This window comes from Vulpes vulpes, chromosome 5 (assembly GCF_048418805.1).
Source record: "Vulpes vulpes isolate BD-2025 chromosome 5, VulVul3, whole genome shotgun sequence".
NCBI lineage: Eukaryota > Metazoa > Chordata > Mammalia > Carnivora > Canidae > Vulpes > Vulpes vulpes.
Genome location: NC_132784.1, coordinates 18010 through 162188, shown reverse-complemented (window position 1 = coordinate 162188; position 144179 = coordinate 18010). Strand labels below are relative to the sequence as shown.

Genomic DNA, 144179 nt, shown 5'->3' with positions numbered 1-144179 from the left:
ACCCTAAACCGTACCCTAACCCTAACCTGTACCCGTACCATAACCCTAACACTAACCCTAACACAACGCCTAACCCGTACACTAACCGTAACCCTACCTAACAATAACCCTAATCCTAACCCTAACCCTAATCCTAACCAGTACCCTAACCCTAACCCCAATCCATACCCTAACTCGTATCTAACCCTAAACCTAACCCGTAATCTTACCCTAAACCTAACCCTAAACCGTACCCTACCACTGACCCTAATCCGTACCCTAAGCCGTACCATAACCCTTACCCTTCTCCCAAACCGTACCCTAATTCTAACCCTAACCCTAACCCTAACACTAGCCCGTACGCTAACCCTAACCCTAACACTAACCTGTATCCTAACCCTAACACTAACACTAACCAGTACCCTAACCCTAACCCTAACTCTAAACCTAATCCGTACCCTAACCCTAACCCTAATCGGTACCCTAAAACTAACTTTAACCCTACGCCGTACCTTTACCCTAACCCTAAACCATAACCTAACACTTACCGTAAAGCTAACCCTAACCATTACCCGTACCGTAACCCTAACTATAACCCTAACCTAAACCTAACCCTAAACCTAAACCTAACCTTTACCCTAATCCTACCCCTAACCCTAACCCTAACCCTAACCCGTACCCTATCCCTAAACCGTACCCTAACCCTAACCGTAACCCTAACCCTAAACCGTACCCTACCACTATCCCTAACCCTAACCCTAACCTGTACCCTAACCCTAACCCTAACCCTAACACTTTCCCTAACCTTACCCTAAACCCTAACCCCTACCCTAACCAGTACCCGAAGCCGTACACTAACCCGTACCATAACCCTACACCTAATCCTAACCCGTACCCTAATCCTAACCCTAACCATCACCCTAATCCTGAACCGTACCCTAACCCTAACCCTAACCGGTATCCTCACGCTAGCACTAATCCTAACCAGTACCCTGACCCTAACCCTAACTCAAACCCTAAACCGTACCCTAACCCTAACCCTAAATGGTACCCTAAACCTAACCATAAGCCTAACCCGTACCCTAACACTTACCCTAAACCGTAACTTAAACCTAACCCTGAGCCTAACCCATACCCCAACCCTAACCCTGACCCATAACCTAACCCTAACGCTGAACCTAAACAGTAACCTCAACCAAACCCTAACCTTAACCCTAACCAATACCCTATCCCTATCCTTAACCTTAACCTGTACCCTACACCTAACCCGTACCCTAACCCTAAATGTAACCCTAACCCTAACCCTAACACTAACACGTACCCTAACCCTAACCCTAACCCTACCCAGTACCCTAACCATAACCTAACCCTAACCCTAAACCATACCCTAATCCTATCCCTATCCCTAACCCGTACCAGTACCCTAAACCAAACCCTAAGCCGTACCCTAACCCGTACCCTTACCCGTACCCTAACTCGTTTCCTAAACCTAACCCTAACCCTAACCCTATCCCGTACCCGTACCCTACCCAAACCGTAACCCATAACCTAACCCTAACCCTAACCCGAACCCTAACCCGTACCCTAACCCCAACCGTAACCCGTAACCTAACCCTAAACCTAAACCTAAACCGTACCCTAAACCTAACCGTAACCCTAACCCTAAACCTCACCCCTACCCTAACCCTAACCCTAACCCTAACACGTACCCTAACCCTAACCCTAACCCATACCCTTACTCTAAAACTAACCCTAACCCGTACCCTAAATCTAACCCTAAACCGTACCCTAAGCCATACACCAACCCTAACCGTAAGTGGTACCCTAAACCATACCCTATACCTAACCCTAATCCTAACCCTAAACATAATGCGTACCCTAACCCTAATGTTAAACCAAACCAGTACCCTTACCCTAACCCTAAACCGCACCCTAATCCTAACCCTAAACCTAACCTGTACCCCAAACCTAACCCTAAACCAAACCAGTACCCTAACCCTAACCTTAACCCTAAACCGTACCCTAACCCGAACCCTAACACAAACCCTAAACCTAACCCTAAACCTAACCCTAACCCGTAACCTAACACTAATCATAACCCGTACCCTAACACTAACCATAACCCTATCCAGTTCCCTAACCCTAAACCTAACCCTAATCCATACCCTAAACCTAACCCTAACCCTAACCATAACCCGTATCCTAACACTAACCCTCACCCTAAACCTAACCCTAAACTGTAACCTAACCCTCAACCTACCCCTAACCCTAACCAGTACCCTAACCCTAATCCTAAACAAAACCCTAACCAGTAACCTAACCCTAACCCTAAACCTAACGAGTACCCTAACCCTAACTCTAACCCGTAACCTAACCCAAACCCTAAAACATACCATAACCCTAATCCGTACCCTAAACCTAACCCTAAGCCTAACCCCAACCAGTACCCTAACCGTAACCCTAACCCTAATCCTAACCCCTTACCCAACCCTAACCCTAACCAGTACCCCAATCCTGACCCTAACCCTAACCAGTACCCTAACCATAACCCTAACCCGAACAGTAACACGTACCCTAACCCTAACCCGTTCCCTATCCCTAACCCTAACCCGTAACATACACCTAACCCTAACACTAACCTGTACCTTAACACTAACCCTAACCCTCACCCGTACCCTAACCCTAACCTGACCCCTAACCCTAACCCTAACCTAACCCTATCCCCTACACTAACCCTAACCCTAACACTAACACTAACCCATAACCCAACCCTAACCCTAACCCTAACCCGTATACTAACCCTAACCCTAACCCTAACCTAACCCTAACCTGTACCCTAACCCTAACCCAACCCTAACCAGTACCCAAAATCTAACCCTAAACCTAACCCGTACCCTAAACTTAACCCTATCCCTAACCAGTAACTTAACCCTAACCCTAACCAGTACCGTAACCCGTACCCTAACCCTAACCCTAACCCGTAACCTAAACCTAACCCTAAACCTAATCTATACCTTAACCCATACCCTAACCCTAACTCTAACCCGTAACCTAACCCTCGATCTAACCCTAACCCATACGCTAAACCTAACCCTAACCCTAACCCTAACCCTAATCAGTACCCTAACCCTAAACCGTACCCTAACCCTAACCCGTATCCTAAACCTAACCCTTATTCTAACTCTAACCCGTACCCTAACCCTAACCCTAACCCTCAACTTAACCCTAACCCGTACCCTAAACCTAACCCTAACCCTAACCCTATTGCTAAACCGTACCCTAAACCTAACCCTAACCTTAACCCCAACCCGTTCCCTAAACCTAACCCTACCCCTAACCCATAACGTAACCCTTCCCTAACACGAAACCTAACCCGTACCATAACCCTAACCAGTACCCTAACCCTAAACCTAACCGCAACCCGTACCCTAACCCTAAACCTAACCTTAACCCTAACCCTAACCTGTATCCTAACCCTAAACCTAACCCTCAACCTAACCCTAAACTGTATCCGAACCCTAACCCTAACCCTAAACTTAACCAGTACCCTAACCCTAACCCTAACCCATAGCCTAACACGTACACTAACCCGTACACTTACCCTAACCCTCACCCTAACCGGTACCCTAACCTAATCGTAACCCGTAGCCTAAGCCGTACACTAACCCTAACCCTAACCCGTACCCTAACCCGTACCCAAAACCTAACCCTAACATTAAACCTAAACCTAACCCGTACCCTAAACCTAACCCTAAACCAAACCAGTGCCCTAACCCTAACCCTAACCTTAATCCTAAACTGTACCCTAACCCTAACCCTAAACCTAACCCTAACCCATAACCTAACCCTAACCCTAACCTGTACCCTAACCCTGACCCTAAACCTAACCCTAACCCGTACGCTAACCCTAAACCTATCCGTAACCAGTTCCATAACCCTAAACCTAATCCTAACCCATACCCTAACCCTAACCCTAACCCGTACCCTAAACCGTACCCTAACCCGTACCCTAACCCGAATCCTAACCCTAACCCTAACCCGTAACCTACCCTAACCCTATCCCGTATCCTAACCCTAACCCTTACCAGTCCGCTAAACCTTCCCCTTGCCCGTACTATAACCCGTACCCAAACCCAAACTCTAACCCTAACCAGTACCGTAACCATAATCCTAACCCGTACACTTACCCTAACCCTAACCTTAACCCGTACCTATCCCTAACCATAACCCGTACCGTAAGCTGTACACTAACCCTAACCGTTACCGGTACCCTAACCCGTACCCTCAACCTAACCCTAACTCTAACCCTAAACCTAACCCGTACCATAAACCTAAACCTAATCCAAACCATTACCCTAAACCTAACACTACCCTAACCCTATACCGTACCCTAACTCTAACCCGTAACTTAATTCTAACCCTAACCCGTACCCTAACCCTAACCGTAACCGTAACCATAAACCTAACCTTAACCCTAACCCGTACCCTAACCCTAACACTACCCTTTCCGTAACCCGTACCCTAATCCTAACCCTAACCCATAACTTAACCCTAACCCTAACACGTACCCTAAACCTAACCCTAACAGTAACCTTAACCCGTTCCCTAACCCTAACCCAAACCCTAACCAGTTCCCTAACCCTAACCCTAACCCGAACCTTAACACGTAACTTTACCCTAATCCTAACCCGTATGCTAACCCTAACCCTAACACTAACCCTAACCCGTACCCTCACCCTTACCCTAAGCCGTACCCTAACCCTAACCCTAACCCTACACTAAACCTAACCCGTACCCTAACCCTCACTCTAAGCAGTACCCTAACCCTAATCCCACCCCGTACCCTTACGGTAACACTAACCCTAAACCTAACCCGTTACCTAACCCTAACCCTAACCCGTCCCCTAACCCTAAACCGTACCCTAAACCTAACGCTAACACTAACACTAACCCTATCCCATACCCTAACCCTAACCCATACCCTAACCCTAAACTCTAACCTAACCGTAATCAGTACCCTAAACCGAACACGTGTCCTAACTCTAACCCTAAACCAAACCCTAACCAGTACCCTCACCAAAACCCTAACACTAACCCTAACCCATTCCCTAACACTAATCCTAACCCTAAACCCAACCCGTACCCTAACCCTAACACTGAACGGTACGCTAACCCGTACCCTACCCTAAACCGTAACTTAACCCTAACCCTAACCCTAAACCTAACTCTAATCCGTACCGTAACCCCTACCCTAACCCGTAACCTACCCTAACCCTATCCCGTATCCTAACCCTAACCCTTACCAGTCCGCTAAACCTTCCCCTTGCCCGTACTATAACCCGTACCCAAACCCAAACTCTAACCCTAACCAGTACCGTAACCATAATCCTAACCCGTACACTTACCCTAACCCTAACCTTAACCCGTACCTATCCCTAACCATAACCCGTACCGTAAGCTGTACACTAACCCTAACCGTTACCGGTACCCTAACCCGTACCCTCAACCTAACCCTAACTCTAACCCTAAACCTAACCCGTACCATAAACCTAAACCTAATCCAAACCATTACCCTAAACCTAACACTACCCTAACCCTATACCGTACCCTAACTCTAACCCGTAACTTAATTCTAACCCTAACCCGTACCCTAACCCTAACCGTAACCGTAACCATAAACCTAACCTTAACCCTAACCCGTACCCTAACCCTAACACTACCCTTTCCGTAACCCGTACCCTAATCCTAACCCTAACCCATAACTTAACCCTAACCCTAACACGTACCCTAAACCTAACCCTAACAGTAACCTTAACCCGTTCCCTAACCCTAACCCAAACCCTAACCAGTTCCCTAACCCTAACCCTAACCCGAACCTTAACACGTAACTTTACCCTAATCCTAACCCGTATGCTAACCCTAACCCTAACACTAACCCTAACCCGTACCCTCACCCTTACCCTAAGCCGTACCCTAACCCTAACCCTAACCCTACACTAAACCTAACCCGTACCCTAACCCTCACTCTAAGCAGTACCCTAACCCTAATCCCACCCCGTACCCTTACGGTAACACTAACCCTAAACCTAACCCGTTACCTAACCCTAACCCTAACCCGTCCCCTAACCCTAAACCGTACCCTAAACCTAACGCTAACACTAACACTAACCCTATCCCATACCCTAACCCTAACCCATACCCTAACCCTAAACTCTAACCTAACCGTAATCAGTACCCTAAACCGAACACGTGTCCTAACTCTAACCCTAAACCAAACCCTAACCAGTACCCTCACCAAAACCCTAACACTAACCCTAACCCATTCCCTAACACTAATCCTAACCCTAAACCCAACCCGTACCCTAACCCTAACACTGAACGGTACGCTAACCCGTACCCTACCCTAAACCGTAACTTAACCCTAACCCTAACCCTAAACCTAACTCTAATCCGTACCGTAACCCCTACCCTAACCCGTACCCTAACCCTTAACCTATCCCGTACCCTAACCCGTACCCTAACCCTAACCCTTAACCTAACCCTAACTCTAAACCTAACCGTAACCCGTACCCTAAACCGAACCGTAATCCGTACACTAACCCGTTTCCCAACCCGTACTGTAACCCATATCCTAACCCTAACCCTAACCCGTACACTAACCCGTACCCTAAACGGTACCCTAACTCGTACCCTAACCATAACCCTAACCCTAAGCCGTACCCTAAACCTAAACCTAACCCGTACGCTACCCTTACCCTAAAGGTAACCCTAACCCTTACCATACCCTAACCCTAACCCTAACCCGAACACTAACCTATCCCGTACCATTACGCTAAACCTAACACTAACCGAAACCCTAACCCGTAAACCAACCCTACACCGTAGCCTAACCCTAACCCCAACCCTCACACTAACCCTAAGCTGTACCCTAACCCTAACCCTAACCCTACCCCGTACCCTAACCCTAACCCGTACCCTAACCCTAACCCTAACCAGTACCATAACACTGACCCTAACACTAACCCGTACCCTAACCCTAACCCTAATGCATATCCTAACCCTACACCTAACCCTAAACCTAACCCTAACCAGTACCCTACCCTAACCCTAACCCTTACCCAAAACCTAACCCATACCCTTACCCTAACCCTAACTGTAACCCATACCCTAACCCTAAAACTAACGTGTACACTAAACCTAACCCTTAATCCTAAACCTAAGGCTAACCAGTACCCTAACCCTCACCCTAACACTAACACTAACCAGTACCCTAACCCGTACTTAACCATAACCCTTACCCGTAAAGTAATGCTAACCCTAGCCCTAACCCTAAAGCTAACCCTAACCTTAACCCTAAACCGTACCCTAAACATAACGCTAACCCTAACCCTAAACCCTACCCTAACTCTAACACTAACCCTAACCCTATCCAGTAACCTAACCCTAACCCTAACCCGTACCCTAGCCCTAACACTAACGCGGACCCTTACCCTAAACCTAAACCAAACCAGTACCATAACCCTAACCCTAACCCTAACCCTAAACCCTACCCTAACCCTAACCATAACGCTAACACTAACCCGTAACCTAACCCGTACCCTCACCCGTACCCTAACACTAACCCGTACACTAACACTAACCCGAAACCTAACCAGTACCCTAAAACTAACCCTAACACTAACCAGTACCCTAAATCTAACCCTAACCCGTACCATAACACGTATTCTAACCGTTACACTAACCCTAAACCTAACCCTAACCTGTACCCTAAAGCAAAACCTAACCATAACACTAACCAGTACCCTTAACCAAACCTAACCCTAATCGTAACCCATACCTTAACCCTAATCCTAACCCTAATCCGTACCCTGAACCTAACCATAACCCTAACCACTACCCTTACCCTAAATCTCACCCTAACCCGTACCCAAACCTGTACCCTAACCCTAACCCTAAACCGTACCCTAACCCTAACCCTAACCTTACTGCTAACCCGTACCCTCAACCTTACCCTAAGCCGTACTCTAACCCTAACCGGTACCCTAACCCTAACCCTTACACTAACCCTAACCCGTATCCTAACCCGTACCCTAACCCGTACACTAACCCTAACCCTAACCCTAAACCGTATCCTAACCCTAACCTTTACCCTAAACCTAACCCTAACCTGTAACCTAACCCTAACCCTAACCATTACCCTAACCCTTACCCTAACCCTAATCCTAACCTGTACACTATCCCTAACCCTAACCCTAATCCGTACCCTAACCCTAAGATAACCCTAACCAGTAACCTAAACCTAACCCTAACCCGTACCGTAACCTGTCCCCTAACCCTAACCCTAACCCGTAACCTTACCCTAACCCTAACCACTACCGTAACCCGTACCCGAACCCTAATCCTAAACCATAACCTAACCCTAACCCTAACCCTAACCCTAACCAGTACCCTAACACTAACCCTAACCCTAACCCGTACAATAACCCGTAACTTAACCCGTACCCTAACCCTAACTCTAACCCTACAGCTAACCCGTACCCTCACCCTTACCCGAAGCCGTACCCTAACCCTAACCCTTACCCTAAACCTAACCCTAACCCTACTGCTAACCCGTACCCTCATCCTTACCCGAAGACGTACCCTAACCCTAATCCATACCCGAACCCTAACCATTACACTAACCCTAACCCGTACCCTAACCCTAACCCGTACCATAACCGTAACCCTAAACCTAACAAGTACCCTAACCCTAAACCTAAAACTAACACGTAACCTAACACTAACCCTAACCCTTACACGTATCCTAACCCTAACCATCACCCTAAACCTAACCCTAACCCGTACCCTAAACCTAACACTAAACCTGACTGTACCCTTACCCGTACACTAACCGTAACCCTAACCTGTACCCTAACGCTGAACCTAACCCTAAACCTAACGCTAACCTTAACCCTAATCAGTACCCTAAACCTAACCCTAACCGTAACCCTAACCCCTACCCTAACCCTCACCCTAACCCTAACTAGTACCCTAACCCTCCCCCTTACCCTAACCCTAATCAGTACACTAACCCTAACCCTAACGCGTACCCTTACCCTAAACCTAACCGTAATCCGTACCCGAACCCTAATCCGTACCCTAAGCCGTACACTAACGCTAAACCTAAACCGTACCCTAAGCCGTACCCTAAACCTAACAATAAGCCTAACCATAAACGTAACGGGTACCCTAAACCTAACCCTAAACGATACCAGTACCCTAACCCTAACCATAACCATAACCCTAAACCGTACCCTAACCCTAACAGAAACCCTAAACCTAACCCTAACCCATAATCTAACACTAACCCTAACCCGTACTCTAACCCGAAACATAACCCTAACCCTCACCCGTACACTAAACCAAACCATAACCATAACCAGTACTCTACCCTAACCCTAACCGTAACCCGTACCCTAAGCCTAACCCTAAACCTAAAAATAACCATAACCTAATGCTAACCCTAACCCTAACGCGTACCCTTACCCTAACCCGTACCCTAACCCGTTCCAAGCCCAAACCCTAACCCATAACCTAACCCTTACCCTAACCCTACTGCTAAACCGTACACTCACCCTAACCCTCACACGTACCCTAACCCTAACCCGTGCCATAAACCTAACCCTTACTCTAACCCGAACCTGAACCCTAAACCTAACCCTAACAAGTACCCTAAACATCACCATAAACTTAACACTAACCCGTACTCTAACCCGAAGCCTAACCCTAACCCTAAACCTAACCCTTACCCGTACACTAAACCTAACCCTAACCCTAAACCTATTGCTATCCCGGACCCTAACGCTAACCCTAAACCTAACCCTAACCCTAACCCTCACCTTAACCCTAACCCGTACCCTAAACCTAACCCTAACCCTAACCCTAACCCTAACCCCTACCCTAACCCTAACCCTAACCCTAACCAGTACCCTACCCCTAACCCTAACGCATACCCTTACCCTAATGCTAAACCAAACCAGTACCCTAACCCTAACCCCAACCCTAAACCGTACCCTAACCCTAAACCTAACCCTAACCCTAATCCTAACCTGTACACTACCCCTAACCATAACCCTAATCCGTAACCTAACCCTAACCCTAACCCTAACCAGTACCGTAAACCTAACTCTAACCCGTACTGTAAACCGTACCCTAAACCTAAACCTAACCCATACACTAACCCTAACCCTAACCCTAACCCTAACCAGTACCGTAACCCGTACCCTAACCATAACCCTAAACTGTAACCTATCCCTAACCATAACCCTAACCCGTAACCTAACCCTAACCCTAAGCCTAAACTTCACCCATACCTTAACCCTAACCCTAACCCTAAGCAGTACCCTAACCCTAAACCTAACCCTAAACCGTACCTGAACCCGTACCCTAACCCTAACCCTAACACATAACCTATCCCTATCCCTAACCCTTCAGTACCCGTACCCTCACCCTTACCCGAAGCCGCACTCTAACCCTAACCCGTAGGCTAACCCTAACCCTTACTCTAACGCTAACCCGTACCCTAACCCTAACCCTAACGAGTACCCTAACCCTAACCATAAACTTAAACCTAACCCGTACACTAACTCAAAGCCTAACCCTAACCCTAACCCTAACCGGAACCCTTACCCTAAACCTAACGCTCCCCCATACCCTAACCCTAACCGTTACCCATACACTAAACCTAACCCTAACCCTAACCCTATTGCTAACCCGTACCCTAACGCTAACCCTAACCCTAACCCTAACCTTAACCCTAACTCTTACCCTAAACCTAACCCTAACCCGAACCCTAACCCTAACCCTAACCCCTACCCTAACTCTAACCCTAACCCAAACCCTAACCAGTACCCTAACCTTCACCCTAACCCTAACCCATACCCTCACCCTAACCCTAACCCATACCCTCATCCTAACCCTAACCTGTACCCTAACCCTTACCCAAATCCTAACCCTGACCTAACCTAACCCTTATCCTAACCCGTATCCTAACCCTAACCGTAAACTTAAACCTAAAATTACTCTAACCCTAACCTGTACCCTTACCCTAACCCTAACCCTAACACATTCCCTAACCATAACCCTAACCCTAAACTTAACCCTAACCCATACGCGTACCCTAACCCTAAACCTAAGCCGTACCCGTACCCTAACCCTAACCCGTACCCATACCCTAACCCAAACCCTAACCTTACGCCTAACCTTGTCCCTAACCCATACCCTAACTCTAACCCTAACCCTAAACGTTATCCGTACCTTAACCCTAACCCTAACCTTAAACCGTAACCTAACCCTAACCATAACCTGTACCCTAAACATAAACCTAACTCTAACTAGTACCCTAACCCTAACTAGTACCCTAACCCGTAACCTAACCCTAACCCGTACCCTAACCCGTACCCTAACCCGTATCCCAATCCGTACCCTTAACCTAACACTAACTCTAAACCTAACCGTAACCCATACCCTAACCCTAACCCTAATCCGTACGTTAACCCATACCCTAACCCGTACCATAACCAGGACCCTAACCCTAACCCTAAACGATACACTAACCCGTACCGTAAACCCTACCCTAACGCGTACCCTAACCATAACCATAAGGCGTACCCTAACCCTAAACCTAACAGTAACCCTAACCCGTTCCCTAAGCCTAAACCTAACACTAATGCAAACCCTAACCCGTTACCCATCCCTAACCCGTACCCTAACCCATACCCTAACACTAACCCCAACCCTAAACCTTTCCCTAACACAAACCCTAAACACTTACCCGTACCCTATCCCGTACCCTAAACCATACCCTAACCCGTACCAACAACCTAACCCTAAACCTAAACCGTACCCTAATCCTAAACCTTACCCTAAACCTAACCCTAACCGGTTACCTAACCCTAAAACTAACCCGTACCCTACACCGGACCCTAATCCTAAACCTACGGCTAACCCTTACCCTAACCCTAACCCTTACCCTAACCCGTCACCTAACCGTAATCAGTACCCTATTCCTAACCCATACCCTAACCCTAACCCTAAACCTAAACCATACCCTAACCCTAACCCTAACTGTAAACCCAACCCATAACCTAAACCTAACCCTAAACCGTACCCTAACAGTACCCTAACCCTAATCGGTAACATAACCCTAACACTAACCCTAAGCCTAATCAGTACCCTAACCCGTATCCTAACCCATACACTAAACTTAACCCTCACCCGTACCATAACACTAACCCTAACGCTAACCCGTACCGTAACCCTAACACTAACTCTAACGCTAACCCTAATCATAATCCTAACCCCTACCTTAAGCCTAACTCTAACCCTAACCCGTACCCTAACCCTCACCCCAACCCTAACCCGTACCCTAACCCAAACCCTAACCCTAAACCTAACGCATACCCTAACCCTAACCCTAACCCTAAACAGTACCCTTACCCTAACCCTAACCCTAACCCGTAACCAAACCCTAACACTAACCCTAACCCTAACTCGTACCCTAACCCGAACCCTAACACTAACACTAACGCCTACCCTAAACTACCACTAACCCTAACCAGTACCCTAACCCTAACCCAAACCCATACCCTAACCCTAACCTTAACCCGTACACTTACCCTAACCCTAACCGTAACCCGTACCCTAACTCTAAACCTAACCCGTACCCTAAGCCATACCCTAACCCTAACCCTAACCCTAACCCGTACCCTAGTCTGTACCCTAAAACTAATCCTAACCCTATCCCTAAACCGAACCCGTACCCTAGCCCTAACCCTAAAACAAACCAGTACCCTACCCCTAAACCTAACGCTAATGCTAACCCTAACGCGTACCCTAACCCTAACCCATACCCTAACCCGTACCCTAACCCTAACACTAACCAGTACCATAACACAAACCCTAACCCTAAATGTAACCAGGACCCTCACACTTACCTTAAGCCATACCCTAACCCGAACACGGACCCAAACCGTAACCCTTACACTTACTCTAACCCGTACCCTAACCCTAACCCTAACCGGTACCCTAACCCTAAGCCTAAATCTAACCCATTCCCTAATCCTAATGCTAACCCTAACCCTAAGCCCTAACCTAAACCTAACCCTGCCCCTAAACCGTACCCTAACCCTAACCCGTACCCTAACCCGTACCCTAACATGAACCCAGCCCTAACCCTAACCCGTAACCTAACCCTAACCCTAACCCTACTGCTAATCCGTACACTCACCCTAACCCTAACCCGTACCCTAACCCTAACCCTAACCCCAACCTGTACCCTTACCCTAACTGTAAGTCGTACAGTAACCCTAACCCTATCCCATACAGTATACCTAACGCTAAAACTTACCCAATTACTAACTTGTACCCTAACCCGAACCCTAACCCTAACCCTAACGCGTACCCGTAGACTAACCCTAAACCAAACCAGTACCCTATCCCTAACCCTAACCCGTACCCTCACCCTAACCCTAACTCTAACCCGTAACCTAAACCTAGACCTAACCCGTACCTTAACCCTAAACCTAACCCGTACCCTAACCCTAACCCTAAACCGTACCCTAACACTAAACCTAAACCTAACCCGTACCCTAACCCTAAACCTAAACCTAACCCGTACCCTAACCCTAACCCTAACCCGTACCCTCACCCTAACCCTAACCCTAACCAGTACCCTAACCCTAACGCTAACCCTAATCCAAACACGTACCCTAACCCTAAACCTAATCCGTACCCTAACCCTAACCTAACCAGTACCCTAAACCTAACCCTAACCCGTAACTTAACTCGGACCCTAACCCTAACCCTAAACCGTAACCTAACCCTAAGCCTAAACCTAACCCTAACCCTCAACTGAACCCTAACCCTAACCCTAACCCTAAACAGTACCCTAAACCTAACCCTCACCCGTACCCTAAAACTAACCCTAACCCTAACCCTAACCAGTTCCCTAACCCTAACCCTAACCCGTATCCAAAACCTAACCCTAACCCTAAACCTAACCCTAACCGGTACCCTAAACCTAACCCTAAGCTTAACCCGTACACTTCCCTAACCCAAAACCGTAACCTAAACCTAACCCTAACACTAACCCGTACCCCAACAGTGACCCTAACCCTAACCGTGACCCATACCCTAACCCTAACGCTGACCCTAACCAGTCTCCTAAACCTAACCCTTACCCTAACTCTAACCAATCACCCTAACCCTAACCCTAAACAGTACCCTAACCCTAACCCTAACCCTATTCATAACCCGTACCGTAACCCTAACCCTCACCCTAAGTGTAACCCGTACCCTAACCCTAACACTACCCGTACCGTAACCCGTAACCTAACCCTAACCCTAACCCTAACATGTCCTAACTCTAACCCTAACCTAACCCACACCCGTACCCGAATCCTATCCTAACCCTAACCAGTACCCTAACCCTAACCCAACCCATACCCTCACCCTAACCTTAACACTAAACCTAACCCGTACCCTCACCCTAACCCTAAGCCGTACCCTAACCCTATCCCGAACCCTAACCCTAACCCTAAACCTAACCCTAACCTGTACCCTAATCCGTACCCTAACCCTAAATCTAACCCATACCCTAAACCTAAACCTAAACCTAACCCTAATGCTAAGCCTAACGCTAACCCTAACCAGTACCCTAACCTGAATCCTAACCCTATCCCTAACCCGTAACCTAACCCTAACCTTAACCCTAACCTTAACCCTCACCCTATCCCAAACCCTAACCCAAAACCTAACCCTAACCTGTACCCTAAACCTAACCATAACCCTAAACCTAACCAGTACCCTAAACCTAACCCTCACCCTAAACAGTACCCTAATCCTAACGCTAACCCTAATGCGTACCCTAACCCTAACCCTAACCCTAAAGCGTAACCTAACCCTAACCTGTATCCTAATCCTAACCCTAACCTAACCCTAACCCTAACCCGTACCCTAACCCTGATACGTACCCTAACCCTAACCCTCACCCTAAACAGTACCCTAACCCTAAACCTAACCCTAACCTGTACCCTCACCCTATCCCTAACCTGTACCCTAACTCCTAACCTAACCCTAACCCTAAACCGTACCCTAAACCTAACCCTAATACGTAACCTAAACCTAACCCTTACGCTAACCCGCACCCTAACCCTAACCCTATCCCGAACCATCACCCTAACCCGTACCCTAACCCTAAACCTAACACTAAGCAGTACCCTAACCCTAACAATAACCCTAATCCTAATTCGTACTCTAACACTAAACCTAACACTAACCCTACACCTAAACCTAACCATAACCCGAACACTAAGCCGTACCCTAGCCCTAACCCTAAACCTAACCCTTTCCCGTACCCTAACGCTAACTCGTACCCAGCCCTAAACCTAACCCTTACCCTTACCCTTACCCGTATCCTAAACCTAACCAGTACCCTAACACTAACCCTAAACCTAACCCTTACCCTAACCCTAACCCGTACCCTAAATCGTACCCCAACCTGTACCCAGCCCTAACCCTAAACCGTAACCTAACCCTAACCCTAACCCTACCCTTAACTCATACACTCAACCTAACCCTAGCCCGTACCCTAACCCAAACCCGTACCCTAACCCGAACCCTTACTCTAACCTTAACCCGTACCCTAACCCTAACCCTAACCAGTACCCTAAACCTAACCCTAAACTTCACCTTAACCGTACCCTAACCCTAAACCTAACCCTAACCCTATCCCGTAATTTTACCCTAACCCTAACGCTAATCTGTACCCTGACCCTAACCCTAACACGTACACTAAACCTAACCCTAACCCTAACGCTATTGCTAACCCGTTCCCTAACTCTAGCCCTAACACTAATCCTAACAAGTTCCCTAACCCTATCCCTAACCCTAATCATAACCCGTGCACTCACCCTAACCCTAACCCGTACTCTAACCCTAACCCGTACCCTAACCCTAACCCTGAATCTAACCCTAACCAGTACCCTAACCCTAACCCTAACCAGTACCCTAAACCTAACCTTAATCTTAACCCTAACCCGAACCCTAACCCTAACCCTAACCCTTACCCTTACCCTACCCTAAACCTAACCCTAACCCTTACCCTTACCCCAACCCTAAACCGTCCCCTTAACCTAACCCTAACACTAACCCTATTGCTAACCGTACCCTTACCCTAACACTAACACTAACCCTAACCCGTACCCTAACCAGTACCCTAACTCTAACCCTAACCCTAACACTAACCCGTAACACTAACCCGTACCCTAACCCTAACCCTAACCCTCACCTGTACCCTAAACCTAACCTGTACCCTAACCCTAACCTAACACGTACCTAACCCTTACCCTAACCCTCACCCGTACCCTAACCTTAACCCTACCCTTATCTCTAACCTAACCCTAACCCTAACCCTAACCTGTACCCTAACCGAAACCCTAACCCTACCCCTAACCAGTACCCTAACCCTAACCCTAATCCGTATCCTAACCCTAACCCTAACCCTAATCCGTACCCTAACCCGAAAACTATTCCTAAGCAGTACCCTAAAAATAACCCTAAGCCGTACCATAACCCGAACCCTAACCCTTAACCTAAACCGTAACCTAATCCTAACCCTGACCCGTACCCGAACCTTAACCCGAACCCTAACCCTAACCCTCACCTTTACCCTAACCCTACCCCTTACCCTCACCAATACCCTAACCCTAACCCGAACCCGAAACCGTACCCTAACCTGTATCCTAACCCTATCCCTAACCAGTACCCTAACCCTATCCCGAACGCTAAACCTAACTCTTAACCTCACCCTGACCCGAAGCGTAACCTAACGCTAACCCGTGACCTAACCCTGACCCTTAAACTAACCCTAACCCGTACCCTAACCCTAACCCTTAACAGTACCCTAACCCTAACCCTAACCCTAACCCATACCCTAACCCTAACCCTAATCCTCACCTTTACCCTAACCCTAAACCTAACCCTTACCCTAACCAATACCCTAACACTAACCCTAACCCGAAACCGTACCCTAACCCGTACCCTATCCCTACACCTAACCAGTACCCTAACCCTATCCCTAACGCTAAATCTAACTCGTAACCTCACCCTTAACCAAAGCCATACCCTAACCCAAACCCGTAACCTACCCCTAACCCTTACACTAACCCTAACCCGTACCCTAACCCTAACCCTGACCACTACCCTAACCCTAACCCTAACCCTAACCCTAAGCCGTACCCTAACCCTAACGTGTACCCTTCTACTAACGCCAAACAGTACCCTATCCCTAACCCTAACACTACCCCTAACCCATACCCTAACCTTAAACCAACACCTAATCCGTACCCTAAAACTAACCCTATCCCGTAACCTAATCCTAACCCTAACCCTAAACCGTACCCTACTCTAACATTAACCCTAACCCATACCCTAACCCTAACCCTAACCGTAACCCTAACCAGTACACTAATCCTAACCCTAAACGTAACCCTAAAGCTAAACCTAACCCGTACCATACCCTAAACCTAACCCGTACTCTAACCCAAACCCTAACCCAACCAGTACCCTAACCCTCACCAGACCCCTAACCCATACCCTGACCCTAACCCTATCCCTAAACCCAACTCATACCCTAACCATAAAGCTAACCCTAATCCGAAACTTAACCTTAATCCGTAACTTAACCTAACGCCTACCCTAACCCTAATCAGTACCCTAACCCGTGCCCTAGCCCCTACCCTAAACCTAACACTAATCCGTACCATACCCTAACCCTAACCTGTACCCTGACCCTAACTCTAACCCGTACACTAAACCTAGCCCTAACCCTAACCCTATTGCTAAATCGTACCCTAACCCTAACACTAACACTAATCCTAATAAGTACCCAAACCCTATCCCTAACCCTAATCCTAACCCGTACACTCACCCTAACTCCAACCCGTACTCTAACCCTAACCCGTACCCTAACCCTAACCCTTAGCTTTACCCTTACCCTTACCCTAACCCTAACCCATACCCTAACCCTCACCCTAAACAGTACTCTTAACCTAACCCTAACACTAACCCTACTGCTAAACCGTACCCTTATCCTAACCCTAACACTAACCCTAACCCGTACCCTAACCACTACCCTAACTGTAACCCTAATCCTAACCCTAACCATAACCATAACCCTAAACCTAACCCTAACACTAACCCTAACCCGTACCCTAACCGTACCCTAACCTTAACCCTAACCCTAAACCGCACCTTAACCCTAACCCTCACCCGTACCGTAACCCTAACTCTAACCCTAACCTGTACCCTAACCCTAACACGTACCTAACCCTTACCCTAACCCTAACCCATACCCTAACCCTAACCCTATACTTATCTCTACCCTAACCCTAACCCTAAACCTAACCCTAACCTGTACCCTAATGCAAACCCTAACACTTACCCTAACCAGTACCCTAACCCTAACCCTAAACCTAACCCGTACCCTAATCCTAACTCTAACCCTAACCCTAATCCGTACCCTAACCCTAAACCTATTCCTAACCTGTACCCTAAAACTAACCTAACCCGTAACGTAACCCGTACCCTAACACTTACCCTGAACCGTAACCTAATCCTAACCGTAACCCGTACCCGTACTTTAACCCAAAACCTAACCCTAACCCTCACCTTTACCCTAACCCTAACCCTAACACTTACCCTAACCAATACCCTAATCCTAACCCTAACCCGATACCGTACCCTAAACTGTACCCTAACCATACCGCTAACCAGTACTCTAAGCCTATCCCTAATGCTAAACCTATCTCATAACCTCACCCTTACCCGACGCCGTACCCTAACCCTAACCCGTAACCTAACCCTGACCCTTAAACTAACTCTAACCTGTACCCTAACCCTAACCCTTACCAGTACCCTAACTCTAACCCTAACCCTAACCCGTACCCTAACCCTAACCCTAACCCTAATCCTAACCCGTACCCTAACCCTAACCCTTACCCTAATACGTACCCTAACCCTAAACCTATTCCTAACCAGTACCCTAAAACTAACCCTAACCCGTACCGTAACCCGTACCCTAACCCTTACCCTAAACCGTAACCTAATCCTAGCCCTAACCCATACCCGTACCTTAACCCTAACACTAACCCTAACCCTCACCTTTACCCTAACCCTAAACATAACCCTTACCTTATCCAATACCCTAACCCTAACCCTAACCTGAAACCGTACCCTAACCCATACCCTAACCCTACCCCTAACCAGTACCCTAACCCTATCCCTAATGCTAAACCTAACTCGTAAACTCACCCTTACCCGAAGCCACTCCCTAACCCTAACCCGTAACCTAACCCTAACCCTTAAACTAACCCTAACCCAGACCCTACCCTAACCCTTACCAGTACCCTAACACTAAACCTAACCTGTACCCTAACCCTAACCCTAACCCTAAACCGTACCCTAACCGTAACTCTAAACCTAACCGGTTCTCTAACCCTAACCCTAACCCTAACCTGTATGCTAACCCTAACCCTAAACTTAAGCCGTACCCTAACCGTAACCCTAACCCTAAACCTTAACCTAACCCTTACCGTAACACTAACCATAACACTCACCCGTACCCTAACCCTAACTCTAACCCTACCCGTACCCTAATCCTTACTCTAACCCTAACCCTAACCCGAACCCTATCCCTAAACCGTACCCTAACCCTAACTCGAACCCTAAGCCGTACCCTAACCCTAACCCTAGTGCTAAACCTAACCCGGACCCTTACCCTAACCATAACCCTAACACTTTCCCTAACCCTAACCCTAAACACTTACCCCTACCCTAACGAGTACCCTAACCCATACCCTAACCCGTACCATAACCCTAAACCTAATCCTAACCCGTACCCTAATCCTAACCTTAACCGTCACCCTAACCCTAATCCGTACCCTCACCCAAACCCTTACCTGTATCCTAACACTAACACTAATCCTAACCATTATCCTAAGAGTACCCCTAACTCTAACCCTAACCCGTTCCCTAACCCTAACCCTAACCGGTACCCTAAACCTAAACCTAAGCCTAACTCGTACCCTAACCCTAACCCTATCCCGTATTCGAAACCTAACCCTGACTGTAACCCGTACCCCAACCCGAACCCTAACCCTAAATCTGACCCATACCCTAACACTAACCCTGACCCTAACCAGGACCCTAAACCTAACCCTAACCCTATCCCTAACAATACACTATCCCTATCCCTAACCCTAAACTGTACCCTAAACCTAACCCATACCCTAACCCTTAACGTAACCCTAACCCTAATCCGTTCCAGTACCTTAACCCTAACACTAAACCTTAACCTAACCCTAACCCTAACCCGTAACCTAAACCTAACCCTAACCCTAGGACTATGCCTAACCTGTACACTAAACCGTACCCTAACCCGTACCCTCACCCAAATCCTAACCCTAAACCTAACCCTAACCCTAACCCGTACCCTACCCTAACCCTAACCCGAAACCTAACCCTAACCCTAACCCTAACCCTAACCCTAAACCGTATCCAAACCCTAACCCTAACCCGTAACCTAACCCTAACCCTAACCACAACCCGTACCCTAAACCTAACCCTAAACCTAAACCTAACCCCTACCCTAAACATAACCCTAACCCTAACCTGTACCCTAAACTTAACCCTGACACTAACCCTAACCTGTACACTAACCATAACCCTAACCCATACCCTTACCCTAAAACTAACCCTAACCCGTACCCTAAACCTAATCCAAACCCGTACCCTAAGCTGTACCCTAACCCTAAACCTAACCCATACCCTAACCTTAACCCTAAACCAAACCAGTACCTTAACCCTACCCTAAACCATACCCTAACCCTAATAGTAACCCTAAACCTATCCCTAACCCATACCCTAACCCTAACCCGTACCAAACCTAAGCCTACCCCTAACCCTAACCCTAAACCGTAGCCAAACCCTAACTAATCCTAACCCTAACCCGTACCCTAACACTAACCCGTACCCTAAACTGTACCCTATCCCTAACTCTAAGCCTCACCCTAAACTGTACCCTAACCCTGACCCTAACCCTAACGCATACCCTAGCCCAAACCCTAACCCTAACCAGTACCCTAACTCTAACCCTAACCCGTAACCTACCCTAAACATAACCGTAACACTAACCCTAAAGCTAACGCATACACTAACCCTAACCATAACACAACCTAACCCTAACCCTAACCCGTACCCTTACCCTAAACCTAACCCTAAACTGTACCCTAACACTAACCCTAACCCTAACCTAACCCTAACCCATAACCCTAACCCAAACCAGTACCCAAACCTAACCCTAAGCCTAACCCTAAACCTAAACAGTACCCTAAACCTAACCGTAAACCATACCGTAACCCGTAACCTAACCCAAATCCTAACCCTAACCGGTACCCTAACCCTAACCCTAACCCTAACCAGTTCCCTAACCCTAAACCTAACCCTAACCCTAACCCATACTCTAACCCTAACACTAACGCATACCCTTACCCTAACCCTAAACCAAACCAGTACCCTAACCCTAACCCTAACACTAACACTAAACAATACCCTAACCCTAACCCTAACCCGTAACCTAACCCTCACGGGTCCCTAACCCTAACCCTAACACTAACCCGTACCCTAACACTAACCCTAACCCTAACCAGTACCCTAACGCTAAACATAACCCATATCAGTACCCTAACCCTAACCCTAAACAATACCCTAACCCTAACCCTAACCCGTACCCTAACCATAACCCTAAACCTAACCAGTATCCTAACCCTAACCCTAAACCTAAACCTAACGCTAAACTCTACCCTAACCCTAACCCTAACCTTACCAGTACCCTATCCCTAACCCTGACCCTCACCCTACCCTAACCCTAACGCTAACATGTACCCTAACCCTAACCCAGACCCGTACCCTAACCGTACCCTTACACTAATCCGAACCTTAACCCTAACCCTAATCCGTCAACTAACCCTAAACCTAACCCGTACCCTAACCCTAACCCTAACCAGTAACCTAACCCTAACCCAAACGCTAACCCGTACCATAACCCTATCCAAACCTAACACTAACCCGTACCCTTACCCTAAACCTAACCCTAACCAGTACCGTAACCCTATCACTAACCCTATCCCTAACTCGTACTCCGACCCTAAACCTAACCCTAACCCTAAACCTAAACCTAACCATAACCTGAACACTAACGCGTACCCTAACCCTAACCCTAAACCTAACCCGAATCCGTACCCTAACCCTAACCCGTACCCAGCCCTAACCCTAACCCTAACCCGTACCCTAACTCGTACCCTAACCCTAACACTAACACTAACCCTAAACCCTACACTATCACTAATCCTAACCCTAATCAGTACCCTAACCCTACCGCTAAACCAATGCAGTACCCTAACCCTAACCCTAACGTTAAACTGTACCATAACCCTAACACTAACCCTAACCCTAAGCCATAACAAATGCTAACCCTAACCCGTACCCTAAAACTAATCCTAACCCTAACCCTAAACCGTACCCTAACCCTAACCCTAACCCTAACCAGTACCCTAACCCAACCCTAACCCTAACTCGTACCCTAAACCTAACCCTAAACCTAACCCGTATCCGAACCCTAATCCTAACGCTACACCTAACCCTAACCTCTACGCTAACCCTAACCCTAACCCTAAACCTAAAGAGTACCCTAACCCTAACCGTAACCCTAATCCTAACCCTAACACGTACCGTAACCCTAACCCTAACCCTAACACGTACCGTAACCCGTACCCTAATCCTAACCGTAACCCATAACCTAACCCTAACCATAACCTTAACCAGTACCGTAACCCATACCCTAAACCTAACCCTAACCCGTAACCTCACCCTAACCCTAACCCTAACCGTACCCCCTAATCCTAACCCTAACCCTAACCCTCAGCCTCACCCGTACTCTAACCTTAACCCTAAACCTAACAAGTACCCAAACCTAAACCTAACCCGTACCCTAACCCGTATCCTAACCCTAAACCTAACCCGTACCTTAACCCTAACCCTAAACCTAAACCTAACCCATACCCTCACCCTTAACCTAAGCTGTACCCTACCCCTAACCCGTCCCCAAACCCTAACCCTTGCACTAACTCTGAACCATACCCTAACCCTAAACCTAACCAGTACCCTAACCCTAACCATAACCCTAACCCTAACCCTAACCTGTAACCTAACTCTAACCCTAACCCGTACCCTAACCCTAATCCGTACCCTAACCCATATCCTAACCCGTACCCAGGCCTAACGCTAACCCGTAACCAAACCCTAAGGCTAACCCTACCGCTAACATGTACACTCACCCTAACCAGAACCCGTACCCTAACCCTAACCGGTTCCCTAACCCTAACCCTTACTCTAACGCTAACCCTAACCCTAACCCTATTGCTAAACTGTACACTTACTCTAACCCTTACACTAACCCTAAACCTAACCCTAACCCGTACCCTAACCTTAACCCTAACCCGTACCCTAACCCTAACCCTAACCCTAACCAGAACCCGATCCCTAACCCTAACCCTAACGCGTACCCTAAACCTAACCCTAAACCAAACCAGTACCCTAACCCTAACCCTAACCCTAACCCTAACCAGTACCCGAACCGTATCCCTAACCTTAACACTATCCCGTACCCAAACCCTAATCCTAACGCTAACCCTAACACTAACCCTAACCCGTACAATAAACTTAACCCTAGCTCTAACCCTATTGCTAACCCGTACCGTAACCCTAACCCTAACACTAACCCTAACCCTAACCCTAACCCTAACGCCAAACCTAACCCTAACCCTAAGCCTAACCCTAACCTGAACCCCTATCCTAACCCTAACCCTAACTGTAACCAGTACCCTAACCCTAACCCTAACCCGAACCCGTACACTAACCCTAACCGTAACGCGTACCCTAAACCTACCCCTAAACCAAACCAGTACCCTAACCCTCACCCTAACCCTAACCAGTACCCTAACCCTAACCTTAATCCTAATCCTAACCCGTACCCTAACCCTAACCCTAATCCGTACCCCAAAACTAACCCTAACCCTAACCACTCCCCTATACCTAAACCTAACCCGTACCGTAACCCGTATGCTAACCCTAACCCTAACCCTTAACCTAACCCTAAACCTAACCCAAAACCTAACCATGACCCTAACACATACCCTCACGCTAACCCTATACCTAACCCTAACCCTAACCTTAACCCTAACCGGTACCCTAACCCTAACCGAAACCCTAACGCTCACGCGTACCCTAACCCTAACCCTAACCTTAACCAGGACCCTAAACCTAACCCTAACCCGTACCCTCACCCGTACCCTAACCCATACCCTAACCCTAAACCTAACCGTAACCTCACTCTTACCCTATGCCGTACCAAAACCCTAAACTGTACCATCACCCTAACCCTTACACTAACCCTAACCCTAACGATAACCCTAACCCTAATCCTCACCCTAACCCTAACCCTAACCCTAACCAGTACCCTATCCTTAAACCTAAACCTAACCCGTACACTAACCCTTACCCGTTTCCTAACCCATACCCTTACGCATACCCTGCCCTACCCCTTACCCGTAACCTAATCCTAACCCGAAACCTACCCCTAACCCGTACACTCACCCTAACCCTAACCCGTACCCTAATCCTAACCCGTACTCTAACTCTAACCCTTACTCTAACCCTAACCTGTACCCTAACCCTCACCAGTACCCTAACCCTAAACTTAACCCTAACTCGTAACCTAACCCTAACACTAACCCTAACCCTAACGCGTACCCTTACCCGAAACATAAACCTCACCCGTACCGTAACCCTAACCCTAACCCGTACACTAAACCTAACCCTAACCCTCACCCTATTGCTAACCCGTACCCTAACCCTAACTGTAACACTAACCCTAACCCCTACACTAACCCTAACACTAACCCTAACCAGTACCCTAACCCTAACCCTAACCCGTTCTCAACCCTTACCCTAACGCGTACCCTGGCCCTAACCCTAAACCTAACCCGTACCCTAAACCTAACCCTAAACCGAACCTGTACCCTAAGCCTAACCCTAAACGAAGCCGGTACCCTAACCCTTACCCTAACCCTAAACCTAAACCGTACCCTAACCCTACCCTAACCCTAACCCAAACCGTAACCAAACCCTAACCCTTACCCTAACCCTAACACGTACCCTAACACTAACGCTAACCAGTACCCTAACCCTAATCATAACCCTAACCGTACACTAACCCTAACCCTGACCGTAACCCTAACCCGTAACCTCACCATAATCGTACCCTAACCCGTACCCTAACCCGTACAATAACCCGTACCCAGCCCTAACCCTATCCTGTAACCTATCCCTAACCCTAACACTACTGCTAAAACGTACACTCACCCTAACACTAACCCGTACCCAAAGCCTTACCCGAACCCTAACCCTAACCTTTACTCTAAGCCTAACCTGTACCCTAACCCTAACTGTAACCAGTACCCTAACCCTAACCCTAACCTTAACCCTATCCCGTACCCTAACCCTAACCCTAACCTTAACCCGTACCCTTACCCTAACCCGAACCCTAACCCGTACGTTAACCCTAACACTAACACTAACCTGTACAATAAACTTAACCCTAGCCCTAACCCTATGGCTAACCCGTACCGTAAGCCTAACCCTAACACTAACCCTAACCCATCCCTAACCCGCACCCTAACCGTAACACTAACCCATACCCTAACGCTAAACCTAACCCTAACCCTAACCCTAACCTTAACCCTAACCCATACCCTAAACCTAACCCTAACCCTAACCCTAACCCAAAATCCTACCCTAACCCTAGGCCTAACCCTAACCCTAACCCATACCCTAACCCTAACCCTAACCCTAAACCTGACCGGTAACCTAACCCTAACCCTAACCCGTACCTAACCTTAAGCCTAACCATAACCCTGACCCCAACCCTATCCCGTACCCTAACTGTAAACCTATCACTAACCAGTACCCTAACACTATCCCTAACCCTAACCCGTACCCTAACCCTAACCCTAAAACTAATCCGTGTCCTAACCCTAAACCTAACCCTAAACCTAACCCTAACCTGTACGCTAAAGTAACCCTAACCCTAACCCTAACTAGTACCCTGACACTAACCCTATCCCAAATCCTAACCCATACCCTAAACCTAACACTAAACCTAATCCTTACCATAACACTAACCCTAACCCTGACCAGTACCCTAAACCTAACCCTAACCCGTACTATAACCCGTACCCTAACCCTATCCCTTACACGTAACCTAACCTTAACCTTAACCCTAACAAGTACCGAAACCCATACCCAAACCCTAACGCTAACCCTCACCCTCTTCCGTACCCTAACCATAACCCGTACCCTAACCCTAACCCGTACCCTAACCTTAACCCTAAACCTAACCCTAATGTGTACCCTTACCCTAAACGTAAAGCAAACCTGTACCTTACCCTAACCCTAACTCTAACCCTAAACTGTACCCTAACACTAACCCTAACACTAACCCTAACCCTAACCCTAACCCATACCCTAACCCTAACCCTAACACGTACACTAAACTTCAACCTAACCCTAACCCTTTTGTTAACCCGTACCCTTACCCTTCTCCTAACACTAACCCTAACCCGTACCCTAACCCGTAACCTAAGCGTAACCCTAACCCGTACCCTAACACTAACCCTAACCCTAACCCGTACACTAACCCTAACCCTAACAAACCAGTATCTAATCCTAACCCTAACCCTAAACCTAAACCGTACCCTAACCCTAACCCTAACCCGTAACCTAACCCGTAACCTAACCCGTAACCTAACCCTAACCTTAACCCGTACCCTAACCCTAACCCGTAACCTAACCCTAACCCTATCCCGTTCCCTAACCCTAAACCTAAGCTTAACCCCTACACTAACCCTAACCCTAAACCTAACCAGTACCCTAACCCTAACCCTTGCCCTAACCCTAACGCATACCCTAACCCTAACCCTAACCAGTACCCAAACCCTAACCCTAACCTTAACCCTAATCTGTACCCTAACCCTTACCCTAACCCTAACCCTAACCCGATCCTTACTCTAACCCTAACCCTAACCCATATCCTAACCCTAACCTTAACCCGTACACTAAACCTAAACCTAACCCTAACCAGTTTGCTAACCCGTAGCCTTACCCTAATCCTAACACTAACCCTAACCCGTACCCTAACCCATACCCTAACCATAACCCTAACCCGTACCCTAACGCTAACCCTAAACCTAACCCTTACTCTAAACTTAACCCTAACCCGTAACCTAAACCTAACCCTAACCCTAACCCAAACCCTAACCAGTACTCTAACCTTGACCTAACCCTAACCCTAACCTGTACCCTAACCCTAACCCTAACCAGTACCCTAAGCCTAACCCTAACCCTATCCCGTACCTTACCCTAACCCTAAACCTAACCTGTACCCTAAACCTAACAATAACCCTAATCCTAACCTGTACCCTAACCCTAATCCTAACCCTAAGCAGTACCCTAACCCTAACACTAACCTTAACCCTAACCCGTACCCTAACCCTAACCCTAAACCTAACCCTAACCCGTAACCATACCCTAACCCTAACCCGTACCCTAACCCGTACCCTATCCTAACCCTAACCGGTACCGTAAACCTAACCCTAACCCTATTGCTAACCCGTACCCTAACATTAACCCTAACACTAACACTAACCCGTAAACTAACCCGTAACCTAACCGTAACCCTTATCTCTACCCTAACCCTAAACTTTACCCTATCCCTAACCTTAACCCTAACCCGTACCCTAAACCTAACCCTAACCCTATTCGTGCCCTAACCTGTACCCTAACCTAACCCTGACCGTAACCTTAAACCTAACCCGTACCCTAAACCTAACCCTAAACCAAACCAGTACCCTAACACTAACACTAACCCTGAACCTTACCCTAACCCTAACCCTAACCCTAACCGTAACCCTAAACTGTAACCTAACACGAACCCGAACCCGTACCCTAACCCGTCCCCTAACCGTAAACATAACCTGTGCTCTAACGCTAACTCTAACCCTAACCCTTACCTGTACCTTAACGCTAAACCTAACCCTAATCCTAACCCTAACCTTTACCCTAACCCGTACTCTAATCCTCACCCTACTCCTAACCCCTACCCTAACCCTAACCCTAACACAAACCATGACCCTAACCCTAACTCTAACCCTAAACCTAAGCCATACACTAAACCGAACATTAACACATACCCTTAACCTAAACCTAAACCAAACCAGTACCCTAACCCTCACCCTAAACCTAACCCTATACCGCACCCTAACCCTAACCCCTAACCCTAACCCTAACCCTAACACTAACCCGTAACCTAACATTAACCCTAACCCGTACACTAACCCTAACCGACACCCTATCCATAACCCTAACCCTCACCTTTATCCTAACCCTAAACCTAATCCTATCCCTAACCCGTACCCTAACCCTAACCTTAAACCTAACCAGTATCTTAACCTTAACCCTAACCCTAAACCTAATCCGTACACTAACCCTAACCCTAACCCTAATCCGTACCCTAACCCTAACCCCAGCCCTAACCAGTACCCTAAACCTAACCCTTACCCGTACGTAACCCGTACACAAAACCTACCCCAAACCCGTAACCTAACCCTAAACCTAACCCTAACAAGTACCGAAAGCCGTACCTTAACCCTAACCCTAAACTGTAACCTTACCCTAACCCTAACCCTAACCCTAACCCGTACCCTAACCCTAACCCTAACTCTAACACTAACCCTAACCCGTACCCTAACCCTAAACCTAAACCTAACCAGTACCCTAAACCAAAACCTAACCCGTTCCCGAACCCTAACCCTAACCACTACCCTACCCTAACCCTAACCCTAACCCGAAACCTAACCCTAACCCTAAGCCTAAGCCTAAGCCTAACCCTAACCTGTACCCTAATCCTAACACTAAACCTAACCCGTACCCTAACCCTAATCTGTACCCTAACCTGTACCGTAACCCGTACCCAGTCCTAACCCTAACCCTAACCCTAACCCATAACCTAAACCTAACACTCAACAGTACCCTAACCCTAACCCGTACACTAAAAGGTACCCTAACCCTAACCCGTACACTAACCCCTACCCGTACCCTAACCCTAACCCTAACACTAACCCTAACCTGTACCGTAACCCTAACCCTAACACGTTACCTTACCCTACACCTAAACCAAACCAGTACTCTAACCCTAACTGTAAACCTAACACAAACCCGTAACCTAACCCTACCCATAACCAGAACCCTAATCCTAACCCAAACCCTACCCTAACCCGTACCCTAACCCTAACCCTAACCCGTACCCTAACCCGTACCCTAAACCAAAACCTAACCCGTTCCGGAAACCTAACCCTAACCACTACCCTACCCTAACCCTAACCCTAACCCGAAACCTAACCCTAAACCTAACCCTAAGCCTAAGCCTAACCGTAACCCATACCCTAATCCTAACACTAACCCTAACCCGTACCTTAACCCTAAACCTAACCCTAACCCTAACCCTAACCCTATTGCTAACCCGTTACCTAACCCTACCCCTAACCCTAACCCTACCCCTACCCTAACACTAACCCAAATCCGTACCCTAAACCTCACCCTAACCCTAACCCTAAACCGATTGCTAACCAGTACCCTAACCCTAACCCTAAACTTAACCCTAACCCGTACCCTAAACCTAATCCTAACCCTAACCCCTACCCTAACCCTAACCCGTACCCTTAACCTAACCGTAACATTAAACCTAACCCTAAACCTAACCCTAAACCTATTGCTAACCGTACCCCATCCCTAACCCTAACCTTAACCCTAGCCCATACTAAAACTAACCCTAACCCTAACCCTAAACCTAAACCCTACCCTAACCCTAAAACTAACCCGTACCCTAAACCTTACCCTTTCCCTAACCCTATTGCTAACCCATACCCTAAACCTAACCCTAACCCTAACCCTGAACCGTACCCTAAACCTAACCCTAACCCTAACCCTAAGCCTAACCCCTAGCCTAAACCTAACCCTAACCCTAACCCTAAACCTAAACCCTACCCTAACCCTAAAACTAACCCGTACCCTAAACCTTACCCTTTCCCTAACCCTATTGCTAACCCATACCCTAAACCTAACCCTAACCCTAACCCTGAACCGTACCCTAAACCTAATCCTAACCCTAACCCTAAGCCTAACCCCTAGCCTAAACCTAACCCTAACCCTAACCCTAAACCGTACCCTAAGCCTAACCCTAACCCTAACCCATACACTTACCCTAACCCTAACGCTAACCTGCTCCAGGACCCGCACCCTAATCCTAACCCTAACCAGTACCCTAACCCTAACCCTACCCCAAAACGGTACCCTAACCCTAATCCTAACCCGTACACTTACCCTAACGCTAACCGTAACCCTCACCAGTACCCTCACCATAACCCTTACCCTCCCCAGTACCCTAACCATAACCCAAACTCTAACCCTAACCAGTACCCTAAACCTAACCCATACCCTAACCCTAATCCTAACCCTAACCCTAACCCATAACCTTACCCTAACCCTAACCCTAACCCTATTGCTAACCCGTACCCTAACCCTAACACTAACACTAAGCCTAACCCTAACCCGTACCCTAACCCGTACCCTAACCCTAACCTTAACCCGTACCCTAACACGTACCCTAAACCTAACCCTAACCCTAAACTTAAAACTAACCGCTACCCTAACCCTAAACCTTAACCAAACGAGTACCCTAACCGTAACCCTAACCCTACCCCTAACCCATACCCTAAACCTAACCCAAACCCGTACCCTAACCCTAACCCTAACCAGTACCCTAACCCTAACCCTAACCCTAACCCGTACCACAACCTTACTCTAACCCTAACCCTAATCAGTACCTTAACCCTAACCCTAACTGTACCCATACCCTAATCTTAACCCTAACACTAACCCCTAAACCTAACCCTAACACTAACCTGTACCCTAAACCTAACCCTACCACTAACGCTAACCCTAACCCTAACCTTAACCCTAACCCTAACCCCTTCTCTAACACTAACCCTAACCCTAACCCTTACCCTCACCCGTACACTAAACCTAACCCTAACACTACCTGTACCCTAACAGTAACCCAAACGCGAACTCTAACCCTAACCCTAACCCGTACCCTAAAGCTAACACTAACCCTAACCCTACGCCTAACACGTACCCTAATCCTTACTCTAACCCTAACCTTAACCCTCACCCGTACCTGTACCCTAACCCATACCCTAAGCCTAACGTAACCGGTACTCTAACCCTTTCTCTAACCCTAACCCTAACACTAACCAGTACCCTAACCCTAACCCTAAACCTAACCCTAATCCGTACACTAAACTTAACCCTAACCATAACCCTAACCCTAAGCCTAAACGGTAACTTAACCCTAACCCTAACCCGTACCCTAAACCCTAACCCTTACCCGTACCCTAAACCGTACCCTAAGCCTAACCGTAACCCTACTCTAACCCTTTCTCTAACCCTAACCCTAACCCTAACCAGTACCCTAACCCTAACCCTAAACCTAACCCTCATCCATACACTAACCTTAACCCTAACCATAACCCTAACCCTAACCCTAACCCTAAATGGTAACTTAACCCGAACCCTAACCCATACCCTAAACCTAACCTTAAGCATAACCCTAACCCTAACCCGTCCCCTAGCCCTAGCCCTAAACCTAACCAGTACCCTAACCCTAACCCTAACCCTAACCCGTTCCTTACACTAACCCTTACCTTAACCCTAACCAGTACCGTTACCCTAACCCGTACCCTAACCCTCACCCTAACCCGTTCCCTAACCCTAAAACTAACCCTAACCCTAGCCCTAAACCTAACCTGTACCCTAACGCTAACCCGTACCCTAACCCTAACCCTCACCGTAACCCGTACACTAACCCTAACACTAACTTTAACCGTACTCAGTACTTTAACCCTAACCCTAACCCTACTGGTACCCTAACCCGTACCCTAAACCTAACCCTAACCCGTACCCGTAACCTAACCCTAACCCGTACCCTAACAGTAACCCTAACCCGTACCCTAACCCCAACCCTATCTATAACCCTACGCCTCACCTGTAGCTAACCCTAACCCTAACACTTACCCGTACCCAAAGCCGTACCCTATCCCTTACCCGAAGCCTAACCCTAAACCAAACACATACACAAACCGTAACCCTCACCGTAACCCTAACCCTCACCCGTAACCTAACCTAACCCTAACACGTATCCTAACCCTAACCCTAACCCGTACCCTAACCCTAACCGTAACCCGTACCCATACCCTAACCCTAACCCTCACTCTACCCCTATCCAGTACCCTAACCCTAACCCTAACCCTTATCCGTACCCTAACCATAACCCTAACCCTAACCCGTACCGGTACACTAACCTTTCCCGTACCCTAATCCTAATCCTAAACTTAACACTACGTCTAACCTATACCATAACCCTTACGCTAACCCTAACCTGTACTCTAACACTAACCCTAACCCTAACATGTACCCTATCCCTAAACCTCAGCCGTTCCCTAACCCTAACCCTAACCCTAAACAGTACTCTAACCCAAACCATAACCCGTCACCTAAGCCTATCCTGTAACCTAACCCTAAACCTAACCTAACCCTGACCCAAACCCTAACCCGTAACCTAACCCTAACCTAACGCTACCCCTAAACTGTACCCTAACACAAACCCGAAACCAAACCCTAACCCATAATCGAACCCTAACCCTAATCCTAAGCAGTACATTAACCCTAACCCTAACCCTTTCCCTAACCCGTACCCTAACACTAACCCTAACCAGTACACTAACCCTAACGCTAACTCATATCCTAACCCGTACCCTAACCCAAAACCTAAACCTTACCCTGACCCGTACCCTACCCTAAAATGTACCCTAACCCTAACCCTAAACCTAACCCCAACCCGTTCCCTAACCCTTACCCTAACTCTAATCCTAACCAGTACCATAACCCTAACCCTAACCCTAACCCGTACGTTAACCCTAACCCTAACCTACCCCGTAAACGTTCCATAACCTTAACCCTAACCCGTACTCTAACCCTAAACCTAACCCTAAACCAAACCCGTCTGTAAAACTAACCCTGAACCTAACCCTAACCGGTAACTTAACCCTAACCAGTACCCTAACCCTAACCCGTACCGGTACCCTAAACCTAACACGAAGCTCAAACATTACCCGAGCACTAAACCTAACCCTAACTCGTACCCTAACACTAACCCGTATCCGAACCCTAACACTAGACCCTAACCCTAACCCTAACCCTAACACGTACACTAACCCTAACCCTATCCCTAATCCTGACCCTAACCCTAAACCTAACCCTAACCCTAATCCATACCCTAACCCTAACTCGTATCCTAACGCCTACCCAAATCCGTACCATAACCCTAAACCTAACCCATACCCTAACCCATTCCCTAACCCTAAACCTAATCCTAAACCGTATCCTACCCATAACCCTAACTCTGACCCTTACCCGTACCCTAACCCTAACCCTAAACTTACCCTAACCATAACACCAACCCGTACCCTAACCCTAACTATAACCCAATCGAGTACCCTAAAACTAACCCTAACCCTATCCCTAGCCTGTACCGTAAACTTAAGCCTAACCCTAACCCTAACCAATACCCTAATCCTAACCCTAGGCCTAACCCATACCCTAACCCTAAACCTAATCCGTATCCTAACCCTAACCCTAACCCTAAACTTAACCCTAACCCATACTCTAACCCTAACCCGTTCCCTAAACCTAACACTCACCCTAACCCTAACCCTAACACGTATCCTTACCCTACCCTAACCCTCAACCTATCCCTAAACCTAACCCTAACACTAACCCTAAACCTAAACCTAAACCGAATCCTAATGCTAACCGTAACCCTAAAACATACCATAACCCTAACCCTAACCCTAAACCTATTGCGTACCCGTACGCTAACCCTAACCCTAACCCATACCCTAACCCTACCCTTAGTCTATTCCTGACCCGTACCCTAACCCTAACCCTAACCCTACCCCTAACCCTATTGCTAACCCGTACCCTAAATCTAAATCTAACACTAAACCTAACCCGTACCCTAACCGTAACCCTAACCCGTACCCTAATGCTAAACCTAACCCTAACCCTATCCCTAACCTTAACCCTAACCCGTACCATAAACCTAAACCTAACCGTAACCCTGACCCCTATCTTAAACCTAAACCTAACACTAACCAGTACCCTAAACCTTACCCTAACCCTAACCCGAAACCGAACCCTACAGCATGCTCTAAACCTAACCCTAATGCGTACCCTTACCCTAGCCCTAATCATAATCCGTACCCTAAACCTAACCCTATCCCGTACGCTAAGTCATACACTAACCCCAACCCTAACCTGTACCCTAAACCGTACCCTAAACCTTCCCCTAAACCTAATCCGTACCCTAACCATAACCCTAAACAAAACCACTACGCTAACACTTACCCTCACCCTAACCATAAACTGTTCCCTAACCCCAACCCTAACTCTGACCCGTACCCTAACCCTAACCCTAACACTATCCCTAACCCTTACCCTAACCCGTATCCTAACCCTAACCCTAACCTCACCCGTAACCTCACCCTAACCCTAACCCTAACCCTAACACCCCTACCCTAATCCTAACCGGTACCCTAACCCGTACCCAGCCCTAACCCTAACCCGTAACCTATCCCCTAACCCTAACCCTACTGCTAACCCATACATGCACCCTAACCCTAACCCGTACCCTAACCCTAACCCTTACACTAACCCTAACCCGTATTCTTTTTTTTAAATTTTTTTTAATTTTTATTTATTTACGATAGTCACAGAGAGATAGAGAGAGAGGCAGAGACACAGGCAGAGGGAGAAGCAGGCTCCATGCACCGGGAGCCCGACGTGGGATTCGATCCCGGGTCTCCAGGATCGCGCCCTGGGCCAAAGGCAGGCGCCAAACCGCTGCGCCACCCAGGGATCCCCCTAACCCGTATTCTAACCCTAACCCATACACTAACCCTAACCCTAACCAGTACCCTAAATCTAACCCTAACCTTAAACCTAACCCGTATCCTAACCCTAACCCGTACCCGTACCCGTACCCTTATCCTAACCCTATCCCTAACCCGTACCCTGACCCTAAACATAACCCGTACACTAAACCTTACCATTACCCAAACCCTATTGCTAAACTGTACACTAACCCTAACCCTAACACTAACCCTAACCCGTTCCCTAACCTGTAACCTAACCGTAACCCTGACCCGTACCCTATCGCTAACCCTAATCCTATCCCTAACACTAACCTTAACCCTAACCCGTACCCTAAACCTAACACTAACCCTACCCCTAACCCCTACCCTAACCCTAACCCTAACCCTAACCCTAACCCTAAACAGTACCCTAATCCTAAACCTAACCCTAAACCTAATGCGTACCCTTACCATAACCCTAACCCGTACCCTAACCTGTACCCTAACCCTAACACTAAACCTAACCTGTACCATAACACTAACCAGTACCCTAACCCTTACCCTAACCCGTTCCTATCCCTAACCCTAACCCGTAACCTAGCCATAACACTAACCCTACCCCTAACACATACACTAACCCTAACCCTAACCTTAACCCTAACCCTAACTCTCACACTAACCCGTACCCTAACCCTAACCATAACCCGTAATCTCAACCTAACCCGTACCCTAACCCTAACCCGTTACCTAAAACGTACCCTAACCCGTACCCAGCCTTAACGGTAACCGTAACCTAACCCTAACCTTAACCCTACCCCTAACCTGTACACTCACCCTAACCCTAACCCGTACCCTAACCCTAAACCTTAATCTAACTGTAACCGGTCCCCTAACCCTAACCCTAACCAGTACCCTAACACTAACCTTAACCCTAACCCGTACCCTAACCCTAACCCTAACCCGAACCCTTACCCTAACCCTAACCCATACCCGTACCCTAACCCTAACCCGTACACTAAACCTAACCCTAACCCTATTGCTAACCCGTACACTAACCCTAACCCTAAGACTAACCCTGACCCGTGCCCTAACCCGTTCCCTAACCGTAACCCTAACCCGTACCTTAACGCTGAACCTAACCCTAACCCTAACGCTAACCTTAACCCTTACCTGAACCCTAAACCTATACCTAACCCTAACCATAACCCCTACCCTTACCCGCACCCTAACCCTAACCAGTACCCTAACCCTACCCCTTACCCTGACTCTAACCTGTACACTAACCCACACTAACGTGTACCCTTACCCTAACCCTAAGCCTAATCCGTACCAACCCTAACCCTAACCCGTACCCTAAGCCGTACACTAACGCTAAACCTAAACCGTACCCTAACCCGTACCCTAAAACTAACACTAAACCTATTCCTAAACCTAACCGGTACCCTAACCCTAACCCTAAACGAAACCAGTACCTTAACCCTAACCATAACCCTAACCCTAACACTAACCCTAAACCTAACCCTAACTTAACCTAACGCTAGCCCTAACCCGTACCCTAACACGAACCATAACCCTAACCCTAACCCGTACACTAAACCTAACCCTAACCATAACCAGTACCCTAATCCTAATCCTTTTTTATAGGTTTTTTTTTTAATTTTTATTTATTTATGATAGTCACACACAGAGAGAGAGAAGCAGAGACATAGGCAGAGGGAGAAGCAGGCTCCATGCACCGGGAGCCCGACGTGGGATTCGATCCCGGGTCTCCAGGATCGCGCCCTGGGCCAAAGGCAGGCGCCAAACCGCTGCGCCACCCAGGGATCCCCCCTAATCCTAATCCTAACCCTAACCCGTACCCTCAGCCTAACCCTAACCCTAAACCTAACCCATAACTTAACGCTAACACTAACCCTAACCCGTACCCTAACCCGTACCAAGCCCTAGCCCTAACCCACAACCTAACCCTAACACTAACCCTACTGCTAAACCGTACCCTAACCCTAACCCTAACCCGTACCCTAACCCTAACTCTTACTCTAACCCTAACCCGTACACTAAACCTAACACGAACGAGTACCCTAACCCTAACCATAAACTTAACACTAACCCGTACCCTGACCCGAAGCCTAACACTAACCCTAACCCTAACACTTACACGTACACTAACCCTAACACTAACCCTAACCCTATTGCTATCCCGTACCCTAACGCTAACCCAAACCCTAACCCTAACCTTAACCCTAACCCGTACCCTAAACCTAACCCTAACCCTAACCCTAACTCCTACCCTAACCCTAACCCTAACCAGTACCTTAACCCTAACCCTAACCCTAAACCTAACACGTACCCTAACCCTAAACCTAACGTGTACCTTACCCTAACCCTAAACCAAAGCAGTACCCTAACACTAACCCTAACCCTAAACTGTACCCTAACCCTAACCCGTACCCTAACCCTAACCCTTACTCTAACCGTAACCCATCCCCAAAACCTAACCCTAACCAGTACCCTAGCCCTAACCCACAACCTAACCCTAACACTAACCCTACTGCTAAACCGTACCCTAACCCTAACCCTAACCCGTACCCTAACCCTAACTCTTACTCTAACCCTAACCCGTACACTAAACCTAACACGAACGAGTACCCTAACCCTAACCATAAACTTAACACTAACCCGTACCCTGACCCGAAGCCTAACACTAACCCTAACCCTAACACTTACACGTACACTAACCCTAACACTAACCCTAACCCTATTGCTATCCCGTACCCTAACGCTAACCCAAACCCTAACCCTAACCTTAACCCTAACCCGTACCCTAAACCTAACCCTAACCCTAACCCTAACTCCTACCCTAACCCTAACCCTAACCAGTACCTTAACCCTAACCCTAACCCTAAACCTAACACGTACCCTAACCCTAAACCTAACGTGTACCTTACCCTAACCCTAAACCAAAGCAGTACCCTAACACTAACCCTAACCCTAAACTGTACCCTAACCCTAACCCGTACCCTAACCCTAACCCTTACTCTAACCGTAACCCATCCCCAAAACCTAACCCTAACCAGTACCCTAACACTAACCTTAACCCTAACCCGTACCCTAAGCATAACCCTAACCCTAACCTGTAACCTAACCCTAACCCTAAACCTAACCTTCACCCATACCTTAACCCTAACCCTGAACCAAACCAGTACCCTAACCCTAACCCTAACCCTAAACCGTACCCTAACCCTAACCCGGACCCTAACCTTAGCTCTTACTCTAACCCTAACCCGTAACCTAAACCTAACCCTAACGAGTACCCTAACCCTAACCATAAATTTAAAACTAACCCGTACCCTAACCCTAAGCCTAACCCTAACCTTAACCCTCACCCGTACCCTAACCCTAACCCTTACCCGTACACTAAACCTAACCCTTACCCTAACCCTATTGGTAACCCGTACCCTAACCCTAACCCTAACCCTAACCCCTACCCTAACCCTAACCCTAACCCAAACCCTAACCACTACCCTAACCCTCTCCCTAACCCTAACCTGTCCCAAACCCTAACCCGTACCCTAACCCGTACCCAGCCCTAATCCTGACCCGTAACCGAACCCTAATCCTAACCCTAACCTTAACCTGTACACTCACCTTAACACAAACCCGTACTTTAACCCTAACACTAAACCTTATCCTAACCCTAAACCGTACCCTTATCCTAACCCTAACCCTAACGAGAACCCTAACCCTAACCCTAACCTTAACCCTAACCCATAACCTAACACTAACCCTAACCCTAACCAAACCTTAACCCTAACCCATAACCTAACACTAACCCTAAACCTAACCCGTACCCTTACCCTAAACCTAAACCTAACCCGTACACTAACCCAAAACATAACCTGTACCCTACACCTAACCCTAACCCTAACCATATGCCTAACCCATACCCTAACCCTAACTCTAAACCTAACCCTAACCCTAACCCTAACCCGTACACTAACCCTAAGCCTAACCCTACCCGTACCCTAATCCTAACCATAAACCTGATCCGTACCCTAACACTAACCCTAACCCTAAACCTAACCCGTACACTAAACCTAACCCTAACCCTAACCGAAACCCGTATCCTAACACTAACCCTAACCCTAACCTAACCCTAACCATAACCAGTACCCTAACCCGAAACCTATCCTATCCCTTACCCTACCCACCCTAACCCTAAACTGCACTCTAACCCTAACCCTACCCCTAAACCATCCCTAACACTGACCCTAACCCTACCCAGTACCCTAACCCTAAACCGTACCGTAAACCGAACCCTAACCCTAACCCATACCCTATACCTATCCATAACCCTAACCTGTACCCTAAACCTAACCCTAAACCTAACCCTAACCCTAACCCTAACCAGTACCCTAACCCTAATCCTTACCTGTACCCTAATCCTAACTGTAAAACTAAACCGAACCCTAACCCTAACCCTAACTCGTATCCTAAACCGTACCCTAAACCTTACCCTAATCCGTATCCTAACCCTAAACCTAACACTAAACCGTACCCTAACCCTAACCCTAACCCTTACCCGTAACCTAACACTAACCCTAACCCGTACCCTAAACCTAACCCTAACCTGTACCCTAACTCTAACCCGTACCCTAACCCTAAACCGTAGCCTAAACCTAACCCTAACCCTAACCCTAACCCGTTGCCTAACCGTAATCAGTACCCTAAACCTAACCCGTGCCCTAACCCTAACCCTCAACAAAACACTAACCAGTACCCTAAACCTAACCCTAACACTAAACCTAAACCATACACTTACCCTAACCCTAAACCCAACCTGTACCTTAACCCTAACCCTAAACAGTACCTGAAACCCTACCCTAACCCGTACCCTACCCTAAACCATAACTTAACCCTAACCCAAACCCTAACCCTAATCCGAACACTAAACCATACCCTAACCCGTCCCCTAACCCTAACCCTAACCTATGCCCTAACCCGTACCCCAACCTGTACCCTTAACCTAACACTAACTCTAAACCTAACCGTAACCCATACCCTAACCGTAACCCTAATCCGTACGCTAACCCATATCCTAACCTGTACCGTAACCTGTACCCTAACCCATACACTAACCCGTACCCTAAACCCTTCCCTAACCCGTACCCTAACCCTAACCCTGAGCCGTAACCTAACCCTAAACCTAACACTAACCCTAACCCGTACCCTAACCCTAACCCTGAGCCGTACCCTAACCCTAAACCTAACACTAACCCTAACCTGTACCCTAACCCTAAACCTAACACTAACGCAAACCCTAACCCGTAACCCATCCCTATAGCCGTACCCAGACGTAACCCTAACCCGTAACCTAACCCTAACCCTAACCCTAACCCTACTGCTAACCCGTACACTCACCCTAACCCTAACTTTAACTCGTACACTAACCCTAACCCGAACCCGTACACTATACCTAACCCTAAACCTAACACAATAACTAACCTGTACCCTAACCCGAACCCTAACACTAACCCTAATGCGTACCCTTACCCTAACCCTAAACCAAACCAGTACACTAACCCTAACCCGTACCCTCACCCTAACCCTAACTCTAACCCGTAACCTAACCCTAAGCCTAACCCGTACCTTAACCCTAACATTATCCCGTACCCTAACCCTAACCCTAAACCTAACCAGTACCCTAAACCTAACCCGTACCGTCACCCTAACCCTAACTATAATCCGAATCCTAACCCTAACCCTAACCCTAATACTAACCCTAAACTGTATTCTATCCCTAACCCTAACCCTAACCAGTAACCTAACCGTAATACTAACCCTAACCCGTACCGTAACCCGTAACCTAACCCTGACCCTAACCCTAACCATACCCTAACCCTAAGCCGTACCCTAAACCTAACCCTAACCCGTACCCTACCCTTACCCTAACGCTACCCCTAACCCTTACCGTACCTTAACCGTAACCCTAACACTCACACTAACCCTAACACATACCCTTACCCTAAACCAAACACTAACCCAAAACCTAACCCGTAACCCATCCCTAAACCGTACCCTAACACTAACCCTAAGCCGTACACTAACCCTAACCCTAAGCCTAACCCTAACCCGTACCCTAACCCCAAACTTAACCCTTTCCGTAACACTAACCCTAAAATCTAACCCGTACCCTAACCAGTACCCTAACCCGTACACTAACCCATACCATAAACCTAACCCTAAAACTAACCCGTACCCTAATCCTAACACTTACCCTAACCCTAAACCTAACCCTAACCCGTCCCCTAACCCTAACACTAACCCGTAACCTAACCGTAATCAGTACCCTAAACCTAACCCGTACACGAACCCTAACCCTAAACCTCAACCATACCCTATCCCTCACCCTAACCCTACACCTAACCCATACCCTAACCCGTATCCTAAATCGTATCCTAACCTGTACCCTAACCCTAATCCGTAACTTAACACTAACGCTAACCCTAACCCTAATCATACCCTAACCCGTACTCTAACCCATACCCTAACCATAACCGTAACCCGACCATGACGCTAACACTTACGCTAAACGTTTCTGTAACCCTAACCCTAACCTTAACCCTAAACCTAAGCCTAACCAGTACCCTAACCCTAACTCTAACTCTAACCCTAACCAGTACCCTAACCCTAAACCTAACCCTAACCCTAACCCGTACCCTAACCCTAACACTAAACCTAACCATACCACTAACCCGTACCCTAACCTTAACCCTCACCCTAACCAGTACCCTAACCCTAAACCTAACCCTAACCCGTACCCTAAACTTAACCTTAACCCTAACCGTAACCCGTAACCTACCCGAACCCCAACCTGTACCCTAACCCTAACCCTAAACCATAACCGAACCCGAAACCTAACGCTAACCCGTACCGTAAACCTAACCCTAACAGCTAAGCCTAACCCGTACCCTTACCCTAAAACTAACCGTAACCAGTACCGTAACCCGAACACTAACCCTAACCCTTACTCGTACTCTAACCCTAAACCTAACCCTACCCCTAAACCTAAACCTGACCATAACCTGAACACTAACCCGTACCCTAAACCTAACCCAAAACCTAACCCGAACCCGTACCCTAAACCTAACCAGTACACAGCCCTAACCCTAACACTAACCCGTACCCTTATCCTAACCCTACACTAACCCTAACCCTAAACCTAACCCTAACCCTTACCCGTACCCTAACCCTAACTCTAACCATAACCCGTACCTGTACCCTAATCCTAACCCTAACCCTAACCCGTACCTTAACTCTACCCTTAACCCTAACTCTAAACCGTATCCTAACCCTAACCTTAACCCTAACCCTAACCAGTACCCTAACCCTAACCGTAACCCTAACCTGTATCCTAACCCTAACACTAACCCTAACCAGTAACCTAACCTAACCCTAACTCTCACCTAACCCGTACCCGAACCCTAACCCTAAGACTAACCCTAACCCGAACCCTACCCTAACCCTAACACTAACACTAAGGAATACCCTGAACCTAAACCTAACCCATAACCTAACCCTTACCGTAACGCTAACCCTAAACCTTACCTGTACCCTAACCCTAACACTAACGATAACCCGTACCCGTACCCTAATCCTACCCTAACCCTAACCCGTCCCTTAACACTACCCCTAACCCTAACCCTAAACCGTATCCTAACCCTAACCCTAACCAGTACCCTAACCCTAACCCTAACCCTATTCATAACCCGTACCTTAATCCTAACCCTAACCCTAACCCGTACCCTAACCCTAACACTACCCGTACCATAACCCGTACCATAACCCTAACCCTAACCCGTAACCTAACCCTAACCCTAACCTAACACGTACCCTAAACCTAACCCTAACACTAACCTTAACCCGTACCCTAACCCTAAACCTAACCCTAACCAATACCCTAACCCATCCCGTACCCTAACCCTAACTTTAACACTAAAACTAACCCGTACCCTCAACCTAACCCTAAGCCGTACCCTAACCCTGAACCGGGCCCTAACTCGAACCCTTACACTAACCGTAACCCGTACCCTAACCCTAACCCTAACCAGTACCCTATCCCTAACCCTAACCCGTACAGTAACACATAACATAACCCTAAACCTAACCCGTGACCTAACCCTAACCCTATTGCTAACCCTTACCCTAACCCTAACCCTAACCCTAACCCTAACCCTAAACCTAAACCTAAACCTAACCCATAACCTCACCCTAACCCTAAGCCGTACCCTAACCCGCACCCTAACCCTAACCCGTACCCTAAACCGTACCCTAACCAGTACCCTGCCCTAATCCTAACCCGTAACCTAAACCTAACCCTATCCCTAACCCTTACCCATACACTCACCCTAACCCTAACCCGTACCGTAAACCGAAAGTGTATCCTAAACCTAACCCTTACTCTAACGCTAACCCGTACCCTAACCCTAACCCTAAACAGTACCCTAACCCTAACCCTAACCTTAAAACTAACCCGTACCCTAACCCTAACCCTAACCCATACCCTAAGCCTAACCCTACTCTAACCCTATTGCTAATCCGTACCCAAAGCTAAACATAATACTAACCCTAACCCGTACCCTACACCTCACCCTAACCCTATCGCTAACCCCTACCCTAACCCTAACCCTAACCTAAACCAGTACCCTAACCCTAACCCTAAACCTAACCCGTACCCTAACACTAACCGTAACCCGAACCCTTACCCTAACCCTAACCCACACCCGTACCCTAACCCTAACTCTAACCCATAACCTCAGCCGTATACTAAACCTACCCTAACCCATACCCTAAACCGTACCCTAACCTAACACTAACCCTAACCCTCAACCTAACCTGTACCCTAACCCATACCCTAACCTGAACCCTAACCTGTACCCTAACCCGTATCCTAACCCTAACCCTAACACTAAACCGTACCCTAATCCTAACCCTAACCCTAACTCTAACCCTAATCTGTAAGCTAACACTAATCCTCACATGTACCCTAACCCTAACCCTAACCCGTACCCTAACCGCAACCCTAACCCGTAACCTAACCGTAATCAGTACCCTAAACCTAACCCGTGTCCTAAACCTAACCCTAAACCAAACCCTAACCAGTACCCTAACCCTAACCATAACACTAACCCTAACCCATACCCTAACCCTAACCCTAACTTTAAACCCTCCCCGTACCCTAACCTTAACCCTAAACCATACGCTAAACCGTACCCTACCCTAAACTGTAACTTATCCCTAACCCTAACCATAACCCTAACCCTAATCTGTACCCTAAACCCTACCCTAAACCGTACCTAACCCTAACCCTAACCCTAATCCTAACCCTAACCCTAATCCGTACACTAACCCTAAACCTATTCGTAACCAGTACCCTTAATCTAACCCTAAACCGTACTGTAACCCGTAATCTAACATACCCTAAACTGTAACCTAATCCTAACCCTTACCCGTACCCGTACCTTAATCCTAACTCTAACCCTAACCCTCAGCTTTACCCTAACCCTAACACTAACCCTTCCCTAACCAATACCATAACCCTAACCCTAACTTGAAACCGTACCCTAACCCGTACCCTAAACCTACCCCTAACCAGTACCCTCACCCTATCCCTAATGCTAAACCTAACCCGTAACCTCACCCTTCCCCGAAGCCGTACCCTAACCCTAACCCGTAACCTAACCCTAACCCTTAAACTAACCCTAACCCGACCCCTAACCTTAACCCAAACCAGTACCCTAATCCTAAACCTAACCCGAACCCGTACCCTAACCCTAACCTCAACCCTAACCCTAACCCTAACCTCAACCCTAACCCTAAACCGTACCCTAACCCTAAGTCTAAACCTAACCCGTTCCCTAAACCTAACCCTTACCGGTACCCTAACCCTAACCCTAAACTTAAGCCGTACCCTAACCCGAACCCTAAACCATAACCTAACCCTTACCGTAACGCTAACCCTAACCCTTTCCCATACCCTAACCCTAACTCTAACCCTAATCCTAACCAGTACCCTATCCCTAAACCTTACCCTAACCCTAACCCTAACCCCAAGCCGTACCCTAATCCTAACCCTAGACCTAAACTTAACCCTAACCCTAACCCTAAACACTTACCCCTACCCTAAACAGGACCCTAACCCGTACCCTATCCCGAAACATAACCCTAAACCTAATCCTAACCCATACCCTAAACCTAACCCTAACCCTCACCCTAACCCTAACCCGTACCCTCACTGGATCCAGTGGCCCATGGGATACATAGAAAGTTGCACAGTCATGTCGGTCCACATGCAGGTGGCCGAATGAATTACACCTTTCCCTATAGTATCCACTTGAGCTGGCCTATTACTTTGGTCAGAATCGGCATGCAGTTTTGGCAGGCACAAACAGGGTTACAATGTTTTGAGCCGATTTCTGATTAGGGTGTGCCCAGCAGCCTGACAAGGGTGGGGCAGCTCCATCAGCCACAAGCAGGTCATATGGGGATCATAGGTGAGGTGGCAGGTGTAGCACAAAATGGAAACAGTCCTGCTCAGCTTGTCTTGGGGTAGAGAATTTTTGTTAAACTTTCTGGGTCCCACAGTTGCAGCTCATGCATCAGGGCCACCCTCACAATGTGCACTCAGCGTCACACCTTGTGGTGTTGGATCTCTCACACCAGCGTGTGGAGGGCACCCTGCTCACCCAAGTGAGTAGGGGCTGTGCGAGCATTGGGATTCTCCTGAAGGCCAGGCAGCACAGGGGACGGAGAACCCCAGCCCCATGCCCAACTCAACTCCCACACACAGGTACCCCAGGGCTCCCTGCCATGTGCACCTGGCTGCACAGGAGCTCACCCCAGGGCGGACCCAAGGTATCCCTCCCTGCTGGAGAGGCATTGAGGAGAAGAGAAGCAGCCAGCGCTGGGTGGAACCCACTGCCAGACATGGGAATGTGGCCGAGCCCCACCTCCCATCTCAGCTGACCCTCCAGCAGAAAGTCACTGCTCGAGCGAGCCCCGGGTAGGCCAGGAGAGCCCAGCCAGCTGCCCAGTGCCAGCAGCAGAAATGATGTTGTGCCAACCGTTTCGGCGTTTGGGTGACCCAGCCAGAGGATCACAAAGCTGCACGTGATACCTGCATGTGATAGACACACACACCCATGGTCAGCCTCTCTGTTCCCCAGGTGACCCAACTAGATGTTAATACTGCTCTGCTACAGGGTAAAAGCTCCTAACTCAAACTCATTGGAAAAGGGGTGAAACTTCTGCAAAGTGCACTTTAAGAAGAGGTCCTGTTTGCTCATGAAAAGAAACCAGTGAGTCCTCTAAGAATAATAAAAGGGGATATTTTACAGTTAAGCACATGATTTGGAGTGAAGAATTCGGATGTTGCTTTGCTGGTCCAGGCTGTTAATACTCTTCTTGCTCCTCCTGTGGGCCCCCTTCATCAGGCACCACAAAGCCTTCATCTGTGGCATAGAGAATGTCCACGATCCTCTGCAATACAGGGTTGTTTTCCCCTTCGTTCTCCTGGCAAATCAATTCAATGTTTCTTAGCTTTCCAAAGTAGAAATCTCTCTCTTTCTCCAAGTCTTCGACGGGAAGTTTCAATACATTGACCTGCTGCATCAATTCAGCTGCTTCATCATCCCCGTTGCACACACCAGGATTCTTTCACACCACACCCGGGCCAGCCTTAGGGGTTGCAGTAGTTCTGTGTGTTGCAATGGGCCTCTGTGGAGCTGCACTGCTAGAGCTGAGAGGTTTCTTCGGTTTGTTCAGAGCTGGAGCAACAAGGGAGGGAGCCACTGCAGTTTCTTGACCTTGTCTGGCAGCTACAGGGTCATAGTCCTTTCCATCATAGTTTGCATCAAAAAACTTCTTGAACCACTGAACAAATTCAAAATTGTCCCAAAACTTTCCTTTTACTAATTTGTCCACAGGAATTATTTTGTCAACACCCATTCTCTTAAAACCTGCTTGTAGTATTTTGAAGTTCTGGATGTATTCATGCTCTAGTTTAGCCTGGAATTTTACTTTCTTCAAGGCAACGGAGCCAGGGAATAGCATGTCCATAAACTGACAATAGGCAGCCCCTGAGCACGACTGTTCAATCTTTGTCAGATTCAGCTGCAGAGACTCATTGATCCAGGCCAGCATATCATGTCGACTTAGGTTATCACTGGTGACGGACGTTGAGTATACGTTCACTGCCATCTTCGGCTCTCGGCGGGACCGCGTCCACTGCCTGTGCCCGGCTTCGATTCCCTCCAACTGTGAAGACATTTTAAGTATAGTTGAATTAACTTTGCCTGATTCTTAAAGAGTTCCTTCGATGGGAACAAAGTAAGGTTTTATATCAGAAGGAAAGAAAAACACTTATGAGTGCGTATAATGCCTCCTCAACCTGAAAAGCAGGAAAGGATAATAAATAGCAAAAACAAGATAAAAATACTTGTATTATAACAGACACCATACTGCAAGTGCATTTGAAATTAGCAATGCCTAACAATTTTTCCCTTGACATTTGTCTTCCAACAATTTCACAGTGCTTCAGGGTCAGTTGAAACAGGGGAAGAATCTCAGGGAAGAATCCTTCACATCATAATAGGACCATTGGTGATAATGTCTCTCAGTTCTATCCAAATGCATAAAGATACATTTCCTGATGAGTGATTAAGCTGTGAAGAAAGAGATGAGAGACCCTCATCCCTCTGATTACTTGTGTCAGAATATTTTAACCATATTACTACGCATATTAAATATCCTATTAACAGGAAATGCATCTCAGATTGGATTCTGAGTAATCAGATGGGCAGGGAAATATCGTTTGACTCACTCTTCATCTTTTAAAGACAAAGGAGAGCATTTCTATGTACAGAGACAGTCGTCAAGATAGCCTTAGGGAATAAGAGTCTGCAGCATGGAATCCAGCTGCACAGGCAGGACGCCTGGGCTCAGGTTTTCCTGATCCTAAATCCCTGGGCCTGTCCCCCAACATGGGCTGCCACGCTGAGGTCTTTTGCAATTGCTCTCTTAGGAGCTCTGGGGACGGGGGAAGGAGCTAGATAGGATGGGACTGGACATGTGGAAGCTGAGAAAATTAAGGCCATTCCACTTTAAGTTCAGCGTTAGAGCATGTCCAGCCATCCCAGGCCCCTGTGAAGAAGAGCTGAAATTTACATTACTTCAGTTACAGGAAAAAAACAAACGTTCACAGCTTAATTTCCTAAAAATCCCCAGATTAGAATAAAAACTGAGACCAGGCCATGGGCAGAAAGCCCTGATTAGAAAGAAAACAGAGCTCAATGCCCTTGAAGGCCCCATTTCAAAATGTAAACAGAACTTGAGGATTTGCTCCAGCACTTCTGGAGGTCCCAGAGACCAGCCCTTAAAACGAAGCTAAAACCCACCATGGGGTCCAAGTCCCTGCTCCTCTGTGTCGGATATAGTTGGACACACTCGAGATTGTAAATAAACCCTCGTGTGTTTGCATGGGTGTCGGCTTCTTGGTGGTTTCTCAGATTCGCAATCTTGGGTACAACAGTCTGAGGTAAAAACACAAAACCAAAAGAAGCTGAGACGCAGGCTGAGTGAACGGTGGGTTCTGAGAGAAGTGCTGGAGACCCGGGCGGTTGGGGGCTCTTCTGTGGAGGTTCCTGTAGACTGGGGGGTGGGATTCAGCCCCAGAGCCAGAAGACCAAGCATACCCACCCACAACCTGCCCACCAGCAAGGAATCTCAGTGAGCAGCATAGCGCCGCCCGCTGGAGGCCAGAGGTGCTGATGCCCACCCCAACTTTGACACTTTAGGTGCATCTCCCAGGCAGATGTGCACCTGATAATCATCGCCAAGGCCCATCATCAGACCACAACAGACCACTCACTGCCACCAAGTTGTCGGACCACAGAGGCTGCAGAGCTTCAGCTCTGCCTGGAAAGTAGGGTCTAGCTTCCTTTCTACGTTGTGCTTTATTTTCATTTAATGTCTCTAATTCTTTTTTATTAAATGCCTTATTTCATTTTTATGTATGTACCTAATATATTTCTTATTTTTACTCTCATGTTACTTTGATTGTGTTTCTCAATTTGAGATTTCAAATCTTTTAACAAGCAGGCCAAAATAATCTTGTTTTTTTGGGGGGGAGGGCAGTTTTTATTGTTTCTCTTGGTTTTTCTTTCTCTTCCTTCTTTCTTTTCTCGAAAAATAATGATTTGGGGAAATTGACCTCCATAGAATAACATGAGGTAGTACTCACAGCCAGGAAGCCCATCAATACACATATATGATGTCTAACTACAGTTTAAAACAATGATTATAAAGATAGCAGCTGGGCTGGAAAAAAGTGCACTGAAGAAAACTAGAGAATACCTTACTGTAGAAAAAAAAGAACTAAAATCTTGTCACGCCAACGTTACAAATGGTATAAGTCAGAGGCAGTCCGACATGGAAGCCTTAAAATCCAGAAATTTTATGGACCACGGAGGCCAACTTAGGGAACTCAGCCACTTACTAAAACAATAACATTCATATCATAGGGGACTCAGAAGATGAAGGAGAGAAAATATGGACCTTGCTCAGCCATTAGAAATGACAAATACCCACTATTTGCTTCAACGTGGATGGAACTGGAAGGTATTATGCTGAGTGAAGTAAGTCAATCGGAGAAGGACAAACATTGTATGTTCTCATTCATGTGGGGAATATAGATAATAATGAAAGGGAATATAAGGGAAGGGGAAGAAATGTCTGGGAAATATCACAAAGGGAGACAGAACATAGACTCCTGACTCTAGGAAACGAACAGGGGTGAAGGAAGGGGAGGAGGTCAGGAGGATGGGTTGAATGGGTGACCGTTAATGAGGGCGTCACTTGATTGAATGAGTACTGGGTGTAATTCTGTATTTTGGCAAATGGAACACCAATAAAATATAAATTTATTATTTAAATAAAGAACGAAGGAAAGTAAGAAGAAAGAAAGAAAGGGTGGCACCAGGGTGGCTCAGTCAGTTAAGTTCTTTTTTTTTGCTGATAGTCACAGAGAGAGAGAGAGAGAGAGACACATAGGCAGAGGGAGAAGCAGGCTCCATGCACCGGGACCCCAAGTGGGATTCGATCCCGGGTCTCCAGGATCGCGCCCCGGCTAAAGGCAGGCGCCAAACCGCTGCGCCACCCAGGGTTCCCAGTTAAGTTCTGCCTTAGTCTCAGATCATGATCCAAGTCCCTAGGCAGGCTCCCTGTTCAGCAGGGAACCTGCAGCTCCCTTTCCCTCTGCCCCTCTCGCTGATGCTTTTTCTCTCCTCTCTGTCTCTCAAAAAAAAAAATAACATCTTTAAGAAAGAAACAACCACACAAACGCAGAAGGAAGAGAAATCTCCCTTGTAGAAGAATTTCAAACAATTTGTGCAGACGTTCCACCCTCAAGTTGATGAGCATAGCGTCCCACTCTTATGTGTGCAATACACACAGTAACATCCTTCTACAAAATATATTATGAAAAACTTAAAATTATAATAATAACATAATAAAAATAATGATAATAATAATAATAAAGAATCACTATACTACGGACATAGCTGACAAACGCTACCATAGCAAGATGATCAGATCGATAGCAAGGCTGATAAATCATGCTGATAGTATCTATCCTTAATATGATATAATAAAAATGGCAGTATATCATGCTGAGAGTATCTGTCCTAATATTATATAATAAAAATGGCAGTATATCTCTGCATATAATCCACAGAAACTGTTCAATCATGAGATAAACAACAGACATATCCCAACTGAGCGACATTTTACAAAACACTCTATTTCTCAACGTGTTCCAGTTCAACAACATCAAGGAAAGGCTGAAAGACTGTCACAATCCAGAGGAGCCTAAGAAAACATGAGTACAAATGGAATGTGATATGAGTGATGGTAACCTAGCAAAAACTAGGGAAATCTGAATAAAGCATCATCTTTAGTTAATGCGAATATTTTAATATAGATTCATTAGCTAATATTTCTACCATACTATTATAAGATATAAATAATTGGAGAAATTTAGTGTAAGTACCTGAGAATTCTCTGAACGATCTTCTCAAATTCCCTATGAATCATTTATTCTAGTAAATAAGATTTATTTTGCAAATTAACTTAAATGAATCAGGCTCCAAGTGTGAAGACATTTTAAGTATAGTTGAATTAACTTTGCCTGATTCTTAAAGAGTTCCTTCAATGGGAACAAAGTAAGACTTTTACATCAGAAGGAAAGAAAAACACTTATGAGCGTGTATAATGCCTCCTCAACCTGAAAAGCAGGAAAGATTAATAAATATCAAAAATCAGATAAAAATACTTCTATTATAATAGACACCATATTGCAAGTGCATTTCAAAATAGCAATGCCTAACATTTATTCCCTTGACATTTGTCTTCCAAAGAGTTCACAGTGCTTCAGTGTCAGTCGAAACAGGGGAAGAATCTCAGGGAAGAATCCGTCACGTAATAATAGGACCATTGGTGATAATGTCTCTCAGTTCTTTCCAAATCCATAAAGATGCATTTCCTGATGAGTGACTGAGATGTGAAGAAAGAGATGAGAAACCCTCATCCATCTGATTGCTTGTGTCAGAATATTTTAACCATACTACTACGGATAGTAAACTATCTTATTAACAGGAAATACATCTCAGATTGGAATCTGAGTAATCAGATGGGCAAGGAAAAAACGCTTTGACTCGCTCTTCATTTTTAAAGACAAAGGAGAACATTTCTATATACAGAGTCTGTTGTCAAGATAGCCTTAGGGAATAAGAGACTGGAGCATAGAGTCCGCTCTACAGGCGGGTCACCTGGGCCCACGTCTTCCTGATGTCAAATCCCTGGGCCTGTCCCCCAACATAGGCTGCCACGCTGAGGTCTTTTGCAATTGCTCTCTTTGGATCTCTGGGGATGGGGGAAGGAGCTAGATAAGGTGGGACTGGATATGTGGATGCCCAGAAAATTTAGGCCATTCCACTTTAAGTTCAGCGATAGCACATGTCCAGCAATCCCCGGCCCCTGCGAAGAAGAGCTGAAATGTACATTACTTCAGTTACAGGAAAATCAAAAGTTTACAGCTGAATTTCCTAGAAAGCCCCACAATAGAATCAAAACTGAGCCCAGGCCAAGGGCAGGAAGCACCTATTAGAATGAGAACAGAGCTCAATGTATTGAAGGTGCCATATCAAAATGTAAACAGAACTTGAGGAATTGCTCTACCCCCTCCGGAGGTCCCTGAGACCAGTCTAAAATCTAAAATGAAACCCACCTCAGGGTCCAAGTCCCTGCTCTGCTGTGTAGGCTGTACTTGGACACAAGCTCGAGTTTGTAAATCATCCCTCGTGTCCTTGCATTGGTGTGGACTCCTTAGTGGTTTCTCAGATTTGCAATCTTGGGCACAACACCCCCATGCCCCTTCCCGACCTGGGCCTACCCCTGTGCCCTCCATCCCAGGGTGACCCTCAGTCACCTCCCCATCCTCAGCAGCTGGGCAAGGTCCTCAGAAAGGTCCCACAGGCACAGTGGGCACTCCCGCCATCCCCAGCCTCCCAGGAAAAGGAAGGTTTTTCGGTATGACACACTCCCATGGTGGCCCCAGGGCTCCCTGCCCAGGATGGCAGCTGGTGACAGGTCGGGGTCAGTGTCCCTGATGCATGGGTCCACCTCCCAGTTTTCCTATAGGAAATGAAGGAGGAGGAACGGGTCTCCACCAGGGTCATCATGCAGATAGATCTTGACGTCAACAGGACATTTGGCAGCCACATCATGTTTTGGGAGTACTACGGGGTTGGGTGTGTCTGAGGGGCCAGGGATATCAGGTGCTGTGAGAGGCCCGGGGACTTCTGGGTAGGGAACACGGGGCTTCTGAGGCTGAAAGAAGCAACAGCAGTCAAAAACACACTGCTATATAGTAGGATGCTGGGGATGACCACCGTGCCCCCACACCCGGGGCCTCGGGGATGAGGAGGCCAATAGGATGGGGCCTCCAGGGGTTGCCATGTGAGCTGAACCCCAGAGGGGTGAGGGACGGCCCAATGAAAAGCAGGGGGCTGTGGTGGGGGTCGACGGGCAGTAAGGGGAACTTCGGGCCAGGCAGCATGTCCCTGGCTGCAGCAGGACACAGTTTGATCCGATAAGGGTCAAACGGGTCACGGTGACACCCACACTTGGTGCTTTATATATTTCTCCATTCTCTGCATTTAATTTCTGACAATTTGCAATTTTAAACATACATCTTATGATGACCCCCAGATAATGCCCCTGCTCCAGCCAGGGACCTGCAATGACCATTAGGACCCCAGGGGCAGGTCTCACAGCAAACCCCAGACTGTGGTTGCCTTTATCTGTTGACGTCTCCGTGTGCATCTTAAAGAAAGGGGATGCCCTGTGTCCGGAGGACCCCCAGGCCATCCCCCTCATTCCCCACCCCAACACCACCCCCTACATCATATCCCCCAATGCATCGCCCTACTCCATCCCCCTCACACCCACACTCCCCCACACAATCTCCACCAACACTATACCCCAACAACATCCTACCTACACCATCCCCCACACTCCACCACCATCATAACCCTGCCCCCACAACATACACCCCCACACCATCGGCCCCCAGATATGATCTGGTGCAGCTATATCCTGTGGGACATGCTGTGCCTCCCCAGGGTTCTCTGAAAAACCTGCTCCCCTCAGAAGCACGGGTGTCCCATAGAGTACCCAGGGGTTGCAGAGAGGAGGGAAGTCAGGGAATCCCAGTCACTGTGGGTGAAGGTGATTGTTGCTGAGGACCCACTGTGCACAGTCTCCGCGCCCTGTCTCTCCTGGAGGGTGGCACATCCTGCACAGGACACCAGCCCCTAACCGAGGTGGACCTGGGCTGGCCTGGCCCCGGGCACTGTGGGTGCTGGCGTGATTTGAGCCCCCCCATGCCAACACGAAGACTATTGGGATCCAGTCCCCCATGAACCTGACCAAACCTAGATTCTGGCCACGTGCTAAGTGAGCCCTCTCAACAGCTGTATGTGGCCTCCTGGGCCCTGGGCGTGCCCCACAGATCCAGGTCGCTGACCTCGGGCAGGCCTGGGGCTCCTGGGACACCCCAGGGTGAGGAGATGAGGTGTAGGCTGGGGGGCCCACCTTCACACACACCAGGAGGCATGTTCCAAAACGTGCTTGGGCGCCAGAGGGCCTAGCACGGGGTCCAGTGCCCTGCGGGGGTTCAGTGCAGGAGCCCATGTGCTCAGGTCCAGGTCATCTCTGCTGTCCTCAGAACCATCTATTAGGCTTAAACCTCAGGACACACGCCCCCACCCAGAGTCCACACATGCTCCCAGGTGGGGGACTCCAACACCCGACCCCCCACCCCGTGTGATCCTTGCTGTCCCCTAAAGGACAGAAAGTTCTCCCTTCCCAGGGGAAGGCGGGTACCCTCGGCTCTGAGACCCGTTTGCTGTAGAAAGTCAATTAGGGGTTTTGGTGTGAGAATGCACAACCAGTCGGTTTCTGTGTCTCCCATAAGTCTGTGCAGAGGGCATGGAGAGAATCCCAGAGAGGAGGAGGGGGCCACCAAGGCCCCAACCTCGCCCTGCAGGGGTGCTGCCAGGCACACACAGCTGACGTCAAAACGTGCCTTCAAGGGGTGGTCAGACGTTAGGGTCAGGACACCACAGACTTGAAACATGCGAGCCCACATCTTCCTGAAGCCTCACCGTGTGTCCCTAGGAGACCGGAGCTCCTGTCATCGTGAACACAGGCCAAGGTCCCCCTGAAGACTCCCCGCAGGTCCTTAGAAGGCTGTGGCTCATCAGAGTGGAGGTGTCTCCATGTCCTCCTCATGCCTCCCCAGCATAGGCGGGCTCAGGTTAGTGCAGGCAGGGGAGGCCCACTGTGAATTCCTGTCCCCTGGGCGGGGCCTGGGCTCAGGGGCCAAATGCAGGAAGCTCAGGCACTGCAGGAGGCAATGCAGGAGGAGGCATGCCCTCCCCTGGGGCTACACCTGTGTCCTAACAGCCTCCAGCTGAGGCCTGTTAGCTTCAGAAACCTCTCACTGAAACGGAGGCAACACAGGGCTTCCCCAGAAATACTTAAGGACAAGGAATTGGAGCCCACAAGACACGAAGTGAAATTTGGACCAGACTTTTACCACATCCTGCAAAACTCACTCAACCCTCTTCCACTGTGGGTGGGACAGCGGGCTGGTGCAGCTGCCCTGGAAACAGTGTGGAGGCTCCTCAGGACGTTACAAATAGAGCCGCCCTGCCACCAGCTGGTGTATGGCCTGGAGCTCATTCCGAAGATACAGATGCAGTGAGACTTGGGACACATGCACCCCAATGTCCACAGCAGCCATGTCCAAAGTAGCCACACTGTGGGAGGAGCCTCGGTGCCCTTGGGCAGATGATGAATAAAGAGGATGGGAGACAGGTGATGGTCATAGAGACAGGAATGGTACTCAGCTATCAAAGAGAAGGAAATCTTGCCATTTGCAATGAGGTGGATAGAACTAAGGGCATCATGTTAAGTGAAATAGGTCAGTCGGGAAAGAGAATGACCATGTGGTGTCATTCATAAGTGGAATAAAGAAGCAAAGAAGATGAACATCTGTGAAGGGAAGGAAAAACAAATAAGATGAAAACAGATGCAGGAAATACAGACTCAATGATAGGAAACAAAGTGAGGGTCGCTGGAGGGGAGGGGCGGGGGAAGGGGATAACAGGGGACCTGCATGAAGGAGGGCACGTGATGTCAGGAGCACTGCTGTTATCTCCAACTGGTGAATCCCTGAATTCTTCCTCTGGAAATATAATACACTATACGTTAATTAAATGGGTTTAAATTAAATAAAGTTAAAAAAAATCAGGTGTATCAGAACACATTTTTATTCTGGACTCTCTGTTCTGCTCCTTCAGCTTATGCTGGGACCAGCCCCCTTGCGTCTGATTTGTTGAAGTATGCCCCATGCCTCGTCCATGGCCCAGCCCAGGGCTAGAACTCACGACGCCGAGATCAGGACCAGAGGGGAGGTCAGCAGTTGCATGCTTAACCGACGGAGCCAGCCGGGGGCCCGAGAAACACCCTGTGTGTTTCCTGTGTCTGTATGACATCGTTTGAAATAGGAAAGTGCGACGAACCACTCTGTCCTGCTACTCCATACTGATTAGATGTCCGGCGTCATTTGAGGGGGCGGATGGATGTTATGTTTTTTTTTTTTTTTCGTATATCTAAGATCTGCCACCATGATATTGATAGGAATGACATTGAATCTGAGGGCGGCTTGAGGAACTGCGGACATTTTCACAAGATGAGGCTCCCACCCCACAAGCTCAGGACAGCCACCCAGAGCCTGGTATGGCTCATTGCACACATCTTGTGTTCCTTGGGTTCAGTCTCATTATTTATATTCTGTGAGGCTCCTGAAAAGGGAATCACACCCTTCATTTCCTTCCTGTGCTGATGGTAGGACACAGCAAGGCGACTCTGCTCTGTCGGGTCAGTTTGTGTCCCGTGACCTTACTGAACTCACCCCTTAGTTCTAACAGATTTGGGTGGAGGCTCTCAGGTTTCCTGTTTCTAGTACGGAGTCTTCAGCAAATAGGGACAGTATGACTTCACCCGTTCAGGTGTGGAACCTTAGCTGTGTACAGCTTAATGTCTCAGAATGCCCCACAATAGAATAAAAACTGAGCCCAGGCCAAGGGCAGGGCGCCCCTATTTGAATGAGAACAGAGCTCAATGCCCTTGAAGGCCCCATATCAGAATGTAAACAGAACTGGAGGAATTGCTCCAGCCCTTCTGGAGGTCCCCCACACCAGCCCTTAAAACGAAGCAAAAACCCACCTCCGAGTCCAACTCCCTATTCACTGTTTCGGTATACTTGGACACAAGCTCGAGCTTGTAAATAAACACTCGTGTGTTTGCAAGGGTGTCGCCTCTCAGTGATCTCTCAGATTGGCAATCGTGGGTAAAACACTCTGAGGTAAAAACACAAAACCAAAAGAAGCTCTGATCCAGGCAGAGGGAAAGCAGGTTTCTGAGAGAAGTGGTGGAGACCCGGGTGCTTGGGGGCTCTTCTGTGGAGGACCTGCAGACTGGGGGGCAGGATGCTCAGCCCCAAAGCCAGAGGACCCAGGGTCCCCTCCCACATCCTGCCCACCAGCACTGAATCTCAGGGAGCAGCACAGCACAGCCCGCTGGAGGCCAGAGTCGCTTACGCCCTCCCTGCCTCTGACCCTGCAGGTGCGTCTACCAGGCAGATGAGCACCTGAAAATCAGTGCCAGGGTCCATCCCCAGACCACGCACAGACCACTCGCTGCGACCAAGTTGTTGAACCCCAGAGGCTGCACAGCTTCAGCTCTGCCTGGAAAGTAGGGTCTAGCTTCCTTTGTACTTTGTGCTTTATTTTCATTTATTTTCTTTGATTCTTTTTGATTAATTGCCTTGTTTTAATTTTTATGTATGTACCTAATATATTTCTCATTTTTCCTTTCATGTACTTTCATTGTGTTTCTTAATTTGAGATTTCTAGTCTTTTACCAAGCAGGCCAAAATAATCTGGTGGTTTTTTGGGGGGGAGGGCAGTTGTTATTGTTTTTCTTGGTTTTCCATTTCCTTCCTCCTTCTTTTCTAGAAAATATAATGAATTGGAGAAATTGACCTCCATAAAATAACATAAGGTAGTACCCACAGACAGGAAGATCATCAATACACATATTTGATATCTAACTACAGTTTAAAACAATGATTATGAAGATAGTAGCTGGGCTAGAAAAGGGGCACAGAAGAAAACTAGAGAATCCCTTCCTGTAGAAATAAAAGAACTAAAATCCGGTCAGGCCAACGTTACAAATGGTATAAGTCAGATGCAGTCCCATGTGGAGGCCTTAACAACAAGAAATTTTATGGACCACAGAGGCCAACTTAGGGAACTCAGCCACTTACTAAAACAATAACATTCATATCATAGGGGACTCAGAAGATGAAGGAAAGAAAATATGGACCTTGCTCAGCCATTAGAAATGACAAATACCCACTATTTGCTTCAACGTGGATGGAACTGGAAGGTATTATGCTGAGTGAAGTAAGTCAATTGGAGAAGGACAAACATTGTATGTTCTCATTCATTTGGGGAATATAGATAATAATGAAAGGGAATATAAGGGAAGGGGAAGAAATGTCTGGGAAATATCAGAAAGGGAGACAGAACATAAAGACTCCTAACTCTAGGAAACAAACGAGGGGTGAAGGAAGGGGAGGAGGTCAGGGGGACGGGGTGAATGGGTGACCGTTATTGGGGGCGTCACTTGATGGAATGAGCACTGGGTGTTATTCTGTATGTTGGCAAATGGAGCACCAATACAATATAAATTTATTATTTAAAAAAAGAATGAAGGAAAGAAAGTAGAAAGAAAGAAAGGGTGGCACGTGGGTGGCTCAGTTAGTTAAGTTCTTTTTTTTTATGGTAGTCACACACAGAGAGAGAGAGAGAGAGAGAGAGAGAGAGAGGTAGAGACATAGGCAGAGGGAGAAGCAGGCTCCCTGCACTGGGACCCCAGGTGGGATTCGATCCCGGGTCTCCAGGATCGCGCCCCAGGCGAAAGGCAGGCACCAAAACGCTGCGCCACCCAGGGTTCCCAGTTAAGTTCTGCCTTAGTCTCAGATCATGATCCAAGTCCCTAGGCAGGCTCCCTGTTCAGCAGGGAACCTGCTGCTCCCTCTCCCTCTGCCCCTCTCGCTGATGCTTTTTCTCTCCTCTCTGTCTCTCAAAAAAATAACATCTTTAAGACAGAAACAACCACACAAACGCAGAAGGAACAGAAATCTCCCTTGTAGAAGAATTTCAAACAATTTGTGCAGACGTTCCACCCTCAAGTTGATGAGCATAGCGTCCCACTCTTATGTGTGCAATACACACAGTAACTTCCTTCTACAAAATATATTATGAAAAACTTAAAATTATAATAATAACATAATAATAATAATAATAATAATAATAATAATAATAATAATAAAAGAACCACTATAGTATGGACATAGCTGACAAACGCTTCCATAGCAAGATGATCAGATCGATACCAAGACTGATAAATCATGCTAATAGTATCTATCCTTAATATGATATAATAAAAATGGCAGTATATCATGCTGAGAGTATCGATCCTAATATTATATAATAAAAATGGCAGTATATCTCTGCATATAATCCACATAAACTGTTCAATCATGAGATAAACAACAGACATATCCCAACTGAGCGACATTTCACAAAACACTCTATTTCTCAACGTGTTCCAGTTCAACAACATCAAGGAAAGGCTGAAAGACTGTCAAAATCCAGAGGAGCCTAAGTAAACATGAGTACAAATGGAATGTGATATGAGTGATGGTAACTTAGCAAAACTAGGGAAATTTGATGAAGCATCGTCTTTAGTTAATGTGAATATTTTAATATAGATTCATTAGCTAATATTTGTACCATTCTAATATAAGATATAAATAATTGGAAAAATTTAGTGTAAGTACATGAGAATTCTCTGTACAATCTTCTCAAATTCCCTATGAATCTTTTTTTCTAGTAAATAAGATTTATTTTGCAAATTGACTTAAATGAATCAGGCTCCAAGTGTGAAGACATTTTAAGTATAGTTGAATTAACTTTGCCTGATTCTTAAAGAGTTCCTTCGATGGGAACAAAGTAAGACTTTTATATCAAAAGGAAAGAAAAACACTTATGAGCGTGTATAATGCCTCCTCAACCTGAAAAGAAGGAAAGGATAATAAATATCAAAAATCAGATAAAAATACTTCTATTATAATAGACACCATATTGCAAGTGCATTTCAAAATAGCAATGCCTAACATTTATTCCCTTGACATTTGTCTTCCAAAGAGTTCACAGTGCTTCAGTGTCAGTTGAAACAGGGGGAGAATCTCAGGGAAGAATCCGTCATGTAATAATAGGACCATTGGTGATAATGTCTCTCAGTTCTTTTGAAATCCATAAAGATGCATTTCCTGATGAGTGACTGAGATGTGAAGAAAGATGAGAAACCCTCATCCCTCTGATTGCTTGTGTCAGAATATTTTAACCATACTACTACGGATAGTAAACTATCTTATTAACAGGAAATACATCTCAGATTGGAATCTGAGTAATCAGATGGGCAAGGAAAAAACGCTTTGACTCCCTCTTCATCTTTTAAAGACAAAGGAGAGCATTTCTATGTACAGAGTCTGTTGTCAAGATAGCCTTAGGCAATAAGCGACTGCAGCATAGAATCCGCTCTACAGGCGGGTCACCTGGGCCCACGTCTTCCTGATGCCAAATCCCTGAGCCTGTCCCCCAACAGAGGCTGCCACCTTGAGGTCTTCTGCAATTGCTCTCTTTGGATCTCTGGGGACGGGGGAAGGAGCTAGGTAAGATGGGACTGGATGCGTGGAGGCCCAGAAAATTTAGGCCATTCCACTTTAAGTTCAGCGATAGCACATGTCCAGCAATCCACGGCCCCTGCGAAGAAGATCTGAAATGTACATTACTTCAGTTACAGGAAAATCAAAAGTTTACAGCTGAATTTCCTAGAAAGCCCCACAATAGAATCAAAACTGAGCCCAGGCCAAGGGCAGGAAGCACCTATTAGAATGAGAACAGAGCTCAATGCATTGAAGGCGCCATGTCAAAATGTAAACAGAACTTGAGCAATTGTTCTACCCCCTCCGGAGGTCCCTGAGACCAGTCTAAAATCTAAAATGAAACCCACCTCAGGGTCCAAGTCCCTGCTCTGCTGTGTAGGGTATACTTGGACACAAGCTCAAGTTTGTAAATCATCCCTTGTGTCCTTCCATTGGTGTGGACTCCTTAGTGGTTTCTCAGATTTGCAATCTTGGGCACAACACCCCATGCCACCTCCCAACCTGGGCCTACCCCCTATGCCCTCCATCCCAGGGTGACCCTCAGTCACCTCCCCGTCCTCAGCAGCTGGGCAAGGTCCTCAGAAAGGTCCCACAGGCACAGTGGGCACTCCCGCTGTCCCGAGCCTCCCAGGAAAAGGAAGGTTTTTCGGTATGACACACTCCCATGGTGGCCCCAGGGCTCCCTGCCCAGGATGGCATCTGGTGACAGGTCGGGGTCAGTGTCCCTGATGCATGGGTCCACCTCCCAGTTTTCCTATAGGAAATGAAGGAGGAGGAACGGGTCTCCACCAGGGTCATCATGCAGATAGATCTTGACGTCAACAGGACATTTGGCAGCCACATCATGTTTTGGGAGTACTACGGGATTGGGTGTGTCTGAGTGGCCAGGGATATCAGGTGCTGTGAGGCCCGGGGACTTCTGGGTAGGGAACACGGGGCTTCTGAGGCTGAAGGAAACAACAGCAGTCAAAAACACACTGCTATATGGTAGGATGCTGGGGATGACCACCGTGCCCCCACACCCGGGGCCTCGGGGATGAGGAGGCCAATAGGATGGGGCCTCCAGGGGTTGCCATGTGAGCTGAACCCCAGAGGGGTGAGGGACGGCCCAATGAAAAGCAGGGGGCTGTGGTGGGGGCTGTCGGGGCAGTAAGGGGAACTTCGGGCCAGGCAGCATGTCCCTGGCTGCAGCAGGACACAGTTTGATCCGATAAGGGTCAAACGGGTCACGGTGACACCCACACTTCGTGCTTTATATGTTTCTCCATTCTCTGCATTTAATTTCTGACAATTTGCAATTTTAAACATACATCTTATGATGACCCCCAGATAATGCCCCTGCTCCAGCCAGGGACCTGCAATGACCATTAGGACCCCAGGGGCAGGTCTCACAGCAAACCCCAGACTGTGGTTGCCTTTATCTGTTGACGTCTCCGTGTGCATCTTAAAGAAAGCGGATGCCCTGTGTCCGGAGGACCCCCAGGCCATCCCCCTCATTCCCCACCTCCACACCACCCCCTACATCATATCCCCCAATGCATCGCCCTACTCCAACCCCCTCATACCCACACTCCCCCACACAATCCCCACCAACACTATACCCCAACAACATCCTACCTACACCATCCCCCACACTCCACCACCATCATAACCCGGCCCCCACAATATCCACCCCGACACCATCGGCCCCCAGAAATGAACTGGTGCAGCTATTCCCTGTGGGACATGCTCAGCCTCCCCAGGGTTCTCTGAAAAACCTGCTCCCCTTAGAAGCACGGGTGTCCCATAGAACACCCAGAGGTTGCAGAGAGGAGGGAAAGCAGGGAATCCCAGTCACTGTGGGTGCAGGTTATTGTTGCTGAGGAGCCACTGTGTACAGTCTCCGACCCCTGTCTCTCCTGGAGGGTGGCACATCCTGCACAGGACAGCAGCCCCTAACCCAGGTGGACCTGGGCTGGCCTGGCCCCGGGCTCTGTGGGTGCTGGGGTGATTTGAGCCCCCCCCCATGTCCAACATGAAGACTATTGGGATCCAATCCCCCATGGCCCTGACCAAACCTAGATTCTGGCCACGTACTAAGTGAGCCCTCTCACAGCTGGATATGGCTTTCTGGGCCCTGGGCGTGCCCCACAGATCCAGGTCGCTGACCTCGGGCAACCCTGGGGCTCTTGGGACACCACAGGGTGGGGAGATCAGGGGTAGGCTGGGGTGCCCACCCTCACACACACCAGGAGGCAGGCTCGAAAACGTGTTGGGGCGCCAGAGGGCCTAGCACGGGGTCCAGTGCCCTGCGGGGGTTCAGTCCAGGAGCTCATGTGCTCAGGTCCAGGTCATCTCTGCTGTCCTCAGAACCATCTCTCAGGCTGAAACCTCAGGACACACGCCCCCACCCAGAGTCCACACATGCTCCCAGGTGGTGGACTTCAACACCCGACCCCCCACCCCGTGTGATCCTTGCTCTCCCCTAAAGGACAGAAAGTTCTCCCTTCCCAGGCTAAGGCGGGTACCCTCGGCTCTGAGACCCGTTTGCTGTAGAAAGTCAATAAGGGGTTGTGGTGTGAAAATGCACAACCAGTCGGTTTCTGTGTCTCCCATAAGTCTGTGCAGAGGGCATGGAGAGAATCCCAGAGAGGAGGAGGGGGCCACCCAGGCCCCAACCTCGCCCTGCAGGGGTGCTGCCAGGCACACACATCTGACGTCAAAACGTGCCTTCAAGGGGTGGTCAGACGTTAGGGTCAGGACACCACAGACTTTACTGGGACTCAGCCTTTGCACCACGGGCAAGGAGGGGCTCGGACAGAGTGATAGCCAGGGAGCCTCAGGTAACCAGGGTCTGTGCAAAGTGACCTGGGATGTCTGTGCTCCATCTGTCCATAGGGCCGGGGCTGGCCAGGTTCCGGGGCACGTGCTCCCTTCCACGCATCCCCACGCCTGTGTGCCTGGTGCACAGAGGGCCTGCGGGGCGGTCACTGTGGTCCTGAAAGCTATGTGAGGACAGCAGGCCCTTGTGTTGTGTCCAAGATTGCGAATCCGAGTAACCACCAAGGAGCCCATACCAATGAAATCTCCCAAGGGTTTCTACACAAGCTGGAGCTTGGGTCTAAGTGCACCTGACACAGCAGAGCAGGGACTTGGACCCCGAGATGAAGAGGCCTAGCAGCGTTATAGGGGCCAGTGGCCCATGGGATACACAGAAAGTTGCACAGTCATGTCGGTCCACATGCAGGTGGCTGAGTGAATTATACATTACCCTATAGTATGCACTTGTGCTGCCCTATTACTTTGGTCAGAATCGGCGTGCAGTTTTGGCGGGCACAAAGCAGGGTTACATTGTTATGAGCCGATTTCCCATTAAGGTGTGCCCAGCAGCCTGTCTAGGGTGGGGCAGCGCCATAAGCCATAAGCAGGTCATGTGGGAGTCATAGTGGAGGTGGCGGGTGTAGCACAAAATGGAATCAGTCCTGCTCAGCTTGTCATGGAGGAGCGGATTTTTGTTAAATTTCCTGGGTCCCACAGTTGCATCTCATGCACCAGGGCCACCCTCACGAGGTGCACTCAGCGTGCACACCTTGGGGTGTTGGAACTCTCACACCAGCGTGTGGAGGGACCCTCCTCGCCCATTGAGTAGGGGCTGGGTGAGCATTGGGCTCGGCCTGAAGGCCAGGCAGCACAGGGGACTGAGAAACCCAGCCCCGTCCCCAACATGATTCTCACACACCAGGCAGCCCCAGGACTCCCCGCCATGGGCACCCGGCTCCACAAGAGCTCCCCCAAGGGCGGACCCGAGGTCTCGCTCCCTGCTCGATGGGCACTGGGGAGAAGAGAAGCAGCCGGAGTTCGGCAGAACCCACTGACAGTCATGGGAATGTTGTCAAGCGGCACCTTCCATCTCAGCTGACCCTCCAGCAGAAAGTCACTGCTCGAGCGAGCCCTGGGTCGGCCAGGAGAGCCAAGCCAGCTGCCCAGTGCCAGCACCAGTAATGATGTTGTGCCAACCATTTTGGCATTTGGGTGACCCAGCCAGAGGATCAGATAGCTGCACCTGATAGCTGCATGTGATAGACACACACACACACCCCAAAACCATCAAAAGACGGAATACCCCCAATGTTATCAAACAGCAGCCAGATGGTTACATACACAACGCGGTGGTCCCCAATAGGATACATGGAAGACGCTATAAACCACGACTGCACAGGTGCTCAACGCACCATGATGTGCCTGCTGGGTTCCAACAAGGAGCTCAGAGAGGTAGGAAGCATCCTGCGATGGGGGCGCCCCTCCTAGGAAAGGACACCAGGTCCCTGTGAAGGCTACGGATGGTGAAATCTGTCTTCCTCTCTTTCAGCTTCTGCTTTTACTCCTAAATGCCATTTTCCTCAATCATAATAGCAAACATTGATTTTATGTGTGTAAATTTCTTTTTATTGGAGTCCAATTTCTATGAATTCTTTCTTCAGCAAGAGTGTCATACAGTATAGAAGGAGAGTAAAGAGTTTCACAGACAGGCAAAATATAAAGGAGTTCATGACCACTAAACCTGTCCAGTAAGGAATTTTAAGCGGAACTCTTCTAGTGGGGGAAAAAAAAACAGACCAAAAGCAACAAAGAATAGAAAGGACCAGAAAACGTCACCAGAAAAAACACCACTACCAGTAACACAATGGAACTAAGTTCATATCTTTCAATAATCACTCTGAATGCTGATAGACTAAATGCTCCAATCAAAAGATATATCGTATCAGAATGGCTTTAAAAACAGGATCCAGAATGCCTGGGTGGTTCAGGGGTTGAGCCTCTAACTTTGACTCAGGGCATGATCCTGGAATCTGGGATCGAGTCACATATTGAGCACCTGGTGGGGAGCCTGCTTCTCCCTCGGCCTAATTTTCTGCTTCTCTCTCTCTCTCTCTCTCTCTCTCTCTCAATCTCTCTCATAAATAAAATCGTTATTGAAATACAAGATCTAACTGTATGCTGCTCAAGATGCTCACCTAAGACCTATAGACACCAGCAGATTGAAAGTCAGGAGATGGAAAATCATCTATCACGCTAATGGATATCAAAAGAAAGCTGGAAGACCCATGCTTATATTAGACAAACAAGATTTGAAACCAAATCCTGGGGGACACCTGGTGGCACAGTGGTTGAGCATCACCCTTCGGCCCAGGGTGTGATCCTGGGATCCCAGGATCAAGTCCCACATCGGCCTCCCTTTGGGGAGCCTGCCTCTCCCTCTGTCTATGTTTATACCGCTGCTTCTCTGTGTATCTCTTATGAATAAATAAATAAAATTTTGAAATTTCAAAAAAGAAGAACAAATACTGTACGAGGAGTTGAAGAAGGGTATTATTTCATAATTAAAAAGATGCTCTATCAAGATAAAACAACTAAATATTTGTGCTACGAACATGGGAGTACCGAAATATAGAAACCAATTAAACAATCATACAGGAACTCACTGGGTACGATTTAGGGTACGGGTTAGGGTTAGGGTTAGGGTTTGGGTTAGGGTACTCATTTGGGTTAGGATTAGGGTTAGCGTATGGTTTAGGTTTAGGGTTAGGATTAGGGTTAGGTTTATGGTATTGCTTAGGGATACGGTTAAGTTTAGGATTAGGGTTAGGGTAGGGTTAGGGTTAGAGTTAGGGTTTAGGGTTAGGGTTAGAGTAGGGTGTGGGTACCGGTTAGGTTTAGGGTTAGGGTTAGGTTTAGGGTATGGGTTAGGATACGGGTTATGGTGAGGGTTAGGTTTAGGGTTCCGGTTAGGGTATGGGTTAGGGTTAGTTTTAAGGTACTGGTTAGGGAACGGGTTAGCGTTAGGGTTAGGATACGGGTTAGGGAATGGGTTAGGGTTAGGGATAGGGTACGGGTTAGGGTATGGGTGAGGGTTAGGGTTAGGGTACGGATTAGGTTTATGGTTAAGGTTAGGGTACGGGTTAGGGTTAGGGTTAGTGTTAGGGTAATGGTTAGGGTTAGGTTTAGGGTTAGGGTGAGGAACCAGGTTAGGTTTTGGGTTAGGATTAGGTTTAGGGTTAGGGTTAGGATACGCGTTAGGGTTAAGTTAAGGGTTAGGTTTAGGGTACGGGTTAGGTTTAGGTTTAGGGCACTGGTTAGGGTTAGGTTTAGGGTTAGGGTATGGCTTAGCGTTAGGGTTAGAGTTAGGGTGCGGGTTAGGGTTAGGGTAGAGTTTGGTGTTATGATTAGGGTTAGGGTTAGTGTACTGGTTTGGTTTAGGGTTAGGATTAGGGTACGTGTTAGGTTGGGGTTAGGGTTAGGGTTAGGTTTACGTTACGGGTTAGGGTACCGGTTAGGGTTAGGGTAATTTTTAGAGTTAGGGTTAGGGTACGGATTAGGCAGAGTGTGAGGGTTAGGGTTAGGTTTAGGTTACGGGTTATTGTTAGGGTTAGGGTACGGGTAAGGATTAGGGTTAGGTTAAGGATACGGTTAGGATTAGGGTTAGGGTTAGGGTTAGGGTACGGGTTAGGTTACAGGTTAGGGTTAGGGTTAGGGTACGGGTTAGGGTTAGGTTTAGGGTTAGGGGTTAGGGTTAGGGTTAGGTTTAGGGTTAGGGGTTAGGGTTAGGGTTAGGGTTAGAGGTAGGGTGAGGGTTGGGGTTAGGATTAGGGTTAGGGTATTGTGTAGGGTTAGGGTTAGGGTACTTATTAGGATTAGGGTTAGCGTTAGGGTACTGGTTAGGGTTAGGGTTAGTGTTAGGGTACGGGTTAAGGTTAGGATTAGGTTTAGGGTTAGGGTTAGGGTTAGGGACGGGTGAGGTTTAGGGTTAGGTTACAAGTTAGGGTTAGGGTTAGGGTACTGTTTAGGGTTAGGGTTAGGGTTAGGGTACTGGTTTGGTTTAGGGTTAGGGTAAGGGTATGCGTTAGGGTTAGGGTTAGGCTACGGGTTAGGGTTAGGGTTAGGTTTCGGGTTAGGGAACTGGTTAGGGTTAGGGATAGGGTACGGGCAAGGGTTAGGTGAGCGTTACGGTAAGTGTTAGGGTATGGGTTAGGGTTAGGGTTCAGGTATGGCTTAGGGTTAGGGTTAGGGTTAGGGTTAAGGTACACGTTAGGGTTAGTTTAGGAGTAGGGTACGAGTTAGGTTTAGATTTAAGGTATGTGTTAGGGTACGGGTCAGGGTTAGTGTTAGGGTTAGGGTACAGGTTATGGTACGTGTTAGGTGTAGGGTTAGGTTTTGGGTAAGGGTACAGGAAAGGTTTAGGGTTAGGGTACGGGTACGGGTTAGGTTTTGGGATAGGGTACGGGTACGGGTCAGGGTAAGGTTAGGGTTACAGGTAGGGTTAGGGTTAGGGTTAGGGTTAGGATATGGGTGAGGGTAAGAGTTAGGTTATGGGTAAGGGTAAGGGTTAGGGTTAGGGTTAGGGTACGGGTTAGGTTTAGGGTTAGGGTTAGGGTTAGGGTACTGGTTTGGGTTAGGATTAGTGTTAGGGTACTGGTTAGGGTTAGGGTTAGGGTACGGTTTAGGTTAGAGTAAGGGTTAGGGTTAGGGTTTGGGTAAGGGTTAGGGTACGGGTTAGCGTTAGGGTGAGTGCTGGGTACGGCTGGGTTAGGGTTAGGGCTGGGTACGGCTTAGGGTAAGGGTTAGGGTACGGGTTAGGGTACGGGTTAGGGTTAGTTTACAGGTTAGGTTTACTGTTAGGGTTAGGGTTAGGGTACAGTTAGGTTTAGGGTTAGGGTTAGGGTACTGGTTAGCGTTAGTGTTAGGGGACGGGTTAAGGTTAGGAACAGGGTTACGGTTAGGGTTAGGGTAGGGGTTAGGGTTAGGGTAAGGTTTAGGTTTAGAGTACGGGTTGGGATCCCTGGGTGGCACAGCGGTTTGGCGCCTGCCTTTGGCCCAGGGCGCGATCCTGGAGACCCAGGATCGAATCCCACGTTGGGCTCCCGGTGCATGGAGCCTGCTTCTCCCTCTGCCTATGTCTCTGCCTCTCTCTCTCTCTCTCTCTCTGTATGACTATCATAAATAAATAAAAATTTAAAAAAATTTAAAAAAAAAGAAACTTCTAAAAAAAGAGATAGGGTTAGGGTAAGGGTTAGGGTTAGGGTACGGGTTAGGGTACGGGTTAGGGTTAGGGTTAGGGGTGGGTAGGGGTTAGGGTTAGGGTTAGGTTTAAGTTACGGTTTAAGGTAGGGTACGGGTTAGCGTACGGTTTAGGTTTAGGGTTAAGTTACGGGTTGGCATTAGGTTTAGGGTTAGGGTTATGGTATGGGTTAGGGTTAGTGTTAGGGTTAGGGTTAGGGTACTGGTTAGGGTTTGGTTTATGGTTAGGGTTAGGGCACGCGTTAGGTTTAGGGTACTGATTACAGTTAGGTTACGGGTAAGGGTTAGTGTTAGGGTTATGGTTAGGGTACGGGTTCGGGTGAGGGTTAGGGTACAGGTTAGGGTTAGGGTACGGGTTAGGGTTAAGGTATGGATTAGGGTTAGGGTTAGGGTTAGCTTTAGATTTAGGGTACAGTTTAGTGTTAAGGTTACGTATACGGTACGGGTTAGGGTTAGAGCTAGGGTACGGGTTAGGGTACGGGTTAGGGTCCAGGTTAGGGTACGGTTTAGTGTTAGGGTTAGGATTATTGTACGGGTCAGGGTTAGGGTTAGGGTAATGGTTAGGGTACGGGTTAGGGTTAGGGTTAGGGTAATGTTTAGGGTATGGGTTAGGGTAATGGCTAGGGTACCTGGTAAGGTACGGGTTAGTGTTAGTGTTAGGGTTAGGTTTAGAGTTAGGGTACTGGTTAGGGTTAGGGTAAGGTTTGGGGTACAGGTTATGGGTAGGGTTAGGTTACGGGTTAGGGTTAGGGTTAGGGTTAATTTACGGATAATGTTTAGGGTTAGTGTTAGGGTTAGGGTACTGGTTACGGTCAGGGTTAGGCGTAGGGTTAGGGTTTGGGTTAGGGTCCGGGAGGGGTTAGGGTTAGGGTACGGGTACCGTTTAGGTTTAGTGTTAGGGAACGGGTATGGGTTAGGGTTAAGGTTAGGGTGAGGGTTATGTATAGGGAATGTGTTACGGTTAGGGTTAGGGTAAGGGTACTGGTTAGGGTTAGAGTAAGGTTAGGGTTAGGGTTACGGTTAGGGTTAGGATACAGGTTAGGATAAGGGTTAGGTTTTGGGTCAGGGTCAGGGTTATGGTAAGGGTTAGGGTTAGGGTTCAGGTTAGGTTTAGGGTTAGGGTTAGGGTTAGGTTACGGGTTAGGGTTATGGTTAGGGTTAGGTTTAGGCTATGTGTTAGGGTTAGGGTTAGCGTATGGGTTAGGGTACGGGGTACGTTTTGGTTTAGGGCTGGGTACGGGTTAGGGTTAAGGTTGGGTTTCGTGTTAGGGTTAGTGTACGGGTTAGTGTTCGGTTTAAGGTTAGGTTTAGGTTTAGGGTTAGGGTTAGGTTTAGGGTTAGGGTACGAGTTACGGTTAGGGTTAGGGTTAGGGTTAGGTTACTGGTTAGTGTTAGGTTTGGGTTAGGTTTGGGTACCGGTTAGGGTACGGGTTTGAGTTAGGGTACGGGTTAGCATTAGGGTTAGTGTTAGGTTACGGGTTAGGGTTTGGTTTAGGGTATGGGTTAAGTTTAGGGTTAGGTTACTCTTTATGGTTAGGGTTAGCATTAGGGTATGGGTTAGTGTTAGCGTTAGGGATCGGGTACGGGTTCGGGTGAGAGTGAGGGTTAGCGTACGGGTAAGGGTTAGGGTTAGCGTTAGGGTTAGTGTTAGGGTTAGGGTACGGGTTAGGGTTATGTATAGGGTTAGGGTAATGGTTTGGATTAGAGTTAGGTTTAGGGTTAGAGTACGAGTTAAGCATAGATTTAGGGTCAGGGTTAGGTTTAGGGTTATGGTACGGGTTAGTGTTAGGTTTAGGGTAGGGGTTAGGGCATGGGTTAGGGTACTGATTAAGGTTAGGGTAGGCATTAGGGTTAAGTTACGGATTAGGGTTAAGTTACGGGTTAGGTTTAGCTTTAGGGTTAGGGTATGGGTTGGGTTTAGGGATAGGGTTAGGGTTAGGTTATGGGTTAGGGGTCTGGTTAGAGTTAGGGTACTGGTTAGGGTTAGGGTTTGGGTTAGAGTACGGTTAGGGTTAGGATTAGGGTTAGGTTTAGGGTATGGTCCGGGTTAGGTTTAGGTTTAAGGTTACATTTAGGGTTAGGATTAGTGTACTGGTTAGGGTTAGTGTACTGGTTTAGGGTTAGGGTTAGGGTATGGGTTAGGGTTAGGGTTAGGGTAGGGTACGGTTTAGGGTTAGGGTTAGGGTTAGGGTTAGGTTATGGTTGAGGGTTAGGTTTAGGGTACGGTTTAGGGGTAGGTTTAGGGTTAGGGTATGGGTTAGGGTTAGAGTTAGGGTTAGGGGGAGGGCACGGGTTGGTGTTAGGAGTAGGGTACACGTTAGGGTTAGGTTTAGGGTTACGATAAGGGTACAGTTTAGGGTTGGGGTTAGGGTTACGGTACGGGTTATGGTACGGGTTAGGGTCTGGGATAGGATACTGGTTAGGGTACGAGTTAGCGACCGGGTTAGGGTTAGGGTTAGGGTATGGGTTAGCGACCGGGTTAGGGTTAGGGTTAGTGTTAGTGTGAGGGTTAAGGTTAGGGGTAGGGTACTGGTTTCGTTTAGGGATAGGATACGGGTTAGGGTTAGGGTAAGGGTTAGGGTTAGGGTACGGGTTAGGGTTAGGGGACGGCTTAGGGTTAGGGTGAGGGTACGGGTTAGGTTTAGGGTTAGGGTATGGGTTAGGGTACGGGTTAGGGTTAGGGTTAGGTTACTTGTTAGGGTTAGGGTTAGGGTTAGGGTTAGGGTTAGGGTACGGGTTAGGGTTAGTGTTTGGGTTAGGCATAGGGTACGGGTTAGGGTTTGGGTTAGGGTTAGCTTACGATTTAGTGTTAGGGTTAGGGTATGGGATACGGTACGGGTAGGGTTAGGGTTAGGGTACTGGTTAGGGTTAGCGTTAGGGTTAGCGTACGGGTTAGGTTTAAGGTTAGGGTTAGGGTACGGGTTATGAATAGGGTTAGGGTTAATGTTAGGGTACTGGTTAGGGTAAGGGTTAGGGTTAGGGTTAGGTTACTGGTAAGGGTTAGGTTTAGGGTTAGGTTAAGGGTTTGGATACGGGTTAGGGTTAGGGTTAGTGGTAGCTTTAGGGTACTGGTTAGGATTAGGGTTAGGGTACTGGTTAGGGATATGGTTAGGGTTAGGGTTCGGGTTAGGGTTAGGGTTAGGTTTAGGCTTAGGGTACGGGTTAGGGTTAGGGTTAGGTTACGGGTTAGCATTAGGGTTAGGGTTAAGGTATGGTTTAGGGTTAGGATTAGGGTTAGGGTTCGGGTTAGGTTTGGTACTGGTTAGGGTAAGGGTATGGGTTAGGGATAGGTTTATGGTTACTGTTAGGGTTAGGGGACGGTTTAGCGGTCGGGTTAAGGTACTGGTTTGGTTTAGTGTTAGGGTTAGGGTACGGGTTAGGTTTCTGGTAAGGGTTAGGTTAGGGTACGAGTTAGGTTACGGGTTAGGTTTAGGGTGAGTGTACGGCTTAGGGTACGAGTTTGGGTTAGGTTTAGGGATAGGGTTAGGGATAGGGTTAGGTTTAGGGTTAGGATTCAGGTTAGGGTACGGGTTAGGGTACGTGTTAGGGTACGGTCTAGGCGTAGTCTTAGGGTTAGGGTTAGGGTTAGGGTTGGGGTTGGGGTTGGGGTTGGGGTTAGGGTTAGGGTTAGGGTTAGGGGTTAGGGTTAGGGGTTAGGGTTAGGGTTAGGGTTAGGGGTTATGGTTAGGGTACACGTTAGGTTTAGGGTTAGGGTTAATGTTAGGATAAGGGTACAGTTTAGGTTTGGGGTTAGGGTTATGGTACGGGTTAGTTTACGGGTTAGGGTACGGTTTAGGGTCCTGGTTAGCATACAGGTTAGGGCTTAGGGTTAGGGTTATGGAAAGGTTTAGGGTTAGGGTACGGATTAGGGTTAGGGTACTGGTTAGGTTTAGGATTAGGGTACGGGTTAGCACACGGGATAGGGTTATGGTTAGTGTTAGTGTTAGAGTCAGGGTTAGGTTACGGGTTAGGGTTAGGTTTAGGGAACGGGTTATGGTTAGGGTTAGGGATAGGGTAAGGGTACGAGTTAGGGTTAGGGTTAGGTTTAGGGTTATGTTATGGGTTAGGTTTAGGGTTAGGGTTAGCGTTAGGTACGGGGTGGGGTTAGGGTTAGGTTTAGGGTCAGGGTACTGGTTAGGGTTAGGGTTAGTGTTAGGGTTAGGATACAGTTGAGGATTAGGGTTAGGAGTAGGGTTATGGTACGGGTTAGGGTTAGCGTTAGGGTACTGGTAAGGGTTAGGGTGAGGGTTAGGGTTAGGGTTAGGGTACGGGTTAGGTTTAGGGTACGGGTTAAGGTTAAGGTTAGGTTTTCAGTTACATTCAGGGTTAGGGTTAGGGTACGGGTTAGGGTTAGGATTAGGTTACGGGTTAGGGTTAGGCTTAGGCTTAGGGTACGGTATAGGGTTAGGGTAGTGTTAGGGTAAGGGTACTGGTTTGGTTTAGGGTTAGGTTTATGATACGGGTTAGGTTTATGGTTAGGTTTAGGTTTAGGTTTAGGATACGGGTTAGGGTACCGGTTACGGTTAGGGTTAGTGTACGGCTTAGGGTACGGGTTAGGGTTAGGGATATGGCATGGGTAAAGGTTAGGGTTAGGGTAAGTGTACGGGTTAGGATTAGGGTGAGGGTACTGGTTAGGTTTAGGGTCAGAGTTAGGGTACGGGTTACGGTACGGGTTAGGTTTAGGTTTAGGGTAATGGTTAGGGTTAGGATACGTGATAGGGTTAGGGTTAGGGTACTGGTTTGGTTTAGGGTTAGGGTAAGGGTACGCATTAGGGTTAGGGTTAGGGTTCGGGTTAGGGTACAGGTTAGTAATTGGGTTAGGTTTAGGGTTAGGTATAGTGTACGGGTTCGGGTTAGGGTTAGTGTACGAGTTAAAGTTAGGGTTAGGGTAAGGGTACGGGTTGGGGGTAGGGTTAGGGTTAGGGTTAGGGTACGGGTTAGGGTTAAGTTTAGGGTTAGGGTTAGGGTACTGGTAAGGTTTAGGGTTAGGTTAAGGATTAGGGTCGTAGTATGGGTTAGGGTTAGTGTAGAGGTTAAGGTTAGGGTTAGGGTTAGGGTTAGGATACGGGTTAGGGTATGGGTTAGGGTACGGTTTAGGGTACGGGTTAGGGTTAGGGTTAGAGTTTGGGTTAAGGTACGGGTTAGGCGTAGTGTTAGGATTAGGGTTAGGGTTAGTGTTAGGGTAAGGTTTAGTGTTAGGTTTAGGGTAATGGAACGGGTTAGCATTAGGGTTAGGGTTAGGATTAGGGTACGGGGTAGGGTTAGGGTTAGGGTTAGGGTACGTTTTAGGGTTAGGGTTAGGGTTAGAGTTAGGTATAGGGTTAGGGTACGCATTAGGTTTAGGGTACAGGTAAGGGTTAGGTTTAGGGTTAAGGTTAGGTTTAGGGTACTGGATAGGGTCAGCGTTAGGGTTACGGTATGGGTCACGGTTAGGGTTAGGGTCAGGGTTGGGGTACGGGTTAGTGTTAGGGTTAGGTTTAGGTTACGGGTTAGTGTTAGGGTAGGGTACGGGTTAGGCTTAGGGTTAGGTTTAGGGTACGGGTTAGGGTTAGTTTTAATGTTAGGGTTAAGGTTTGTATACGGGTTAGGGTTAGGGTTAGGGTACTGGTTAGGGTTTGGGTTAGGGTTAGTTTTAGGGTACGGGTGAGGGTTAGGGTTAGGGTACCAGTTAGGGTTAGGGTTAGGGTTAGGGTTAGGGTTAAGTTGAGGGTTAGGGTTAGGTTTAGGGTTAGGATACGGGTTAGGGTTAGGGTTAGGGTTAGGTTACGATTTAGGGTTAGGGTTAGGGTACGGGTTAAAGTACGGGTTAGGGTTAGGTTTAGGGTAGTGGTTAGGTTAGTGTTAGGGTACGGATTAGGTTTAGGGTTAGGGTACGTGTTAGGATTAGGGTTAGGGTTAGGGTTAGGGTACTGGTTAGGGTTAGGGTTAGGTATAGAGTACAGTTTACGGTTAGGATTAGGGTTAGGGTTAGGGTTAGGATACGGGTTAGAGTTAGGGTTAGGGTGAGGGTACGGGTTAAAGTTAGGGTAAGGGTTAGGGTACTGGTTAGGTTTAGGGTTAGGCTTAGGGTACGGGTTAGGGATAGGGTATGGGTTAGGGTTAGGGTTAAGGTACGGGTTAGGCTTAGGGTTAGGTTACGGGTTAGAGTTAGGGTTAGGGTGAGGGTACGGGTTACTGTTAGGGTTAGGGTACGGATTTGGTTTAGGTTTAGGGTAAGGGTACGCGTTAGGGTTAGGGTTAGGTTTCGGGTTAGGGTAATGGTTAGTAATTGGGTTAGGTTTGGGGTTAGGTATAGTGTACAGGTTAGGGTTAGGGTTAGTGTACGAGTTAAAGTTAGGGTTAGGGTAAGGGTACGAGTTGGGGTTAGGGTTAGGGTTAGGGTACGGGTTAGGGTTAAGTTTAGGGTTAGGGTTAGGGTAGTGGTTAGGTTTAGGGTTAGGTTAAGGATTAGGGTCCGAGTAAGTGTTAGGGTTAGTGTACGGGTTAGGGTTAGGGTGAGTGTAGGGGTTAGCAGTAGGGTTAGGGTTAGGTTTAGGTTACGGGTTAGGGTTATGGCTGAGTACAGGTTAGGGTACAGTTTAGGCTACAGGTTAGGGTTAGGGTTCGGGTTAGGGTTAGGGTTAGGGTTAGATTTAGGTTGGGCTTAGGGTTAGGGTTAGCGTTAGAATTAGGGTACGGGTTAGATTTAGGGTTAGGGTTAGGGTACCGGTTAGGGTTAGGGTTAGGTTACGGGTTAGAGTTAGTGTAAGGGTTAGGGTTTGGGTACGGGTAAGGGTTAGGATACGGCTTAAGGTAAGTGTGAGGGTTCGGGTTACATTTAGGGTTAGGGTTTGTGTTACAGTATTGGTTAGGGTTAGGGTTAGGGTACGGGTTAGGGTACGGGTTAGAGTTAGGGTTAGGGTTAGGGTACGGGTTAGGGTTAGGGTTAGCGTTAGGTTTAGGGTACGGGTTAGGGTTAGGGTACGGTTTAGGGTTAGGGTTAGGGTTAGGGTTAGAGTTACGGTTAGGGTCCTGTTTGGTTTAGCGTGAGGGTAGGGTATGTGTTAGGTTTAGGGCTAGGGTTACGGTTAGTTTTAGGGTACGGGTTAGGGTTCGGGTTAGGGTTAGGGTTAGGGTACGGCTTAGGGTACAGCCTAGGGTTAGGTTTAGGGTACGGGTTACGGTTAGGGTTAGGGTAAGGGTACGGGTTAAGGTTAGGGTTAGGGTACTGGTTAGGGTTAGGGTTAGTTTAGGGTAGGGGTTAGTGTTAGTGTTAGGGTTAGGGTTAGGGTACGGTTTAGGGTACGGGTTAGGGTTAGGGTACGGGTTAGGGTTAGGGTTAAGTTACGGATTAGGGTTAGGGTACGTGTTAGGGTACACGTTAGGGTTAGGGTTAGAGTTAGGGTTACGGTACGGGTTACCGTTAGGGTTAGGCTTATGGTACGGGTTAGGGTTAGGGTTAGTGTATGGGTTACGATACGGTTAGGGTACTGAATAGGGTTAGGGTTAGCGTTAGGGTTAAGTTACGGATTAGGCTTAGGGTACGTGTTAGGGTACGGTTTAGGGTTAGGGTTAGGGTATGGGTTGGGGTTAGGGTTAAGGTTAGTGTTAGGGTATGGTTTAGGTTTAGGGTTAGGGTTAGGGTATGGGTTAGGTTTAGGGTACTGATTACGGTAAGGTAACGGGTTAGGGTTAGGGTTAAGTTGAGGGTAAGGGTTAGGCATAGGATAGGGTTATGGTCAGGTTTAGGGTACGGGATAGGGATAGGTTTAGGGTACCGGTTTGGGTAAGGTTTAGGACTAGGGTACGGGTAGGTTTAGGGTTAGGTTTTTGGTACGGGTTAGGGTATGTGTTAGTGTTAGGTTTTGTGTTAGGGAAAGGGTTAGGTTTGGGGTTAGTGTTAGGGTACGGGTTAGGGTACAGGTTAGGGTAAGGCTTAGGGTTAGGGTTAGGGGTTAGGGTACGGTTTCGGGATGGGTTACGGGTTAGGGTTTGCGTTAGTGTTAGGTGTAGGGTTAGGGAACGTGTTAGGGTTAGGTTTAGGGTTAGGGTACGGCTTAGGGTTAGGGTTAGGGTACGGGTTAGGGTAGGTTTTAGGGTACGGGTTCGTGTATCATTTAGGGTTAGGGTTAGGGTGCAGGTTACGGTACGGGTTAGGATATGGGTTAGCGTACGGATTAGGGTTAGAGTTAGGGTACGGGATACGGTTAGGTTTAGAGTTAGAGTTAGGTTAGAGTTAGGGTTTGGTAAGGGTATGGGTTGGGGTACGGGTTAGGGTATGGGTTAGGGTTGGGGTTAGGGTTAGGGTACGGTTTAGGGTAGGGTTTAGGGTATGGATTAGGGTTAGGGTTAGGATTAGTGTTAAGTTACAGTTTAGGGTAGGGTACGGGTTAGCGAATGGTTTAGTGTTAGGGTTTGGGTACGGGTTTGGTTTAAGTTTAGGGTTAGGGTATGGGTTAGGGTTAATGTTAGGGTTAGGGTTAGGGAACTGGTTAGGGTTTGGTTTAGGGTTAGGGTTAGGACACAGGTTAGGTTTAGGGTACTGATTACGGTTAGGTTACGGGTTAGGTTTAGGGTTAGGGTTAGGGTTAGGGTACGGGTAAGGGTTAGGGTACGGGTTAGAGTTAGGGTACGGGTTAGGGTTAGTGTTAGGTTACGGATTAGGGTTAGGGTTAGGGTACAGTTTAGTGTAAGGGTTAGGGTTAGGATACGGATTAGGGTAAGGTTTAGAGTACAGTTTAGGGTACGAGTTAGGGTTAGGGTACGGTTTAGTGTTAGGATTAGGATTAGGGTACAGGTAAGGGTTAGGGTTAGGGTTAGGGTACTGGTTAGGGTTAGGATTAGGGTGAGGATACCGGTTAGGGTTAGGGTTAGGCTTAGAGTTAGGGTTAGGGTTAGGGTACGGGTTAGTGTTAGGGTAGGTGACGGGTTAGGGTTAGGTTTATGGTTAGGTTTAGTGTTAGGGTAAGGTTTAGGGTTTGGGTTAGGGTTAGGGTTAGGGAACTGGTTTGGTTTAGGGTTAGGGTTAGGGTACGGGTAAGGTTTAGGGTTAGGGTTAGGGTTAGGGTTAGGGTACGGCTTAGGATACGGTTTAGGGTAGGGTTAGGTTACGGGTGTGGGTTAGGGTTAGCGTAAGAGTATGGTTAGGGTGAGGGTGCGGGTTAGGGTTATGGTTTGATTTAGGTAACGGTTTAGGGTTAGGGTTAAGGTATGGGTTACGGTACTGGTTAGGGTTAGGGTTGGGTTAGGTTACGGGTAAGGGTTAGGGTTAGGGTACGGGTTACGGTACGGGTTAGGGTTAGGGTTAGGGAACGGATTAGGGTTAGGGTTAGGGAACGGATTAGGGTTAGGGTTAGGGTTAGGGTACGGGTTAGGATTAGGTTTAGGGTTACGGTTAGGGGACTGGTTAGGTTTAGGGTTAGGATTAGGGTTAGGGTACAGGTTAGGGTTAGGTTTATGGTTAGGGTTAGGGTTAGGATACGGGTTAGGGTTAGGGTTAGGGTTAGGGTACGGTTTAGTGTACGGGTTATTGTTAGGTTACTGGTGAGGGTTAGGGTTAGGGTATGGGTTAGGGTTAGGGTTAGGATTAGGGTTAGGGTTTGTTATGCGTTAGGGTTCGGGTTAGGGTACGGGTTAGGGTTAGGGTTAGAGTACGGTACTGGTTAGGGTTAGTTTTAGGGTACGGGTTAGGGTTAGTGTAAGGGTTAGGTTTAGGGTACGGGTTAGGGTTAGGGCATGGCTTAGGGTACGGATGAGTGTATGGGTTAGCAGTAGGGTTAGCGTTAGGGTTAGGGTACGGGTTAGGGTTAGGTTTAGGGTACGGGTTAGGGCACGGGTGAGGGTTAGGGTACTGGTTAGGGTTAGTGTTAGGGTTAGGGTAAGCGTAAGCTTTAGTGTTACGGTTAGGTTTCGGGTTAGTGTTAGGCTTACGTGACGGTTAGGGTTAGGTTTAGGGTATTGGTTACGGTACTGTTTAGGGTTAGGGTTAGGTTACGGGTTAGGTATTTGGTTAGGGTACGGGTTATGGTATGGATTAGGGTTAGGTTTAGGGTACTGGTTAGGGTTAGGGTTAGGGTTAGTGTACGGGTTAGGATCAGGGTTAGGATTAGGATTAGGGTACTGATTAGGGTTAGGGTTAGCGTTAGGGTACAGGTTAGGTTTAGGTTTAGGTTTAGGGTTAGGGTTAGGATACGGGTTAGGGTTAGGTTTAGAGTTAGGGTTAGGGTAGGGGTTAGGTTGAGGGTCAGGGTTAGGTTTAGAGTGAGTGTACGGGTAGGGTATGGGTTAGGGTTAGTGTTAGGCTTAGGGTTAGGGTACGGGTCAGCAACAGGGTTAGGGTTAGGTTTAGGTTTAGTGTATGGGTTAGGGTTAGGGTTAGGATACGGGTTAGGGTTAGGATAAGGGTAAGGGTCGGGTTAGGGTACCGGTTAGGGTACGGGTTAGGGTACGGGTTAGGGTTAGGGTACGGGTTAGGGTTAGGGTTAGGGTTATGTTACGGTTTAGGGTTAGGGTTAGGTTTAGGGTTCGGGTACACGTTATGGTTGGATAGGTTTAGGGTACTGTTTAGGGTTAGGGTTAGGTTCTGGGATAGGTTTAATGTAAGGGTAGGGTTAGGGAATGGGTTAGGGTTAGGTTTAGGGTAAGGTTCGAGTTAGGGTACGGGTTAGGGTACGTGTTATGGTAAAGTTTAGGGTTAGGGTACGGGTTAGGGATAGGGGTAGGTTATGGGTGAGGGTTCGGGTTAGGGTTAAGTTACGGTTTAGGGTAGGGTACGGGTTAGCGAACGGTTTAGGGTTAGGGTTTGGGTACGGGTTGGGTTTAGGTTTAGGGTTAGGGTATGTGTTAGGGTTAGGGTTAGGGTACTGGTTAGGGTTTGGTTTAGGGTTAGGGTTAGGACACAAGTTAGGTTTAGTGTACTGATTACGGTTAGGTTATGGGTAAGGGTTAGTGTTAGGTTAGGGTTAGGGTACGGGTTAGGGTTAGGTTACGGGTTAGGGTTAGGGTTAGGGTACGGGTTAGGGTTAGTGTTAGGCTACGGATTAGGGTTTGGGTTAGGGTTAGTGTTAGATTTAGGGTACAGTTTAGTGTTAAGGTTACGTATAGGTTACGGGTTAGCTTTAGATCTAGGGTACGGGTTAGGGTACGGTTTAGTGTTAGGGTTAGGATTATTGTACGGGTTAGGGTTAGGGTTAGGGTAATGGTTAGGGTACGTGTTAGGGTTATGGTTAGGGTACGTGGTAAGGTACGGGTTAGTGTTAGTGCTAGGGTTAGGTTTAGGGTTAGGGTACTGCTTAGGGTTAGGGTTAGGTTTAGGGTACAGGTCATGGTTAGGGTTAGGTTATGGGTTAGGGTTAGGGTTAGGGTTAGGTTTAAGGTGCGGATAAGGTTTAAGGTTAGGGTTAGGGTTAGGGTACAGGTTAGGGTCAGGGTTGGGCGTAGGGTTAGGGTTTGGGTTAGGGTCCGGGACGGGTTAGGGTTAGGGTACGGGTACCGTTTAGGTTTAGTGTCTAGGGAACGGGTATGGGTTATGGTTAAGGTTAGGGTGAGGGTTAGGTATAGGGAACGTGTTAGGGTTAGGGTTAGGGTAAGGGTCCTGGTTAGGGTTAGAGTAAGGTTAGGTTTAGGGTTACGGTTAGGGTTAGGATACGGGTGAGGATAAGGGTTAGGTTTCGGGTCAGGGTTAGGGCTAGGGTAAGGGTTAGGGTTAGGGTTCGGTTTAGGTTTAGGGTTACGGTTAGGGTTAGGGTACGGGTTAGGGTTATGGTCAGGGTTAGGCTTAGGCTACATGTTAGGGTTAGGTTACGGGTTAGGGTTAGGGTTATGTTACTCTTTAGGGTTAGGGTTAGCGTTAGGGTACGGGTTAGTGTTAGGGTTAGGGTTCGGGTACAGGTTCGGGTGAGAGTGAGGGTTAGGGTACGGGTAAGGGTTTGGGTTAGGGTTAGGGTTAGTGTTAGGTTAGGGTCGGGTTAGGGTTATGGTTAGGGTTAGGGTAATGTTTTGGGTTAGAGTTAGTTTTGGGGTTAGAGTACGAGTTAAGCATAGATTTAGGGTTAGGGTTAGGTTTAGGGTTATGGTAAGGGTTAGTTTTAGGTTTACGGTTAGGGGTTAGGGCACGGGTTAGGGTACTGATTAAGGTTAGGGTAGACGTTAGGGTTAAGTTACGGATGAGGGTTAAGTTACGGGTTAGGTTTAGCTTTAGGGTTAGGGTATGGGTTGGGTTTCGGGATAGGCATAGGGTTAGGTTATGGGTTAGGGGTCTGGTTAGGGTTAGGGTACTGATTAGGGTTAGGGTTAGAGTACGGGTTAGGGTTAGGGTTAGGGTTAGGGTTAGGTTTAGGGTATGGTACTGGTTAGGTTTAGGTTTAGGGTTACGTTTAGGGTTAGGATTAGTGTACTGGTTAGGGATACGGTTAGGGTTCGGGTTAGGGTACGGGTTAGGGTTAGGGTAGGGTACGGTTTAGGGTTAGGGTTAGGGTTAGGATACGGTTGAGGGTTAGGTTTAGGGTACGGTTTAGGGGTAGGTTTAGGGTTAGTGTATGGGTTAGGGTTAGAGTTAGGGTTACGGGTAGGGTACGGGTTGGCGTTAGGAGTAGGGTACACATTAGGGTTAGGTTTAGGGTTACGATAAGGGTATAGTTTAGGGTTGGGGTTAGGGTTACGGTACGGGTTATGGTACGGGTTAGGGTCTGGGATAGGGAACTGGTTAGGGTACAGTTTATGGTTTAGGGTTAGGGTTAGGGTACGGGTTAGCGACCGGGTTAGGGTTAGGGTTAGTGTTAGTGTGAGGGTTAAGGTTAGGGTTAGGGTACTGGTTTCGGTTAGGGTTAGGGTACGGGTCAGGGTTAGTGTAAGGGTTAGGTTTAGGGTACGGGTTAGGGTTAGGGGACGGCTAAGGGTTAGGGTGAGGGTATGGGTTAGGTTTAGGGTTAGGGTATGGGTTAGGGTACGGGTTAGGGTTAGGGTTAGGTTTAGGTTACTGGTTAGGGTTAGGGTTAGGGTACGGGTTAGGGTTAGTGTTAGGGTTAGGTATAGGGTACGTGTTAGGGTTTGGGTTAGGGTTAGCTTACGATTTAGGGTTAGGGTTAGGGTATGGGTTACGTTACAGGTTAGGGTTAGGGTTAGGATTAGGTTACGGGTTAGGTTTAGTGTTAGGGTACGGGATACGGTACGGGTAGGGTTAGCATTAGGGTACTGGTTAGGGTTACGGTTAGGGTTAGCGTACGGGTTAGGATTAGGGTTAGGATTAGGGTACGGGTTATGAATAGGGTTAGGGTTAGGGTTAGGTTACTGGTTAGGGTATGGGTTAGGGTTAGGGTTAGGGTACAGGTAATGGTTAGGTTTAGGGTTAGGTTAAGGGTTTGGTTACGGATTTGGGTTAGGGTTAGCGGTAGGGTTAGGGTACAGGTTAAGGATAGGGTTAGGATACTGGTTAGGGTTATGGGCAGGGTTAGGGTACGGGTTAGGGTTAGGGTTAGGTTTAGGCTTAGGGTACAGGTTAGGGTTAGGGTTAGGTTACGGGTTAGGGTTAGGGTTGGGGTTAAAGTATGGTTTAGGGTTAGATTTAGGGTTTGGGTTCGGGTTAGGTTTGGTACGGGTTAGGGTTAGGGTATGGGTTAGGGATAGGTTTAGGGTTACTGTTAGGGTTAGGGTACAGTTTAGGGGTCGGGTTAAGGTACTGGTTTGGTTTAGTGTTAGGGTTAGGGTACGGGTTAGGTTTCGGGTTAGGGTTAGGTTAGGGTACGAGTTAGGTTAAGGGTGAGGTTTAGGGTTAGTGTACAGCTTAGTGTATGGGTTTGGTTTAGTTTTAGTGTTAGGGTTGGGGTTAGGGTTAGGTTTAGAGTTAGGATTCGGTTTAGGGTACGGGTTAGGGCCCGGGATAGGGTAGGGGTTAGGTGTAGTCTTAGGGTTAGGGTTAGGGTTAGGGTTAGGGTTAGGGTTAGGGTAAGGTTTAGTGTTAGGGTTAGGGTACTGGTACGGGTTAGGGTTAGGGTAAGGTTTAGTGTTAGGGTTAGGGTACTGGTACGGGTTAGGGTTAGGTTTAGGATTTGGGTACGGTTAGTGTTAGGGTTAGTTGAGGGTTAGGGTACTGGTTAGGGTTAGGGTTAGGATTAGGGTACGTGTTAGGGTTAGGTTTAGGGTTAGGTTTAGGGTTAGGGTACGGGTTAGGTTTAGGGTACAGGTTAGGGTTAGGGATAGGGATAGTGTATTGGTTAGGGATAGGGTTAGGGTTAGGTTTAGGGTACTGGTTAGGGTCAGGTTAGTGTTAGGGTATGGGTCAGGTTTAGGGATAGGGTTAGGGTTGTGTTACGGGTTAGGGTCAGGGTTAGGTTTAAAATACGGGTTAGGGTTAGGGTACGGGTTAGGGTTAGGGCTAGGGTTAGGGATAGGGTACGGCTTAGGGATAGGGGTATGGTTAGGGTACGGTTTAGGGATAGGGTACGGGTTAGGGTTAGGGTTAGAGTAAGGATTAGGGTATGGGTACGGGTACGGTTAGAGTTAGGTTTAGGGTATGGTAAGGGTTAGGGTTAGCGTTATGGTAAGGGTTAGGTTATGGTTTAGGGGTAGGGTTAGGGTACGGCTTAAGGTTACGGTTAAGGTTAGGGTACAGGTTAGGGTTAGGGTTAGGGAACAGGTAAGGTTTATAGTTAGGGTTAGGGTATGGTTTAGGGTTAGGGTTAGTGTTAGGGTTAGGGTACTGGTAAGGGTTAAGTTTAGGGTACGGGTTAGGGTTAGTATAAGGGTTAGGGTTAGGTAACGGGTTAGGGTTAGGGTACGGCTTGGGGTAAGGGTGAGTTTACGAGTCAGGTTTAGCATGAGTGATAGTGTTAGGGTACTGGTTAGGGGTAGGGTTAGTGTACAGGGTTAGGGTACGGTTTCAGGTTCGGGATAGGGTTGGGGTATTAGGGTAAGGGTTAGGGTTAGGGTTAGGGTAAAGGTGAGGGTTAGGGTTAGGGTTAGGGTTAAGGTACGGGTACGGGTTAGGGTTAGGATTAGGTTACGGTTTAGCGTAAGGGTTAGGGTACGGGTTACTGTACGGGTAGGGTTAGTTTTAGGGTACTGGTTAGGTATAGGTTTAGGGTTAGGGTACGGATTAGGGTTAGGGTACGGATTAGGGTACGGGTTGGGATTAGGGTTAGGGTTAGGGTTAGGGTTAGGGTACGGGTTAGGGTTAAGGTTAGGGTACTGGTTAGGGTTAGGGTTAAGGGACAGGTTAGTGTTGGAGTAAGGGTTAGGGTTAGGGTATGGGTTAGGGTTATGTTATGCATTAGGGATAGGGTTTGTGTACGGATTAGGTGTAGGGTAGGGTTAGGGTTAGGTTACGGGTTAGGGTTAGGGCTCTGTACAGGTTAGGGTACGTGTTAGGTTACGGGTCAGGGTTAGGGTACGTGTTAGGTTTAGTATTAGAGTTAGGGTACGGGTTAGGGTTAGGATTAGGAATAGGGTTAGGTTAAGGGTTAGGGTTAGCGTTAGGGTAGGGTACTGGTTAGGGTTAGGGTTAGGGTTAGAGTTAGGGTACGGGTTAGGGTTAGTGTAAGGGTTAGGGTTAGGGTATGGGTTAGGGTTAGGGTACGGCATCAGGTAAGGGTGAGGGTACGGTAGGCAGTAGGGTTAGGGTTAGGGTTAGGGTATGTTTTAGGGTTAGGGTTAGGGTTAGGGTTGGGGTACGGGTTTGGGTTAGGGTTAGGGTTAGGGTACTGGTTAGGATTAGGGTTAGGGTATGGCTGAGGGTTAGGTTTAGGGTTAGGGTGAGGATACGGGATAGGGTTAGGGTTAGGGTATGGGTTACGGTACTGGATAGGGTTAGGGTTAGGGTTAGGTTTATGATTAGGGTCCTTTTATCGGTACGGGTGAGGGTTAGGTTTAGTGTACCGGTTAGGGTTAGGGGACGGATTAGGGTTAGGGTTAGGGTTCGTGTACGGGTTAGGGTTAGGGTTAGGGTACTGGTTAGGATTAGGGTTAGGGTATGGCTGAGGGTTAGGTTTAGGGTTAGGGTGAGGATACGGGATAGGGTTAGGGTTAGGGTATGGGTTACGGTACTGGATAGGGTTAGGGTTAGGGTTAGGTTTCGGGTTAGGTTTATGATTAGGGTCCTTTTATCGGTACGGGTGAGGGTTAGGTTTAGTGTACCGGTTAGGGTTAGGGTACGGTTTAGGGTTAAGGTTAGGGTTAGGGTTAGCGTGAGGGTACGGGTTAGCAATAGGGTTAGCGTTAGGGTTAGGTTTAGTGTACGGGGAACGGTTAGGGTTAGGGTACGGGTTAGGGTTAGGGTAAGGGTACAGGTACGGGTCAGGGTTAGGGTTAGGCTTAGAGTGAGGGAACGAGTTAGGTTTAAGTCATGGTTAGGATACTCGTTAGGGTTATGGTTAGGGTTCCGGTGAGGGTTAGAGTAAGGGTTAGGGTTAGGGTACGGGTTAGTTTTAGGGTGCGGCTTCGGGTAAGGGTGAGGGTACGGGTTAGCTGTAGGGTTAGGGATAGGGTTAGGTTATGTGTTAGGGTTATGGTTAGGGTATGGCTTAGGGTTAGGTTTAGGGTTAGGGTTAGGATACGGGATAGGGTTAGGTTTAGGTTACGGTATAGGGTTAGGGTTAGGGTATGGGTTACGGTACTGGATAGGGTTAGGGTTAAGGTTAGGGTTAGGTTACGGGTTAGGGTTATGATTAGGGTCCTTTTATCGGTACGGGTGAGGGCTAGGTTTAGTGTACTAGTTAGGGTTTGGGTTAGGGTTAGGGGACGGATTAGGGTTAAGGTTAGGGTTAGTGTACGGGTTAGGGTTAGGGTTAGGGTTAGGGTTAGGGATAGGGTACGGTTTAGGGTTAGGGTTAGGGTTAGGGTTACTGTTTTGGTTTAGGGTTATGGTAAGGGTACGCGTTAGGGTTAGGGTGAGGGTTAGGGTACTGGTTAGGTTTGGGTTAGGGTTAGAGTTAGGGTAGGGTTTAGGGTTAGGGTTAGGGTTCGGGTTAGGGTTAGGTTTAGGGTACGTTATAGGGTTAAGGTTAGGGTTAGGGTTAGCATTAGGGTATGGGTTAGCAATAGGGTTAGGGTTAGGGTTAGGTTTAGTGTTCGGGGAACAGTTAGGGTTAGGGTACGGGTTAGGGTTAGGGTTAGGGTAAGGGTACGGGTTAGGATTAGGGTTAGGGTTAGGCTTAGAGTTAGGGAACGGGTTAGGTTTAAGTTCATGGTTAGGGTTAGGGTACTCGTTAGGGTTATGGTTAGGGTATGGGTGAGGGTTAGAGTAAGGGTTAGGGTTAGGGTACAGGTTAGGTATAGGGTGCTGCTTCGGGTAAGAATGAGGGTAGGGGTTAGCTGTAGGGTTAGGGATAGGGTTAGGTTACGTGTTACGGTTAGGATTAGGGTACGGGTTGGGGTACGGTTTAGGGTTAGGGTTAGGTTTAGGGAACTGCTTTGGGTTAGCGTTAGATTTAAGGAATGGGTGAAGGTTAGATTTAGGGTTAGGGTTAGGTTATGGGTTAGGGTTAGGTTACTGTTTTAGGTTAGGGTTAGGGTACGGGTTACGATACAATTTAGGGATAGCGTTAGGGTTAGGTTACGGGTTAGGGTTAGGGTTAGGGTACGGTTTACAGTACGTGTTAGAGTTAGGTTTAGCGTACTGGTTACGGTTAGGGTTAGGGTAGGTTACAGATAAGGGTTAGGGTTAGGGTTTGTGTACGGGTTAGGAAAAGGGTTAGGTTTAGGGTTAGGGTTAGGGTACGGTTTACGGTTAGGGTAGGTTTATGGTACTGGTTTGGTTTAGGGTTAGGGTAAGGGTACGCATTAGGGTTAGTGTTAGGGTACGGGTTAGGTTTAGGGTTAGGGTTAGGGTACTGGTTAGGGTTAGGGTTAGCGTTAGGGTTAGGGTAGGGGTTAGGGTTAAGTTTAGGGTTAGGGTTAGGGTTAGGTTTATGGTTAGCCTTAGGGTACGGGATAGCAATAGGGTTAGGGTAAGGGTTAGGTTTAGTGTACGATTAAGGGTTAGGGTTAGGGTTAGGGTTAGGCTTAGGGATCGGGTTCGGGTTAGTGTTAAGTTTTTAGTTAGGGTTAGGGTACTTGTTAGGGTTAGGTTTAGGGTTCGGGTTAGGGTTAGTGTAAGGGTTAGGGTTAGGGTACGGGTTAGGGTTAGGGTACGGGTTAGGGTTAGGGGGAGTGTACGGTTTAGCAGTAGGGTTAGGGATAGGGTTAGGTTTTGGGTTAGGGTTAGGACTGGGTACGGGTTAGGGTACGGGTTAGGGTACGGATTAGGTTTAGGGTACGGGTTAGGTTTAGTGTTAGGTTTAGGGTACGGGTTAGGGTTAGGGTTAGGGTTCGGGTTCGGGTTAGGTTTAGGGTTAGGATAGGGTACTGGTCAGGGTTTGGTTTAAGGTACGGGTAAGGGTTAGGTTACAGCTTTGGATAATGGTGAGGGTATGGGATAGCAGTTTGGTTAGGGTGAGGGTTAGTGTACGGGTTAGGTTTAGGGTTAGGGTACAGGTTAGGGTACGTGTTAGGGTTAGGGTACTGGTTAGGTTTAGGGTTAGGGTTAGGGCCCCAGTGTGGGTTAGGGTTAGGGTTAGGGTTAGGGTTAGGGTACGGGTTAGTTTTAGGGTTAAGGTAAGGGTTCGGTTTACGGTACTGGTTAGGGTTAGGGTTAAGGTTAGGTTACAGGTTTGGGTTAGGCTTAGGGTACGGGTTCTGGTACGGGTTAGGGTTAGGTTTAGGGTACTGGTTAGGGCTAGGGTTAGGGATGGGGTACGGATGAGGGTTAGGGTTAGGGTTAGTGTACAGGTTAGGTTTAGGGTTAGGGTTAGGGTTAGGATACTGGTTAGGTTTAAGGTTAGAGTTAGGGTACGGGTTAGGGATAGGATTAGGGTTAGGGTTAGGATACTGGTTAGGGTTAGGCTTAGGGTTAGGGTTTGGGTTAGGGTTAAAGTACGGTTTAGGGTTAGGGTTAGGGTAAGGTTAGGGTTAGGTGTTAGGGTTAGGGTACGGTTTAGGGTTAGGGTTAGGGTTAGGGTACTGGTTCGGTTTAGGTTTAGGGTAAGTTATGCGTTCGGGTTAGGGTTAGCGTACGGGTTAGGTTTAGGGTTAGGGTTAGGGTACTGCTTAGGGTTAGGGTAGGGGTTATGGTTATGGTAAGTTTTAGGGTACCGGTTAGGGTTAAGTTTAGTGTTAGGCTTAGGGTTAGAGTTAGGGTACAGGTTAGGGGTAGGTTTAGGGTTAGCCTTAAAGTACGGGTTAGGGTTATGGTTAGGGTACGGGTTAGGGTACGGTTTAAGGTTAGTGTTAGGTTACGGGTTAGGGTTAGGGTTAGGGTTCGGTTTAGGGTTAGGGTTAGGGTTAGGGTTCTGGTTTGGTTTAGGGTTAGTGTTAGGGTATGGGTTAGGTTTAGGGTTACGTTTACGGTTAGGTTTAGGGTACGGGTTAGGGTACGGTATGGGTTAGGGTTAGGTTTAGGGTATGGGTTAGGGTTAAGGTTCGGGTTAGGGTGAGGTTTAGGGTACGAGGAAGGGTTACGGTTAGGGTATGGGTTAGGTTACGGGTTAGTGTTAGTGTTAGGGTTAATGTTAGGGTAAGGGTTAGCAATATGATTAGGGTTAGGTTTAGGGTACGGGTTATGGTTAGTTTTAGGGTATGGTTTAGGGTTAGGGTTAGGGTAAGGTTACGGGATTGGGTTAGGTTTAGGTTTAGGGTTAGGGGACGGGTTAGGGTTAAGGTTAGGTTTAGGGTACTGCTTAGGGTTAGGATTAGGTTTAGGGTACAGGTTAGGTATAGTGTTAGGGTTACGTTTAGGTTACAGTTTAGGGTTAGGGTTAGGGTAAGGTTGCGGCTTAGAGTTAGTGTTAGGGAACGGGTTACCGTACAGGTAGGGTTAGCGTTATTTTACGTATTAGGGTTAGGGTTAGGGCAAGGGTTACGGTACTGTTTAGGCTTAGGGTGAGGGTACTGGTTACAGTTAGGGTACGGGTTAGGGTTAGGGTACGGGTTAGGATTAGGGTTAGGGTTAGGGTACTGGTTAGGGTGAGGGTTAGGGTTAGGATTATGGTACAGGTTAGGGTAGGGTTAGTGTTAGGGTACGGGTTGGGGTTAGGGTTAGGGTTAGGTACGTGTTAGGGTGAGGGTTAGGGTACGGGTTAGTGTTAGTGTTAGGGTAGGGGATAGGGTTAGGGTTAGGGTACTGGTTAGGTTTAGGGTTAATGTTAGGGTACGGGTTAGGGTTAGGGTACTGTTTAGGGTTAGGGTTAGAGTTAGGGTTAGGGTAAGGGTACGGGTTAGGGATAGGGTTAGCATTAGGGTGAGGGTAAGGGTACGGGTTAGGGTAAGGGTAAGGGTTAGGGATAGGGTTAGTGTTAGGTTTAGGGTACGGTTTAGGGTTAGAGTAAGTGTTAGGGGTAGGGTTAGGGTACTGGTTAGGGTTAGGGTTAGGGATAGGGTACGCATTAGGTTTAGAGTTAGGGATAGGGTACGGGTTAGGGTTAGGGTTAGGGTACTGTTTAGGGTTAGGGTTAGGGTGAGGGTACTGGAGAGGGTTAGGGTTAGGGTTAGGGTAAGTGTACAAGTTAGGGTTAGGGTACGGGTTAGGTTTAGGGTTAGGGTACTGGTTAGGGTTAGGGTTAGGGTAGGGGTTAGGATTACGGTAGGGGTAGGTTTAGGGAACGGGTTGGGTTTAAGTTTAGGGTTAGGTTTAGGGTATGGGTTAGCAATAGGGTTAGGGTTGGGGGAGGTTTAGGGTACGGGTTAGGGTTAGGGTTAGGGTACGGGTTAGGGTTAAGGTTAGGTTTATAGTTAGGGTTTGGCATAGGGTTAGGGTTAGGGTTAGGTTTAGGGTACGGGTTAGTGTTAGGGTACGGGTTAGGGTTAGGGTTAGGGTAAGTGTACAGGTTAGGGTTCGGGATAGGGTTCGGGTTAGGGTTAGGGTACGGGTTAGGGTTAAGGTAAGGGTTAGGGTTAGTGTTAGGGTTAGGGTACGGTATAGGGTTAGAGTAAGGGTTAGTGTTAGGGTTAAGGCACGAGCTTGGGTTAGGTTTAGGGTTAGGGTACTGGCTACGTTTAGGTTTAGGGATAGGGTACGTGTTAGGGTTAGGGATAGGGTTAGGGTATGGTTTAGGGTTAGGGTTAGTGTTAGGGTACTGGTTAGGGTTAGGGTGAGGGTGAGGGTACTGGATAGGGTTAGGTTTAGGTTTAGGGTAAGTGTACGGTTAGGTTGAAGGTTGGGGTATGGGTTAGGGTTAGGTTTAGGGTTAGGGTTAGGTTTAGGGTTAGGGTTAGGTTTAAGGTTAGGGTTAGGGAACGGGTTAGGGAACGGGTTAGGGTTAGGGTACGGTTTAGGGTTAGGGTAAGGGTTAGGTTAACGGTACAATGTGGTTAGGGTTAAGGTTAGGGTTAGGGTTAGAGTTAGGATTAGGGTACGGATATGGGTTAGGGTTAGAGTTAGGGTTAGGGAACGGGTAAGGGTTAGGGTTAGGGTTAGGGTTAGGGTACGGTTTAGCGTAGGGTTAGGTAACGGGTTTTGGTTAGGGTTAGGGTTAGGTTTCGGGTTAGGGTACGGTTTAGGGTTAGGGATAGGTTACGGGTTAGGGTTAGGGTTAGGGTACGGGTTAGGGTGAGTGTTAGGGTACGGGTTAGGGTACTGTTTAGGGTTAGGATTAGGTTACGGGTTAGGGTTAGGGTTAGGGTACTGGTTCGTTTAGGGTTAGGGTTAGGGTACGGGTTAGGTTTAGGGTTAGGGTTAGGGTTAGGTTTAGGGTACTGGTTAGGGTATGGTTTAGGTTAAGGTTTAGTGTGTGGCTTAGGGTATGGTTTAGGGTTAGGGTTAGGGTACGGGTTAGGTTTAGTGTTAGGTTACGGATTAGTGTTAGGTTTAGGGGTAGGGTTAGGGTTAGGGTAAGGGTACTGGTTAGGGTTAATGTTAGGGTTAGGGTAAAGGTTATGGTTAGGGTTAGGGTACGGTTTAGGGTTAGGGTTAGGTTACGCGTTAGGTTTAGTGTTTCAATTACGATTAGGGTTAGGTTACGCATTAGGTTTAGTGTTAGGGTTAGGGTTAGGGTTAGGGTACGGTTTAGTGTTAAGGTTAGGTTTAGGGTTAGGGTACTGGTTTGGTTTAGGGTTAGGGTAAGGGTACGCATTAGGGTTAGGGTTAGGTTACGGCTTAGGTTTAGGGTTAGGGTTAGGGTACTGGTTAGGTTTAGGGTTAGTTTTAGGGTAGGGGTTATGGTTATGGTTAGGGTTAGGGTTAGGTTTAGGGTACGGGTTAAGGTTAAGGTTAGGTTTAGGGATAGGGTTAGGGTTAGGGTTAGGGTTAGGTTACGGGTTAGGGTTCGGGTTAGGGTATGGTTAGGATTGGGGAGGGTTAGGGTTAGGAACTGGTTTCCTTTAAGGTTAGGATTAGGGTACAGATAAGGTTTAGGGTTAGGTTTAGGGTTAGGTTTAGGGTACGGGTTAGGGTACGGGTTAGGGTTAGGTTTAGTGTATGGCTTAGGGTATGGGTTACGGTTAGGGTTAGGGTATGGGTTACGGTACGGTTTGGGTTATGTTTAGCGTACTCTTTAGGGTTAGGGTTGGGGTACGGATTAGGGTTAGTGTTAGGAATATGGTATGGGTTAGGATTAGGGTTAGGGTTAGGGTACTGGTTAGGGTTAGGGTAGGGTACAGGTTAGGGTTAGGTTTAGGGTTAGGGTTAGGGTTAGGATACAGGTTAGTATTAGGGTTATGGTTATGGTATGGGTTAGGCATAGGGTACTGGTTAGGTTTAGGGTTAGTGTTAGGGTACCGGTTAGGGTTAGGGTTAGAGTTAGGGTACAGGTTAGGGTTATGGTTAGGTTACGGGTTAGAGTTACAGTTAGTGATAGGGATAGGTTACGGTTTAGGTTAGTGTTAGGGTTGGGTACTGGTTTGGTTTAGGGTTAGGGTAAGGATACGTGTTAGGGTTAGGGTTAGGTATGTGTTAGGGTTCGGGTTAGGGTTAGGGTAGAGGTTAGTGTTAGGGTTAGGTTTAGGTTAAGGGTTAGGTTTAGGGTTAGGGTACGGATTACTTTTCAAGTTAGGTTTAGGGTTAGGGTTAGGGTTAGGGTACGTGTTACTGTACGGGTTGGGGTAAGGGTTAGGGTATTGGTTAGGGTTACGGTTAGGATTAGGTTAAGGGTTATGGTTAGGGTTAACTTTAGGGTATAGTTTAGGATTATGGTTATGGTTACGGTTAGGGTACTGGTTAGTGTTAGTCTAGGGTTAGGTTTAGGATACAGGTTAGGGTTAGGTTTAGGGTTAGGATTAGTGTTGGAAAGGGGTTAGGGTTAGGGTTGGGTTAGGGTTATGGTTAGGGTTAGGGTACGGGTTAGGATACGGGTTATGGTTAGGGTTAGGGTTAGGGTACGGTTTAGGGTATGGGTTAGGCTTAGGTTTAATGTACGGGTTAGGGAACAGGTTAGGGTTAGTGTTAGGGTTAGGATACGGGTTAGTGTTAGGGTTAGGTTATGGTTAGGGTTAGGGTACGGGTTAGGATACGGGTTATGTTTAGGTTTACAGTTAGGGTACGGGTTAGGGTATGGGTTAGGGTTATGTTTACGGTATGGGTTAGGGAACGGGTTAGGGTTAGTGTAATGTTTAGGGAACGGTTTAGGGTTAGGGTTAGTGTTCGGTTTAGGGTTAGTTTTAGGGTTAGGGTTAGGGTACTGGTTAGGGTTAGGGTTACGGTTAGGTTTAGGGTACTGGTCAAGGTTAGGTTTAGGCTTAGGGAATGGGTTAGCGTTAGGGTAAGGGTTAGGGTACGGATAAGGGTTAGGTGAAGGTTTAGGGTTAGGATTAGGGTCAGGGTTAGGATACTGGTTTGGTTCAGGGTTAGGGTTAGTGTACGGGTTAGGTTTAGGGTTAGGGTTAGTGTTAGGTTTCGGATACAGGTTAGGGTACAGGTTAGGTTTAGGGCTAGTGTTAGAGTTAGGGTTAGGTTACAGGTTAGGCATAGGGTTAGGGTTAGGGTTAGGTTTAGGGTACGGGTTAGGGTTATTGGTAAGGTACGGGTTAGGGTTAGGGTTAGGGTAAGGTTACGGGTAAGTGTTATGGTTAGGTTTAGGATACGGGTTAGGTTTAAGGTTAGGGTTACGGTTAGGGTACTCCTTAGGGTTATGGTTAGGGTATGGTTTAGGGTTATAGTAAGGGTTAGGGTTAGGGTACAGGTTAGGGTTAGGGTGCGGGTTAGGGTTAGGGTTAGGTTTCGGTTACGGGTTAGGGTTAGGCTGGGTATGGGTTAGGGTATGGGTTAGTATACGGGTTAGGTTTAGGGTACGGGTTAGGGATAGGTTTAGGGTTAGGTTACGGGTTAAGGTTAGGTTTAGGGTTAGGGTACAGGTTAGGGTTAGTGTTTGGGTTAGGGTTCGGGTTCGGGTTAGGGTTAGGGTTAGCAAACGGTTTAGGGTTAAGGTTAGTGTTAGTGTTAGGGTTAGGGTTAGTGTACGGGTAAGGGTCACGGTTAGGGTACGGGTAGGGTTAGTGTTAGGGTTAGGGTCGTGGTTACCAATAGGGTTAGGGTTAGGGTTAGGTTTAGTGTACGGGTTAGGGTGAGGGTTGGGGTACGGGTTAGGTTTAGGGTTAGGGTAAGGTTACGGGTTAGGGTTAGGCTTAGGGTTAGGGTTAGGGTACGGGTTAGGGTTAAGTTTAGGGTTAGGGTTAGGGTACTGGTAAGTGTTAGGGTTATGGTATGGGTTAGGGTTAGATTAAGGATTAGGTTTAGGGTATGGGTTAGGTTAGGGTACGGATTAGGGAACTGTTTAGGTTTAGGGTTAGGGTTAGGGCACTGGTTAGGGTTAGGGTACGGGTTAGGGTTAGGTTTGGGGAACGGGTTTGGGGACGGGTTAGGGTTAGTGTTATGTTTAGGTCTACAGTACGGGATAGTAATAGTGTTAGGGTTAGGGTTAGGTTTAGTGTACAGGTTAGGGTTAGAGTTAGGGTACGGGCTAGGGTTAGTGTAAGGGTAAGGGTTAGGGTTAGGGTTAGGGTTAGGGTACGGGTTAGGGTTAGGGTTAGGGTTAGGGTACAGGTTACGGTCCACGTTAGGGTTAAGTTTAGGGTTAGGGTTAGGGTTAGGGTACAGATTAAGGTTAGAGTAAGGTTTAGGTTTAGGTTTAGGCTCAGGGTTAGGGTTAGGGTTAGGGTACGGGTTAGGGTTAGGGTTAGGGTTAGGGTACAGGTTACGGTCCACGTTAGGGTTAGGTTTAGGGTTAGGGTTAGGGTTAGGGTTAGGGTTAGGTTACGGGTTAGAGTTAGGGTTAGGGTACGTGTTACTGTACGGGTTAGCATTAGGGTTAGGGTACTGGTTAGTGTTAGGGTTAGGGTTAGGGTACTGTTTAGGGTTAGGTTTAGGGTTAGTGTAGGGGTTAGTGTTAGGGATAGGGTTAGGTTTAGGGTACAGATTAAGGTTAGAGTAAGGTTTAGGTTTAGGGTCAGGGTTAGGGTTAGGGTTAGGGATAGGGTACTGGTTAGGGTTAGGGTTAGGGTACGGGTTAGGGTTAGGCTTAGGGTTAGGCTTAGGTTTAGGGTACAGGTTAGGGTTAGGTTTAGGGTTAGGGTTAGGGTTTGGATACGGCTTAGCAATAGGGTTAGTGTAAGGGTTAGGTTTAGTGTACGGGTTAGGGTAAGGGTTAGGGTTAGTGTACTGGCTAGGGTTAGGTTTAGGGTACGGTTTATGGTTAGAGTAAGGGTTAGGGTGAGGGTACGTGTTAGGCTTAGGGTACGGGATAGGGTTAGGGTGAGTGTACGGGATAGGGGTAGGGTTAGGTTTAGGGTTAGGTTACACGTTAGGGTTAGGGTTGGGTCAGGGTTAGGGTTAGGGCTCGGTAAGGGTACGGGTGCGGATTAGGGTTAGGGTTAGGGTACGGGTTAGGGTTATGGTTAGGGTTAGGTTAAGGTACAGGTTAGGGTTAGGTTTAGGGTTAGGGTTAGGGTTAGGATACGCGTTAGGGATAGGGTTATGGTTAGGGTACGGTTTAGGGTTAGGGTTAGGGTATGGGTTAGGGTTATGGTTAGGGTTAGGTTAAGGTACAGGTTGGGGTTAGGTTTAGGGTTAGGGTTAGGGTTAGGGTTAGGATACGCGTTAGGGATAGGGTTATGGTTAGGGTACGGTTAAGGGTTAGGGTTAGGGTTATGGTACTGGTTACGGTTAGGGTTCGGGTTAGGGTAAGGGTTAGCGTTTGTGTTAGTGCTAGGATTAGGGTACGTGTTAGGGTTAGGGTTAGTTTACGGTTTAGGTTTAGGGTTAGGGTTATGGTACGGCTTAGGTTTAGTGTTAGGGCTAGGGTTAGGGTACTGGTTTGGTTTAGGGTTAGGGTTAGGGTACGGTTTAGGTTTAGGGTTAGGGTTATGGTACGGCTTAGGTTTAGTGTTAGGGCTAGGGTTAGGGTACTGGTTTGGTTTAGGGTTAGGGTTAGGGTACGGTTTAGGTTTAGGGTTAGGGTTAGGGTTAGGTTAGGTTACGGATTAGGGTACGGCTTAGGTTTAGGGTTAGTGTACGGCTTAGTGTTGGGTTAGGGTTAGGGTATGGGTTAGGGTACGGGTTAGGGTTAGGGTTACGGTACGAGTTAGGTTTAGGTTTAGTGTTAGGGTTAGGTTTAGGGTGAGTCTACGGGTTAGGGGTAGGGTTAGGGTTAGGGTTAGGTTACGGGTTAGGGTTAGGGTACAGGTTAGGGTTAGGTTACGGGTTAGGGTACGGGTTAGGTTTAGGGTTATGGTTAGGGTAATGGTTAGGGTGAGGTTTAGGGTACAGGTTAGGGTTAGTGTAAGGGTTAGGTTTAGGGGTAGGGTACTGGTTAGGGTTAGGGTTAGGTTATGGGATGGGGTTAGGGTACTGGTTAGGGTTAGGGTTAGGGTTAGGGTACAGGTGAGGTTTAGGGTTGGGGTTAATGTTAGGGTACGGGTTAGGGTTAGGGTTAGGGTTAGGATACGGGTTAGGGTTAGGGTTAAGTAATGGGTTAGGTTTAGGTTTTGGGTACGGGTTACGGTTAGAATAAGATTTAGGGTTAGGTTACGGGTTTGGGTTAGGGTTAGGGTTAGGGTACTGGTTAGGGTTTGGGTTAGGTTTAGGATAGGAGTTAGGGTTATGGTTAGGGTTAGATTTAGGGTAGGTTTTAGTTTTAGGGTTAGGGTTAGGATTAGGTTTAGGGTACGGTTTAGGGTACGGGTAAGGATTAGGGTTAGTGTACGGCTTTTGGTACGGGTTAGGGTCAGGGTACGTGTAAGGCTTAGGGTTAGGGTAAGGGTACCAGAGAGGGTTAGGCTTAGGGTACAGGGTAGGGTTAGGGTTAGGGTTAGGGTACTGGTTAGGTTTAGCGTTAGGTTTAGTGTACGGGTTAGGGTTAGGGTTAGGGTTAGGGTTAGGGTTAGGGTTAGGGTTAGGTTTAGGGTTAGGTTTAGGGTACGGGTTAGGATTAGGGTTAGGTACGGGTTAGGTTTAGGGTTAGGGTTAGGTGTAGGGTGAGCGTACGGTGAGGGTTAGGGTTAGGGTTAGGGTACTGGTTTGGTTTAGGGTTAGGTTTAGGGTAAGGGTTAGGTTTAGGGTTAGGGTTAGGGTTAGGTTTTCGGTTAGGGTTAGGGTTAGGGTACTGGTTTGGTTCAGGGTTAGGTTTAGGGTAAAGTTTAGGTTTAGGGTTAGGGTTAGGGTTAGGTTTTGGGTACGGTTAGGGTACGGGTTAGGGTAACGGTTATTGTACAGCTTAGAGTATGGGTTAGGGTTAGGGTTTGTTTATGGGTTACGGTTAGGGTAAGGGTACGGGTTAGGGTTAGGGTTTGGTGCGGGAAAGGGTTAGGGTTAGGGTTAGAGTTAGGGTACTGTTTAGGGATAGGATTTGGGTTAGGTTACGGATTAGGGTTAGGGTAGGGTTAGGGTACAGTTTAGGATTAGGGTTAGGGGTACGGATACGGTACTGGTTAGGGAAAGGGTTAAGGTCGGGTTACGGTTAGAGTAAGGGTGAGGATTAGGGTACAGGATAGGGATAGGATACGGGTTAGGGATAGGTTAGGGTACAGGTTAGGGTTAGCATTAGGCCTGGGTACGGGTTAGGGTACGGGTTAGTTTTAGGGTCCTGGTTAAGGTTAGGGTTAGGGTTAGGTTTAGGGTTAGGGTTAGGGTACTGGTTAGGGTTAGGGTTAGGGTGAGGGAACGAATTAGGGTTAGGGTTAGGGTTAACTTCCGGGTTATGATTAGGGTTAGGGTTAGGGTTAGGGTACTGGTTAGGCTTAGGGTTGGATTAGGGTTAGGGTACAGGTTAGGGTTATGGTTAGGGATAGGGTTAGAGTACGGGTTAGGGTTAGGGTAAGGGTACTGGTTAAGGTTAGGTGTAGCGTTAGGGTGTGGGTTAGAGTTAGGGTTAGGGTTAGGGTACGGGTTAGGGTTAGGGTACGTTTAAGGGTTAGGATTAGGGTTAGGGTTAGGGTACTGGTTTGGTTTAGGATTACGGTTAGTGTATGGGTTAGGTTTAGGTTTAGGGTTAGTGCTAGGTTTAGGTTACGGGTTAGGGTACGGGTTAGGTTTAGGGTTAGTGTTAGAGTTAGGGTTAGGGTATGGGTTAGGCATAGGGTTAGGGTTAGTGTTCGGTTTAGGATCCAGATTAGGGTACGGGTTATGGTATGGGTTAGGGTTAGGGTACGGGTTAGGGTACCAGTTAGGGTTAAGTTTAGGGTTAGGGTTAGGGTATTGGTTAGGGTTAGGGTTAGGGTACGGGTTAGGGTTAGGTTTAGGTTTAGGGTACTGGTTAGGGTACGGGTTAGGGTTAGTGTAAGGTTCAGGGTTAGGTTACGGGTTAGGGTAGGGTACGTGTTAGGATTAGGGTTAGGGTATGGGGTAGGGTCAGAGTTAGGGTTAGGGTACTGGTTGGGGTTAGGGTTAGGTTATGGGTTAGGGTTAGGGTTAGGTTTAGGGTACGGTTTAGGTTTAGGGTTAGGGTACTGGTTTCCTTTTGGTTAGGGTTCGAGTACGGGTTAGGTTTAGGGTTAGGTTTAGGGTTAGGTTTAGAGTACGGGTTAGGGTACGGGATAGGGTTAGGGTTAGTGTACGGCTTAGGGTACGGGATACGGTTAGTGTTAGGGTACGGAATAGGGTTAGGGTACGGCTTCGGTTAAGGGTGAGGTTACGGTTTAAGTTTAGGGTTAGTGTTAGGGTTATGGTACGTTTTAGGGTTAGGGTTAAGGTATGGGTTAGGGTACCGGATAGGGTACGTGTTAGGATTAGGATATTGGTTAGGGTTAGGGTAAGGGTTAGGGTTAGGATATGGGTTAGTGTTAGGTTTAGGGTTAGGGTTAGGATACGGGTTAGGGTTAGCGTTAGGGTTAGGGTACTGGTTAGGGGTAGTGTACGGTTTAGGGTTAGGATTAGGGTTAGTGTTAGGGTACTGGTTTGGTTTAGGGTTACGTTTAGGGTACGGGATGGTTTACGGTTAGGGTTAGTGTTAGGTTTAGGTTTTGGGTTAGGGTACGGGATAGGGTTACAGTTAGTGTTAGAGTTAGGGTTAGGGTACGGGTTAGGTATATGGTTAGGGTTAGGGTTAGGTTTAGGGTATGGGTTAGGGTTAGGTACGGGTGAGTGTACAGGTTAGGGTTAAGGTTAGGGTTAGGGTTTGGGTACGGTTTAGGGTTTGAGTAAGGGTTAGGGTGAGTGTATGGGTTAGGGATAGGGTTAGGGTTAGGGTTAGCGTTCGGTTACGGGTTAAGGTTAGGTCTGGGTTAGGGTTAGGGTACGGGTGGGTTTATGGTTAGTGTTAGGTTACGGGTTAGGATAGGGTTAGGGTTATGGTACTGCTTAGGGTTAGGGTTAGGGTGAGGGTTAGGTTTAGGGTACAGTTTAGGGTTAGGATACGGGTTAGGAAAAAAAAGGATACGGGTTAGGGTTAGGGTTAGGATACGGGTTAGGGTTAGGGTTAGGTTTAGGGTTAGGTTTAGGGTTAAGGTACTGGTTTGGGTTAGGGTTAGGGTTAGGGTACGGGTTAGGGTTAGGTTTAGGGTTAGTGTTAGGTTTAGGGTACAGCTTAGAGGTAGGTTTAGGTTACCGGTTATGGTTATGGTTAGGGTTAGGGTTAGGGTAAAGTTTAGGGTTAGGTTTAGGGTTCGGGTTAGGGTACTGGTTTGGTTTATAGTTAGGGTTAGGGTACGGCTTAGGTTTAGGGTTAGGGTTAGGTTTAGGGTACAGGTTAAAGTACGGCTTAGGGTTAGGGTTAGATTAGGGTACGGGTTAGGGTTAATGTTAGGGTGAGGGTTAGGGTTAGGGTAAGGGGAAAGGTTACGGTTAGGGTACATGTTAGGGTACGTGTTAGGGATAGTGTTAGGGTTAGGGTTAGGGTACGGGTTAGCAATAGGTTTAGAGTTAGGTTTAGGGTACGGGAAGGGTTAGGGTGAGGGCCAGGTTAGGGTACCGGTTAGGGTAAGGTTACGGTTTAGGGTTAGGGTTAGGGTTAGGGTACGGGTTAGGGTTAAGGTTAGTGTTAGGGTTAGGGTACTTGTTAGGGTTAGGTTTAGGGTATGGATTAGTGTTAGAGTAAGGGATAGGGTTAGGGTATGGGTTAGGGTACGGGTTAGATTTAGGGTTAGGGTACGGGTTATGGCAAGGTTTAAGGTTAGGGTTAGGTTACGGCTTAGGGTTAGGATTAGGGTACGGGTTACGGTACAGTTTAGGGTGAGGGTACCGGTTAGGGTTAGGGTTAGGGGTCGGTACGGGTTAGGATTAGGGTTAGGGTTAGGGTACTGGTTAGGGTTAGGGTTAGGTTTAGGGTTAGGGTTAAGGTACGGGTTAGGGATAGGGTTACGATACGGGTCAGGGTTAGGGTTAGGGTACTGGTTAGGGTTAGGGTTAGGTTTAGGGTTAGGGTTAAGGTACGGGTTAGGGATAGGGTTACGATACGGGTCAGGGTTAGGGTTAGGGTACGGGTTAGGTATAGGTTTAGGGTTAGGCTACTGGTTAGGGTTAGGTTTGGGTTAGGGTACGGGCTAGGGTTAGGGTTAGGTTAGTGTACGGGTTAGGGTAAGCGTTAGGTTAAGGGTTAGGTTTAGGGTTCGGGTTAGGGTAAGGGTTATGGTTAGGGTTAGTGTACAGGTTAGGGCAAGGGTTCGTGTTAGGGTAGGGGTTAGGGTTAGGGTTAGGGTTAGGTTCAGGTTACAGGTTAGGGTTAAGGTTAGGGTTAGTGTTAGGGTACGGGTTAGGGTTACGGTTAGGGTACGGGTTAGGGTATGGGTTAGGGTTAGTGTCAGGTTTAGGTATAGGGTACGGGTTAGCAATATGGTTAGGGTTAGGCTTAGGTTTAGGATACGGGTTAGGGTTAGGGTTAGGTTTCAGAATAGGGTTAGGCTTAAGGTAATGGTAGGGATTAGGGTTAGGGTTAGGGTTAGGTTACGGGTTAGTGTTAAGGATAGGGTTAGGGTTAGGGTACTGTTTAGGGTTAGGGTTAGGGTTCCGGTTAGGGTACGGGTTAGGGTTAGTGTTAGGGTTAGGGTACGGGTTAGGGTTAGGTTGAAGGTTAGGGTTAGGGAACGGGTTAGGGTTAGGGTTAGGGTATGGTTTATGGTTAGGGTTAGGGTTACGTTAAGGGTACGGATTAGGGTACGGGTTAGGGTTAGGGTTAGTGTACAGTTTAGGGTATGGTTTAGGGTTAGGTTTAGGGCAGAATTTGGTTAGGGTTAAGGTTAGGGTTAGGGTTAGAGTTAGGATTAGGATACGGATACGGGTTAGGGTTAGAGTTAGTGTTAGGGAATGGGTAAGCGTTAGTGTTAGGGTTAGGAAACGGTTTAGCGTAGGGTTATGTAACGGGTTAGGGTTAGGGTTAAGTTTAGGGTTAGGGTACGGTTTAGGGTTAGGGTTAGGTTACGGGTCAGGGTTAGGTTTAGGGTACTGGTTAGGGTTAGGGTTCGGGGTAGGGTTAGTGTTAGGGTTAGGGTTAGGGTACTGGTTGGTTTAGGGTTAGGGTTAGGGTACGGGTTAGGGTTAGGGTTAGGTTTAGGGTACCGGTTAGGGTACGGCTTAGGTTAAGGGTTAGTGTACGGCTTAGGGTACGGTTTACGGTTAGGGTTAGGGTATGGGTTAGGTTTAGTGTTAGGGTACGGGTTAGTGTTAGGGTTAGGGGTAGGGTTAGGATACTGGTTAGGGTAATGGTTAGCGTTAGGGTAGGGGTTAGGGTTAGGGTTACGGTTAGGGGACTGGTTAGGGTTAGTGTTAGGTTTAGGTACAGTTTAGGGTATGGGTTAGGGTTTGGGTACTGGTTAGGTTTCTTGTTAGGGTACGGGTTAGTGTTAGGTTTAGAGCAGGGGTTAGGGTACTGTTTAGGGTAAGGTTTAGCGTTAGTGTAGGGGTTAGGGTTAGGGTTAGGGTTAGGTTTAGGGTACTTGTTATGATGAAGGTTAGGGTTAGGGTTAGGTTTAGGGTATGGGTTAGGGTTAATGTTAGTGTTAGGGTTAGGATTAGGTTTAGTGTTAGGGTATGGGTTAGGGTTACGGTTAGGGAACGGGTTAGGGTAGGTTTAGGGTACTGGTTAGGGTTTGGGTTAGGGTATGGGTTAGTGTTAGGGATAGGTTACTGGTTAGGGTACGGGTTAGGTTTAGGGTACTCGTTAGGCTTAGGGTTAGGGTTAGGATACGGGTTAGGTGTAGGGTTAGGTTTAGGGTACGGGTTAGTGTAGGGTGAGGTTTAGGGTACTGGTTATGGTGCGTGTAGGGTTAGGGTACGGGTTAGGGTTAGTGTTAGGGTTAGGGTAAAGGTTATGGTTATGGTTAGGGTTAGGGTTAGGGTACGGTTTAGGGTTAGGGTTAGGTTACGCGTTAGGTTTAGTGTTTCGGTTAGGGTTAGGGTTAGGTTACGCGTTAGGTTTAGTGTTAGGGTTAGGGTTAGGGTTAGGGTAAAGTTTAGGGTTAAGGTTAGGTTTAGGGTTAGGGTACTGGTTTGGTTTAGGGTTAGGGTAAGGGTTAGGGTTAGGGTTAGGGTTACGTGATGGGTTAGGGTTAGGGTTAGGGTTAGTTTTAGGGTAGGGGTTATGGTTAGGGTTAGGGTTAGGTTTAAGGTACGGGTTAGGTTTAAGGTTAGGGTTAGGGTTAGGGTTAGGGTTAGGGTTAGGTTACGGGTTAGGGTTCGGGTTAGGGTACGGTTAGGGTGGGGTAGGGTTAGGTTTAGGGTACTGGTTTCCTTTAGGGTTAGGGGTAGGGTATGGATAAGGTTTAGGGTTAGCTTTAGGGTTAGCTTTAGGGTTAGGTTTAGGGTACGGGTTAGGGTACGGGTTAGGGTTAGGGTTAGTGTACAGCTTAGGGTACAGGTTACGGTTAGGGTTAGGGTTAGGGTTAGGGTTAGGGTTAGGATACGGGTTAGTATTAGGGTTAGGGTTACGGTATGGGTTAGGCATAGGGTACGGGTTAGGGTTAGAGTTAGGTTACGGGTTAGGGTTAAGGTTAGGTTACAGGTTAGAGTTACAGTTAGTGATAGGGTTAGGTTACGGTTTAGGGTTAGGGTTAGTGTTAGGGTTGGGTACTGGTTTGTTTTAGGGTTAGGGTAAGGGTACGCGTTAGGGTTAGGGTTAGGTACGAGTTAGGGTTAGGGATAGGGTTAGGGTTAGGGTACTGGTTAGGGTTAACGTTAGGGTTAGGATAGGGGTTAGGGTTAGGGTTAATGTTAGGTTTAGGGTACGGGTTAGGGTTAAGTTTAGGTTCAGGGTTAGGTTTAGGGTTAGCGTTAGGATACGGGTTAAGGTTACAGTTAGCATACGGGTTAGGGAACGAGTTAGGGTTAGTGTTAGGGTTAGGGTTAGGGTACCGGTTAGCAATACGTTTAGGTTTAGGTTTAGGTTTAGTGTACGGGTTATGGTTAGGGTTATGGTACGGGTTAGGTTTAGGGTTAGGGTTAGGTTTAGGGTACGGGTTAGGATTAAGTTTAGGGTTAGGGTTAAGGTACTGGTTAGGTTTTTGGTTAGGATATGGGTTAGGGTTAGAGTAAGGGTAAGGGATAGGGTACGGGTTAGGGTTAGCGTACAGGTTAGGTTTAGCGTGAGTGTGCGGGTTAGCAGAAGGGTTAAGGTTAGGGTTAGGTTAGGCCTGGGTACGGGTGAGCGTACGGGTTAGGGTACGGGTGCGGGTTAGGGTCCGGGTTAGGGTTAGGGTTAGGTGACGGATTAGGGTTAGTTTTAGGGTTAGGGTTAGGGTCTGGGTTAGGGTAGGGTTAGGGTTAGGTTTAGGGTACTCGTTAGGGTTAGGGTTAGGATACGTGTTAGGGTTTGTGTAAGGGTTAGGGCTAGGGATAGGGTACTGGTTAGGGTTAGGGTTAGGGTTGGGTACGGGTGAGGGTTAGCGTTAGGGTTAGGGTTCGGGTTAGGGTTAGTGTTAGGGTTCGGTTACGTGTTAGGTTTAGGGTTAGGGTATGGGTTACGGTAATGGTTAAAGTTAGGGTTAGGGTTAGGTTACGGGTTAGGGTTAAGGTTAGGGTACTGGTTAGGGTTAGGGTTAGGGGCAGGGTTAGGGTTAGTGGTAGGGTACGGATTAGGGTTAGGGTTAGGGTTAAGGTACTGGATAGGTTTAGGGTTAGGTTTAGGGTTAGTTTTAGGGTACGGGTGAAGGTTAAGTTTATGGTTAGGGATAGGGTTAGCTTTAGCGTTAGGGTACGGGTTAGGGTTACGGTTAGGGTACGGGTTAGTGTTAATGTTAGGGTTAGGGTTAGGGTACGGGTTAGCAATAGGGATAGGGTTAGGTTTAGGTTTAGTGTACGGGTTAGGGTTAGGGTTAGGTTAAGGTACGGGTTAGGGTTAGGGTTAGGGTACGGTTAGGGTTAAGGTTAGCATTAGGGTTAGGTTACTGGTTAGGGTTAGGGTTAGGATACGGGTTAGGGATAGAGTAAGGGTTAAGTTTAGTGTACGGGTTAGGGTTAGAGTACGGGTGAGGGTTAGTGTTAGGGTTAGGGTTAGGGTACGGGTTAGGTTTAGGGTTAGGTTACGGGTTAGGGTTCGTGTTAGGGTACGGGTTACAGTACTGGTTATGTTCAGGTGTAGTGTTAGGTTACGGGTTAGGTTTAGGGTTAGGGTATGGGTTACGGTATGGGTAAGGGTTAGGGTTAGAGTACTTGTTAGGGTTAGGGTTAGGGTACGGATTAGGGTACCGATAAAAGTTAGGGTTAGGGTTATGGTTAGGGTACTGGTTTGGGTTAGGGTTAGGGTTAGGGTAGAGTTCAGTGTTAGGTTTATGGTTAGGGTTAGGGTTAGGATACTGGTTAGTGTTAGGGTTAGAGTTAGGGTACGAGTTAGGATTAGGGTTAGGTTTAGGGTACGGGTGAGGGTTAAGGTTACGGTTAGGGTTACGGTTAGGTATAGCGTTAGGGAACGGGTAAGGGTTACGGTTGGGGTACAGGTTAGGGTACGGGATATGGTTAATGTTAGGGTTAGGGTTAGGGTACGGGTTAGCAATAGGATTAGGGTTAGGTTTAGTGTACGGGTTAGAGTTAGGGTACGGGTTAGGATTAGGTTTAGTTTAAGGGTACGGTTTAGGGTTAGGGTTAGGGTTAGGGTTAGGGTTAGGGTAGAGGTTAGTGTGAGGTATAGAGTTAGGTTTAGGTTTAGGATACTGGTTAGGGTTATGGTTAGATTTAGGGTACTGGTTAGGGTTAGGGATAGGGTACGGGTTAGGGTTAGGTTTAGGGTAAGGGTACGGGTTAGGGTTAGGTTGAGGGTTATTGTACGGGGTAGGGTTAAGGTTAGGGTAAGGGTTAGTGTACTGGTTAGGGTTAGGGTTAGGGTACGGGTTAGGGTTAGGATACGGGTTATGTTTAGGGTGAGTGTACGGGTTAGCAGTAGGGTTAGGGTTAGGGTTAGGTTATTTGGTAGGGTTAGGGCAGGGTACGGGTTAGGGTACCGGTTAGGGTTAGGGTAGAGGTTAGGGTTATGGTTAGGGTTATGTTTAGGTTTAGGTTATGGGTTAGGGTTAGGGTTAGGGTTAGGTTTAATTTTAGGGTACGGGTGAGGGTTAGGGTACGGCTTAGTGTAAGGGTGAGGTTATGGGTTAGGTTTAGTGTCAGTGTTAGGGTAAGGGTTAGGGTTAGGTTTAGGGTTAGGGTACTGGTTAGGGTTAGGTTTAATTTTAGGATAGGGGTTAGGGTTAGGGTTACGGTCAGGTTTAGGGAACGGGTTAGGGTTAAGGTTAGGGTTATGGTTAGGTTTAGGGTTAGTGTTAGGTTATGGGTTAGGGTTACGGTTAGGTTACGGGTTAGGTTTAGGGTTAGAGTACGAGTTAGGGTTTGAGTTAGTCTTAGGGTTAGGATACTGGTTAGGGTTAGGTTTAGGGTTAGGATATGGGTTAGTGTTAGTGTTATGGTTAGGGTTACAGTACGGGATAGCGTTAGGGTTAGGGTAAGGTTACGGGTTAGGGTTAGGTTTAAGGTACGGTTAAGGGTTAGGGTTAGTTTACGGGTTAGGGTAAGGGTTAGGGTAGAGGTGAGGGTTAGGTTTAGGGTTAGGGTTGGGATTAGGATACTGGTTAGGGTTAGGATTAGGGTACGGGTTCGGGTTAGGGTACGGGATAGGTTTAGGTTGAGTCTACGGGTTAGCAGTAGGGTTAATGTTAGGGTTAGGTTAGGGGTAGGTTTTGGGCTGTGTATGGGTTAGGGTACGGGGTAGGGTACGGGTTAGGGTCAGGGTATGGGTTAGGGATAGGGTTAGGCTTAGGTTACCTTTTAGGGTTAGGGTTAGGTTTAGGGACAGGGTACGGGTTAGGGTTACGGTTAAGGTTAGGGTTAGGGCACTGGTTAGGGTTAGGGATAGGGTACAGGTTAGGGTTAGAGTAAGGGTTAGGTATAGGGTTAGGATTAGGGTACGGGTGAGGGTTCAGGTTACGGTAAGGGTTAGGGTTAGGTTTAGCGTTAGGGTTACGGTTAGGGTATAGGTTAGGGTACGGGTTAGGGTTAATGTTAGGATTAGCGTTAGGGTACGGGTTAGCAATAGGGTTAGGGTTAGGTTTAGTGTATAGGTTAGAGTTAGGGTATGGTTTAGGGATAGGGTTAGGTTAAGGGTACGGGTTACGGTTAGGGTTAGGGTACGGGTTAGGGTTAAGGTTAAGGTTAGGGTTAGGGCACTGGTTAGGGTTAGGGTTAGGGTACGGGTTAGGGTTAGGGTACGGTTTAGGGTTAGGATTAGGGTTAGTGTTAGGGTACGGGTTTGGTTTGGGGTTAGGTTCAGGGTACGCGTTAGGTTTAGGGTTAGGGTACGGGTTAGGGTTAGGGTTAGGGTAGAGGTTACTGTGAGGTTTAGGGTTAGGGTTAGGGTTAGGATACTGGTTAGGGTTAGGATTAGAGTTAGGGTACGGTTTAGGATTACGGTTAGGTTTAGGGTATGGGTTAGGGTTAGGGTTAGGGTAAGGGTACGGTTTCGGATTAACTTTAGTGTTAGGGTACGGGGTAGGGTTAAGTTTAGGGTTAGGGTTAGTGTACTGGTTAAGGTTAGGTTTAGGGTACGGGTTAGGGTTAGGGTATGGGTTACGTTTAGGGTGAGTGTATGGGTTAGCAGTAGGGTTAGGGTTAGGGTTAGGTTATGTGGTAGGGTTAGGGCTGGGTACGGATTAGGGTATGGGTTAGGGTACCGGGTAGGGTTAGGGTACAGGTTAGGGTTATGGTTAGCTTTAGGTTACAGGTTAGGATAAGGGTTAGGTTTAGGGTTAGGGTACGGGTTAGGGTTAGGGTTAGGTTTAGGGTACTGGTTAGGGTTAGCGTTACGTTACGGGTTAGGGTTGTTGTAAGAGTTAGGGTTAGGGTACGGGTTAGGGTTAGTGTATGGCTTAGGGTAAGGTTGAGGGTACGTGTTAGGTTTAGGGTTAGGGTTAGGCTACTGGTTAGGGTTAAGGGTAGGTTTAGGGTACGGTTGAGGGTTAGGTTTAGGGTTAGGGTTAGGGTACGGTTTAATTTTAGGGTTACGTTATGGGTTAGGGAACGGGTTAGGGTACGGGTTACGGTACTGGTTAAGGTTAGGGTTACGGTTAGGTTACGGGTTAGGGTTAGGGTTAGGGTACGGGTACGGCACGGGTTAGGGTTAGGGTACTGTTTAGGGTTAGGGTTAGGTTTAGGGTAGAGGTTAGTGTTTGGTTTAGGGTTAGGGTTAGGGTTAGGATACTGGTTAAGGTTAGGGTTAGATTTAGGGTACAGGTTAGGGTTAGGGTTAGGTTTAGGGTACTGGTTAGGGTTTTGTTAGGGTTCCGTTACGGGTTAAGGTTAGGGTTAGGGTTAGGGTACGGGTTAGGGTTAATGTTTGGGTTAGGGTTAAGGTTTGTTTTAGCGTAGGCGTATGGGTTAGGGTTAGAGTAAGGGTATGGGTTCGGGTACCGGTTAGGGTAAGGGTATGGGTTAGGGTTAGGGTGAGTGTACGGGTTAGGAGTCGGGGTATGGGTAGGGTTAGGTTATGTGCTAGGGTTAGGGCTGGGTACGGGTTAGGGTACGGGTTAGGTTTAGTGTTAGGATTAGGGTACGTGTTAGGTTTAGTTTTAGGCTTAGGGTTAGGGTACGGTTTAGGGTTAGGGTAGGGTACTGCTTAGGGTTAGGGTTAGGGTATGGTTTAGGTTTAGGGTTAGTGTTAGGGTTACGGTACTGGTTTGGTTTGGGGTTAGGGTCAGGGTACTCGTTAAGTTTAGGGTTAGGGTACGGGTTAGGGATAGGGTTAGGTTTAGGGTTAGGGTACTGGTTAGGGTTAGGGTTAGGTTTAGGGTAGGGGTTAGGGTTAGGGTTAGGGTTTGGTTTAGGGTACGGGTTAGGTTTAAGTTTACGGTTAGGTTTAGGTTTAGCGTTAGAGTATGGGTTAGGGTTAAGGTTAGGTTATGGGTTAGGGTAGGGGTTAAGGTTAGTGTTAGGGTTAGGGTACGTGTTAGCAATAGGGTTAGGGTAAGTGTTAGGTTTAGTGTCCGGGTTAAGGTTAGGGTTAGGCTTAGGGTACTGGTTAGGGTTAGGGTTAGGGTACGGGTTAGGTTTAGGGTACGGCTTAGGGTAAGGTTGAGAGTACGGGTTAGGTTTAATGTTCGGGTTACAGTTAGGGTTAGGGTATGGGTGAGGTTTAGGGTTAGGTTTAGGGTTAGGGTACGGGTTAGGGTTAGGGTACGGGTTAGTTTTAGGGCTAGGTTTAGGGTACGGGTTAGGGATAGCGTTAGGGTTAGGATTAGGGTACGGGTTAGGGTTAGGGCTTGGTTAGGGTCAGGATTAGGATACGGGTCAGGGTTAGTGTAAGGGTTAGGGTTAGGTTACGGTTTAGGGTTAGGGTACGGCTTCGTGTAAGGGTGAGGTTACGGGTTAGGGTTAGGGTTAGGGTTAGGATACGGGTTAGGGTCAGGGTTAGGGTACGGATTAGGGCACGGGTAAGAGGTAGGTTCAGGGTTAGGGTACTGGTTAGTGTTAGGGTTAGGATTAGGGTACGGGTGAGTGTTACAGTTAAGATTAGGGTTAGGTACGGGTTAGGGTTAGGGTTACGGTTAGGTTACGGTTTAGGGTTAGTATTAGGGTACAGGTTACGGATCTGGTTAGGGTTAGGGTTGGGGTTAGGTTACGGGTTCGGGTTAGGGTTAGGGTATGGGTTACAGTACGGGTTAGGGTTAGGTTTAGTGTACTGGTTAGGGTTAGAGTTAGGGTACGGATTAGGGTTAGCATTAGGGTTCGGGTACGGGTTAGGATTAGGGTTAGGGTTAGGGTTAGGTTACTGGTTATGGTTACGGTTAGGGTTAGTGTTAGGGTACAGGTTAGGTTAGGCTTAGGGTTACAGTTAGGGTTAGGATACGGGTTAGGTTTAGGGTTAGCGTAAGGGTTCGGGTTAGGGTTAGGGTACTGGTTAGGTTTAGGGTTAGGGTAAAGGTACGGGTTAGGGTTAGGGTATGGGTTGGGGTTAGGGTTAGGGTACGGGTTAGGGGTAGGGTTTGGTTAGGGCTAGGGTTAGGGTACTGGTTTGCTTTAGAGTTAGTTTAAGGGTACGCATTAGGGTTAGGGTACGGGTTAGGGTTACGGTTAGGGTTAGGGTTAGGGAACGGATTAAGGTTATGGTTAGGGTTAGGGTACTGGTTAGGGTTTGGGTTAGGGTTAGGGTAGGGGTTAGGCTTAGGGTGAGGTTTACGGTATGCGTTAGGGTTAAGGTTAGGTTCAGGGTTAGGGTTAGGGTTAGCGTTATGGTTCGGGTTAGGTTTACGATTAGGGTACGGGTAAGGGAACGGGTGAGGGTTAGTGTTAGGGTTAGGGTTTCGGTACGGGATAGGGTTAGGGTTAGGGTTAGGGTACTGGTTAGGGTTAGGGTTAGGGTTAGGGTACGGGTTAGTGTTAGGCTTACGGTTAGGGTTAGGTTTATGGTACGGGTTAGGGTTAGGGTTAGGTTACAGTTTAGGTTTAGGGTTAGGGTTAGGGTTAGGGTTAGGGTACTGTTTTGGATTAGCTTTAGGGTTAGAGTACAGGTTAGGTTTAGGTTTAGGGTTAGGGTTAGTGTATGGCTTAGTGTACAGGAAGGGGTTAGGGTTAGGGTACGGTTTAGCGTTAGGGTTATGGTAAGGGTACGAGTTAAGTTTAGGGTAATCGTATGGGTTTGGTTTAGGGTTAGGGTTAGGGTTCTGTTTAGGGTTAGCGTTATTGTTAGGGTAGGGGTTAGGGTTGGTGTTAGGGTTAGGTTTAGCGTACCGGATCGGTTAGGGTTAGGGTTAGGTTACGGGTTAGGTTTAGGGTTAGGGTTAGGTTACGGATTAGTGTTATGGTAGGGTACGGTTAGGGTTATGGTTAGGGTTAGATTTAGGGTACTGGTTAGGGTTAGGTTTAGGGTTAGGGTACGCATTAGGGTTAGGGTTAGGGTTAGGGTTAAGGTTAGGGTATGGGTTAGGGTTGGGATTAGGGTAAGGTTTAGGGTTAGGGTACTGGAGAGGGTAGGGTTAGGGTACTCGTTAGGTTTAGGTTTAGGGTTAAGGTACGGGTTAAGGTTAGGGTTAGGTTTAGGATTAGAGTACGAGTTAGGGTTAGGGTTATTGTTAGGGTTACGGTTAGGGTTAGGTTTAGGGTACGGGTTAGGGTTAGGGTTAGGTTACGGTTTAGGGTTAGGTTTAGGGTTAGTGTTATGGTACAGTTTAGGGTTAGGGTTAGGTTTAGGGTTAGGGTACTGTCTTGGTTCAGCATTAGTGTTAGGGTACGGGTTAGGTTTAGGGTTAGGGTTAGGGTTAGTGTACAGCTTAGCGTACGGATAAGGGTTAGGGTTAGGGTCCGGATTAGGGTTAGGGTTATGGTAAGGGTGTGTTAAGGTTAGGGTTAGCGTACGGATTTGGGTTAAGGTTGGGGTTAGGGTACTGGTTAGGGTTAGGTTTCTTGTTAGGTTAAGGGTTAGGGTTAGTGTTATGGTTAGGGTTAGAGTACTGGTAAGGGTTAGGGTTAGGTTACGGGTTAGGGTTAGGGTTAGGGTTAGGTTATGAATTAGTGTTAGGGTAGGGTACGGTTAGGGTTAGGGTTAGAGTTAGGGTTAGGGTACGGGTTAGCATTGGGGTTAGGGTTAGGGTTAGTTTTAGAGTACTGGAGAGGGTTAGTGTTAGGGTACAGGTTACGGTTAGGGTTAGTGTTAGGGTACGGATTAGGGTACTGTTTCGGATTAGGGTTAGGGTATGTGTTAGGGTTAGTTTTAGGGTATGGGTGAGGGTTAGGGTTAGGGTTAGGGGTAGGGTTAGGGTACTGGTTAGGGTTAGGGTTATGGTTAGTGTACGGGTTAGGTTTAGGGTTAGGGCTGGGTACGGGTTAGGGTGAGGGTACGGGTTCGGGTTATGTTTAGAGTTAGGGTTAGGGTGCGGGTGACTGTTTGGGTTATGGTTAGCTTTAGGTTTAGGGTTACGGTTAGGTTTAGGGTTAGAGTACGAGTTAGGGTTTAAGTTAATGTTAGGGTTAGGGTACTGGTTAGGGTTAGGTTTAGGTTTAGGGTACGGGTTAGGGTTAGGGTTAGGTTACGGGTTAGGGTAAGGGTTAGGGTAGAGGTTAGGGTTAGGGTTAGGGTTAGGGTTAGGGTTAGGGTTAGGGTTAGGATTAGGATACTGGTTGGGGTTAGGGTTAGGGTTAGGGTACGGGTTAGGGTTAGGGTCCGGGTTAGGTTTAGGTTGAGTGTACGGGTTAGCAGTAGGGTTAGGGTTAGGGTTTGGTTAGGGGTAGGTTTAGGGCTGTGTATGTAGGTAGGGTACCGTTTAGGGTGAGGGTATGGGTTAGGGATAGGGTTAGGGTTAGGTTACCGTTTAGGGTTAGGGTTAGGTTTAGGGTTAGGGATAGGGTTAGGGTTAAGCTAAAGGTTAGGGTTAGGGCACTGGTTAGGGTTAGGGTTAGGGTATGGGTTAGGGTTAGAGTAAGGGTTAGGTTTAGGTTTAGGATTAGGGTATGGGTGAGGGTTCAGGTTACGGTAAGGGATAGGGTTAGGTTTAGCGTTAGGGTACGGGTAAGGGTTACGGTTAGGGTACAGGTTAGGGTACGGGTTAGGGTTAATGTTAGGGTTAGCGTTAGGGTATGGGTTAGCAATAGGTTTAGGGTTAGGTTTAGTGTACGGGTTAGAGTTAGGGTACGGTTTAGGGATAGGGTTAGGTTAAGGGTACGGGTAGGGTTAGGGTTAGGGTACAGGTTAGGGTTAGGTTTAGGGTTAGGGTTAGGGTTACGATATGGGTTAGGGTTAGGGTTAGGGTTAGGGTTAAGGTTAAGGTTAGGATTAGGGTACGGGTTAGTGTTAGGGTTAGGGTTATGTACGTGTTAGTGTTAGAGTTAGGGTACGGGATAGGGTTAGGGTTAGGGTAAGTGTAGGGTACGGGTTAGGGTTAGGGTTAGGGTACGGGTTAGGGTTAAGGTTAAGGTTAGGGTTAGGATAAGGGTACGGGTTAGGGTTAGGGTTAGGTTAGGGTTAGGGTACTGTTTAGGGTTAGGGTTAGGTTTAGGGTACGTGTTAGGTTTAGTGTTAGGGTTAGGGTTAGGGTTAGGTTTAGGGTTAGGGTACGGGTCAGGTTTAGGGTACAGGTAAGGGTTAGGTATAGGGATAGCATATTGGTTAGGGTTAGGGTTAGGTTTAGGGTACTGGTTAGGGTCAGCGTTAGGGTTAGGGTATGGGTCAGGGTTAGGGTTAGGGTCAGGGTTGCGGTACGGGTTAAGGTTAGGGTTACGTTTAGGTTACGGGCTAAGGTTAGAGTTAGGGTACGGGTTAGGCTTTCAGTTAGGTTTAGGGTACCGGTTAGGGTTAGGTTTTAGGGTTAGGGTTTCTGGGATTTGCAATCTTGGTACAACACTCTGAGGTAAAAACACAAAACCAAAAGAAGCTCAGACACAGGCCGAGTGAACACAGGGTTCTGAGAGGAGTGGTGGAGACCTTGGGGCTTGGGTGCTCTTCTGTGGAGGTTCCTGCACACTGGGGGGCGGGATTTTCAGCCTGAGAATGAGAGGACAAAGTGTCCCCACCCACATCGCACCCATCAGCACTGAATCTCAGGGAGCAGCAGAGCGCCGCCCGCTGGAGGCCACAGGTGCTGATGCCCACCGAATATCTGAACCCACAGGTGCATCTCCCAGGCAGCTGTCCACCTGACAATCGGTGCCACAGCCCATCCCCAGACGACGCACAGACCACTCGCTGACACCAACTTGTCGGACCACAGAGGCTGAAGAGCTTCAGCTCTGCCTGGAAAGTAAGGCCTTGATTCCTTTGTCCTTTGTGTTTTATTTTCATTTAATTTCTTTAATTCTTTTTAATTATTTGCCTTATTTTAATTTTTATTTATGTACCTAATATATTTCTTATTTTTATTTCATGGTATTTTATTGTGTTTCTTAATTTGAGTTTTCGAACCTTTTAACAAGCAGGCCAAAATAATCTGATGTGTGTTTTTTTTTTTTGGAGGGCAGTTGTTATTGTTTTTCTTGGTTATTCTTTTTCTTCCAACTTTATTTTCTAGAAAAAATAATGAGTTGGAGAAATTGACCTCCATAAAATAACATGAGGTAGTACTCACAGCAAGGAAGTTCATCAATACACATATATGATGTCTAATGACAGTTTAAAAACATGAATATAAAGATAGCAGCAGGGCTGGAAAATGAGCACAGAAGAATGCTAGAGAATCCCTTACTGTAGAAATAAAAGAACTAAAGTCTTGGACGTGGCCAATGTTAAAAATGCTATAAGTGAGATGCAGCCCAAGTGGAAGCCTTAAAAAGAAGAAATTTTATGGACCAAAGGGGAGACTTAGGGAACGCAACCACTTGCCAAAACAATAACATTCATATCATAGCGGACTCAGAAGATGAAGGAGAGAAAAGGTGGGGCTTGCTCAGCCATTAGAAACAAGAAATACCCACTATTTGCTTCAACGTGGATGGAACTGGAAGGTATTATGTTTAGTGAAGTAAGTCAATCGGAGAAGGACAAACATTGTATGTTCTCATTCATTTGTGGAATATAGATAATAGTGAAAGGGAATATAAGGGAAGGGAGAAGAAATGTGTGGGAAATATCAGAAAGGGAGACAGGACCTAAAGACTCCAAACAATGGGAAATGAACTAGGGGTGAAGGAAGGGGAGGAGTGCATGGGGATGGAGTGTATGGGTGACCGTCAATGAGGGGGTCACTTGATGGAATGAGCACTGGGTGTTATTCTGTATGTTGGCAAATTGAACACCTATAAAAAATAAATTTATTATTAAAATGAAGAACAAAAGAAAGAAAGAAGAAAGAAAGAAAGAAAGGTTGGCATCTGGGTGGCTCAGTCAGTTAAGATTCTGCCTTAGGCTCAGATCATGATCCAGGTCCCTAAGGCAGGCTATCTGTTCAGCAGGGATCCTGCTTCTCCCTCTCCCTCTGCCCCTCTGCCCCTCTGGCTAATGCTTTTTCTCTCCTCTCTCTCTTAAATACATAAATGAGATGTTTGAAAAAGAAACAAACAAACAAACCCAGAAGGAAAAGAAATCTCCCATGTAGAAGAATTTCAAACAATTGGTGCAGACATTCCCCACTCATGTTGATGAGCATAGCGTCCCACTCCTATGTGTGGAATACACATAGTAACTTCCTCTACAAAATATATTATGAAAAACTTAAAATAGTAATGATAATATAATAATAGTAATAATGATAATAATAATAATCACCTTAGTACGGAGAAAGCTGACCAACACTACCTTCAGCAAGATGATCAGATCGATACCAAGACTGATAAATCATGCTGATAGTATGTATCCTTTATATGATATAATAAAAATGGCAGTATATCTCTACATATAATCCACAAAACTGTTCAATCATGAGATAAACAATAGACATATCCCAACTGAGCAACATTTTACAAAATACTCTACTTCTAAATGTGTTCCAGTAAAACAAGAATATGGAAATCCTGAACGACTGTCACAATCCAGAGGAGCCTCAGAAAACTTGAGGAAATGGAACGTGATATGAGGGATGGTAACTTAGGAAGAAAAACTAAGGAAATCTGAATAAAGTATTGGCTTTGGTTAATGCGAATATTTTAATATCGATTCTTTATCCAATATTTGTACCATTCTAATATAAGATATCAATAATTGGAGAATTTGAGTGCAAGTGCATGAGAATTCTCTGTACTATCTTCTCAATTTCCCTATAAATCTTTGCATTTTTTCTAGTAAATAAGATTTACTTTGAAAATTGACGTAAATGAATCAGGCTCCAATGTGAAGACATTTTAAGTATAGTTTAATTAACTTTTGCCTTATTCTTAAAGAGTTCCTTCGATGGGAATAAAGAAAGAGTTTTATATCTGAAGGATAGAAAAACACTTATGAGCACGTGTAATGTCTCCTCAACCTGAAAATCAGGAAAGGATAATAAATAGCAAAGATCAGATAAAAATACTTCTATTATAATGGACACCATATTGCAAGTGCATTTGAAATTAGCAAGGCCTAACATTTATTTCCTTGACATGTTTCTTCCAAAGAAATCACAGTACGTCAGTGTCAGTTGAAACAGGGGAAGAATCTCAGGGAAGAATCCTTCACATCATAATAGGACCATTGATGATAATGTCTTTCATTTCTTTCCAAATCCATCAAGATGCATTTCCTGATGAGTGACTGAGCTGTGAAGAAAGAGTTGAGAAACCCTCATCCCTCTGATTACTTGTGTCAGAATATTTTAACCATATTACTACGCATATTAAATATCCTATTAACAGGAAATACATCTCTGATTGGATTCTGAGTAATCAGATGGGCAGGGAAATATCGTTTGACTCACTCTTCATCTTTTAGAGACAAAGGAGAGCATTTCTATGTACAGAGACAGTCGTCAAGATAGCCTTAGGGAATAAGAGTCTGCAGCATGGAATCCAGCTGCACAGGCGGTACGCCTGGGCTCCAGGTTTTCCTGATCCTAAATCCCTGGGCCTGTCCCCCAACATGGGCTGCCACGCTGAGGTCTTTTGCAATTGCTCTCTTAGGAGCTCTGGGGAAGGGGGAAGGAGCTAGATAGGATGGGACTGGACGTGTGGAAGCTGAGAAAATTAAGGCCATTCCACTTTAAGTTCAGTGTTAGAGCATGTCCAGCCATCCCAGGCCCCTGTGAAGAAGAGCTGAAATTTACATTACTTCAGTTACAGGAAAAAAACAAAAGTTTATGGCTTAATTTCCAAGAAAGCCCCACAGTAGAATAAAAACTGAACCCAGGCCAAGGGCAGGAAACCCCTATTAGAATGAGAACAGAGGTCAATGCCTTTGAAGGCCACATATCAAAATGTAAACAGAACTTGAGGAATTGCTCTAGCCCCTCTGGAGGTCCTTGAGTCCAGCCCTAAAATCTAAACTAAAACGCACCTCGTGGTCCAAGTCCCTCCTCCGCTGTGTCGGGTATACTTGGACACAAGCTCGAGTTTGTAAATCAACACTCATATCCTTGTATTGGTGTGGATGCCTTAGTGGTTTCCGGATTTGCAATCTTTGGCACAACACCCGCATGTCCCCTCCCGACATGGGCAGACCCCCTGTGCCCTCCCTCCCAGGCTGACCCTCCGTCACCTCCCCGTCCTCAGCAGCTCGGCAAGGTCCTCACAAAGTTCCCACAGGCACGGTGGACACTCCCACCATCCCCAGTCCCAGGAAAAGGAAGGTTGTTTCGGTAGGACACACTGCCATGGTGGCTGAAGTGATCCCTGCCCAGGATGGCAGCTGGTTACAGGTCGGGGTCAGTGTCCCTGATGCATGGGTCCTCCTCCCAGTTTTCCCACAAGAAATGAAGGAGGAGGCACTCGTCTCCACCAGGGACATGACGCAGATACACCTTGATGTCAACAGGATATTCGGCAGCCACATCATATTTTGGGACTACTACGGGGTTAGGTGAGGCTGAGGGGCCGGGGGGATCGGGCCCTGTGAGAGGCCCGGGGACTTCTGGGTAGGGAACACGGGGCTTCTGAGCCAGGAGGACGCAACAGCAGCCAACAACACACCGCTATATGGTAGGATGCTGGGGATGACCCCCGTGCCCCTACCCCGGGGCATTGGGGATGAGGAGACCACTAGGATGGAGCCTCCAGGGTTTACCATGTGAGCTGAAACTCAACGGGGTGAGGGATGGCACAAAGAAAAGCAGGGGGCTATGGTGGGGACCGTCGGGCAGTAAGGGGACCTGCGGGCCAGGCAGCATGGCCGTGGCTACAGTAGGACACACATCGATCCGATGAGGGTCAGACGGGTCACGGTGACAGCCACCCTTGGTGCTTTATATATTTCTACATTCTATGCATTTAATTTCTGACAATTTGCAATTTGTAAACATACATCGTATTATAACCCCCAGATAATGCCCCCGCTCCAGCAAGGGAACTGCACTGACCATTAGGGCCCCAGGGACATGTGTCACAGCAATCCCCAGACTGGGGTCGCCTTTATCTGGTGACGTCTCCATGTGCATCTTAGAGAAAGGGGATGCCCTGTGTCCAGAGGCCCCCCAGGCCATCCCCATCTTTCCCCACCCCCACACCATCCCCCTACATCATATCCCCCTTTGCATCCCCACTACACCAACCCCCTCAAACCCACACAATCCCCACGCACACTATACCCCAACACCATCCCCCCATACCATCCCCCACACTCCACAACCATCATAACCCTGCCCCCACAACATCCACCACCATTCCATTGGCCCTGAGAAAAGAACTGGTGCAGCTGTCCCCTGTGGGACATGCTCAGCCTCCCTGGGGTTCTCTGAAAAACCTGCTCCCCTCAGGAGCACGCGAGTCCCATGGAGTACCCAGGGGTTGCAGGGAGGAGGGAAGGCAGGGAATCCCAGTCAGTGTGGGTGCAGGTGATTGGTGAAGAGGACCCACTGTGCACAGTCTCCGCCCAATGTCCCTCCTGGATGGTAGCACATCCTGCACAGGACACCAGACCCTAACCCAGGTGGACCTTGGCTGGCCTGGCCCCGGGCTCTGTGGGTGCTGGGGTGATTTGAGCCCCCCCCCATGCCCAACACAAAGACTAATGGGATCCAGCCCCCCATGGCCCTGGCCAAGCCTAGACTCTGTCCCCGTGCTAAGTGAGCCCTCTCACAGCTGGATGTGGCCTCCTGGGCCCTGGGCATGCCCCACAGATACAGGTCCCTGAACTAGGGAAGCCCTGGGGATTCTGGGACACTCCAGGGTGGGGCAATCAGGGGTAGCCTGGGGGACACACCCTCACATAAACCAGGAGGCAGGCTCCTCCATGTGATGGGGCTCCAGAGGGCCCAAGGTCTGGGTCCAGGTGCCCTGTGTTGGCCCAGCCCAGAAGCCCATGTGCTGCAGGTCCAGGTCATCTCTGCTGTCCTCAGAACCATCTCTCAGGCTGAAACCTCAGGACACACGCCCCCACCACGAGTCCACACATGCTCCCAGGTGGGGAACTCCAGCACCTGCCCCGCCACCCCATGTGATTCTTGCCCTCCCCTAAAGGACAGAAAGGTCTTCCTCCCCAGGGGAAGGCGGGTACCCTCGGCTCTGAGCCCCGTCAGCTGTAGAAAGTCAATAAAGTGTTGTGGTGCGAAAATGCACAGCCAGTCCATTTCGGTGTCTCCCAGAAGTCTTTGCAGCAGGCAGGGAGAGACCCCCAGAGAGGAAGAAGGGCACCAATGAGGCCCCAACCAGGCCATGCAGGGGCGTCGCCAGGCACACACAGCTGACGTCAAAACGTGACTTCAAGGGGCGGACTGATGGCAGGGTCAGGACCCCACAGAATTTACTGGGACTCAGGCTTTGCACCTCAGGCCAGGAGGGGCTGGGACAGAGTAACAGCCAGGGAGCCTCAGGAAACCAGGGTCTGTGCAAAGCGACCTGAGAAGGCTGTGCTCCATCTGCCCAGGGGGCCGGGGCTGGCCGGGTTCCGGGGCACTTCCTCCCCTCCACGCATCCCCACGCCTGTGTGCCTGGTGCACAGAGGGCCTGCAGTGTGATCAGCGTGGCCCTGAAAGCTATGTCAGGACAGCAGACCTTTGTGTTGTGCCCAAGATTGCGAATCCGAGAAACCACCAAGGAGCCCACACCCATGCAAACTCCCAAGGGTTTCTACACAAGCTGGAGCGTGGGTCTAAGTGCACCCCACACAGAGGAGCAGGGACTTTGACCCCGAGGCTAAGAGGTGTAGCAGCTTTATAGGATCCAGTGGCCCATGGGATACATAGAAAGTTGCACAGTCATGTCAGTCCACATGCAGGTGGCCGAATGAATTACACCTTTCCCTATAGTATCCACTTGAGCTGGCCTATTACTTTGGTCAGAATCGGCATGCAGTTTTGGCGGGCACAAACAGGGTTACAATGTTTTGAGCCGATTTCTGATTAGGGTGTGCCCAGCAGCCTGACAAGTGTAGGGCAGCTCCATCAGCCACAAGCAGGTCATATGGGGGTCATAGGTGAGGTGGCAGGTGTAGCGGCTGCCTTTGGCTCAGGGTGTGATCCTGGAGTCCCGCATGGGTCTCTCCCTGCAGAGCCTGCTTCTCCCTCTGCCTGTGTCTCTGCCTCTCTCTCTCTCATTGTGTCTCTTGTGAATAACTAAATAAAATCTTTAAAAAACAAAAACAAAGAAACCAGTCATCATTGTCTTTCACTCTTTTCAGTTCCATGTTGTTCCTTTTAGTTCTGTTTTTTTAAGATTTTATTCATGTATGAGAGAGAGAGAGAGAGAGAGAGAGAGAAACAGGCTCCATGCAGGGAGCCTGATGCGGGACTCCATCCGGGGACTCCGGGGTCACGCCCTAAGCCCAAGGCAGAGGCTCCACCGCTGAGCCACCCAGGCGTCCCTGGTTTTGTTCTGGGCAAATGCAGCTATTTCACTAGTTCTGGCAATTCATACTGTTGTTCGATGATCTCGGGGTGACCAGAAACTGAGATGTGTCAAAAGTCCTTTGCGTGGTTCTTCTGGAATCTGGGAAAAATAAATAAATAAATAAATAAATAAATAAATAAATAAATAAATAGATGTGTCTGTGTGTGTGTGTGTGTGTGTGTGTGTGTCTTGTTTGTTTGTTTTTGCAAGAGCATCAGAACACCTGTACATGACATGGCGGTCACCGGTGGACGTGGTTACAGACCCGAGGAGAGTTGGCTAGAGTGCAGTCGAGAAGAAAACCGGATTATGATTTGTCACACACAGCATTTTAACAATGTACCAGGGCACGTTACCACTTTACGACTTTATGTCGCTTTTGGAACACCCACAGCATTCACACAACCAATATAATCTAAGAGGGCTTATGATTCTTTGTCTGACGCTGCTTCTCATGTGCCTTCACATAGCAGGTAAACGACCTATGTTAGTCAAGAGACTCAACTTAGGGCTAGACTTTTCTGGGATCCGCTGAAAATCCATGAATGAACGGATGAAGGAACCAGCAAACAGCTGAGCAGCCAGCCGGCCAGCCAGATACACAATCCATCCATCCATCCATCCATCCATCCATCCATCCATCCATCCAACCAACCAACCAACATCTCAGAAGCTTTCAAGGCCCAGGCCTATAAAGGATCATGGGTCATTACAAAACTGAAAACAACATCAGTATCTGTTTCGCCAGGGTGGCCCTAGGAGATTCCACAGGAGCTTATAGAGTTGTCCCCAAAATGTAGCTCCTTTAATATTGAGAAGTTTTCACTCTCTCACGGAGGTAATTCGTGGATAAAAAGGAATATAAAAACATGGCTGGTCTGGAGAGGGAAAATAATAACATATTTTTTTCTTCTCTGTTCACAATCCCTTGCCGTGATTAGACTACCAACGCAAGGAAATCTCTTCATTTTAACAGAGACAAGAGCCGAGTCTTAATGCTATACCAGTGTACTAGTAAAGCTCACTTCTCCCAATCTCAGTCTGTCCTGAGCATGCATACAATTCCTTTTCAAAAAAATCTGCTTCCAGGACGCCTGGGTGTTTCAGTGGTTGAACCTCTGCCTTTGGCTCATGGTGTGATCCCGGGGGGGCCAGGGATCCAGTCCCACAGTGGGCTCCCTGCGTGGATCCCACTTCTCTCTCCTCCCGTGTCTCTGCACCTCTGTCTCTGTCTCTGTGTCTCTCTCTGTGAGTCTCTCACGAATACATAAATAAAAACTTTAAAGAAATTCCCTAGTTGTTTCCTTCAGAAACCCCTTCTACAATGGTCTTTTTTGTTCAGATTCAGCCTTAAGTGTTCTTTGTCTAAAGAAGCAGGCTCTGGGATGCCTGGTGGCTGGTCGTCATTTGAACATCTGGCTTTGGCTCAGGACGTGATCCCGGACTCCTGGGATCGGGTCCCATACCCGGCTCCTTGCATGGAGCCTTCTTTTCCCTCTCTCTGCCTCCCTCTGTCCCTCCCTCCCTCCCTCCCTATTAAGTAAATAAAATCTTTTTTTTAAAAGATTTTATTTATTTATTCTTGAGAGTAGAGGGAGAGACAGAGCCAGAGACACAGGCAGAGGGAGAAGCAGGCTCCATGCACCGGGAGCCCGACGTGGGATTTGATCCCGGGTCTCCAGGATCGCGCCCTGGGCCAAAGGCAGGCGCCAAACCGCTGCGCCACCCAGGGATCCCAAGTAAATAAAATCTTAATAAAGAAAAAAAAAAAAGCCAGGCTCATTATTTCAGGACAGAATTATTTTCTTTTCCCTCACCAAAACATGTATTCTCACGCCTTGTACGTTTCCTACACGTCTCCTACTTGTCACACACGGAGTTGTTTTCCTTATCGTTCTCCAGTAGTCTCCATTCCATTGGCAGGCTTTTGCAAAATTGTAATATATTAGCTTTCTTTCAGAGAGAGAGCACTGTGTGAAGTGGGGAAGGGGGAGGAAGAGGAGGGAGAGGGAGAGAGTGCGAGACCGAGCATCTTTCCTTTTTTAAACTATTTTGTTTCTTTATTCCCGTGTGAGAGAGAGAGACAGAGACAGAGACAGAGACATGGGCAGAAGCAGGTCCCCGCAAGGAGACAGATGCAGGAAAGGATCCCGGACCCGCATGATCGGGCCCTGAGATGAAGGCAGACGCTTAACCGCTGAGAAACCGGGGGTCCCGAACGAACGGACGGACGGACGGACGGATGAACGAACGGACGGACGGACGGTCGGACGGATGAACGAACGGACGGACGGACAGACGGATGGATGGACGGACGAACGAACGAATGAACGAACGAACGAACAGAACTTCATCCCAGATCGTGGGAACTTGTGAAATATTGTCACTCGTCCTTATCTCTCTGAGCTGTCCTGTTCCCGATTTTTACCCGCGCTGGCCTTTGAACTCCTAAGCTACAGTTCCTTTACAAAGGGATGTCAGCAATATAGCATCCGGAGGTAGAGGAAACCTCTCCCTCGTAGAACCCATAGGGACACGTAGACACAGACGAGATGCCAACAAAGTATATAGCCTTGGTCTCACTCCTATCTGTGGAGAGGTCACGAAAGACCCGATGTTCCGATCTCCCCGCTGGCTGGGTGACAACAACTCCAGTGGCCAGCGAGCGTGACCGCGTCCGGACCCCATCGATCCTTTGGTTTCCATTTCGAAAGGGAAGAGGCCGGTTTCCTGCAAAGATACCCAAAGCCGCAGCAACAACCCAACCCGAAGAAGACCAGAGCGTCTGTCTCCCCAAGCGAGCCGAGCACTGGTTCCTCACCAACAGTCGGGACATTACTGATGGAGCCAGAGGGAGTTTTAGGTTAGGTTCTGGTCCCTGGGCTGGCCTCATTGCCAGCTTTCTCTAATCGTGGAGAGCATAGCATTCAGGCATGAGCAAAGCACCCCATTCACCCGGTTTGGGCCATCTGAGCCTCAGGTTCCCCTTCCACGTGTCCCAGGTCAGTGAGCACTTGCAAGTAAGTATAGGCCCCCTAAGCAGCCCAGGGGTAGCCTGCCAGAGTTTCCTGTGGCTGGCGGGGTGTGTGTGTGTGTGTGTGTGTGTGTGTGTGTGTGTGGTGTACTCAACCTTCGCTGCAGGGTTCTCTAGGGTCTGGTTCCGTTCGCCCCGCTTTTCTGCGTGCACGTGCACGTGCGTGTGCATGCTCCATAAGGAGCTGGGGCGTCCTCGGCAGGAGGGACGCCGGAGAGAGTGGACAGTTTATTCTCTGATCTTGGTACGGGCAAGGCTGTAGGGCTTGAACTCTGTGGGAACCAGGAAGGTTTTCTTCCGTTTTCTCGTCAGTTCTGGCAGGTTGCCTTTTAGTGATCGATCGATCCGATCGAAACAAAACAAAACAAAACAAAACAACACAACTTTTTTTTTTCCTTTTTGTAAAGATTCTGTTTATTTTCTCCTGAGACACAGTGAGTGAGAGAGTCGGACACACAGGCAGAGGGAGAAGCAGGCTCCATGCTTGGAACCCGACGTGGGACTCTGATGCCGGGCCTCCAGGATCAGGCCCCGGGCTGAAGGCGGCGCTCAACCGCCGAGCCACCCGGGCTGCCCACCTTTTTCTTTTTCTTTTTTTCTTTTAAAATTTTTTTTTTTTATTTTCAGAAGATTTTAGGTGTATGCGATGTTTACACCCAGGTTAGGGCTCATCCTCGCAACCGAGAAATATAGAGTCCCACACTCCACCGACAGTGCCAGCCAGCAGTCACGCACCCCTTCATCGATTTCATTTGTTCATTTGCTTGCTTGCTTGCTTGCTTGCTTCCTGGCTTGCTTATGTATACATTCATTCAGCCGGTCAGTCAGTCAGTCAGTCAGTCCTTTTAATTAATCATTCATTCTTTCCTGTTTTAGAGGTGTTCTTTATTTATCCATGAGAGACACACAGAGACAGGCATTGATAGACGCAGAGAGAAGCAGGCTCCCCGCGGGGAGCCCCAAGTGGGAGCCGGGGCCCCAGGACCCCAGGATGATGACCTGACCCCAAGGCAGATGCTGAACACGGAGCTACCCAGGCGTCCCCGTTGCTTGACTTTTCAGGGGAGGCAGACAGGCAACGTGCATTCAGTGGCACGGAAATAGAGCCCAACTAGTGCTGAGTTTTCTGTGAGCCGTTTGGCCCTGGGTCAGTGTGAAAGCCAATGGAGCAGGGCCCAGAAACGTTCAAGGCTGAGAATTTCCTTCCTCCATAATCATTTCACAGACGCTTAATTGAAAGTGGTATCTACCTATCGTATGGCAAACGTCTTTCTCTGTTTGGGTTCTAGCCAAGACCCAGAGAGTCGAAGCCCCCAACCTCACGGACTGAAAGTCGCCAGTTGGATGCAGAGATAGTTAGGCAGGCAGGCAGGCAGGCAGGCAGAGCCGGAAAGGCAGGCGCCACACCGGTGAGTCCAGGTGTGAGGAATGTGGGATCGCAGGGCAGCTGGGTCGCAGCCTGGTCCGGATCCCCCCGGGTCAGTAGCGTTTCCTGACACAGGACGGCAGGACGGGGCGCCAAAGAGGGGCCTTGGGGTGGCTTTCCTCCTCCGCCTCCTTGGGATGGGGACATCTGCCCCACTCGGGGCATGCCCCGCACCCGCCCACGCGCCCACCCCCACACGCTGGCCACCGGTCGGTCCCGCAGGCGCCTGCCTTCCGAACCACCCAGGCTGCACCGGTTCCATGTCCGGTTCCGGTTCCGGTTCCGGCCCAGGCTCCGGCCCCAGGCAAGGGCGCACTTGCAAATATCATCCATGGGAGGCTTCCTGCTGCCCTCACTCCTACAGATCCGGGACACCGGAGGGTGGGGGGGTGGGAGCGGTTCCCAGATGGGATGTAGAAATGTCCGCCAACCGAAACCCGTCCTTCCCGCGTCATCTCCCCACGACGTGACGCGACACCCTGTGCGGTGTGTGGAGAGAGACCCTTTGTCTCGCCGCCACCGCTACAGCAACCGAGGACAGTCCTCAAACAGGAGCACGGTCCCATGAGCATCGGTCCCATCTGAACCTATTCCCTAGTTGGGGATCCTAGGGTGTGTCTAGGGATAGACCTGGAGCACGAGGTCCTGTGTGTGGGAACCAGATGAACGAACGCGCAAGACCGTGGGTGGCGGTGGGAAGGAAGAGGTGCGGACGAGGTGTGCCCGGGTGGCATACCCGCGTTTGAGCGGCTGCCTTCCACTCGGCTCCCGGCATCATCACAGCGTTTTGGGGATCCAGCACCGCACCGGGCTCCCCGCGTGGAGCCTGCTTCTCCCTCTGCCTGCCTCCCGGCCTCCTTCTGTGTGTCTCCCTTGAATAAATACAGTTTATTTATTCATTTATTTGTTAAAGATTTTATGTATGTATGTATGTATGTATGTATGTATGTATGTATTTATTTATGAGAGAGAGAGAGAGAGAGAGAGAGAGAGAGAGAGAGGCAGAGATCCCATGCCCGATCAATACAGTTTAAGAAATTAAACTTAAGGGATCCCTGGGTGGCGCAGCGGTTTGGCGCCGCCTGCAGCCTGTGGTGTGATCCTGGAGACCCGGGATCCAGTCCCACATCGGGCTCCCTGCATGGAGCCTGCTTCTCCCTCTGTCTGTGTCTCTGCCTCTCTCTCTCCCTCTCTCTCTCTCTCTCTCTCTCTCTCTCTCTCCCTGACTAAAAAAAAATCCTTAAAAATAATGAATGAATGAATGAATGAATAATAAATGAATGAATAAATAAATAAATAAATAAATAGATAAATAAATAAATAAAATTTTAAAAATTAAAAAAAAGAGAGTTAAAAAATGGAATGGACAGATAACTTGGCGAGGAGGATGTGTGAAGGTATGTAATGCCGCTGAGCGACTCTAGGCTTAGAAAGGGTTACAAGGTTCCACCGTAGGTGACGCCTGTCTTTTGGACCACAACCGAAACACAAAACAAGACCCCCTGTCCCTGGCTCAGAGTAAGGGAGTTCCTGGGTCAGGCTGGAGGGGGTTCCTGTGGTCCGCAGAGTGCAGAACCCCGGTTCAGCCATCTGGACTCTTTTCTTCCTGTCCTCGGAGACAGGCGTGGTCGCAGACAGCACACGCCTGTAAAGGCAAGGCCAGAAGGAAGAACTTCAGCATCCCTTTGGCTCTTCTTTTCTGTTCTTCCGGTTGTTGTGGTTCCGGTGTTGTTGAGCCTCAGCATTTCCAAGCACCTTGGAGGGGCAACCTGGGAGGCTCGCTGAGGTTAAGCAGCTGACTCTCGGTTTCATCCGCCAGGAGGTGGCACTCTTGACTCGCCCAGTGAGGCCGTGGCGACCTCTGGAAGGAAGGTATCAGGCTCAGGGTTTCCGAGGGGCTCGGCTGGCTCCCCGAGAAGTGGATCTGAGTGTCTCCAGGCTGTCTGATCCTATCTGAGTCTTAGGATGCGATTCCAGGGGCCCGTGGCCCGCTCGGTCAGTAGAGAGCACGGCTCTTGACCTCCAGGTCCTGAGTGCGAGCCCTACCTTGGGAGTAGAGATCACTTTGACAAATGGACCCCGGAGGGGGGGGCGGGGGGGGAGAGGGGAGGGCAGGGGGAGGGGAGGGAGGAGGGGAGGGAGGCGTGGGGACTGGGGGAGGTCGAAAGAAAGAGAAACAGACGCCATTCTACTCAGGGAAGGCCTTGGTGATACAGGGGATCCTTCCAACGGTGTCTGGTTACAATGAGAACGGATTCCCACCGACCTTCTGAAGAGGATTTAACAATCGCCAAAAAAAAAAAAGGAAGATGACTCACTGAGAGTTTCTGAACTCTGTTCAGGGTTTCGTGGAACTCATTCAGTTCCACGTTGTTCCTTTCTGTTCGGCTTCCATGCAGCTTTTTCATGAGTTCCGGCAACTCCTACTGTATGTAGTTGGACGATCTCAGGATGACCAGACACCGGGATTTGTCCAGAGTGCTTTCCGCGAATCTTCTGAAAGGCGGACCGTATTGTTGCAAGACCTTCCGAACAACACCTGCACGTGACAGGGAGGTCACCCACGGACGGACGTGCCTAAAGACCCGATGAGAATTCATTATAATGCAGTCGAGAGGAAAATCCGACCAGTTTCTGTCACACACACACACACACACACACTCACACTCACACACAACACACGCAGGCACGCACGCAGAGCATTTAACCAGTTCGAATGTGGAGTGATGGCACTCTACCAGGACACGTTACAAGTTTAGGAATTTCATTTCGTGTTTGGAACACCGGCAGCATTCACCCACGCAATATAATCTAAGAGGGCTTATGATTCTTTGTCTGACAGTGCTTCTCATGGTCCTTCCCATAACAGGTAAACGACCTATAGTAGTCAAGAGACTCTATTTAGGGTTTGGCATTCTGGGATCCGCTGAGAATCCACGAACGGATGAAGGAACCAGTAGACAGACAGCCAGGCAGCCAACCAGCCAACCAAAAACATCTCAGAAGTTTTCAAGGCACATGCCTACAAAGGATCACGGATCATAACAAAACGGAAATCTTCATTGTCTCTTTGGCCAAGGTGGCCCCTAGGAGATTCTACAGGTGCTCTTAGAGTTGTCCCCCAAAATGAAGCTCCTTTAACGTGGAGAAGTGTTCACTCTTACGTAGGGGAAGACCGGATAAAAACGAATCCAAAAAATAAAATAAATAAGTAAATAACAGAAAAAGTTAAACAACAACAACAACAACAACAACAACCAAAAAAAAAAAAAAAAGGAATCTAAAAACCTTGCTGTTCTGGGCAGGTAAAGGGAGAAACACACACACACACACACACACACACACCCAAAAACAAACAAAAAAACCCCAACCAAACCAAACCAAACCAAGCCAAGCCAAGCCAAACAAACAAACAAACAAAAAAGCACATTGTCTTTGTCTTTTCTTCTCTGTTCACACTCTTATCAAGAGTAGACTACCAATGCAAGAGAATCTCGTCATTTTAGCAGAGAGAAGAGCCAAATCTCAGTTGTACACCAGTATACTAGTAAAACCCACTTCTCCCAATCTCAGTCCGTCCTGACCACGCCTAAAATTACTTTTCAAAGAGTCTGCTTCTGGGACGCCTTGGGTGGCTCAGCGGTGGTGGAAGGTCTGCTTTGGCTCAGGGCCTGATCCCAGGGGTCCTGGGATCCAGACCCGCATCGGACTCCCCAGTGGAGCCTACTTCTTCCCCTGCCTGTGTCTCTCTCTCTCTGTCTCTCTCTCTCTCTGTCTCTCTCTCTTTCTCTGTCTCTGTCTCGCTTTCTCCGTCTCTGTCTCTCTTTATCTCTCTGTCTATCTCTGTCTGTCTCTCTTTATCTCTCTGCCTCTCTTTTCTCTGCCTGTCTCTCTCTGTGTCTCTCTCCCCTTCTCTCTGTCTCTGTCTCTCTTCCTTTCTCTCTCTCTCTCTCTCTGTCTCTATCTCTCTGTCTGTCTCGGTCTCTCTTTGTCTGTCTCTGTCTCTCTCTTTCTCTCTCTGTCTCTCTCTCTCTCTCTCCCATGAATACATAAGTAAAATCCAAAAAAAAAAAGGAAACCAAAAACAAATCTCAAAAATCTCCTTCAGAAATCCCTTCTATAATTTCTTTTTCCGTTCTGTCAGTCTTTTTTTTTTTTAATTATTTATTTTTGATAGTCATACAGAGAGAGAGAGAGAGAGAGAGAGAGAGAGGCAGAGACACAGGCAGAGGGAGAAGCAGGCTCCATGCACCAGGAGCCCGACGTGGGATTCCGATCCCGGGCCTCCAGGATCGCGCCCTGGGCCAAAGGCAGGCGCCAAACCGCTGCGCCACCCAGGGATCCCCCGTTCCGTCAGTCTTAAGTGTTCTTTCTCTAAATAGCTGGGCTTTGGGACGCCCGTGTGCCTCAGCCTTTGATCGTCTGGCTTGGGCTCAGGGCGTGATCCCAGACTCCTGGGACTGAGTCCCATATCAGGGTCCTCGCATGGAGCCTGCTTCCCTTGTGTCTGCCTGTCCCTGTGTCTCTCATCTCATGAATAAGTAAATAAAATCTTAAAAAAAAAAAAGCCAGAGTCATTTCAGGACAGATTCATTTTCTTTAACCACCACCACCACCACCACCACCACCCGCATTTTCTACATGTCTCCTACTATCTCACACACAGAGGTTGTTTTCCTTGTCGTTAACCAGTAGTCTCGATTCCATGTGGCAGATTTTTTAAAATTGTACTTATTTTACACTTTTTGAGCGAGGAGAGAGGACAGAGGAGAGAGAGAGAGAGAGAGAGAGAGAGAGAGAGCACTTTGTGAAGGGGGAAGGGAGAGAGAGAGACAGAGACAGAGACATAGGCAGAAGCAGGCTCCCCACAGGGAGCCAGATGTGGAAATGGGTCCGGACTTGGACACTACCCCCCCCGCCACCCCAGAATTGGGCCCTGACCCAAAGGCCGATGCTCAACCCCTCAACCACTGAGCCACCCAGGCGGCAGACTGTTAACTCCTAGAAACCTCAGTCTCTGGTGAAAAGCCAGTAGGAACCACGGGCACATTGCCTATCATACCAGAAATCCTTAGATTGTCAAATGGATGAATACATGTGATAGTTTTTAGAAACACGTGTGTGTGTGTGTGTGTGTGTGTGTGTGTGTGTGTGTGTATGCGTATGTATTGTTGGGCTGGCTGAGAGACAGGGGCACCCAAAATGGCGGACATCTCAAACTGGGTCAAAATGGCTGATCTTCCCGTCAAAGCAGCAGCCCTGACCACCACATCATCTCCAGTAAGTCGAAGCCTAGATGGGAAACCGAAACTTTCCATCCAGGACTTTCCAGCCAGGAACCACCCCCACTCCCACCCCCACCCCCTCCCCCGATACTACCCCCCACCCCCACCCCCCCAGCCAATCACCTAAGGACACAGTGTTCCCTTGTCTAATTTGGCAAGGGACCCACCCGGATCCAGAGCCGGAACCAAGAAGGCTTAAAAACCCCCACAGTCCCAAATCCCGCGCGACTTCCCTGTCTCTGGCCACCTCTCCGAGTCATGGAACCTCGCCCAGGAGCGCTCCACATTAAAGCACTCTCGAACCTACTGCCTGGCTCTGCTGGTTTTTTGTTATTTCTAGGCTGTTCATTTTGTAAAAACCTAACATGTAGGACACAAATTTTTTTTTTGTTAAGATTTGGTGTGTGTGTGTGTGTGTGTGTGTGAGAGAGAGAGAGAGAGAGGGGGGGGGCAAAGACACAGAGGGAGAAGCAGGCTCCAATGCAGGGAGCCTGACGTGGGACTCGATCCCGGGACTCCAGGATCAGGCCCTGGGCTGAAGGTGGCACTAAAACGCTGAGCCACACGAGCTGCCCTGTATGATACAATTGTTAAGGAAGCACAAAACAGGGGATCCCTGGATGGCTCAGCGGTTTAGCACCTGCCTTCGGCCCAGGGCGAATACTGGAGTCCCGGGATCGAGTCCTACATCGGGGGTTCCTGCAGGGAGCCCGCTTCTCCCTCTGCCTGTGTCTCTGCCTGTGTGTGTGTGTGTGTGTGTGTGTATGTATGTCTCATGAATTGTGAATTAAAATTTTAAAAAAAGAGGAAGGAAAAAAGAAACAAACAAACCTGAAACACGTTTACTAACACACCCAGGTATCGGCAGGTTTCCTGAATCAGACAAAAGAGAAACACAAAAACTGAGGTGGGGGGAGGGGGGGAAGGAAGAAAAGGGCAAGGGGTGGAGGAGGAAAACACAACACCACCAAACAAAAAAAACCACCTTGGGTGTCTCATTGACTCACACTCTAGTATTTTACCTTCTGTTGGAAAGACAGACGCCAGGTATCCGGTGAACTGAACCCAATTTATCAATTAAGCTAGTTACACCTTCAAAGTTCCAGGTCACCAAAGATTTGGGAAGGTATTGTAAAAGTTTAACCTATAGACCTTTTTTCATCTTTTTCTTTCTTTCTTTCTTTCTTTCTTTCTTTCTTTCTTTCTTTCTTTCTTTCTTTCTTTCTTTCTTTCTTTCTCTTACCTGCTTGCTCGTAACAAGGAAAAGTACACGAGACAGACAAAATAGATCATTTGGAGTAGTTTCCGTGGACAAATCCTCAGAGGCACAACTTAACTAATCCGTTGAGTTCACAGCACAAGTTGAGTACGCCCGTCCCTCGGGGCCTGGACCCTCGGGCATCCATCCGGGTCGGTCCCGGTGGAACAAGGGGATAAGTAGTTCTCCTTTTCTTTGCTGTGCCTGTGGGGTCTAACAAGACACCACAGTGTCTTGTTTCTTTGTAATGAGGTGGCGGAGGGGTGTATCTCGATCACCACCATGCCAGGGCCCACAAACTGTGACGGGAGCACAGCGCATCCCACCGCCCACCCCAACCCCAACGGCGGCGGGGGTGGGGGTGGGTGGGGGCAAAGCTGGTCATCCGTATGAAGTGTGACGGTGATAGCTCCCAGGACACGTCTTTTTACAGGAAACCCACAGGGACCGCGGATACGCAGAGATGACTGAGGCCGATGGAAATCCGAAGGCCTACCCCGTGGCAGATGCCCACCTCACCAAGAAACTCCTGGACGCTTGTTCAGCAGTCCTGTAACTACAAGCAGCTTCGGAAAGGAGCTCACGGAGCCACCAAAACCCTCCACGGAGGCATCCCTGAGTTCATCCTGATGGCTGGCTGCAGACGCCGAGCCCGTGGAGGTCATCCCGCACCTTCCGCTGCCTGCCGCACCGCGCCACGCGAAGAGAAGAACGTGCCCTACAGGTGTTCGTGCGCTCCAAGCAGGCCCTCGGGCGGGCCTGCGGGATGTCCGCGTGTCTTAGTGTCATTTGCCGATACGCTCCTGCCGTCTGCTTCGGTAACTTGACGTCGTTCCCCTTCCCCCCCCCCCAAATCCCAACCCATGCCCCTGAGGGTGGCAGGGCATCAGCCTACCAAAGAGATGTGCTGCAGAATTCGAGGCTACCTGGGTGAGTCAGACAGGCGGCAGCTGACGTAAGGACTTGAGAAGTGGCTAGGGAAAAAAAAGAAAAGAAAAAGAAAGAAAGAAAGAAAGAAAGAAAGAAAGAAAGAAAGAAAGAGAGGGTCCACTGATGATGCCGGAATGAAGTCTGAGCAAGTCACGGAGACGTGACCGGAAGCTACAGCAGAGACCTCGGAATCAAGGAAACATACTCTCTGGTGAATGGAGTCGTCTTTCACGGACGCTCGGTACCAGGTCTGAGAGGCCTTACGCCTGTTTCCTGCCAGAATAGGATCAGATGTATGTATCCTTTATCACATCAGACGGACAGTGCCAGCCTGTCATTCTGGTGAGCATCCTAATAAAGAAATATCTTCAAACTCCACCGCACCCCCCCTCCAAAAAATAAAGGAAACCAACAACCATGCATTGGCTCCAAAGGCGTAGATGTCGCCCCAGCCGCCACAGCCCCCCCCCGCCGCCCCTCCGCCCCGCCGACCCGCGTCCTCTAAAAACTCAATCTATGTGTTCCCCACTCCCAATGTCAGGCTCCCGTGGTGGCCCAATGGCTCGGGTGATTTTTGCTCCTTACAGGGGGGCGGCGGGATGAGGAGGGGGGGCGGCGATGGCGTTGGAGGCACCCGGGATGATGGCAGAGGAGTTGACCACCCCATCCACAGGAGTGTTGCAGAAACGGGGGGGGGGGTGCGGGGACCGCGGGGGAGGCGGAGGCGCAGAGGCAGCAAGGCAGTCCCAGCCCCTGCCAGGACTGAGACAGATTTAAAGGTTTTTATTTTATTCCTTTTTTTTTTTTAAGGATTTCATTATTTACTCCTGAGAGACACAGAGAGAGGCAGACAGAGACACAGGGAGAGGGAGAAGCAGGCTCCCCGCAGGCAGGGAACCGGATGCGGGCACAGGACCCCAGGGTATCCCTTCCACCTCCCCAACCCCCCACCCCCAACCCCCCCCCCGCATCACACCCTGAGAGAAAGGCAGCCACCCAACCACTGAGCCACCCAGGTGTCCACCCGTCCCTCTTGTCCCTCTTTTCCTTTCTCTATCCGTCAACCTTCCAGCCTTCCGCCTCCAACGCCGCGTGTTCCTTCATGTCGGCTTCCTCCTGGAAAACAGGCCTTGTCCGTGGTTGCCTTTCAGCCCTCTGAGAGAGGTGGAGACGCAGGCAGTGGGTTGGGCATCGGTTCTGGTGCTCGTGCGTGCGTGCGTGCGTGCGGACTTCGGATTTCTGGCGTCTGCCTGCCTGGCCTGCTTTCCCCGTCTTCTTCATGATTTGGACTCATGGGAAGTGTGTGTGTGTGTGGGGGGGGAGTCGGGTCCTTATTTCTCTGGACCACCTCTTGGGTCCCATCCCACGAGGCATCTTTCTGATGGGGTGACCTGGAAGTCCGAACGTAGGGAATTTTCTTTTCTTTTCTTTCTTTCTTTCTTTCTTTCTTTCTTTCTTTCTTTCTTTCTTTCTTTCTTTCTTTCTTTCCTTTCTATTTGTAACGGATTTTGAGAGAGAGAGAGAGAGAGCGAGAAAGGGGCAGAGACCTAGGCAGAGGGAGAAGCAGGCTCCAATGCAAGGAGCTCGATGTGGGGCTGGATCCCCGGATCCTGTGATCACGACGTGCCCCTAAGGCAGATGCTCCACACGGAGCCACCCAGGCGTCCCCGTTTCTGTATTATAAGGGAGACAGACAGGCAACGTGTGTTCAGAGGGACGGAAACAGAGCCCGTGTGCTGAGGTTTCTCGGAGCCCTTTGGACCTTTGGCCGGTGCGAAAGCCAAGGGAGCGGGGCCCAGAAACGTTCGAGGCTGAGAATTCCCTTGCTCAATATTCATTTCGCAGATGCCTGATTGCAAGTGGTATGGTATGGAATGGAATGGAATGGAATGGAATGGAATGGAATGGAATGGAATGGAATGGCATGGCATGGCATGGCATGGCATGGCATGGCAAACGTGTCTGTCTGTTTGGGTTAGTAGCAGGACCCAGAGAGCCGAAGATCTCGACCTCAGGGACTTGAAGTTGCAAGTTGGATGCCAGAGATAGAGAGGTAGGCTCCGGCAGGCAGGGCCAGAAAGCTGGCTCGCCCGCCCGGGGAGTCCAGGTGTGAGGCATATGGGATCGCAGGGCAGCTGGGACACAGCCTGGTCCGGATCCACCCAGGTCCAGTAGCGTTTCCCGACTCAGGAAAACGTCGGGCGCCCAAGCGGGGCCTTCCTTAGGGATGTTTCGCTCCCCCTCCCCCTCCCCGGGACGGGGACATCTGCACCGCTAGGGGGCGCACCGGCCGCCGCCGGCGGCGGCAGCGTCTTCCGAACTACCCATGCCGCCCCGGTTCCGGTTCCGGTTCCAGCCCCCGGGAAGGGCGCACTTGGAAACGTCATCCGAGGCGTCCTGGAGCCCTCACCCCCAAAGATCCGGGACACCGGACGGCGGGCGTCGTTCCCGATCGGTTGTAGAAATGTCCGCAAGGGGATCCCTGGGTGGCTCAGCGGTTTAGCGCCTGCTTTTGGCCCAGAGCGCGATCCTGGAGTCCCGGGATCGAGTCCTACATCGGGGGTTCCTGCAGGGAGCCCCCTTCTCCCTCTGCCTGTGTCTCTGCCTGTGTGTGTGTGTGTGTGTGTGTGTGTGTGTGTATGTATGTCTCATGAATTGTGAATTAAAATTTAAAAAAAAGAGGAAGGAAAAACGAAACAAACAAACCTGAAACACGTTTACTAACACACCTAGGTATCCGCAGGTTTCCTGAATCAGACAAAAGAGAAACACAAAAACTGAGGTGGGGGAAGGGGGGGAAGGAAGAAAAGGGCAAGGGGTGGAGGAGGAAAACACAACACCACCAAACAAAAAAAACAACCTTGGGTGTCTCATTGACTCACACTCTAGTATTTTACCTTCTGTTGGAAAGACAGACGCCAGGTATCCGGTGAACTGAACCCAATTTATCAATTAAGCTAGTTACACCTTCAAAGTTCCAGGTCACCAAAGATTTGGGAAGGTATTGTAAAAGTTTAACCTATAGACCTTTTTTCATCTTTTTCTTTCTTTCTTTCTCTCTTTCTCTCTTTCTTTCTTTCTTTCTTTCTTTCTTTCTTTCTTTCTTTCTTTCTTTCTTTCTTTCTTTTTTTTACCTGCTTGCTCGTAACAAGGAAAAGTACACGAGACAGACAAAATCGATCATTTGGAGTAGTTTCCGTGGACAAATCCTCAGAGGCACAACTTAACTAATCCGTTGAGTTCACAGCAAAAGTTGAGTACGCCCGTCCCTCTGGGCCTGGACCCTCGGGCAAACATCCGGGTCGGTCCCGGTGGAACAAGGGGATAAGTAGTTCTCCTTTTCTTTGCTGTGCCTGTGGGGTCTAACAAGACACCACAGTGTCTTGTTTCTTTGTAATGAGGTGGCGGAGGGGTGTATCTCGATCACCACCATTCCAGGGCCCACAAACTGTGACGGGAGCACAGCGCATCCCACCGCCCACCCCAACCCCAACGGCGGCGGGGGTGGGGGTGGGTGGGGGCAAAGCTGGTCATCCGTATGAAGTGTGACGGTGATAGCTCCCAGGACACGTCTTTTTACAGGAAACCCACAGGGACCGCGGATACGCAGAGATGACTGAGGCCGATGTAAATCCGAAGGCCTACCCCGTGGCAGATGCCCACCTCACCAAGAAACTCCTGGACGCTTGTTCAGCAGTCCTGTAACTACAAGCAGCTTCGGAAAGGAGCTCACGGAGCCACCAAAACCCTCCACGGAGGCATCCCTGAGTTCATCCTGATGGCTGGCTGCAGACGCCGAGCCCCTGGATGTCATCTCGCACCTTCCGCTGCCTGCCGCGCCGCGCCGCATGAAGAGAAGAGAAGAACGTGCCCTACGGGTGTTCGTGCGCTCCAAGCAGGCCCTCGGGCGGGCCTGCGGGGTGTCCGGGTGTCCTAGTGTCATTTGCCAATAGGCTCCTGCCGTCTGCTTCGGTAACGTGACGTCGTTCCCCTTCCCCCCCCAAATCCCAACCCATGCCCCTGAGGGTGGCAGGGGAGCAGCCTACCAAAGAGATGTGCTGCAGAATTCGAGGCTACCTGGGTGAGTCAGACAGGCGGCAGCTGACGTAAGGAGTTGAGAAGTGGCTAGGGAAAAAAAAGAAAAGAAAAAGAAAGAAAGAAAGAAAGAAGAAAGAAAGAAAGAAAGAAAGAAAGAAAGAAAGAGAGGGTCCACTGATGATGCCGGAATGAAGTCTGAGCAAGTCACGGAGACGTGACCGGAAGCTACAGCAGAGACCTCGGAATCAAGGAAACATGCTCTCTGGTGAATGGAGTCGTCTTTCACGGACGCTCGGTACCAGGTCTGAGAGGCCTTACGCCTGTTTCCTGCCAGAATCGGATCAGATGTATGTATCCTTTATCACATCAGACGGACAGTGCCAGCCTGTCATTCTGGTGAGCATCCTAATAAAGAAATATCTTCAAACTCCACCGCACCCCCCCTCCAAAAAATAAAGGAAACCAACAACCATGCATTGGCTCCAAAGGCGTAGATGTCGCCCCAGCCGCCCGCCCCCCCCGCCGCCGCTCTGCCCCGCCGCCCCACGACCTCTAAAAACTCAATCTATGTGTTCCCCACTCCCACTGTCAGGCTCCCGTGGTGGCCCAATGGCTCGGGTGATTTTTGCTCCTTACAGGGGGGCGGCGGGATGAGGAGGGGGGGCGGCGATGGCGTTGGAGGCACCCGGGATGATGGCAGAGGAGTTGACCACTCCATCCACAGGAGTGTTGCAGAAACGGGGGGGGGGTGCGGGGGCCGCGGGGGAGGCGGAGGCGCAGAGGCGGCAAGGCAGTCCCCGCCCCCGCCAGGACTGAGACAGATTTAAAGGTTTTTATTTTATTCCTTTTTTTTTTTTTAAGGATTTCTTTATTTACTCCTGAGAGACACAGAGAGAGGCAGACAGAGACACAGGCAGAGGGAGAAGCAGGCTCCCCGCAGGCAGGGAACCGGATGCGGGCACAGGACACCAGGGTATCCCTTCCACCTCCCCAACCCCCCCCCCCGCATCACACCCTGAGAGGAAGGCAGCCGCCCAACCACTGAGCCACCCAGGTGTCCACCCGTCCCTCTTGTCCCTCTTTTCCTTTCTCTATCCGTCAACCTTCCAGCCTTCCGCCTCCAACGCCGCCTGTTCCTTCATGTCGGCTTCCTCCTGGAAAACAGGCCTTGTCCGTGGTTGCTTTTCAGCCCTCTGAGAGAGGTGGAGGCGCAGGCAGTGGGTTGGGCATCGGTTCTGGTGCTCGTGCGTGCGTGCGTGCGTGCGGACTTCGGATTTCTGGCGTCTGCCTGCCTGGCCTGCTTTCCCCGTCTTCTTCATGATTTGGACTCATGGGAAGTGTGTGTGTGTGTGGGGGGGGTGTCGGGTCCTTATTTCTCTGGACCACCTCTTGGGTCCCATCCCACGAGGCATCTTTCTGATGGGGTGACCTGGAAGTCCGAACGTAGGGAATTTTATTTTCTTTCTTTCTTTCTTTCTTTCTTTCTTTCTTTCTTTCTTTCTTTCTTCTTTCTTTCTTTCTTTCTTTCTTTCTTTCTTTCTTTCTTGCTTGCTTGCTTGCTTGCTTTCCTTTCTATTTTTACCGGATTTTGAGAGAGAGAGAGAGAGAGAGAGACAGAGAGAAAGGGGCAGAGACCTAGGCAGAGGGAGAAGCAGGCTCCAATGCAAGGAGCTCGATGTGGGGCTGGATCCCCGGATCCTGTGATCACGACGTGCCCCTAAGGCAGATGCTCCACACGGAGCCACCCAGGCGTCCCCGGTTCTGTATTATAAGGGAGACAGACAGGCAACGTGTGTTCAGAGGGACGGAAACAGAGCCCGTGTGCTGAGGTTTCTCGGAGCCCTTTGGACCTTTGGCCGGTGCGAAAGCCAAGGGAGCGGGGCCCAGAAACGTTCAAGGCTGAGAATTCCCTTGCTCAATATTCATTTCGCAGATGCCTGATTGCAAGTGGTATGGTATGGAATGGAATGGAATGGAATGGAATGGCATGGCATGGCATGGCATGGCATGGCATGGCATGGCATGGAAAACGTGTCTGTCTGTTTGGGTTAGTAGCAGGACCCAGAGAGCCGAAGCTCTCGACCTCAGGGACTTGAAGTTGCAAGTTGGATGCCAGAGATAGAGAGGTAGGCTCCGGCAGGCAGGGCCAGAAAGCTGGCTCGCCCGCCCGGGGAGTCCAGGTGTGAGGCATATGGGATCGCAGGGCAGCTGGGACACAGCCTGGTCCGGATCCACCCAGGTCCAGTAGCGTTTCCCGACTCAGGAAAACGTCGGGCGCCCAAGCGGGGCCTTCCTTAGGGATGTTTCGCTCCCCCTCCCCCTCCCCGGGACGGGGACATCTGCACCGCTAGGGGGCGCACCGGCCGCCGCCGGCGGCGGCAGCGTCTTCCGAACTACCCATGCCGCCCCGGTTCCGGTTCCGGTTCCAGCCCCCGGGAAGGGCGCACTTGGAAACGTCATCCGAGGCGTCCTGGAGCCCTCACCCCCAAAGATCCGGGACACCGGACGGCGGGCGTCGTTCCCGATCGGTTGTAGAAATGTCCGCAAGGGGATCCCTGGGTGGCTCAGCGGTTTAGCGCCTGCTTTTGGCCCAGAGCGCGATCCTGGAGTCCCGGGATCGAGTCCTACATCGGGGGTTCCTGCAGGGAGCCCCCTTCTCCCTCTGCCTGTGTCTCTGCCTGTGTGTGTGTGTGTGTGTGTGTGTGTATGTATGTCTCATGAATTGTGAATTAAAATTTAAAAAAAAGAGGAAGGAAAAACGAAACAAACAAACCTGAAACACGTTTACTAACACACCTAGGTATCCGCAGGTTTCCTGAATCAGACAAAAGAGAAACACAAAAACTGAGGTGGGGGGGGGGGGAAGGAAGAAAAGGGCAAGGGGTGGAGGAGGAAAACACAACACCACCAAACAAAAAAAACAACCTTGGGTGTCTCATTGACTCACACTCTAGTATTTTACCTTCTGTTGGAAAGACAGACGCCAGGTATCCGGTGAACTGAACCCAATTTATCAATTAGGCTAGTTACACCTTCAAAGTTCCAGGTCACCAAAGATTTGGGAAGGTATTGTAAAAGTTTAACCTATAGACCTTTTTTCATCTTTTTCTTTCTCTCTTTCTTTCTTTCTTTCTTTCTTTCTTTCTTTCTTTCTTTCTTTCTTTTTTTTACCTGCTTGCTCGTAACAAGGAAAAGTACACGAGACAGACAAAATCGATCATTTGGAGTAGTTTCCGTGGACAAATCCTCAGAGGCACAACTTAACTAATCCGTTGAGTTCACAGCAAAAGTTGAGTACGCCCGTCCCTCGGGGCCTGGACCCTCGGGCAAACATCCGGGTCGGTCCCGGTGGAACAAGGGGATAAGTAGTTCTCCTTTTCTTTGCTGTGCCTGTGGGGTCTAACAAGACACCACAGTGTCTTGTTTCTTTGTAATGAGGTGGCGGAGGGGTGTATCTCGATCACCACCATTCCAGGGCCCACAAACTGTGACGGGAGCACAGCGCATCCCACCACCCACCCCAACCCCAACGGCGGCGGGGGTGGGGGTGGGTGGGGGCAAAGCTGGTCATCCGTATGAAGTGTGACGGTGATAGCTCCCAGGACACGTCTTTTTACAGGAAACCCACAGGGACCGCGGATACGCAGAGATGACTGAGGCCGATGTAAATCCGAAGGCCTACCCCGTGGCAGATGCCCACCTCACCAAGAAACTCCTGGACGCTTGTTCAGCAGTCCTGTAACTACAAGCAGCTTCGGAAAGGAGCTCACGGAGCCACCAAAACCCTCCACGGAGGCATCCCTGAGTTCATCCTGATGGCTGGCTGCAGACGCCGAGCCCCTGGAGGTCATCCCGCACCTTCCGCTGCCTGCCGCACCGCGCCGCATGAAGAGAAGAGAAGAACGCGCCCTACGGGTGTTCGTGCGCTCCAAGCAGGCCCTCGGGCGGGCCTGCGGGGTGTCCGGGTGTCCTAGTGTCATTTGCCAATAGGCTCCTGCCGTCTGCTTCGGTAACGTGACGTCGTTCCCCTTCCCCCCCCAAATCCCAACGCATGCCCCTGAGGGTGGCAGGGCAGCAGCCTACCAAAGAGATGTGCTGCAGAATTCGAGGCTACCTGGGTGAGTCAGACAGGCGGCAGCTGACGTAAGGAGTTGAGAAGTGGCTAGGGAAAAAAAAGAAAAGAAAAAGAAAGAAAGAAAGAAAGAAATAAAGAAAGAAAGAAAGAAAGAGAGGGTCCACTGATGATGCCGGAATGAAGTCTGAGCAAGTCACGGAGACGTGACCGGAAGCTACAGCAGAGACCTCGGAATCAAGGAAACATGCTCTCTGGTGAATGGAGTCGTCTTTCACGGACGCTCGGTACCAGGTCTGAGAGGCCTTACGCCTGTTTCCTGCCAGAATCGGATCAGATGTATGTATCCTTTATCACATCAGACGGACAGTGCCAGCCTGTCATTCTGGTGAGCATCCTAAAAAAGAAATATCTTCAAACTCCACCGCACCCCCCCTCCAAAAAATAAAGGAAAGCAACAACCATGCATTGGCTCCAAAGGCGTAGATGTCGCCCCAGCCGCCCCCCCCCCCCCCCGCCGCCGCTCGGCCCCGCCGCCCCGCGACCTCTAAAAACTCAATCTATGTGTTCCCCACTCCCACTGTCAGGCTCCCGTGGTGGCCCAATGGCTCGGGTGATTTTTGCTCCTTACAGGGGGGCGGCGGGATGAGGAGGGGGGGCGGCGATGGCGTTGGAGGCACCCGGGATGATGGCAGAGGAGTTGACCACTCCATCCACAGGAGTGTTGCAGAAACGGGGGGGGGGGTGCGGGGGCCTCGGGGGAGGCGGAGGCGCAGAGGCGGCAAGGCAGTCCCCGCCCCCGCCAGGACTGAGACAGATTTAAAGGTTTTTATTTTATTCCTTTTTTTTTTTTTTTTAATTTTTTTTTTAATTTTTTATTTATTTAATGATAGTCACAGAGAGAGAGAGAGAGAGGCAGAGACACAGGCGGAGGGAGAAGCAGGCTCCATGCACCGGGAGCCTGATGTGGGATTAGATCCCGGGTCTCCAGGATCGCGCCCTGGGCCAAAGGCAGGCGCCAAACCGCTGCGCCACCCAGGGATCCCCTTTTTTTTTTTTTTAAGGATTTCTTTATTTACTCCTGAGAGACACAGAGAGAGGCAGACAGAGACACAGGCAGAGGGAGAAGCAGGCTCCCCGCAGGCAGGGAACCCAATTTGCGGGCACAGGACACCAGGGTATCCCTTCCACCTCCCCAACCCCCCCCCCCCCGCATCACACCCTGAGAGGAAGGCAGCCGCCCAACCACTGAGCCACCCAGGTGTCCACCCGTCCCTCTTGTCCCTCTTTTCCTTTCTCTATCCGTCAACCTTCCAGCCTTCCGCCTCCAACGCCGCCTGTTCCTTCATGTCGGCTTCCTCCTGGAAAACAGGCCTTGTCCGTGGTTGCCTTTCAGCCCTCTGAGAGAGGTGGAGGCGCAGGCAGTGGGTTGGGCATCGGTTCTGGTGCTCGTGCGTGCGTGCGTGCGTGCGGACTTCGGATTTCTGGCGTCTGCCTGCCTGGCCTGCTTTCCCCGTCTTCTTCATGATTTGGACTCATGGGAAGTGTGTGTGTGTGTGGGGGGGTGAGTCGGGTCCTTATTTCTCTGGACCACCTCTTGGGTCCCATCCCACGAGGCATCTTTCTGATGGGGTTACCTGGAAGTCCGAACGTAGGGAATTTTATTTTCTTTCTTTCTTTCTTTCTTTCTTTCTTTCTTTCTTTCTTTCTTTCTTTCTTTCTTTCTTTCTTTCTTTCTTTCCTTTCTATTTTTACCGGATTTTGAGAGAGAGAGAGAGAGAGAGAGAGAAAGGGGCAGAGACCTAGGCAGAGGGAGAAGCAGGCTCCAATGCTAGGAGCTCGATGTGGGGCTGGATCCCCGGATCCTGTGATTACGACGTGCCCCTAAGGCAGATGCTCCACACGGAGCCACCCAGGCATCCCCGGTTCTGTATTATAAGGGAGACAGACAGGCAACGTGTGTTCAGAGGGACGGAAACAGAGCCCGTGTGCTGAGGTTTCTCGGAGCCCTTTGGACCTTTGGCCGGTGCGAAAGCCAAGGGAGCGGGGCCCAGAAACGTTCAAGGCTGAGAATTCCCTTGCTCAATATTCATTTCGCAGATGCCTGATTGCAAGTGGTATGGTATGGAATGGAATGGAATGGAATGGAATGGAATGGAATGGAATGGCATGGCATGGCATGGCATGGCATGGCAAACGTGTCTGTCTGTTTGGGTTAGTAGCAGGACCCAGAGAGCCGAAGCTCTCGACCTCAGGGACTTGAAGTTGCAAGTTGGATGCCAGAGATAGAGAGGTAGGCTCAGGCAGGCAGGGCCAGAAAGCTGGCTCGCCCGCCCGGGGAGTCCAGGTGTGAGGCATATGGGATCGCAGGGCAGCTGGGACACAGCCTGGTCCGGATCCACCCAGGTCCAGTAGCGTTTCCCGACTCAGGAAAACGTCGGGCGCCCAAGCGGGGCCTTCCTTAGGGATGTTTCGCTCCCCCTCCCCCTCCCCGGGACGGGGACATCTGCACCGCTAGGGGGCGCACCGGCCGCCGCCGGCGGCGGCAGCGTCTTCCGAACTACCCATGCCGCCCCGGTTCCGGTTCCGGTTCCAGCCCCCGGGAAGGGCGCACTTGGAAACGTCATCCGAGGCGTCCTGGAGCCCTCACCCCCAAAGATCCGGGACACCGGACGGCGGGCGTCGTTCCCGATCGGTTGTAGAAATGTCCGCAAGGGGATCCCTGGGTGGCTCAGCGGTTTAGCGCCTGCTTTTGGCCCAGAGCGCGATCCTGGAGTCCCGGGATCGAGTCCTACATCGGGGGTTCCTGCAGGGAGCCCCCTTCTCCCTCTGCCTGTGTCTCTGCCTGTGTGTGTGTGTGTGTGTGTGTGTGTGTGTATGTATGTCTCATGAATTGTGAATTAAAATTTAAAAAAAAGAGGAAGGAAAAATGAAACAAACAAACCTGAAACACGTTTACTAACACACCTAGGTATCCGCAGGTTTCCTGAATCAGACAAAAGAGAAACACAAAAACTGAGGTGGCGGGGGGGGGGGGGAAGGAAGAAAAGGGCAAGGGGTGGAGGAGGAAAACACAACACCACCAAACATAAAAACCACCTTGGGTGTCTCATTGACTCACACTCTAGTATTTTACCTTCTGTTGCAAAGACAGACGCCAGGTATCCGGTGAACTGAACCCAATTAATCAATTAAGCTAGTTACACCTTCAAAGTTCCAGGTCACCAAAGATTTGGGAAGGTATTGTAAAAGTTTAACCTATAGACCTTTTTTCATCTTTTTCTTTCTTTCTTTCTCTCTTTCTCTCTTTCTTTCTTTCTTTCTTTCTTTCTTTCTTTCTTTCTTTCTTTCTTTTTTTTACCTGCTTGCTCGTAACAAGGAAAAGTACACGAGACAGACAAAATCGATCATTTGGAGTAGTTTCCGTGGACAAATCCTCAGAGGCACAACTTAACTAATCCGTTGAGTTCACAGCAAAAGTTGAGTACGCCCGTCCCTCGGGGCCTGGACCCTCGGGCATCCATCCGGGTCGGTCCCGGTGGAACAAGGGGATAAGTAGTTCTCCTTTTCCTTGCTGTGCCTGTGGGGTCTAACAAGACACCACAGTGTCTTGTTTCTTTGTAATGAGGTGGCGGAGGGGTGTATCTCGATCACCACCATTCCAGGGCCCACAAACTGTGACGGGAGCACAGCGCATCCCACCGCCCACCCCAACCCCAATGGCGGCGGGGGTGGGGGTGGGTGGGGGCAAAGCTGGTCATCCGTATGAAGTGTGACGGTGATAGCTCCCAGGACACGTCTTTTTACAGGAAACCCACAGGGACCGCGGATACGCAGAGATGACTGAGGCCGATGTCAATCCGAAGGCCTACCCCGTGGCAGATGCCCACCTCACCAAGAAACTCCTGGACGCTTGTTCAGCAGTCCTGTAACTACAAGCAGCTTCGGAAAGGAGCTCACGGAGCCACCAAAACCCTCCACGGAGGCATCCCTGAGTTCATCCTGATGGCTGGCTGCAGACGCCGAGCCCCTGGAGGTCATCCCGCACCTTCCGCTGCCTGCCGCGCCGCGCCGCGTGAAGAGAAGAGGAGAACGTGCCCTACGTGTGTTCGTGCGCTCCAAGCAGGCCCTCGGGCGGGCCTGCGGGGTGTCTGGGTGTCCTAGTGTCATTTGCCAATAGGCTCCTGCCGTCTGCTTCGGTAACGTGACGTCGTTCCCCTCCCCCCCCCAAATCCCAACCCATGCCCCTGAGGGTGGCAGGGCAGCAGCCTACCAAAGAGATGTGCTGCAGAATTCGAGGCTACCTGGGTGAGTCAGACAGGTGGCAGCTGACGTAAGGAGTTGAGAAGTGGCTAGGGAAAAAAAAGAAAAGAAAAGAAAAGAAAGAAAGAAAGAAAGAAAGAAAGAAAGAAAGAAAGAAAAAAAGAAAGGGTCCACTGATGATGCCGGAATGAAGTCTGAGCAAGTCACGGAGACGTGACCGGAAGCTACAGCAGAGACCTCGGAATCAAGGAAACATGCTCTCTGGTGAATGGAGTCGTCTTTCACGGACGCTCGGTACCAGGTCTGAGAGGCCTTACGCCTGTTTCCTGCCAGAATCGGATCAGATGTATGTATCCTTTATCACATCAGACGGACAGTGCCAGCCTGTCATTCTGGTGAGCATCCTAATAAAGAAATATCTTCAAACTCCACCGCACCCCCCCTCCAAAAAATAAAGGAAACCAACAACCATGCATTGGCTCCAAAGGCGTAGATGTCGCCCCAGCCGCCCCCCCCCCGCCGCCCCTCCACCCCGCCGCCCCGCGTCCTCTAAAAACTCAATCTATGTGTTCCCCACTCCCACTGTCAGGCTCCCGTGGTGGCCCAATGGCTCGGGTGATTTTTGCTCCTTACAGGGGGGCGGCGGGATGAGGAGGGGGGGCGGCGATGGCGTTGGAGGCACCCGGGATGATGGCAGAGGAGTTGACCACTCCATCCACAGGAGTGTTGCAGAAACGGGGGGGGGGGTGCGGGGGCTGCGGGGGATGCGGAGGCGCAGAGGCGGCAAGGCAGGTCCGCCCCCGCCAGGACTGAGACAGATTTAAAGGTTTTTATTTTATTCCTTTTTTTTTTTTAAGGATTTCTTTATTTACTCCTGAAAGATACAGAGAGAGGCAGACAGAGACAC

General features: G+C 48.7%; 1 pseudogene; it reads right to left on the bottom strand.

Moving 5' to 3' along the window:
* Positions 1-46423: 46423 nt before the first annotated feature.
* LOC140598862 (microtubule-associated protein RP/EB family member 1 pseudogene) lies at positions 46424-47522 on the bottom strand (annotated as a pseudogene).
* Positions 47523-144179: the final 96657 nt, after the last annotated feature.